At 43.9% G+C, this 144,179-nt stretch overlaps 2 protein-coding genes and 1 long non-coding RNA gene across 9 annotated transcripts in view; all 3 read right to left on the reverse strand.

Annotated features, from left to right (window-relative positions):
* The window catches only part of LOC141157372 (uncharacterized), a 19,126-nt gene extending 17,579 nt beyond the window's left edge, over positions 1-1,547 (reverse strand). The window contains exon 1 of the long non-coding RNA XR_012247788.1: positions 1,246-1,547. This is a non-coding gene — a long non-coding RNA (uncharacterized lncRNA). The remainder of the gene's footprint in view (positions 1-1,245) is intronic.
* A 13,422-nt stretch (positions 1,548-14,969) lies between these two features.
* Positions 14,970-93,439, reverse strand: PTPDC1 (protein tyrosine phosphatase domain containing 1). 4 transcript variants are annotated; one of them, XM_073644523.1, is made up of 10 exons: positions 93,324-93,439; positions 37,445-37,534; positions 33,870-34,041; positions 32,452-32,532; positions 29,623-29,741; positions 27,600-27,737; positions 23,196-24,427; positions 18,651-18,836; positions 16,907-17,017; positions 14,970-15,077 (listed from the first exon to the last, which is right to left on the reverse strand). In XM_073644523.1, exons 2-10 carry the CDS (start codon positions 37,524-37,526, stop codon positions 14,991-14,993), a joined length of 2,208 nt encoding a protein of 735 aa, XP_073500624.1. In that variant the 5' UTR covers positions 37,527-37,534; positions 93,324-93,439; the 3' UTR covers positions 14,970-14,990. The 4 variants fall into 4 exon arrangements, with proteins under 4 accessions (XP_073500624.1, XP_073500625.1, XP_073500623.1 ...); XM_073644524.1 differs by lacking the exon at positions 93,324-93,439 and adding an exon at positions 77,440-77,566; XM_073644522.1 differs by lacking the exon at positions 93,324-93,439 and adding an exon at positions 40,523-40,673.
* On the reverse strand, positions 51,535-93,445 carry BOD1 (biorientation of chromosomes in cell division 1). 4 transcript variants are annotated; one of them, XM_073644526.1, is made up of 3 exons: positions 93,324-93,439; positions 60,454-60,547; positions 51,535-52,648 (listed from the first exon to the last, which is right to left on the reverse strand). In XM_073644526.1, exon 3 carries the CDS (start codon positions 52,611-52,613, stop codon positions 52,101-52,103), a length of 513 nt encoding a protein of 170 aa, XP_073500627.1. In that variant the 5' UTR covers positions 52,614-52,648; positions 60,454-60,547; positions 93,324-93,439; the 3' UTR covers positions 51,535-52,100. The 4 variants fall into 4 exon arrangements, with proteins under 4 accessions (XP_073500627.1, XP_073500629.1, XP_073500628.1 ...); XM_073644528.1 differs by lacking the exon at positions 93,324-93,439 and adding an exon at positions 77,440-77,573; XM_073644527.1 differs by lacking the exon at positions 60,454-60,547 and having other exon boundaries at positions 93,324-93,445.
* Between the last annotated feature and the right edge of the window lie 50,734 nt (positions 93,446-144,179).

A 144,179-nucleotide genomic window follows, 5' to 3' on the forward strand; every position in this document is an offset into this window, starting at 1 on the left:
ACGCTCCTCTCACCCCGGCTCCCTCCATACACACACGCTCCTCTCACCCCGGCTCCCTCCATACACACACGCTCCTCTCACCCCGGCTCCCTCCATACACACACGCTCCTCTCACCCCGGCTCCCTCCATACACACACGCTCCTCTCACCCCGGCTCCCTCCATACACACACGCTCCTCTCACCCCGGCTCCCTCCATACACACACGCTCCTCTCACCCCGGCTCCCTCCATACACACACGCTCCTCTCACCCCGGCTCCCTCCATACACACACGCTCCTCTCACCCCGGCTCCCTCCATACACACACGCTCCTCTCACCCCGGCTCCCTCCATACACACACGCTCCTCTCACCCCGGCTCCCTCCATACACACACGCTCCTCTCACCCCGGCTCCCTCCATACACACACGCTCCTCTCACCCCGGCTCCCTCCATACACACACGCTCCTCTCACCCCAGCTCCCTCCATACATACATGCTCCTATACTCCTCTTATACGGACTCCCTACATTTGGGCTCCTACACATCTCTCCCCACTCCGGTCTCTGGTCCTGTTTTTATTAATTTCCAGCCCTGTTACCTCATCCCTATCTACAGAGTCCTACTGCTACAACCTCTCCTTCCTATCCTCCGCTCCCGGCCATATTACCTCCATGTAGTAGTTACGCCCCCACATTCCTGCTCGCTTCCCACTGGAGGAGGAGTTGGGACGGCTTCCCAGTCACATTTCTCTCTACTGAGACTTCTGATTCCAGGTCTAAAATCCACAGTCATCTCCCTGCAGGAGCACCACACTGCCAGCTTCCGGCTCTGCCACCTCTGCACTGCAGGCCTCATCCAGTGACAATTTTGCGCTGCCAACGTCATGCAGTGCCCGCTCCACAGTGGCATCCTCCTCCAGACACCGCTTAGTGCTGTCAATTTCATGCAGTGACTCATCTGCAATGCCAGAGTCATGCAGTGCCCCCTCCACACTACAATGATGCCCCTGTACTACAAGCCTAGCGCAGTGCCAGCCTCCTACAGTGACCCCTACTGCATCACCCCCTTCATGCACTGCCACCTTCAATGCACAACCTCTGCACTGCCAGCCAGCTGCAGTGACCACCCCTCTCGCACTGCCACCTTCATGAAGAGCCACATTAGCACTGAAGCCTCCTGCAGCGATGCCTCCGCACTGCCACCATCCTCCAGCGTAGCAGCCAGTTACAGTTTCCCTCACGCTGCTCCGCCGTCCATGTTACCTGTCACATGTCCTTGTAGATTTCCTTAGCAGCAATTTCCAGTCCCCAGTTCCCTCCATTCTCCGGCTCCCCGTCACACCTCCTCCTCCAGCCCAGCTCCCCACACTCTGCTTCCCAGTCACACCTCCTCCGTCACAGCCCACAAGGTCTCCCGGTCTGACAAGCTTGCTTAAGCCGGAAGTGACGTCGTAACACACGTCAGTTCAGTTTTTTTTCACCAATCAAATTGCGGGGCGCCTAATCGTTACCCAATCAAAGCGTCATAGTGCAGTTTGGGTGCCGTGCAGCAAGTCAGGTTTGGATGCGAGTCCCGCGCTGGGGTCACGTGGTTATTTCATTAACCCAATCAGTGCCTACAAGTGCGCCGTTCACTGTGCCTGAGCTCATCGCAGCTCCTATTCCTCCACCTACCCCACCCTCCAGCTTCCTCCCCATCTTCTTCACCCTCCACCTACCTCACCATCCTCCTCATTCCTCTCACCTTCCTCATCCCCTGACCTTCCTTATCCTCCTCACCTTCCTCATTCCTCTCACCTTCCTCATCCCCTGACCTTCCTTATCCTCCTCACCTTCCTCATTCCTCTCACCTTCCTCATCCCCTCACCTTCCTTATCCTCCTCACCTTCCTCATTCCTCTCACCTTCCTCATCCCCTGACCTTCCTTATCCTCCTCACCTTCCTCTGATCCTCATTCCTCTTCACCTTCTTCATCCCTTTTATCCCCCTCATCCACGTCACCTTCCTCATCCACCTTACCTTCCTCATCCACCTTACCTTCCTCATCCTCCTCACCCCCCTCATCCTCACCCCCCTCACCGTCCTCACCCCCCTCATCCCTACACCTTCCTCATCCCCACACCTTCCTCATCCACCTTACCTTCCTCATCCTCCTCACCCCCCTCATCCTCACCCCCCTCATCCCTACACCTTCCTCATCCCCACACCTTCCTCATCCCCACACCTTCCTCATCCTCTTCACCTTCCTCATCCTCTTCACCTTCCTCATCCTCTTCACCTTCCTCATCCTCCTCACCTTCCTCATCCCTATCACCTTCCTTATTCCCCCACCTTCCTCATCTCACCTTCCTTTTCCTCACCTTCCTCTTCCCTCTCTGTTGTCACAGGCACCTATTTCTGAATGCTGTAATATTTGGTGCTTACTATGAAGCCTGGGCTGGTTGGTCACTTTTGTCGTGCATCGCTGTGCTCATAAGTTTATAGAAATGTGTGATACAACCAGACATGTGTTGGCTCTTTGCCAATGGGCTCCTCTTGGCTTTTGTTTTTTCCTCTTGTTCTCCATGGTTTGTAACTTTATTTTACATGCTTATCAATGTTTTTTTGTGCTATTAACTTTCTGATTTCTTTTTTTCCATTCGTATTTGGATGTAAAGTGACCAAAAACAGCGATTCTACTATTTTTTACTATATGGGATAAATGTAATATTTTATCAGTTTGGAAAGTTTTGCATTTGTCAATATCAAATATATAATTTTGATTTCATTATGTTTTGGGAAAAAGGAGCAATGTGTGATATCAACTTGTGTTTTTTTTTATTTAGTTTTTATTGGCCCCCCCTAAAGGACTTGAATAGAGATGAGCGTCGCGTTTCTTTTTAAAGTCGAATTTGAGGGGTTTGCAACATTTTTTAAATTTGATTTGTAGCAAAACACTAATACTGCAAACCCTACAATTGCCCTGGAAGGACGTGTGCAACAGTCTGCGGCCTCCTAAGACTATATTGAACCTTTTTTAAGCTAAACACAAACCTAGTAATGTCCAAGTGACCTTAACATTTATGTGTAAATGGATGGCAACTGGTAATTACTCAAGAGTCTGTTTAATAGCACACTTTTCTAATAAGACTTTATATGGCTTGTAAAATATAAAAAAATTATCCACAATATATTCCTTTTGGGGAGCAGATGGCTGCTTTGCTGGAGTTCATACCCAGGCAGTTATACAAAAGAAGCTGTGACTTTTAGGCAAGTGATGGTCCAAAAAATATCCCTGTTTGGGGAGTAGCAAGAGATTTGTTGTTTGGAAAGTGAAGAAGTAATGGCTTTTTAACAATCCTTCCAAAAATTATCCTTTTGTTGGTGGGAATATCAACAGATTTGCTGTTTTGAGAGTGAAGAAGCCATGGCTTTTTAACAAGCCTTCCAAAAATCATCCCATTTTTACAAACAGCAACAAGTTTGCTACTTTGAGAGTGAAGAAGCAATGGCTCTTTAAAAAGCAGTGCAAAAATTATCCCTTTTTTGGAAAAAGTTTCAGGTGCAGGGTAGGGTGCCCAGCAGCAGTACAGAATAGCTATAGTACACAATGTGCAGGCAGGAGATGCATGTATGTCTATTGGCAGTGGCTATGGACAACTAAACAGGGTAGAATATGATGGGACAGGCAAGGGGCTGTCCTGTTGTGTAATGCCAACACTGGCAACCATCACAGCAGTACAGAATTGCAACAGAACACAATGTCAAGATGTGTGGCAGTCTAGTGGCAGTTACATTACAGTATACAACACGATGAAGAGTCAGAACATATGTGGCTCTGTATGGCCAACACTGACCATTTTCTGGCGGAAGCATAACATGGACAAGCAGAAGATGCCTGGCTATGTGGGGCAACGGGACTGGTAGCAGCAGAACACTGTATAAGGCAATGAACAAGCAGGCAGATGCTAAGTCCAACCTATTCATTGGTATCAGCCGTAGGTGAATGAAAATCAGCACAGATCAATAGCGGACTTATTTTGGCAAATGTAAGGCTTTCCACACTAATCGAGGGCAATCTGGTCCTTTTGACAGTGACTAAGCTCCTGGCCATGCTGAATACCCTCTGGACATGACAGTATGCCAATAGCAAACTGGGCCACTTCTTGCCACTGGTCAAAACTGCTGACCCAGAAGTCCATGAGGTCAGGGCTTAGGGTATCTGCCGGAGAAAAGACATAGTCCAGGTACGATTGTTCTTGGCTTTTCATCTGGTGAGACTCTTTCCTGAAGTGCGTCAGGTTGGCGCAGCGGCATAGAAAACATCTGGTCCATCATAACGTATATACTGTAATTGCTGCTGCCTCGGCTACTTGTAACGGAACAGGCAGGAAGTTTTGGTTCTACGGGGCGCGTAGAGGGTTCCCATGGTCAAATGTGGTAGACAGGTGTTTACTCTGAAAGCTTTCCTGAGCAGGGAACACAGCTTATTCTGGTAATCTGCCAATTTTTAATCCCTTTTAGAAATGCTTTTATAGTTAGGGTCTAAATACATGGCTATCCAGTAGTCATCCCTTTACTTTATGCACACAACATGCCTGTCGGCCCACAAGCAGTCAAGCATGGAGGTTGCCATTCTCGCCAGCACCACCAATTAGTTCACTTCCTGGTGCCCACTGGTTGTAATGCCCAACGTTGTCGTCATCATCATCAGTATCACAATAACTGTCAGCCTCGTCACCTGCCTGTGATAACTCAATATCCTCCTCCACACTCACATGCTGCCGCTCCTCCTCCTAGTTCCTTTGATGGAAGCACTGTGTCTCCCGACATTCTCATGACATACTATTACACCGCACGTCATAGCCCAGTATCAAGCTCGTGTCGTAGAAGATTTTACTCTCTCCTTCTCTGCTTTCACTGGCAGAGCATCTGCCAAAATCTTCTACAGCGCGCTCGGTACTGGGCTGTAACGTGCGGCGTAACACGACCCAGTCAATCAGGGGGAGCAGCCGCAGTCCGCGTGAGACTGGTTCACGCCTCGGTGCTGCAACCTCAATGTCCAGAGTTTGAAAGTTGACGTGACATCACCGGATATCAGCGGGGGCTGCAGCCGGGGGTCACGTGATCGGCACTGAGTGAATAGAGATAGCGCCATCCAGAGAAAAATAAAAAAAAAACATGTATTCAAAAAAATACTTATTTCAATGGTTTAAATCAATGTGCACAATAAAGATTGTAGTGGAAGAATCGCTGGTGTTAAAGAGCTCACTGATACCACCATGGCCCTGAAATTCAACGTCACTAGTGTAACAAATCAGTCAATACATTTTTTTTACCCTTCTAAATATTCCATCATCAGTTATGAGAAGTAATTTTGAAAATTAGAAGTTTTTAGAAACCACAGCACCTCAGCCGCAAAGTGGAGACCACATAAACTTAGAGAGCTGGGTCAGCGAGGGGCTGAGGAGCAGAGGGCAGGAAAGTCACCAAGACTCTGATAACTCTATAACTGCAGAGTCCAGACCTCCTCTGGTAATAACATCAGCACAGACATTGCACCCTGTCGGGAGCTTCTTACAAGCCGTACATCACCAAGCACAATGCCAAGCGTCAGATGGAGTGGTGTAAAGCCGTCACCTCTGGACTTTGGAACAGTGGAAACGTGTTCTGTGGAGTGGCAGATCACACTCTATCTGGCGTCTGATGGATGAGTCTGGGTTTGGTGAGTTCAGGAGAACGTTACCCGCCTGACAATATTGTGCCAGCTGTAAAATTTGGTGGAGGAGGGATGATATAACGGGGTATTTTTTCAGGGGTCGGCCTTGGCCTCTTACCTCCAGTGAAGGGAAATGTTAGTACTTCAACATACCAAGACATTTTGGACAATTGTAGCTTCCTGCTTTGTGGGATCAGTTTGGGGACGGACCTTTCCTGATCCAGGATCACTATACCCCTGTCCACAAAGCAAGGTCCATGAAAGCGTGAGAGAACCTGATTGGCCACAAGGAGCACTGACTATGGATTTAGGATGGGATGTTATAAAAGTTCCTGTAGGTATCCCAATAATTTGTCCACATAGTGTATGAACAGTGCCAAAGGAATACCTCATTAACCCGGATTCCTAAATTTGCTACATTTTAGAAATTTTTACTAGCTATTTTTCAGCATGAAAACAAACAAAAAATAAACAGAACTCGGAATTAGAAGGATTAAAAAGCTTTTATTTATGAAACAGTAAAATGACAAAGATCGATAGAAAGATTAGAAGAGATCGAGACCGCCAATGACATCCTCCCTCCTCCGTACCCCAATCGTCTTTCCACTACAAATAGGTTTCTAAGCCTTTACAAAAGCGACAAAAATAAATAGTCCTTGAGAGTTGACCTTTTATTCCTAGATGGCTGCTTTTTTTAAATATAATAATATAAATATACTATCATTTCTAGTACCTAGCATACCGAAGAGGCCAACCTAGTTCGACAAACAAATGATACAATATACACAGACACATATGTACATACGCTGGACAACATCCATGCATGATTTGGCCCCAGAAATAAATATAATGGTAAACATTCGACAGGTAACATATTTATGTGGACGTGTTACCTAAATGATGTCCAAGAAAATACCCTACATGGCAAATACGCCAGGTCTGGCATCTAATCTGCAGATACCTAGGAGTCCATTACAGGTGTGTCACAATCCTGGGTAGAATGGGCAAAGATGGTGTACATTTTGTCCTTTCTTTCCATAACTAGAACAGACTATGCTCAAGAAGTAGATCAATTCCAGATATGGTGATAATTCATTTTAAGGTATCAGCATAAAAATTAGCATTATGCTCCGTCAGATTATTATCTCCTGGATACACACAATGTCCAGGGTTTCTACCGATGCATACGGCGCAGGATATAGTTCACATTACTGTTACGAATTGTACTGACCAAAGAGACATGGACGCATGAGACTAGAAAACTATGTCTGCTTTCTTTCAGCACTGCTGTTGTCCAAAATCATGGTCTAGTGTTGCATTTTAGACCCAATCGCTCAATGGGAGCTAAGCTGCAATACGAGACATGGCCCACTAACAAGAGTGGAAGAATGAAGCCAATTTATTTGTTATCCAACAGAATCCTTATACTCTAGCTCCGAGTTGTAGAGTTAGCACCGCTTCTTTATTCCATGACTACCGGAGCATAGCCCTGAAAACCCCCTACCTGCCGGCCAACCTGGCGTCTCTTCTGATTAGTAGGCACTGAGGGATTTCCTTCATGCCGCAATGAAGATGTCACGCTGGGCACTAATCAGTAATGCCGGCAGGAGGAGGAGGTTCGAAAGGTTCTGGCTCAGTAACACAATGCTTATACTCTAGTTCCGAGTTGTAGAGTTAGCACCGCTTCTTTATTCCGTGACTGCCGGAGCATAGCCCTGAAAACCTCCTACCTGTCAACCAACCAGGTGTCTCTTCTGATTAGTAGGCACCGAGGGATATCCTTCATGCCGCAATGAAGATGTCACGCTGGGCCACTAATCAGTAATGCCGGCAGGAGGAGGAGGTTCGAAAGGTTCTGGCCCAGTAACACAATCCTTATACTCTAGCTCCGAGTTGTGGAGTTAGCACCACTTCTTTATTCCGTGACTGCCAGAGCATAGACCTGAAAACCTCCTACCTGTCGGCCAACCTGGCGTCTCTTCTGATTAGTAGGCACCGAGGGATTTCCTTCATGCCGCAATGAAGATGTCACACTGGGCCACTAATCAGTAATGCCGGCAGGAGGAGGAGGTTCGAAAGTTTCTGGCCCAGTAACACAATCCTTATACTCTAGCTCCGAGTTGTAGAGTTAGCACTGCTTCTTTATTCCGTGACTGTCGGAGCATAGCCCTGAAAACCTCCTACTTGTCGACCAACCTGGCGTCTCTTCTGATTAGTAGGCACCGAGGGATGTCGTCTGTGCTTCATGCCGCAATGAAGATGTCACACTGGGCCACTAATCAGTAAGGAGGAGGGTTCTTGCCCGGTGGTCACGGACTAGAGATGTGGACTCTGAACCAAAGCAAATCTTGTTGCTCAAGTCTACGGTCATGGCCAAAAGTTTTGAGAATGACACCAAAATTACATTTTCACATGATCTGCTGGCCTCTGGTTTTTATTAGTGTTTGTCTGATGTTTATGTCACATACAGAAATATAATTGCAATCATATTATGAGTACCAATAGGTTATATTGACAGTTAGAATGAGTTAATGCAGCAAGTCAATATTTGCAGTGTTGCCCCTTCTTCTTCAAGACCTCTGTAATTCTCCCTGGCATGCTCTCAATCAACTTTTGGACCAAATCCTGACTGATATCATTCCATTCTTGCATAATCAATGCTTGCATTTTGCCAGAATTTGTTGGTTTTTGTTTGTCCACCCGTCTCTTGATGATTGACCACAAGTTCTCAATGGGATTAAGATCTGGGGAGTTTCCAGGCCATGGACCCAAAATCTCTATGTTTTGTTCCATGAGCCATTTAGTTATCACCTTTGCTTTATGGCAAGGTGCTCCATCATGCTGGAAAAGGCATTGTTGGGCGCCAAACTGCTCTTGGACGGTTGGGAGAAGTTGCTCTTGGAGGACATTCTGGTACCATTCTTTATTCATGGCTGTGTTTTTAGGCAAGACTGTGAGTGAGCCGATTCCCTTGGCTGAGAAGCAACCCCACACATGAATGGTTTCAGGATGCTTTACAGTTGGCATGAGACAAGACTGGTGGTAGCGCTCACCTCTTCTTCTCCGAATAAGCTGTTTTCCAGATGTCCCAAACAATCGAAAAGGGGATTCATCAGAGAAAATGACTTTGCCCCAGTCCTCAGCAGTCCACTCCCTGTACCTTTTGCAGAATATCAGTCGGTCCCTGATGTTTTTTCTGGAGAGAAGTGGCTTCTTTGATGCCCTCCTTGAAACCAGCCCTTGCTCAAAGAGTCTCCGCCTCACAGTGCGTGCAGAAGCACTCACACCAGCCTGCTGCCATTCCTGAGCAAGCTCGGCACTGCTGGTAGTCCGATCCCTCAGCTGAAACAGTTTTAAGATACGGTCCTGGCGCTTGCTGGTCTTTCTTGGGCGCCCTGGAGCCTTTTTGACAACAATGGAAGCTCTCTCCTTGAAGTTCTTGATGATGCGATAGATTGTTGACTGAGGTGCAATCTTTGTAGCTGCGATACTCTTCCCTGTTAGGCCATTTTTGTGTAGTGCAATGATGGCTGCACGTGTTTCTTTAGAGATAACCATGGTTAACTGAAGAGAAACAATGATACCAAGAACCAGCCTCCTTTTAAAGTGTCCAGTGATGTCATTCTTACTTAATCATGACTGATTGATCGCCAGCCCTGTCCTCATCAACACCCACACCTGTGTTAATGGATCAATCACTAAAACGATGTTAGCTGCTCCTTTTAAGGCAGGACTGCAATGATGTTGAAATGTGTTTTGGGGGTTAAAGTTCATTTTCTGGGCAAATATTGACTTTGCAAGTACAGTAATTGCTGTTAAGCTGATCACTCTTTGACATTCAGGAGTATATGCAAATTGCCATTACAAAAAATGAAGCAGTAAACTTTGGAAAAATTACTATTTGTCTCATTCTCAATACTTTTGGCCATGACTGTACTTAACAACTTTAAGTCACAGTAGCTATTTTGAGTCCACTGTTAATTTTACTAACAAAGCTTAAAAAAAAATAAACCTTGGACCTTGTGGGAAACAAGACTACATTTAATTTGATGTATAAGAATCATTAAGTGGTGCCACGTTTAAAGAAGACCTGTCACTTGTCATATATATGTAATTTCTTTACTTGGTGTAAATGCCGCCGTTCCCCTGAATCCGGCATCATTTTTCTTTTTTTCCTGCATCTTTCTATTCCAGAGATATGACCCCCTCTTCCTAGTCTTTTTTAAAGCCAAGTGGGTGTAGTCATTAACTCCTCTCTGGGCATCTTCTTCAGGACTTATCTCAGGAACGGAAAGGCACAGGAACAAAAGATAAACTATGCCAGACTCAGGAGAACGGCGGCATTTACACCAGGTTAAAGAAAGATACAGATTTACGGAAAGTAAAATTTTCTACAAAAGCAGCATCACACCTTTCACAGGTTAGGTGTGGTAATCCCATTGACGTAAGTTGGGCTTACCGAATACCAGACACAACCCGTGGACAATTGTGAGCTGGAAGAAAATAGCCATCTTTTTTTGCACAACTGCTTTGATATACATTTATATCAATAAAGGATAAAAAGACTAATGAGATGTAAAAAGTAAACAATGAATCTACAAATACATCAGTCCAATATATCTAGTTCTCCATATAAGTTAGTTCTACACCTAGATCTCTAAAGTGGGGTTTCCATTTATCCTAGCTCCTTTTTTGATTTGGGGGTCTTCGTTGTCATCGTTGCGGTAGGGCGCACATGTAACGTTGCGCCAGGCTGGTCAATCAGAAGAAGAACTGCGGTAAGAGGCGTTTCATAGTGCTCCCGCCATCCAACGGCCACAGATTACTGATGCGGCCATTATACCGGGTCCTACGAATTGGTCTGCACCATCTCTAGATAAAACTACATCAGTAATCATCCGGATTTTTTACTGCAAAGATATGGAGCCGTAATGAAAACGGCAACATGCAACGTTTTTTTGGATCCGGCACAACAACTGTTCGGAATTGTGATGTGAACATGCCCATAGAAAACAATGAGATCAGTTTTCCACCAACATTTCTTGTGGAGGGGAGGAGGAAAAAAAAAAAGCCAGATGACTGGATAAAAAAAACAGCAAAAACACAATGTGTGAACATACCCTAAGACTTAGAAAACAATTCCAAAGATATTTATCCCTAGAAATGGACTATATGGAATTTTTGTAGGTGAATTTGTGGGCTCCTTTGATCCTCATCCTATAAAACGGAGGCCTATTATAAGGCAGGTAACAGACTTTAATGATCTGGTGCGACAGAGAGATGATTTTTCTCTTCTACTTTACGTGTTCCTTTTAAAAGTGATTTGTCATCGCAACTGGATGTGAAACATTTTTGCTTTCTTTTTTAAAGGCACATTACACCCAACTTGCAAGTACGATTTCTAATCACAGTGATCGTTAATTCAGTGTCAGCACAATTCATTATTCATATCTCTGTAAGTGAAAAAATAAATAGAATTTATTTATATCACAAAATAATATTAAAATCGATTTATTGGCCATGTACTGAATATATGGTGGCCTGGACTGATAAGATGCAGTTAAGTATTTGCTCTTTAGTCACATTAATACTAGTTGTATACTCTGTACTTAAAGGGGTATACCCATTATGGATATAATATCTATGCTTATGGGATATGCCATAAATGTCCCTCTGGGAGGAAGCCTCCACTGTCACAGGTGTGTCAGGTGTGACAGACAGTCGCTCTGGATCCGGATGTAGAAGGTCACTGCGCTTGGCATTGCAGACGCCTTCTTGATTCCCTCATGTAGTATAGTTATATCCTTCTTCATTTAGGACCCAGCAGCGACCTCCACCTTCTGCTGCTGATTGACACACCCTTGCTGGGTAGTCGCCGGTGGTAGTTCTATGTACCTCTGTGTGGCTCAGAGCACAGTTGGCTAACCATGGATACCTAAGGTCCTGCAATGCTTGCACATGAGGAAGGAGACATAGCGAATCAGAAAAACTATATTACTAGATTTCTAATTGGAGGTAATGCTAACGTGACAAATGTTTCATTTAGGAAAGAACCTGTAAAAATAGAAAAGCCAATCTTTTTGGGATCTTGGGTCAATTAGAACAAGTTTATGGTCCACCATAGCTTGTCCCTTGGTCTATTATGTAGAAGTCACGTTAATGACGAGATGAGAAAGTGAATACTAACTATAAAGTGCAATGTTAATCTAGTGCTCTGCTATCACTACGGAAATTAGTATGACAGTTAAAATTTACAAACTAAATGTTTTTCGGTATTCTTAAAGGGGTGAGAGGTCCCCTAATAAGGACTCACCTCTATGAGCCAGATCGAAGGTCGCTCGCAAGGGGCAGCTCCTACAAAGGTGGACACAACCTTTATATATCTTCCTTACTTATATAGCGCCAGCACATTCCAGCCTTTATCATTACTGTCCCCATTGGGGCTCACAATCTACAATCCCTATCATGATGTCTTTGGAGTGTGGGAGGAAACCGGAGAACCCGCGCAAACATGGGGAGAACATACAAACTCTTTCTAGATATTGTCCTTGGTGGGATTTGAACCCAGGACCCCAGCGCAGCAAAGCTGCAGTGCTAACCACTGAGCCATCGTGCTGCCTTTGACTATCTCTATTAGTGCCATAAAAAAGGAATGGAGTGGCAGCGCGGATAGGCGATAGTTGCCATTAAATTCATGAGTTCATGTACAGCTACAGGTCAGTTCTCTTTATTACGGCTTTCGTGGTGTTAGCAGCCGATTGTCGGTGATTGGATCAGATGGACCTAAAGCAATCTTCATGATAGAACCTCTTTGAGGTAGAGTTACCGCCGCTGCTCTCTGTCGCTCCGTTCATCTTTTATGGGACTGAGAGACAGTCGAGAACAGCCGTCAGCGCTATGTAAAATTAAAAGAGTATCAGCATGCACACACACATACTCTGCCACCCTAATGTCTTCTATGTCTGGATAAGGCCGACTCGTGCACCCTAATTCACACACCAGGTGGAGATTGCAGCGTAGAACCTTCTCTCATCAGACATTGATAAGTGGAGGTTGTGGATATGCCATAAATGGCTAAGAAGGGAAAACCCAAATGTAAGTGATTCACAGAACTGAGCTGACCGGACTCACAACCTATGAAAATAAAGAACAAATTGATTTGAATTGATTCCAATCCAGATACATATATAAGGCCTGAGTGAGCCCTTTTTTAAGGACTCTATTTTTTTTTATGAAAGCCTCTTTCCCTGATATAGTCTGTCACTCCTTCTTCATATAAAGACTGTCCCCCTTTAAAAGGGACCTGTCACCAGGTCAGAAGTGATCATTTTTTTTACTCTGATTTTATTCTCGCTGCTCGCCTGATTACTCTGCTTTTTGTTTAGATAAAATCCGCCATATAATTCCAGAGATATGAGCCTTTTTTATTCTAATTTTATTCTAATTTCTACGGTCTTTACCAAGGAGGCGGTGCTGAGAGGATCCTCTAGGGCGTGTCTTTAGGCTGCTCTACATAAGTACCCTGTGAGCAACGCCCCCTTGAAAAGACCATACAAGTTATGGTTCAACCCATGTTAGGCTATGAGTTGAACTCGATGGACTCCACTGTCTACCTTCAACCATAAAACTATGAAACTTGAGCTACGAAACTATGAAATTAGGACTAAATAAAAAGCCCCTTATCTCTGGAACCGGCTTTTATCAAAAACGGAATACTCAGGGGAGCAGTGGTAATAAAAAAAAGAGCAAAAACTGGTCTTTGATCTAGTGACGTGGTCCTCTTTAAATTAGACGCAAGTTGGTCGATGCTAACGAGGAGGCTTAAACCTAACGTTCAGCCTCTCTCTTACCCCTAAATGGCCAAAACAAAGCTCTAAGAGTACCCTTTAAATGAAACCCATTCTTTAAGATGACCACACACCTAAGATAAGAGTCGGCCGCAGACTTGTTTGGCCATCAACTATTATTCCAAACCCCACCATGCTCAATGTGGCAGAGAGTGCATGTGTTTTCAATAGGTAAACCTCTTCCAGGCACATCTTTCCTCCTAAAGAAATTATCAGACATATTAAAATACGACATGCCTGATCCTTTTTTACCCTTGTCATCTGCCGTCAAGAGAAAGATGGGACACATACAAATCAGACGGTTGGACAATCCCACCCAAATCAGCAGGTTCGGCTGTCGTTCATCTAATGTGTTTGGCCACCTTCAGAAGAAATCATATTGATGCTTGTGACTACTCAAGAGGTCTCAGGTCAAGGTGGAACACTTGTAACAAAAGTTATTGACTCCCTTAAGAGATGTCAGAGGCTTTTAAAGGGAGGCAATCATCAGAAAATTACCTATTATTTAAATCAGGATTTTATGTTACACAATCTGTATTAAAAATAAAAATGGTGCAATTTTCACACTTGCCACTGTGTTTTTTTTTAGACTCTCTTTTTTTCGTTTCAGGAAACAACACATGTACATTGCCCACAACCCTATCTTTTGTATTGAAGCATCTAATGAGCGTACGCAAAGGTCATTTGGGTCATTTTGAGTGGGAGCAGTAACATGGTCTATTATTATTAGTAGATCCTATGTTATCATCTGTGTGCAGAAGTGCTACCTAACATTCTAATCCTACCTCTGCTGATAATGAGCCTGCTGAAAACTCTTGCCGATAAAAAAACAGGACATATGAGTCGAAAAAAGCCCGGTGGCTAGTGTGAAAATTGCAAGATTACTAATCATTTTTTGTAAATAAATATACATATAGCTATTTTTATTTAATACATGTAACACAAAAAATGATTTAAATAATGGGTCATTTTCTGAGATGCATTCCCTTTGAATCTATTTCTATTTAAGCATCTTAATAAGGGAGATGCCCTATAGACTTTATACCCCCAACCTTCATAAATGTATGGCTCTACTTATGTTACAGAAGGTCTATTGCTATATTGTCTGACCCGCTGTATTCAATCCTTCATACTAAATTTTCACAGTGCATTCCCCGGACGCGTTCTGCAGGGAGCTTGCATTACGCCCAGTAACGTAATAAATACAACACGTACTATTCACAAATAAGATACCAACCCATAGACATATAAAGGTGCCGCAAAACACAGTGAACCGAGCTTATAAGAAACACGTATAAAGATAAAATAGCTACTAGAACATGAAGCCCCCTAGAGTTTTCTACATTCTCTGTAGTCTGAGCCCTTTATGTCACCAACATGTAAACACGAACCTCACAGGAAACACAAGTGACACCTAAAAAGTGCACACAAGGCCAAGCGTGTGCAAAGACGCCCTGGAGGCTTTATTTTCGGATGTCTGTCAAGGCGTGTTGTAAGATCGGTTTCAGAGTATTGTAGACCAGAGAACTGTCTTCTGAATCGTGTTTAACCTACAAAATGAATATCTCAGGGTGAGACACTTCTAAAATATCATATAACTGTTACTGAATAACAATCAAAAAGCAAACAAATGTATATAAACAATAAATGTTGTATTGAGGTACACAACTACATAATAAAAATAAACATTTAAAGTTAATAATTAAAATCAAGAAGCAATGAAAGCAAGGGGAGGCCGATGAGAGACACAAAATAATGAAGGTAGGAAGACAATACAAAGGGTAGTGATCAGATGGAAGAATGCTACCAAAGAATGATGATAACAGGTATGTATATGCACATATAAACTATATATCAACAAAGTTAATTACAATGCAATTCTGAAAGATCTATAGAAATTTGGTGCAATGTAATGCACACATATAGTGCAATGTAATACATAAAATGAAATCAATAGTAATGCGATAAAGATGCATTGTAGTCAGACATACAGAAAAATACAAATAGAATATATTACCACATCGGAGGCCCAAATGGAATATTTGTATGCAATAATTCCTAGAAATAAGTCAAAAAGGGGCACTATGGAAGACAATTATCATTGCATTTGCACCAAATTTTTCGCAGAAATTGCAAAATATTCATAAATACCTAAGTCATATTTATTAATGTTTTATTCTATTTATTACACCCATTTTTAGTATCGTACTAAAAGTTTAATAAAAGGATAAGGATAATACAGAGCACGATTGACCTTTTGGCGTAAAGTAAAATATATTTAGGACTGCATTATTACATAAAAGTTGCATATTCTAAACAGGTCATAGCTGTCTTAAAAAGTGGTGTGGCACTAAAACATTTATGGTGCAACCATTTTTAACGTGCAAAAAAAGTCACACGCAAAATTTGAATCTAATGTGCGACATTTGATATATTAGTCTCTAGCACTTTTTTAATTTTGGGAATGTACTGATTAACATGCATAAAAGTCACAATTTGCACAAAAAACATTTTTAAATGAATGGCCTTTTCTTAGGATTGGCTATCAATATTAGATCAGTGGGGGTCCGTCACTCTGTTTGAGGGGGCCGCGGCCCCTTTAAAGGGGTTGTCCGGTCCGAATTGATAAGTCTGCAGTCGCTCTGTGTGACTGCAGATTTATGAATCCCCCCCCAGCGCAGGCACTGTGCGCTGCGGGGATTCGCCGGTTTCTGAGCCAGGACCGGAGGGTATGAATGAGTTATACATACTCCCGGCCACAACCTGTCTAGTGGGCGCAGTCTCGCTCCATTCACTTGTATTGAGCGAAGCCGCTCCCCAACTAGTAATGCGGCCATTCAGTAAGCGTGGCCGATTAGAGGGCGTGGCCTCGCTCCATACAAGCGTATGGAGGGAGACCACCCCCACTGGACCCATTCTGCCCTGGAGTATGTATAACTCATACATATCCTCTGATCCTGGCTTAGAAACCGGCAAATCCTCGCAGCGCACAGTGCGTGAGCAGAGAAGATTCGTAAGTCTGCAGTCACACAGAGTGACTGCAGACTTATCGATTTTGGACCGGACAACCCCTTTAATATTTCAGTGAGGTATCAGCCTGCTTCGATGTTGCCTGTTCTTGCAGCTCCGCACAACTTACAGCATGCTCGCTTAAGTGAATAGGAGAAGGCTACAATACCCAGCACTGCTGCGAAGAACAGCAAGAAGGAATCAGCCTGCAGCCGATGTAAATGTGGCACCTGAAAGCAACCAACTGGCATGTGTGCTGGGAGTCAGACCACCACCGATGTAAGACTAATGGTCTATCCTAAGGACAGGGGTCTACAGCTGTAGGTAGCCAAACCTTTCTATACCCCAGATCTCACACTGCAATACCTACCATGGTGAAAGCTATGATCATTCGGGTCAGTATTGCATCCTCGATGTCAGAGGGGAGCGGTCGCAGGTTACTCACACACTGCAGGATGCACAACATGGTCTGGTGCTGCCCCTGTAGTTAGACACCAATTCATTTAGCATGTTAAATATACACTATCCTTACAGACAGTTATATACCAGCAGTTATTTTGACTATATAGCATTTTTCACCAATATATTCTCATTTTATTTGCGAGTCACAGGTCATCAGCTGGCAGCAGTGATCCCATTACAGGATGCTGTCTGTGAATGACTTTGGGGAAGCTTCACTTATCATCAAGGTAAAAAATATATATATTTTAACACATGGATCTTATATTATCTCTTAGTATGTAGCAGAGCTGTGTGTGTATGCAAGAGAGCTCTGTATTTGTATGCAACAGAGCTGTGTGTGTACGTTTGCACATGTAGAATAGTTGTGTGTATGTAGCAGGCTATCTGTGTATGCAGCATAGCTTTGGGTGTATAGCAGAGCAGTCTGGGTGTATGTAGCAGGCTGTGGGTATATAAAGTAGAGCTGTATGTGTACTAGAGCATTTAGTATAGTTGTGTGTATATAGCAGGCTGTGTGTATGTAGCAGGCTACGGGTGAATGCAGCATAGCTTTGGGTGTGTAGCAGAGATGTCTGGGTGTATATAACAGGCTGTATTTGTATGTAGCAGGCTATGTGTGTAGTAGCAAAAAGTTGTGTGTGCACTTGTGCATGTAGTATAGTTGTGTGTATGTAGCAGGCTGTGTGTGTATGAAGTAGACTGTGTGTGTATGTAGCAGGCTGTGTGTGTATGAAGTAGACAGTGTGTGTATGTAGCAGGGTACGTGTGTATGTAGTATAGCATTGGGTGTGTAGCAGGCTGTGTGTGTAAGAAGCAAAGCTTTCCAAAGAAGGATACAAATCACATTTAAAATCAGCTGCGCTGCTGGAAAAGAAGTCTCTTGCTGTGATATTCCTTGAAAGTTCTTTACTAACCACTACGCGCTTCAACGCCGTACCGGCATCTTTTTCAAGTGTGAAAAAAGCAACAGATACCCAAAGCTGTGCGCATGTAGCAGAGCTTTATGTGTGTAATAGAGTTGTGTATGCAAGACATGGTCCAAAATATACAATAACTATTGTTTAGTGTTCGTTATTTACAATTTAGTTCCTTCCTAACATGTGCAGCAGATCATTAATACTCCTGGTCATAAAACCCCTTCCCACTGCCTAAAAAAAAACCCCTATGCAGTGTGTTGCTCAGCAGGCAGCTGCGCTGAGCACATGCATGATCTGCGCGCACAGAATAGTGTACAGGCTCAATGTAAAGCCTATGAGCCTGTACACAGGTAGGAGAATGGAATCATAGACTTTCTATGAAGGCCGTACACAGCTCTGTCCACATGCTAATGCAAGAGCTCAGCAGCACACTGCAAAGTGTTTCTTTTTGAGTGGTCAGTGGGGGTCTCATAACCAGGACCCTCAGCAATTAGCTGCACATGTTAGAGAGGGATGAGATATTAAATGAAACTAAGACGATAGGTACCATATTTCCTATTTTGCAACACAATTTAGTGTAATTTGCGTCATGCATGTCAGTATCTAATAAATTGCATAAATTAATAAAAAAACATCTCTACTGATGAAAAAAAAAGTGCCGCAGTTACTGCCAGCCAGTGATACATGTTATGCACATTTATCAGCCAAAGTTTATATCACACTCATTACAGTTACCTTTTCTAGCAGGTAGAGGGCGCTGTCGGGATCGCTGTCATAACTTGCTAATAAATGAACACCCGCCTTTGTGATCAGAGGTTCCTTAAGCTGTTCAATCCATGACCACATTAAATTGCTAAGAACAAAAGGGTTCCTCTCTGCGCAGATTCGGTCCCAGGCCGCTTCTCGAGTATTCAACTCTTTCTAATGGACGGGAGACAAACGAAGAACATATTAAATCATTGCCATAACAAACCTGATTTATCTAAAAGTACGAAATCTGTAATATGAGAAACAGCTATGAGTATGTCATTCGTCCTCACTGTATTGGGGAGGAAAAAAACAGCAATTTTTGAGTTTTTCTACTTTGAGGTATAAATGTCATTTTTGGTCTTATTATTTTATTATTTAATGGCCTTCAGCTTGATCTCGAGCCATGGCGACTTGATGGATGAACGATCTGTTGGTTAGTTCGATCTTGTGCAAGCCCAGATGGGTCCATCAGGGTCTTCGCTGTTATCTTGATTGTATCAAGCCATCAGATTGCTTGTCTTCCTCTTCGCCTTTTTCCATCTATTCTTCCCACCATGATGTCCTTCTCCAGTGATCGCTCTCTTCGCATGATATGTCCAAAGTAGGCAAGTCATAGCTCGGTGATCTTTCCTTCGAGTGACATGTTTGACTTGATTTGTTCCAAAATTGATTTCTTTGTTCTTCTTGCCATCCATGATATTGATAACATCCTTCTCCAGAACCACATTTCGAAGGCGTTGATTTTTCTCCTGTCTTGTTTCTTTATCGTCCAGGTTTTTTTCATCCGTGTCCAGAAATATAAATCGGTTGTACAGACCGTTCCAAAAAAATTCAGGTCTGCTGGTCAAATATGAAGTTGGAAATGACCTGTTGTCTAGTCTGTTTGCGCAGCGTGACCTGAATTATTGCTGTCAGAAGTTCATGATCAGTTCCACAGTCAGATCCTGGCCTGGTTTTCACTGTAATGATCGACGACCTCCATCTTTGGCAAACACATATGTAGTCAGTCTGATTCTTATAGGTCCCATTTGGTGATGTCCATGTGTAGAGACTCTGTTTGTGATTTTGGTAGAAGGTGTTCATGATGGTCAGTTGACTTGTTGAACAAAAGTCAATGAATCTTCCTCCAGCCACGTTTCGTTCACCAAGTCCAAAGTTTCCAAAAATGATTCCATGTTTGCCGTGGCCCACTTTGGCATTCAAGTGTCCCATGATAATAAGTAAGTCTTGTTTTGGCATCTTGTCGATTTCTTCTTGAACTTGATTGTAGAAAAGTTCAAGGTCCTCCTCCTCGGCATCTATTGTTGGGGAGTAGACTTGTATAACTGTGACATGAACTGGCGCTCCTTGTAGTCGTATCGAGATGAAGCTAATCACTGACTGCATTGTACTTCAAGAAAGTGCCGGCCAATCATCGGTTGAGAATAAAATTGGTCTTACTACTTTTGAACAATAAAACGATTTTAAAATAATAACTATTGTTTGTGTGTTCTCATATACTTCGAGCCATAGCTATTTTTTATTTCTCTGTTGACGGACCTGAGTGAGGACTTGTTTGTTAGTGTGATGAGTTAACATTTTCATTGGTACCACTTGGAGGTGCAAAAGATTTTTTTCATGCTTTTAATTCTATTTTTTTTTTATCTGAGGCTGCTTGAACAAAAAAACAGTAATTCTGGCAATTTTTTATTTTATTTCTTATGGAATTCACCATCCAGAATAGACCATGGGTTAATTTTATAGCCTGAGTCAATACAGATTTAAGTGTAGTAAAAAAGCATTTTTATGTATTTTATATATACAGTGGGGAAAATAAGTATTTGATACATTGCCGATTTTGCAAGTTTTCCCACCTACAAAGAATGGAGAGTTCTGTAATTTTTATCGTAGGAACACTTCAACTGTGAGAGACAGAATCTACAAATAAAAAACAGAAAATCACATTGTATGATTTTTACATAATTAAATTGCATTTTATTGCATGAAATAAGCATTTGATCACCTTTCATCATCATTACTAGCCAGCAAGAATTCTGGCTCACACAGACCTGTTAGTTTTTCTTTAAGAAGCCCTCCTACTCTGCACTCATTACCGGTATTAATTGCACCTGTTAGAACTCATTACCTGCATAAAAGATATCTGTCCACACACTCAATCACACTCGAACCTCTCCACCATGGCCAAGGTCAAAGAGCTGTCTAAGGACCACCACGGACATAATTGTAGACCTGCACAAGGTTAGGATGGGCTACAGGACAATAGGCAAGCAGCTTGGTGAGAAGGCAACAACTGTTGGCACAATTACTAAAAAAAAATGAAAAAGCACAAGATGATTGTCAATCTTCTGCGCTCTGGAGCTCCGTATAGGATCTTGCCTCGTGGGGTAAGGAGGATTCTGAGAAAGGTCAAGAATCAGCCCAGAACTACATGGAAGGACTTGGTCAATGACCTGAAGAGAACTGGGACCACAGTCTCAAACATTACCATTAGTAACACACTACGCAGTCATGGATTAAAATCCTGCAGGGCACGCAAGGTCCCCCTGCTCACAGCAGCACATATCCAGATCGTTTTGAAGTTCGCCAATGACCATCTGATCCAGAAGAGGCACGGGAGAAGGTAGTGTGGTCAGATGAGACCAAAATAGAACTTTTTGGTATCAACTCCACTCATCGTGTTTGGAGGAAGAAGAAGGATAAGTACAACCCCAAGAACACTGTCTCAACAATGAAGCATGATGGGGGAAACATCATACTTTGGCGGTGATGTTCTCCAAAGGGGACAGGACAACTGCACCATTTTGAAGGTAGGATAGATGGGCTCATGTATCGTAAGATTTTGGCCAACAACCTCCTTCCCTCAGTAAGAGCATCGAAGATGGTTGGTGGCCGAGTCTTCCAGCATGACAATGACCCGAAACACACAGCCAGGGCAACTAAGGAGTGGCTCCATAAGAAGCATTTCCAGGTCCTGGAGCGGCCTAGCCAGTCTGTAGACCTGAACCCAATAGAAAATCTTTGGATGGAGCTGAAACTCAATGTTGTCCAGCGACAGCCCCGAAACCTGAAAGATCTGGAGGTGATCTGTATGGAGGAGTGGGCCAAAATCCCTGCTGCAGTGTGTGCAAACTTAGTCAAGAACTACAGGAAACGTCTGACCTCAGTAATTGCAAACAAAGGTTTCTGTACCAAATATTAAGTTCTGTTTTTCTATTGTATCAAATACTTATTTCATGCAACAAAATGCAAATTAATTATGTAAAAATCATGCAATATGATTTTCTGTTTTTTATTTTTAGATTCTGTCTCTCACGGGTGAAGTGTACCTACGATAAAAATTACAGACCCCTCCATTCTTTGTAGGTGGGAAAATTTGCAAAATCAACAGTGTATCAAATACTTATTCTCCACGCTGTATATATACGTGTGTGTATATCATTTTATCCCTTCTGGCCATGACCAATTTACAATTTTGCTCTTTTGTTTTTACCTCATAGCTTTTTTCATTTTTCCATTGACATAGCCTCATGAGAGCTTATTGTAGCTTTCATTGACACCATTCACTTTCCCATATAATGTTCTGGACAAATGAAAAAAAAAATTAGTGAAATGATGAAAAATTCCGCCACTGTTTTTGGGTTTGTTATCTCGCCGGTCAATGTGCAGTAAAAATGATCTGCTCGTATAATTTTTCACAATCGGAGTGAACAAATGTATAGGTTTCTTTTTGTATTTTAGTGGTTACAAAAATTCAAAAATTTATATAAAAAAAAATTTGGGTTTGTTGCTATCTTTTGAGATCTTTAGCTTTTTTTTTTTTTTTAACTTTCCCACCACTGACCCTGTGTTACGGCTTTTTTTTTGCATAGCGTTCTTTATTGGTGTCATTTTGGTGTACATAGTATGTTTTGATCAGCTCCTTAGCCTGCTCCACTCACACCCAAACTGTAAAATATTCCTCTCAAGTCATTAGCAGATTAAACAAATATATTATACTTTACTTTTTTTGGGGGGGTCCTGCAAGTGTCTGCTGTAACATTCACACATTTCCATCACAGCACTTTACATGGACAGTCAAGGTTAGGGATGGATTAAAGGGCTTGTACCAAATTTGGAACCAATTTCCAATGCACGGGATAGGGAATAACTTCCCTATCGCTGGTGGTCTGACCTCTGGGACCCCCACTGATCCGACAAATGGGAGTTTTGAAGGTCCCTGTATGAATGGAGCAGTGGTCGATCATTCTTAATGGGACTGCTAGAGATCACCGAGCAGTCAGCTAATCTTTGGCACGCCCATAAGAATGAATGAAGTGGCAGTATGAATGGATTGAACACCACTCCATTCACATGGGGATCTTCTGATCTGTGGGGGTCATGTCCCAGTGGTCAGATCTTCGGCGATTGAGAGGTTATGAACTATACTATGGATAGGTGATAACTTCCAAACTTGGTACAACACCTTTAAATTAGTTAGATAAAAAATACATAAAACAGCAGACACGGACTCCCCACCAAGGTGAAGTTTACCTGCCACATGATGACTTTTTCAGCTATCTCTTCCACATCGTCACAGTCCAGATTTGCAAGGGCCTTGGCAGCTAGTAGTCTCCTGGCCTCCAGGTTTAACTCGGACTGTAGGACAATCTGGGGGATGAATTCTGCCATCTCGCTAGATCCAAGATAAAATGACACTCTTGGAGATGGGGCCTCATCTTCCTGCTCGGAGGGGTTGTCATCCTCCAGAACATTGCTGTTTCCACAGACACAACTACAGTCTGGAGTGTCCTGAGGAGTCATGTTTGGCGCTGAAAATTCGGAGTCCGTTAATGATGTTTGGCCACATAACGGTGAGGGAAATCCTAAGGAAAAAGTGCGGCTTCTTTGTATTTCCCTGGGTAATCGCCTGCGGTGGAACAGTGGAGAGTTCTCTCGTGGAGCATCAATGCTACCAACTTTACTTTGACACCAGAAAGAGAATGCCGTGGATACAGAGGGTTCGTTCTGCAGATTTGGCGTGGGTATAGAATGAGAATCCTCGCTTTCAGACACAAAGCACTGCTTTATTCTCAACTGTTCACTCAACTTGCTCAAGAAAGTCATCTGTGAGGGTTCCGTCCATGGAGTCTCGCCTTGCTCTAGAAAGATTTCTGCCTTCGTCAGATCGGAGTCGCTGTAACTTAAACGTTTCTTCAGATGGGACAAGGGTTGGAGACATTCTACATTCCTCCTCTTCCACAATGGGTCAAACTCCTGTTCGCTGGTCAATACCGAGTCCTGAACCCCGTAACAAGCTGCCGTGGTGGCTGAATGGGTCAACGAATCCACCGTGCCAATATCACGGCCTAATACTTTATCGAGCTGCTCTGTGGAGAGCTGCGACACCGTCTTCTCTATTTCCGCAGACAGATCTGGGACGTCTAGCAATTGCTCCTCCACCACCAGCCGGTTCTCTACCAGGTCTATTAACAATTTACATATTAAGTGAATGATTTTTGGCACATATTTCAGGTGTCGCGCTTCGTATCCGTGGAGTAAGTGCTGTTGTCGTATTAGGTACTGCGATAAAGTGACTGCATGGGCTTTAGGATCGCAGCAGGAGAAGACATTATGCAGTGGGATGAGAAACTGGGTGAACTCTTGGACACACAGGAGCTGGACCCGAGTCTGAATTGCGTTGTGTCTCTTTGCACGTACGTAAAGAATGGCTTGATCTGCAGTCATCCTAGTGGCATATATTAGATAACAAGCAATTAACACGCCTGGAAAATGGAAAATAGACAATGACAGGTTAATGCCAAATTTAGATGTATGCAATGATATACATTATATGGAGAAAAGTATCAGGACTCATGTCTCAGTCATTGAAAATAACACTCGGCCCCGATGTACAAGATCTGGCTCCTCACCTGCCGTCTGCCCTAACTAACGAGACAGGACGGCCGGTGGTGCAGAGCTCCCTGATACCAGCACGGTCCTGTAATAGGAGCCACCGGGGTATCAAGTCCGTTCATGACATTTCTTCCCTCCTAAATCTTCTCCATCACATGTGAGTGATATTATTGAGACGTGGAAGGAACAGCAAAGTGGAGACCCCATAACTTTACAGAGCAAGGAGTCGAGTGCTGAGGAGCAGAGGGCAGAAAAGTCACCAACGTTCTGCTGACTCCATAACTGCAGAGTCCAGACCTCCTCTGGTAATAACATCAGCACAAACATTGCACCCTCGCCGGGAGCTTCATGCAGCCTTACATCACCAAGCACAATGCCGAGCGTCGGATGGAGTGGTGTAAAGCAGACAACACTGGACTCTGGAGGGAATGTGTTCTCTGCAGTGATGGATCACACTTCTCTATCTGGTGTCCGATGGACGAGTCTGGGTTTGGTGACTGCAGGAGAACGTTACCCCCTGACTGCATTGTGCCCACAGTAAAGTTTGGTGGAGGAGAGATAATGCTCTAGGCTTGTTTTTCTTTGGTTGGCTGAGGCTCCTTAGTTCTAGTGAAGGGAAATCTTTTTTAGCTTTGTGGGAGCAGTTTGGGGAAGGACCTCTTCTGTTCCCCATGACTGTGCCCAGTGCACAAGGTCCATAAAGGCATGGGTGATCAGAATTTTGGGTAAGAACATGACCGGCCTCAGAGAGCCCTGACCTCAACCACATCCAACACCTTTAGGATGAACTAGAACGGATATTGTGAGCTCGGCCTCTCCCCCAAAATCTGTGTCTGTCCTCACACATGCTCTTATGAATGAAGAGGCAAAAAAAAACCCACAAGACTCCTCCAACATCTTGTAAAAAACTTCCAAGAAGAGCAGACACTGTTAAAGCTGCAGACGGAGAGCGACTCGATATTAATCTCTATGGATGTAGAATGGGACATTACATTTCCTGTAGGAGTAATATGTGTCCCCCAATACTCTTGTCCATATACTATATGTCTAAAAAATCAGAGTCTTTAGTTAAAGATATTTTACATCTAAACTTAAAGGGGTTTTCCACTACTTATAATTACAAAAAAACACATGCTCACCTACTAAACCCCACCACTTTTCCCTACTGCAGCTTGTGTCCCCCCAATTGATTCCTGTCTTCCTTTTCCAGTGATGAAGAAGGAGAGGTGTCACATACCCGCTGCAGGCCATCATATATTACTAACTGACTGCAGCGGTCACCTGATATTTGCAGCAAGAAGACCACCAGAGGAGGCAGGAGTTGCAATGTAGAGGAGTCCCGAGGGTCCGATAGGTCAGGATGTGTTATTGTTTTTCAGATTATTTTAGGATTTCCCATGGGTTTATTATTACAATAATTACAAGTAATGTCAACCAATACAGTTTTAAAAAAATCTGATTACTAGGGCAGACTGAAACTAAGGTCTTGTTCTCGTGTCTGAACTGGCGGTGATCCGAGAGCATGGAAGACATTGCCTCCTTCTCCTTCATCCTTAGGCAATCAATGTGTCCCCCTATGTACACCCCCTTTAAAGTGGTTTCTCCAGAAATAACATCTATCGCATTTAAATATGATTTCCGTAACTTTCAATCTATCTCCCTAGAATTAACGCCTGGTCCATAATCCTCAGCTTACTGCTAAGTGCACAAATCCCGACTATCCCAGAGTGCACGTAAATGAGCAATATGTCTTGTGATGCCTCAGGACTGGCATATAACATACCAGAAAAGAATGGTTTTACCAGTCACAGCAGAGACTAATTGATATATTCCTTAGCAGGAGGCCAGAAGACTCTTCCATGTCTTACAGAGTGTAGAGAACTGATAAATGTGTCATGTGCTGCCCTCTGCTGGGGAGAAATACACAAGTCACCCAGGTCCTGGCATCTGTTTGGATCCCTAAACTACAGAATGACTCTAGATTTTTCCCTTAAAGGGTATATATAACCGTGGTCAAGCAGCCATGGACAGGAGCCCTGCAAACCTCCTCCTATCTGCCATAATCCCCAGCGTCTCTTCTGATTTGATGGCCCCGCATGACATCATAATTGCAGCGTGACACACACATGACGTCACACCAGACCTACTAATTGGAAGAGGCACCAAGAAAACTAGCACGGCTACTGTCTGGTGGTCATGGACTACCAATGTGGTTTCTGGACCAGGGTCCTTCTAATTAATCCACTCATCTCTATTAGTAAATTATCCCTTGGCCATAGAATAGGAGATAACTCATTGATTGCCGAGGGTCCGTTCTCTGGGACCCCCGGCCATTCTAAGGACAATGCTCTTGAACTTGAACTCTGTAGAGCACAGTTTTGAATGGAGAGGAGGTGGGAACGTTCAACGTCTGCTCCATTCATTTACATAGGAGTTCTGCAAAATGGCAATATTTAGAACTTCCATATTCTACAAAGATGCCATAAATGTCAAAGATGCAAATAGTCCTCATAATAATAAAAAATCTGCCAATTCAGGCACCAATGGAGCATTCTTTACCACCTTCAGAACATTCATAGCAGAACATACACATTTGGAGTACAGATGATGGCAGAGATGGTGTCAGCACTTGTGTCTTCTTCTGAGTGTTCTGCTTATCAGAAAAATCTTCTGCAGCAGGGAATAAGCCTGTGCAGGAGTTCACTGCTGCAGGAGATTGCGATGAAGAGCAGAACACTTAGAAGAAGTCTCAGCTGATCCATCACTGCCATCATCTGTACTCCTAATGATTCAGTTCTGATATCAATGCAGTTGAAGGAAGGCAATAAGCTTGGGAAAAAAACAGGGTTTGGAACCACTCGCAGGATTTTTTTTTATAGAAATTAAGAAAAATCTCCCTTTTTTGAAAAGTTTCATAACTTTCCACGCAGGACAAAATTATATATAAAAAAATGAAAGTTTAGTTAATCTTTAATGGTCCCCGTCTTTCCCCAAAAAACAGAATTTTTCACAGGTCATCACAACTCTAAACAACTACCTTACCTGTCCGCCCCAGCCCAGCATGGCAGTGAATAGCTACTTTTCCCTCTTGTAAGGCAAAAGACATAACTTTAACCATGTCGAGAATAGTAGTCAGGGATGCGACGCCATAGTCCTTCCATCCAAAATTATAAAAATATACTGAAAGAGAAAATGTTTTATTTATTTTTTTACTAGGACAGAAAGACGTCAAAGACTGAGAATCATTTATACACACAGGGTGCGCTGGTGCTGGTGTGCTGGCTGCGCTCCGCCATATTCTGTGCACTCTTACAAGGGGAAATCTTGTTAATTAGTAGTAAGAGTGTAACATCATCTATTATAAGACCCAGAGAACAGAGACGTCATGAGGGCGATTAGCACAGGATGTGTGAAATGTGAACTGCGACATTCAGCTCTAAAGGAAAAACATAATTCAGCGCTATGTTAAAGGGTCTTACATCCTAATTATTAGATCCAGAGTTAATTGTACACCTACAGGCTCCTTGTTTCAGATAGGGATGTGGATGTAGTAAATGGTCTACACTACTCGTTAAAAAATTTAAAGGGAATCTTTCACTAGATTTTTTTAATTTAAACTGATTGACTCCTCCAATCGTCGCTACTCCACTGGTTCTGGAACAGTTTTTCTTTTCTTTCTAGGCCTCTCCATTCCAAAGTTATGTCCCTTGGTAATAAAGATACAATGAACTGGGCGTGTACCACAGAACTTCTCTGTGGGCGTAGCCATGTTTTGATTGGCCAGCGTCAGAGGAGAAAAAGCAAACGCCCACAGAGAAGTTCTCTTGTACATGCTTAGTTGGTTGAAGGGAAAATGTGCATAACTTTGCAATGGATGGGTCTGAAAGAAAAAGAAAAACTGTTCCAGAATCAGTGGAGGAGCAGTAATTGAAAGATGGAACCAGTTTAAATGAAAAAAATCCAGAGAAATGTCCTCTTTAAAGGGATCCTCAATGATTAAAGGGGTGCACTATACATATCAGTCCTTAAAGGGACCCTGTTATTATCACCACCATGAAACTGAAGCATCACTGAGAAGTAGAAGACAATGGCGCATGCGTGGGATTTTAAATTACATGATAAAATACCGTATGGCTGCTTCTATGATGATGTTAATTAAGCCAAATAGGTGTATTTAGGAGCCAGCCGTTATGACTTTTCAGCTGATTAGCTCCTCCTCCATGACTTCAAGAAGCTAATTTGCATATAGCATGTGCAGCAATTAAAGTTCATGCATATCAGTACTAATTATACATAAAGGGAAATGTTTAAAAATCTATTAACCCACACTACAAGGTATCGGAGGTCCTTTGGGTGGGTAAGGTGGGATTTTTACTGGTTCTGTTGTACACAAGGGGCATCAGAAACCTGATACATGTTACTGGGCAATACTGAATAAGATGCCAAAGACACACCCCCTTTCTCTGACATCACTTAGTGCTCTCCTGCCATTAGCTGAAGTGGCTCCTCAGACTTTCTGCTCTGCCCACAAGGAGCCATCAGTTTGGTAACTGCTCTACTATCACGCAATGGTACTCTACTGCAGTAGTATATTTCCAAGAATCACACGGGATTGAAAATATACAGATCCCAGTTATAGATACATACAGCGCCAGACTGAAGAACATTGGGCCCACCAGAGGATTTGATTCTGAGGGCCCTCCTTTCTCCCCCCATTCAAGAGCCCCATATCAGCTGCAAGGTTTGCACTATGAACTCTCCTGAAGGAGAAGCTAGGGCCCACCGGAGGATTCTCCAGTTCTCCGGTGGGCCGGTCCAACCCTGGATACATATCAGATTAACAGGTTAGTAGAACATGGATGATATAACAAGAAGTAAAAGTATTATTTAAGAAGCCAACGTGTCCTTGAACATCTGTAACAACCCAGCGTGAAACTTATATATCAATTACTTATAGCAAGGAGCAGCGGAGAGTCTTACACACCGCTCCTCACCACATTGCCCAGCAGCACAAATTGATGCCGTTTCATAATTAATGAGAACAAACAGCAGGAAAAAGACTTACTTTCAGCTTCCATAAAGGCCTCTGGAAGATATGTGAACCCACTTTCTTGCTCTAAAGGATTCCCACAGCTCGCATGCTCCCCGGGACGCTGCAGGTTAATTACTGTTTTTATTCCGCAGCTTTGGAAATAGAAGTAAACAAGAAACGGGAAGACATTTAATATCTACGACATTGTTTGTAGGTCAAACAGGGAAAATTATAAGTTTTATTACCAAATCATTCCTAGAATAGAAAGGATTGAACTACTGCTACAATTAGGAGTGATTTTCTTTTGAAACTATAGCCCCGAATAATTATTAAAAAAAAAAAAATTCTATATTTTTTTTTTTGATTTGCGCCAAATTATTTTTTCATTTATTTATTTTTTCTAGTCGCCGTCACGGGTGAGGTTTTCGTTTTCTAAAATGTTTACGGTCGATTCATCAATTGCGACGTTTTCAAAATGTAAAATGTTTTTTTTTGGATTGTAAAAATTTTTGGGCATGTGGCAGAAATTCCGAAAAAAAAAATAAAGAGCTTATTTTTTATTTATTTATTTTGCTCAAAATTAAGGAACCCTATGTGTCATTTTGAAGAATTTGGCATAAAAAAACAACAAAAAATACCATAAGAAAAAAAAAGTTACATAAAAGAAAAACCCACAAATGAGGAATCGGGTACTATGTGTGGGTTCATTTTTCTACCTATTTGATATACACTGCTAATGTAACAAAAATGTGACCCCTATTTCTGTGCTTTGTCTACTATGGTGGAGGCACAGATAGTGCTGTTTTCTGATGTAGGTATTGATAATATTATATGATAATAGTCCCATATAAGCAAAAGATATGAGGCTAAATCCAGGTTAAAATCCATAGGAAACAACAGACAAGAATTGTTGATGCATTTCAGGCCTTTTCTGGCCTAACAGACAGTATTTTCTCTCTAGAAAATATGTAGACACAGACAGTACTGGCTCCTTGTTTCCTTCCTTTAAATTATATACAGACAAATAGTGCTGTCTTCCAGTAAATGATGTAAGCATAGATAGTACTGATATATTTCTCCTCATTATGCACACAGACAGTACTGCTTGCTTTTTCCTCTCTGTAAATAATATAGGCACAGGCAGTATTGCGTCCTTGTTTCTTACTGTAAATGATCTATGCATAGATTGTACAGCCTTCCTGCTTCTTTTTGTAACATGAACAGGCTCATGCAGGTACATGTATGTTCATCTCTAATATCTGTGTAAATGAAATGCACAGATAGTGCTGCCTTCCAGTTTCTTCCTGTAAATTATACAGGCTCATTATGCACACAAAGACAGAGTGTACTGCCTTCTTGTTTCTTTTTGAACAGGCTCGTTATGCTGGTACAGACAGTACTGCCTGTGTATTCATCGCTGTAAATAATGTAGGGCCAGATAGTTCCACTTACTTTTGTTAAAGTAAATGATAAATACACAGATAGTACTGCCTTCCTGTTTTTTCATGTAAATGATACAGGCTCAGACAATACTTTTTTTCCTTGTAGCTATTGTAGACACATGTAGTACTTCCTCCCTAACAAAGTGAAATTCTAAAATATTTAGGCACAGATAGTACTGCCTCTCTGCGTCTTCCTGTTAATTGCCAAAGCACAGGTTGTAGTACCTCCCTACATTTCGCTATAATACTATACGTATAATGAAGCAAGTACATATAACACTGTCTCCTTAAAGAGGACCTCTCACTTGCTAAAAAAAACTGAATTAAACACCTTGTAAAAATCCCTGACCTCCCCGGATTCTGTTGCTGTTTTCCATCTTGCGCTGAGTCACTCCATTACATCAGTATTCACATATGTTGCTTTTAGAGTGCAGTATGTGAAATCTCTGCTTGTACTCCATTTGGGCATTTCTTCAGAGTCTTCTCTGGGGGCAAGCGCTTTCACGCCACTCTCCCAGATGCTACAAATCATTGATTGATTGGTAGCATCTGGGAGGGAGTAGTGAAAGCGCTCGCCCCCAGAGAAGATTCTAAAGAAACACCCAGTTGCATTACAAGCAGAGATTTCACACACTGCGCTCCAAAAGTACAAATGCGAATATCTCTGCAATGGAGCGACGCAGCGCAAAAAGGAAAACAGCTGCAGAATCAGAGGAATCGGGTATTTTTACAAGGCATTTGAATTTTTTCAAGCAAGTAAAAGGTCCTCTTTTCAGGCACAGTCAGTACTGCTGCTATGTCTTTGTTGGTAAATAAGATGGTCACTAAGAAAAGAGCTTCTTCATAGAGGTGGGGAAAAGATGAGAAGTGAATTGCTGGTTATACCAAAACTCATTTATATTATTATACATAAGATAGGGATTTTTTTTCTCTGCAGAATCACCTCTCTGAACACTTCAGAATGGCAAATTTGCTGTAATACACATCCAAAATAAAACCTGAATCCTCATCACATGGCCAGCCTGTTAATAGAAGACCATCAGCTTTCTTAACATGTCTATTTTAATGAAAAAATGAATTACGGTAGCAGTGAAAACCTCTTTTTTATGACTTTACATTATGCTGTTCCTCTGTTATTACTCCTGGAAATGTATGAATAAATTGGCAACAGGGTGTTACCAGTGACATTATAAATAGAGTGTGTCCCTACAAAATCTGAAACTATCCAATCAGTGCTGGTATTGCTAACGGTGAGGGGACACTCCCTGTTGACTAGGGGAATGAAACAGTAAAATGTTATTTCTCACATTTATTCTGGTTCTGTATATGTTTCTATGACCATCGATATACAGAATAAAATGTTGTCACCGTCTGTACTAATGTACACACACTCCAGATCCATATTGTATTATACCGTTACCTCTGAAATTGCTTAATAATGTTATACTTTTCTAGAATTTCCGTGGATGGTCTCGCCATTGCCAGTATGTTTTCTGTGATCCTGAAAGAAGCAGAAAGTCAAGTTGGCTCTTTTTTTCTCTATTTATTACGAAGTAAAAAATTGCATTGATTTTCCAGATTTTAGAAAACACCTATTTCCTTGGCTGCAGTTTTCTGTAAAAAACAAACAAACAAACAGTGCTTTACTCACCTTCCCCGGGTCTAGCCGCTGCTCCCAGTGTCTGTTATTGTCGGTATTGCTGACATCATGTCGAACACACTGCAGACAATCAGAGTGCTAGTTCCATCAACTCGGGCAGAGCCGCTGAGCTGAACAAAAACAGACACTGGGTGCAGCATTAGACCTGGGGAGGGTGAGCAAAGCACATGTTTTTTTTGTTTTTCGTTTTTTTAACAAACTGCGCTGGGTGAAAAGGTCTTTTTGGTTTTCATTGTAAGTGATTCCATGCTGGAACTCAGAGAACGCAGCTCCAAAATGCCTCAGTGGCCGTGCAAGTTTGCCACCACTCTATTTAATGTCTACAGTGCATGTCAGAGCCGCATTCTCTGTTGCGAGTCGAGGTGTTACGTTTCAAGTTTGGACATAACCTGTAAAGCAGATCAGATTTCATAATGCACATTGCTATACTAAATAAATCAGTTAGACCCGATGAGGCTGGTGTACTTACTTTGAAATCCATTTCAGAATGGCGGTATAGTCTTCTTTCAAAGTTTAAACTTGATTTCCAACCACCTAGCCTGATTGACAGCCCCTCAGACTATGTGCGCACGATCAGGAATTGCTTGCAAAAATTTCTGCACCGCACAAAAAAACACACCAAAAACGCACCGTGTGCACATAGCCTCAGTGTCCCTGCTGCTGTTGAAGTATTGTGCTGACCAGTAGAATTTTCTGCTGACAAACTAAATACACTTGGATTGTCCCTCTTTAGCTGGACTTATAAAATGATCATTTCAATATTAGGATTATACTAGCCGTTCTGAAATGGATTTTTATAGTAAGTACACCAGTCACATCAGGTCTATAAAACAAAAATGTATTCAATAATATTTGCAGTTTGTATTGTAAGATCTGATGACGGGTGACAGATCCACTTTAAAGGGTTTGTCCACTTTTGAAAATCGGATCCCTCAAGCTTAAAGAGGTCGAAGATGATCGCTGTCTCCTATTTCAGGCTTAGTCACGCATACCATCTTATCAGTGGATCACTTCTCAGAAAACCCATTGAAGAAAGTTTGTCTGGAAACCCAGTAGAACGTTTTACATTTCCCTGCAGCGCCCCCACAGGCTGAATGAAGTATTACAAAGCTCCAATAGCAAGATCCATGTAAGGACACAGATATAGAATGCCAATAATGAGCAATCACTGAGCTTACCAGGAGGAGTACAGTCCTTTAATGACTTGTTCCTCATCGCTCCACCGTGCCGGGTTCTCATATTTACAAGCACGACCTCCGCAAGTCATTGAACACTGCATGTGGCCGGGGATGACATGGCGCAGGCGCTCCCCAACTTTGGTGTATTTTGATGTTGGACGTCTTGCGCTTCCTAAGTCAAGAAAACATAAAGAAATGTGGATCATTAATTAGGTAACCTAAGAGCGCTCCAGTTTTCATACATGTGTTTCCCCAATTCAATGTTCAAGAGAAGAATATTCGGAGCCATTTTGGAACTATTAAAGGAGACCATTCATTATTGCATTTGTCTGGTTTTTTATGTTTTTTCGCCTCTTTTAGCAGAACACATGACTTTTTGAGCTAAAAAGGTGCAAAACAGCTGAAAGACAAAAATAAAGAAAATTTTCTATTTTGCGCAAAAATTCATGAACCGCTAGCGTCCTTCTTTTTTTTTTTTTAATAAAGTAGCACCCTAATGTTAACCAATGTATCTGCTTTGGTAGCAGGAAGTGTATTAAAGAAAACTTCTTCACTTGCCATAAATTATGTAATTTTTTCTTTTACCTGGTGTAAATGCCGCTGTTCTCCTGAATCCGGCGATGTTTTCCTTTTGTTCCTGCGCCTCTCCATTCCTGAGATATGGGCCCTTTTTTACTGTATGTGAATCTATTAAGCCAACTGGGCGTGGTCTGAGAAAACTCCCACGGAAAAGAGGTGTGGCCACACTCACGGGATAAAATGACACAGGGAAGATGGGGTGATATCTCAGGAATGGAGAGGCCCAGGGACAAAAGAAAAATATAATCAGATTCAGGAGAACAGAGGCATTTACACTAGGTAAAAAAGTTACACATTTATGGCAAGTGAGAGGCAAAAGAAAGAGGAAAAGAGAGAAAAAGATAGAGAGAAATAGAAAAAGGTAGAGATAGTGAGAGGGAGAAAGAGAGAAAAAAAGAGAAATAAAGAGAGAGAGAAAAAGAGAGGAATAAATAGAGAGCGGGAGAGCAAGAAAGAGAGAGAAAAAGAGAGAAAGAGAGCGAGGGAGAAATAGAGAAAGAGAAATAGAGAGCGGGAGAAAGAGAAAAAAAGAGAGTGAAAAAGAGAGAGAAATAGAAAAAAGTAGAGATAGTGAGAGGGAGAAAGAGAGAAAAAAAGAGAGAAAGAAAAAAAGGGAGAAATAGAGAGAAAAAGAGAAAAAGAAAGAGAAAGCGGGAGAGCGAGAAAGAGAGAGAAAAAGAGAAAAAAGAGAGAGCCAAAGAGGTAGAAATAGAGAAAGAGAGGGGGAGAGCGAGAAAGAGAGAGAAAAAAGAGAGAGAAAAGGAAAGAGGAAAAAGAGAGAAATGGAGAAATAGCGAGAGGGAGAAAGAAAAAAAGAGAGAAAGAGAAAAAGTGAGAGAAAAAGAGAGAAAGGGAACGAAAGACTTTTGCAGTCCTCTAGCCCTTACTATTACCATACTACAGCACCAAAGTTCGGGTCCCCATTGACTTCTATGGGGTTCAGGTTCATGTTGGGGTTGAGTTTCGGTACCCAAACCGAACTTTGGACTAAAGTTCGCTCGAACCTGACGAACCCGAACATCCACAGGTCTGCTCATCCCTATGCTGCTGTTCCCAGTGTCTGTTATTGTCTGCAGTGCTGATGTCACATTGACAGCACTGCAGCCAATCAATGAGCTCAGCAGTTCAGCCTGAGTAGAAGGCACAAGTTTTTCAGAGCTGCTGAGTTCATTGATGGTCTGCAGTGCTGTCAACATGACTTTAGCACTGCATACAATAACAGATACCGAGAGCAGTAAGGGAGACTCATGGCTGGACCTGGGGAGGGTGAGTAAAGCAGGGTTTATTGTTCTTTTCTTAAACATGCAGGGGCTTTCTGAAAATGGAAAACCCTTTTAAACCTTCAAGAAGGTGAGAGATGTACCCTGGTTTGGTTGCAGGGGAATACGGGAGGTAGCGCTGCAGATTTAGTTGTGTAAGTGGTACAGTTAAGCCGCACATTTCACATTTTACACTGCGGATTGACCGGATCCCAAACAAATCTTGGGAAAGACTTGACATTTCCAACATCCCAACAGGACAAATGAATCCCACTTCCCAAACCCTGGATCATGATAGACATGTCCTCAAAAATAATATAAAAAATATATATATATTTAAAAAATAATAATATTTAAAAAATAATAATTTTTCTAACAGTCAAAATAAGTTAGAATATAATAAACAATCAGACGTAGGGAAAGTTAAAAAAAAGTTATATTGAAAAAAAAAAAAAAAAAAAACTTAACTTTTTATCTGGAAGACACCTGCCGCCCCTTCTTCTGTGCTGATGGATGACATGGCCACCATAACCCTATGAGTGGAGGAGGACAATACCTCGATGGCGGAGCCGCGCCGTCGCCGGATGTCAACAGCAGAGGTAGAATATCTGCGGCCATGGAGAAAGTTACTGACGATATTCATAGCTGAAAGTCTCCGTGGCGGTGGCTGCATGGTGTGCCCGGTATAGCCAGCTGTGCACTGACCTGTCACACAACTGCCGGGGACTGCACAACTTACTGGGAAACGTGCGGACGGATTTATAGCATCTTACTGCACCGCACCATAGGCTGAGAGGTTTCTATAGAAACCAACAATTTGCTCATTGATGGTATTAAATCATACGTCTGTGCAGCACCGGCTCCATGAGTGCACGCTTATAGCAGAAGCCACCGGAGCCTCGTAGTGAAGGTACAACCTGCCAGCAGGGCAGGTAATGAAGGAGATGACCGGCTGTGCTGTAAAATCCAGAAACCGTCATCCCTTCAAGCTGATTCTGTTTCCCATTGTTACGTAAAAACGACAGTGAGCTTTAACCCTCCCCTTCTTATAAGAACTATAACTTATTTATTTTTAATTTTTAGTATTTTTTTTATTTATTCATTTAATATTTTTGGTATTTCTCTTATTTTTATTATTTATTTTTACTTTTTATTTCTTTCTTTTTCCTTGGATATAAATCATACAAGGACTTGTTTTTTTTTCTATTTATTATTTTTATTATTTCTTTTATTTATTACTTTTTAATCTTTCATTTTACCTTCAACATAAATCATACAAGGACTTTTTTTTTCTATTATTTATTATTTTTATTATTTACCGGTATTTTATTTTACTTTTTTATTTTTCCTTCGACATCAGTCTATTCATTAAAATTATTGTTAAGCCTTAGGTATTCCCAAACTGTGAACACTCTCCGGTGCCAGGTGCATGACCACAATTATGTGATTTCCATACATATAGTCACATGCCGACTAGACGTGTGCGGATCTGCTCAATGCAAATGTATTGCCCGAGGCCAGATACAGTCTAGTTGGAATGTGGCCCGGAAGTATGCAAATCGCATACTTGCAAACACATGACTGCCTGCTCCTGGAGAATCCTGACAGTGCACAGTGCGTGTGATCTGAGGGTTCACAAGTCTGCAGTCAGAAACAGTGACTGCAGACTTGTACCCTAAGGCCCAAAAACTCTTATAATTTCTAGTAGTAATTCTCAATGGATATGAAGGCGAGTACCTGAACTCATCGTCGCCTGATGCATGTTGTTTGCAGCAGTACAGCACAGCAAATCATTCTGAATCAGGATCCCAGACGCCATTGCAGCCACTGAAAAACAGAAAAATAAAAATTCATAAGAATTTTAAATGAACAAAACTCTTCAGTAAACTAAAAGAGACAAATAGTTTTGTGCACGTCTGACATTATCAGTCCGAGCATGGACGACGATGTCCGAAACGGCCATAGGACTCCTTCCCTGAACTTTGACTCGTAGGAACATATGAGGCTGATAAGTTTGGGTCAAGCGTACCGCAGCCAGTACTGGCGTCTCGCAGCCAGTCCAGGCGTCCCGCACCCAATCGAGGCGTCCCGCACCCAGTCCAGGCGTCCTGCAGCCCGTCCAGGTGTCCCGCAGCCCTTCCAGGCGTCCCACAGCCAGTCCAGGCGTCCCGCAGCCAGTCCAGGCTTCCCACAGCCAGTCCAGGCTTCCCGCAGCCAGTCCAGGCTTCCCGCAGCCAGTCCAGGCTTCCCGCAGCCAGTCCAGGCTTCCCGCAGCCAGTCCAGGCGTCCCGCAGCCAGTCCAGGCGTCCCGCAGCCAGTCCAGGCGTCCCGCAGCCAGTCCAGGCGTCCCGCAGCCAGTCCAGGCGTCATGCAGCCAGTCCAGGCGTCACGCACCTAGTCCAGGCATCCCGCAGCCAGTCCAGGCATCGTGCTTTGTATTTGCATTTTTCTATGCAAACTGCCAGAATCAGACAGCAACAAAAGTTGCAGTCACTTCCAACTTTTTGTGGATGACTCTTTGCAAAAACATTAATTTGCAGATTTTCTCAGGCCTTTTTTTTGTTGGAAAAGTGACAGTCACGAGACAGCTCCTAGTTTTATGAATCACAGTTTCCATATAATTCTCCTATTCTTTAGCATAATGTTATATAATGAACATTAGTCAGGCTGCTTATGCAAAGGAAAGGATAACAGCAAACTGGTGGGCTGCAAGGAATTTCTGCACTCTGTCTATGAGCGAACGTGGGCAAGGGAGCACAGAATCATTGACTATTATGTGGGACTGAGCGTGGGGGACGAGCAGTGACACTTCCATTGAAATTGGAGGACCTCTACACATGATGCCTCACGTCCTTCAGGCTTTAGTTTCCTATAACCGCAGTCGCTCGTGTCTGCTGCCACATTGCTACAGCACAGATTGACAGGATGAATTGCACCGCTATACTAAACGAATGACGTGAACAGTTAAAGGAAGTGTGTGTGTTTCCAGTATGGCCACCTCTGAGGGAAAGTTTAGTCTTTTATATATGTCTAGAATTAATAAAAAAAAAAAGCTTTATATATGAGACATTTGCTATACTATGCTTTACTAATTAAAACCACATAAAGAAAAATGTTCATTTTTAACATTTTACTTTCTGATGGTAGAATGTTTAATTTTAGTTCCTGTAGCACATGATTATGGAAACGGCCATCATGTCTCAGCACTTACAGACACGATTTACTGCAGCCACATGGATCATAGGAAACAATAGTCTGGAGTTATGTATTGACTTCTATAGAAGTTTTTCTAGGCATGCTCTATGATCTGTGCAGAGGTCACTGTACAGAGAGGGGGAGGAGAGGAGCTGGGTGTATGGATTTTGGATGATCTGTCATTGAAAGTTTCTCTGAAATAATGAGATGATGGCTTAAAAGTGTCAACTTACAGAATTAAAAAGCCATAATGCTAGTTAATTATTTGATTAATGATGGGCAGGACAAAAGTCAAAGGGAAGCCTGCCATTGCGGTAAAAAAAAATGCAAAGTTTGAATGAAACCTAACAAGAATGTGCGTCTTGCCGGCTGATGTGTACATCATACTGTATGTTGTAATATTAGGATATGCTCACTATACATCATCACTTAGTCAGTTATGCTATCATGTACATTGGGATCCTGCAAAAAAACATATATATACTGCGGGGTACACTTTTTTGTCACACTAGTTCTCAACGGCAGAAGGTACATACAGGTTAGAGATATGTTTGGTGGAATACTTTAAAGGGGTTGTCCAGGATTTAAACACTGATGACCTCTCTGTAGGATAGATTATCAATATCAGATCAGTGGGGGTCAGACTCCCGGCATCCCCACCAATCAGCTGTTATCTGCTCTGTTATCTGCCGGATATAACAAATACATGGTGCAGGTACGAAGCTGTGCTGTTCCGGCTTCGTATATTTATTACATCCATCGTCACCTGAGCTGATCAGTGGGGGTGCCAGGTTTAGGACCCCCACCAATCTGATACTGATGGCCTATCCGTGGATAAGTCATCAATACATTAGCCTTTAATAAACCCCTTAAAGTGCGTACCCAAAAGCAATACACTTAAGGAAAGCAATAGTAAAAATGCTTTAACTTTTGACAAATACGGTGCCCATTAAGGCACAAAATTGGCTAGTAACTATATATCTTAAGATTTGATCATTGATATCAAATTGGTTGGGGGTTGACACCAATCAGCTGTTATCAGCAAGTACAATGACTAATGGTGCATTAAAACTGCCAATTATGGTGAACGTGCGTTCCTAGAAATGCTCGTTTCATAATAATAATGCAGTCTAAACAGGCTGCCAGTCATCTGACAAACGAGCAAAACACTTTTTCGTCGGGTGAAATGATTTTTTGGGCTCCGCAAAAAAAAATCATTGTTCTCGGCAGCACGTCGACCTGTGTTGCTGAGAACAATGGCAGCCTGTTTGCATAGAATGATGTATTACAGTGCCGTCTAGCTGTGAATTCAGGCTATTAAAAGACCACCAATCGGGAAAAGTGGACAGTTGGTGGTCGTTTATCGCTGCACATCATGCACCTTTAATGGTCAGCATACTGTCCTTGTGCACACAACCTAAAACAACGTTCATGTGAACACAGCCTAAAACAACGTTCATGTGAACACAGCCTAAAACAGCCTATTCAAGAACATTCAAGCAATTTAACTCCAAACCATGACAGCTGGAGATCTAACCTAAAGTCTCTCTACTTTGTCCCGTATCCTGACAAACTAATGACCCTTAATGTCCCAGTTCTCCATAATAAAATTAGGCTCACCCCAATGTCGTCTTTTTGTCGAGTGTTTGAAGGCTGAACGTTTAGAAGACATTGTTGAATATCTCTTGTACGGTCAGCATTCACAAATGCATCTTCACTTCTGAGAAGCTTTTAGCATCCACAGCAAACAATCGTCCCATTGTCCCCCGAGCTCTTTTAGCTCAGAAAGGCCGCATTATTCCCTGAGCCACGACTGAGCGCGCGTCATGGCGTGACGTGTCTCCCACACGCCATATTGACAGTCCTCCAAAATCATTATTGCCATCTTGAATTTTTTTATTAACAGATTTCGGACTTCTGAAACCAATCAATGTCGCTTTGTTCTCTTTCCTCTAGAGGATGAGGGTTATATCCATGTAATCTTGTTCCGTATAAGTCAAGGATCCTAAAGTCAACACGTCTGATCTATGAGAATTAACTGTAAACCCGCAAGTTGTGTAGCTACACAAAAGGCCACACAAAGCTGGGCTTAAGTCACCAAGGTAATATATTGCAACATCCTGAAAAGGATCTTTCCCTGGAGAGAGGTCAGAGGGGAGCGGCAGCGTCGCTGTTTATCAGTGTTGTACTCAACCATACTATATTTGACAATTGGCTGCATGTAAAACTGGTGCATACAAAAATCGAAGTGATCAATTAGACAAATGTTTTTTATTTTCCAAACTGATGAAATCTGACCCGTTGATCTATTTTCCTTCACTTTTCTCCCGTTCTAGTTGATACATTTCGCCTTTGTGTCTGATTGGCTATTATCTACTCAAATTTTTAACTGGTATTATTCGTTAACGCATTTCGAGGTAATCCAATCTCTTCATCAGGACAAACCACAATGATCATTGTGGTTTGTCCTGATGAAGAGGTTAGATTTAGTGGCGTAACTATAGTCTGATGGGCCTTGGTGCAAGATTTGGACCGGGCCCCCCTCACCATTCTGAATATATATATGCATCCTCCATCCTGGTATATATGTCCCTCATCGTGGCCCCATTCTGGTATATATATCCCCCATCCTTGTATATGTCACCCGTTCTGCCGCTGTTCTTTAACGTATAAAAAAAAATAAACCATTATACTCACAAGGGGCATACATAGAAGTCATGGCGCTCCATAGAAGAAGAATATTGCCCCCCATAGTCCTCCATATAATATACTGCACAGCTCGTAGTCCTCCATGTAGTATAATGCACAGTCCATAGTCATCCATAAAGTATAATGCACCCCTAAGACATTCATAGTAGTATAATGCACCCCAAAGACATCTATAGTAATATAATGCACCCTCATAGTCATCCATAGTAATATAATGCACCCCCATAGTCATCCATAGTAATATAATGCACCCCATAGTCATCCATAGTAGTATAATGCACCCCAGAAATCCATAGTAATATAATACATCACCATAGACATCCATAGTAATATAATGCACCCCATAGACATCCATAGTAGTATAATGCACCACCATAGACATCCATAGTAGTATAATGCACCACCATAGATATCCATAGTAGTATAATGCACCCCATAGACATTCATAGTAATATAATGCACCCCCATAGACATCCATAGTAATATAATGCACCCCCATAAACAATCATCGTAATATAATGCACCCCATAGACAACCATACGAGTATAATGCACCCCCATAGACATCCATAGTAATATAATGCATCCCCATAGACATCCATAGTAATATAATGCACCCCATAGACATCCATAGTAGTATAACGCACCCCCATAGACATACATAGTAGTATAATGTAACCCATAGACATCCATAGTAGTATAATGCACCCCCATAGACATCCATAGTAGTATAATGAACCCCCATAGACATCCATAGTAATATAATGCACCCCCAGTCATCCGTAGTAATATAATGCACCCCCATAGTCATCCATAGTAACATGTCATCCATAGTAATATAATGCACCACCATAGACATCCATAGTAATATAATGCACCCCATAGTCATCCATAGTAGTATAATGCACCCCAGAAATCCATAGTAATATAATACACCCCATAGACATCCATAGTAGTATAATGCACCCCATAGACATCCATAGTAATATAATGCACCCCCATAGTCATCCATAGTAATATAATGCACCACCATAGACATCCATAGTAATATAATGCACCCCATAGTCATCAATAGTAGTATAATGCACCCCAGAAATCCATAGTAATATAATACACCCCATAGACATCCATAGAAGTATAATGCACCACCATAGACATCCATAGTAATATAATGCACCCCATAGACATCCATAGTAATATAATGCACCCTCATAGTCATCCATAGCAACATAATGTCATCCATAGTAATATAATGCACCACCATAGACATCCATAGTAGTATAATGCACCACCATAGACATCCATAGTAGTATAATGCACCCCCATAGTCATCCATAGTAATATGATGCACCACCATAGTCATCCATAGTAATATGTCATCCATAGTAATATAATGAACCACCATAGACATCCATACTAGTATAATGCACCACCATAGACATCCATAGTAGTATAATGCACCCCATAGACATCCATAGTAATATAATGCACCCCCATAGACATCCATAGTAGTATAATGCACCACCATAGACATCCATAGTAGTATAATGCACCCCATAGAGATCCATAATAGTATAATGCACCACCATAGACATCCATAGTAGTATAATGCACCACCATAGACATCCACAGTAATATAATTCACCCCATAGATATCCATAGTAATATAATGCACCCCCATAGTCATCCATAGTAACATAATGTCATCCATAGTAATATAATGCACCACCATAGACATCCATAGTAGTATAATGCACCTCCATAGACATCCATAGTAGTATAATGCACCCCATAGACATCCATAATAGTATAATGCACCACCATAGACATCCATAGTAGTATAATGCACCACCATAGACATCCATAGTAATATAATGCACCCCATAGACATCCATAGTAGTATAATGCACCCCCATAGTCATCCATAGTAACAATGTCATCCATAGTAATATAATGCAACACCATAGACATCCATACTAGTATAATGCACCACCATAGACATCCATAGTGGTATAATGCACCCCAGACATCCATACTAGTATAATGCACCACCATAGACATCCATAGTGGTATAATGCACCCCATAGACATCCATAGTAATATAATGCACCCCCATAGACATCCATAGTAGTAAAATGCACCCCCATAGTCATCCATAGTAATATAATGCACCACCATAGTCATCCATAGTAATATAATGCACCCCGTAGACATCCATAGTAGTATAATGCACCACCATAGACATCCATAGTAGTATAATGCACCACCATAGACATCCATAGTAATATAATGCACCCCCATAGACATCCATAGTAATATAATGCACCACCATAGACATCCATAGTAATATAATGCACCCCATAGACATCCATAGTAATATAATGCACCCCCATAGTCATCCATAGTAACATAATGTCATCCATAGTAATATAATGCACCACCATAGACATCCATAGTAGTATAATGCACCACCATAGACATCCATAGTAGTATAATGCACCACCATAGACATCCATAGTAGTATAATGCACCCCATAGACATCCATAGTAGTATAATGCACCACCATAGACATCCATAGTAGTATAATGCACCACCATAGATATCCATAGTAATATAATGCACCCCATAGACATCCATAGTAGTATAATGCACCCCCATAGTCATCCATAGTAACAATGACATCCATAGTAATATAATGCACCACCATAGACATCCATAATAGTATAATGCACCCCATAGACATCCATAGTAATATAATGCACCCCATAGACGTCCATAGTAGTATAATGCACCCCCATAGTCATCCATAGTAATATGATGAACCACCATAGTCATCCATAGTAATATAATGCACCCCATAGACATCCATAGTAGTATAATGCACCAACATAGACATCCATAGTAGTATAATGCACCACAATAAACATCCATCTATCTATATAATTGTCTTATCCCGTCTGTCTGTCCAGGAAATCCCGCGTCGCTGATTGGTCCGGCCGCGGCCAATCAGCGACGCGGCATTTCACAAAAAGATGGCGGCCGTTAGCGGCTGATCTGCCACATGGAGGTGAGCGGCGATGCAGCCGGGAGATGAAGCCGGCTGCTCGCAGCATACGTCCCCCGACCGGAGGCGCCGCTGACACCCATGAGGCTACTGTCGGGAGATCAGCGGCTACGGCCGCTTATCTCCGGATGGTATAAGTGACGCACCTCCCCTCTCCTCCACTCCCCTCCTCTCTCCTCCCCTTTCCACCTGTCCCTCCCCCTGCTCGCTCAGGACCCCGGCACCCAGCGCCATACTTACCCCTCCCCTCTCCTCCTCTCCCCCCCCCCCCCCCCGCTCGCTCAGGACCCCGGCACCCGGCGCCATACTTACCCCTCCCCTCTCCTCCTCTCCCCCCCCCCCCCCGCTCGCTCAGGACCCCGGCACCCGGCGCCATACTTACCCCTCCCCTCTCCTCCTCTCCCCCCCCCCCCCCCGCTCGCTCAGGACCCCGGCACCCGGCGCCATACTTACCCCTCCCCGTGCCTGCACAGCAGCTCCTGTGTCTTCCGCTGCTGCTGTGTGACGTGTCAGGTCAGAGGGCGTGGTGACGTCTTTACACCGCGCTCTCTCCTGACCGGTCACAGCGCACAGCGGGAACATGCGGGCTACGCTGGAGTCCAGAGGAGCAGCTGACAAGTGAGGTGAGTATTGGATATTTTTTTTTTTTTTTTTTTTATTGTATGGGGCCATAGGGTATTAAATGGTGGGGTGGGGAAGTGTGACATCGTGGAGGGGCCATTATAAGAGAAGGGGGATGTGACATCCTCCATGGGGCACTATGGGGGGGATGTGACATCCTGCATGGGGTATTATATAGGGGGGATGTGACATCCTGCATGGGGCATTATATGGGAGGGGGGGATGTCACATCCTGCATGGGGCACTATGGGGGGGATGTGACATCCTGCATGGGGTATTATAAGGGAGGGGGGGATGTCACATCCAGCATGGGGCATTATAACGGACGGGGGATGTGACATCCTGCATGGCGCATTATATGGGGGGGGAGTCACGTCCTGCATGGGGCATATTCTAGAATACCCGATGCGTTAGAATCGGGCAACCATCTAGTAGTAGTATAATGCACCACCATAGACATCCATAGTAATATAATGCACCCCCATAGACATCCATAGTAATATAATGCACCACCATAGACATCCATAGTAGTATGGCCAATGATTTTTAAAAATATATAAATACTCACTGTTCCTTCGTTGTGTCCTCTTGTGAAGCCAGCAGGACTTGGCGTGTGACGTCACTGCCATGTGCCCCGTCACGTACAAGCAATGTCAGTTGCTGGCCTCTGATTGGCCGGCAGCGTGTATTGAGGTGCGCGAACCCGCGGACCACAATACACTTCAGCAGTATGTCCGAGGACGCATGTGAAGCTGAAACTTTTGTTGGCGTCAGTGGGCCCCGGCCCTCACTTGCCAGGCCCGGGCGGTGACCGCTGCAACCACAGTTGTTACGCCGCTGGTTGGATTACTTCAAAAAGCATTGATGAATAAAACCGCATCCACACACCTTTTGGTTTCCTATTGCATATCAGATCTCTGGCAGCGCGGCTTTACACCCACCAGATCTTCCAGCATTTCAATCCTTACTACCCGATGCCGCTGCAATGAGAGTGGCTCACAGGAAAAAATAGCAACATGATCAGTATAACAGTTTATAGTGAAATGCTTGTACACTTCCACAAAAGTTATTGCTACCAAATAACAGGACTATATAGGACAAATCGTCATAGCCAAGCATATAGACAGAACGAAAAAAAGACGATCAACAGTCCAAGTATATACAGGTGCATCTCACTAAATTAGAATATCATCAAAAAGTTAATTTATTTCAGTTCTTCAATAGAAAAAGTGAAACTCATATATTATATAGAGTCATTACACACAGTGATCTATTTCAAGTTTTTATTTCTGTTAATGTTGATGATTATGGCTTACAGCCAATGAAAACACAAAAGTCATTATCTCAGTAAATTAGAATACTTTATAACAACAGCTTGAAAAATGATTTTAAAATCCGAAATGTTGTCCTACTGAAATGTATGTTCAGTAAATGCATTCAATATTGCATCAATTACTGCATCAATGCGGCGTGGCATGGAGGCGATCAGCCTGTGGCACTGCTGAGGTGTTATGGAAGCCCAGGTGGCTTTGATAGCAGCCTTCAGCTCGTCTGCATTGTTGGGTCTGGTGTCTCTCATCTTCCTCTTGACAATACCCCATAGATTCTCTATAATAGATTCTCTATGGGGTTAAGGTCAGGAGAGTTTGCTGCCAATCAAGCACAGTGATACTGTTGTGTGTAAACCAGGTATTGGTACTTTTGGCAGTGTGGACAGGTGCCAAGTCCTGCTAGAGAATGACATTTCCATCTCCAAAAAGCTCCTACATGCAGAATAACGGGCCCCACATAGTCCTCCATGCAGAATAACGGGCCCCACATAGTCCTCCATGCAGTATAACGGGCCCCACATAGTCCTCCATGCAGAATAACAGGCCCCACATAGTCCTCCATGCAGCATAACGGGCCCCACATAGTCCCCCATACAGAATAATGGGCTCCATATAGTCCTCCATACAGAATAATGGGCCCCACATAGTCCACCATACAGAATAACGGGCCCCACATAGTCCTCCATACAGAATAATGGACCTCACATAGTCCTCCATACAATATAATGGGCCCCACAGTCTTCCATACAGAATAATAGCCCCACATAGTCCTCCATACAGAATAATGGGCCTCACATAGTCCTCCATACAGTATAATGGCCCCACATAGTCCTCCATACAGTATAATGGGCCTCACATAGTCCTCCATACAGTATAATGGGCCTCACATAGTCCTCCATACAGTATAATGGGCCCCACATAGTCCTCCATACAGTATAATGGGCCCCACATAGTCCTCCATACAGAATAAAGGCCCCACATAGGGGTGGTGGTTCTGGTGTTGCGGGCCAAATATAACCGCCCACGGGCCAGAGTTTGCCATGTATACTCTGGACTACCTCCCAACCACATATTGCAAAAATGTATACATTTCCTTCCTTTTCCTTCGGCAGCCTAAGTCTGATTACATGAGCAGTGTGCTTCTTTCGGGACTTCGGGCCAAATTCATCATTTACGATTTATTGAAGTCACTTTTCTTTTTGTGCAAAATGTATGGAGAATAAGGCGCAAATACGAGTGTCACTAAAAAGGAGCAAATTATTCCAGAAAAGTAGCGAAAGAACAATGATGAATTGGGGTCTTGCATTTCTTAGAGGTTGATCCTCTGGCACCGATGTGCCTCTATTGCGCAGGCCTTTTTCATTGGTATGATTGCGAAAATACATGAGATAGGATAGGTATGACTCCGTGTCAATCACTGGATATGGAGGGTGTGTTTAGAATCAGAGGGCTTATTCATCATGTGACTGCGATATCACCAAACAGGACTCAAAAGATGTTTTTTCGGTCTTTTCACTGTCTGTAGCCCCAAACCCCTGATAAAGCCTGGTGAAACATGTTGGTTGGGGAGGAAAGTATAGCGTAATATGATTAAGTATTAGGATTCATCGAAATTGGGCAGTGTTCTGCCAGAGCTTCCATCAAAAATATATCTGAATAACTATAGGAATCTACTTAGAGATCCATTTCGGTATAAACCATTTCTGGAGGGTTTTTTTGAATGTACGTTGATAATTTTTTGGGCTGCCATTTTTAATGACGAAAATGGTGATAGAGCAGCAAATTATAGGTAGTAGTTTGCCTTCAGGTAAAAACTATGCTCATGTTTTGTACATTTGTTGCACCTATAATCCTGTCCACGTAATAGTCCTATGTAAGTGTTTATACAACAGTACCAACAACAGAGCACTTATATGACCAGTGACAGTACATGTCAATGCCAGAACATTGCTGTAAACGGTCTTGTACAGTCATTGGGTGTAACAATCTCCAAATAAATCACCGCATAGTCTCTTTCCGTTAGGCCTCATTCAGACATCAGTTTTTCCATTATAGCTTATTGGACTTGTTCACCTGTCCACGGTTCTGGCGGACCGAGTGTCCAAACAAAAAAAAAAAAAAGAAAAAGACTAATGAATGATTTTTTTTCTTCACATGTGAACCATCAATCTGTATGTAAAAAGGAAGGAAGACTTAAATCGTTCCAGCAGCTGCAGGACCGCTGCAGACTGTGATTGCCGGCCTCAATCAGGGGACTTCAGCCGTGAGTCATCACTGACCGATATACACAGACCACGGAACGGCCCGCGCTGGATTCAGATAGGTGCCAGTAGGCGATTATCACTTAGTAAGTTATTATATATATATATATATATATATATATATATATATATATATATATATATATATATATATATATATATATATATATATATATTTTATACACCACTGGTAAAATTGTAATTTTGCTTAGAACGACCCCTTTAAGGTTATTATATCTTAAACACGCTGGATTATTAGATCCTTGAGTCAAAATGGATTATTGTATAAACAGGATGGATTTAATGACCTTAATTCATCCACCAGACAAAACGCACAATCTAAGTTGTACCAACGCAGGATTAAAGGGGTTTTCCCCATGAACAAAAGTTCATTTTATTCACTAGATCTTGGAATAATAATAAGTTCCACAATTGGATGTCATTAAATAAAATGTTCCTGTGCTGAGATAATCTTATAAATGTGTCCCTGCTGTGTGCTGTGTAATGGCTGTGTCTGACCGTGCAGGGACATAGTCTGATCATACCACAGCTCCTGGGCAGGGGAGGAAGCAAAAGAGTATACAGACAAGACAGCAGGAGATCGCAGCTGATTCTTTATGTCAGGTAAAACATTTCCCGGTCTGCTTTTTAAACATGGTTTTACCTCACAGAATCAGCTGTGAACCCCTGCTGTAATGTCTGTATACTCTTTTGCTTCCTCCCCTGCCCAGGAGCTGTGGTATGATCAGACCATGTTCCTGTACGGTCAGACACAGCCATTACACAGAACACAGCAGGGGCACATTTATAAGATTATCTCAGCACAGGAACATTTGTTTTAATCACATCCAATTGTGGAACCTATTTTTATTCCAAGATCTAATGAATAAAACTAAACTTTCGTTCGTGGGAAAAACCCCTTTAAGTCAAACAAAATTAATGTGAACTAATTATCCAGCAAAAGAGATAAGAAAGTATCATTATGCCCTCAGTACAAGTAGACAGGTAAATGGGTAGCTAGGGGGTTGCCCACTATCAAATGCCTTTTATATGGTCCTAAAAACTATCCACAAGTGATCACAAGTGCATGTCCATCACATGAGCCGAATGCCGGTCACACATGCTCAGATACTCTCCCGACCACCCGGTCTCTGCATACTGATCCTCTACTTACTGCACGGCAACCAATAGGAATAACCGTATGCCCTGCAAGCTATTTCTATTGGCTGCTCTGCTGTGCAGAGGATCAGTATGCAGAGACCGGGCGTTGGGAGAGTATTTGAGCATGTGTGACCAGCAGCAATCAGCTCATTAGATGGACATGAAAATTGTTTCACTATAAATACCAGGTGGCGCCATACATTACAAGATAATGTCATAACTATTGACTGGTTTGTTTTTTTTTAACATTATGTAAATCGCAAATATTATTAATTTTTTATGATCTATACAATAGGTGAATGTGATATGAAATAGTGGGCCAGCCCCTTTAAGATCTCAAGCGGACAGCCGTAATACAGATTCAAAGCCTCTGAACTGTGAAGACCCAAAATAAAACAATGCCAATTCAAGTATAGAAAGACTGGCACATGAGTGCCGCAGTCTGTGTGCCACAGCTGTCGACAGTGATTGGTTACAGAGGTCCCATGGACGGAAGAGGAAGCCGAGACCAGTGGGGAACCTGGGTTGGACAAGTCGAGGAGCAGCGGGGATCAGTAAGGCAAGTATGGTTTATTTTAATTTAGTTATTTTTTGAAGCCGACCGCATGGTTATTTAAAAATGTGCCAGTCTAAAGATGTTCAGAAATACGTCTGTAAGATGAGCAAGATACATACGTCCAACATTCATGATCCGAGTACAGACCGGCCGCGGATCTCCTGACTTAACCTCATGTATGCCCTGTGAAGCTGTCGAGTCCGTCTGGTGCGGATCAGGAGTCCAGCGGCCAGTCCAGACATTGTGCTCTGTATAAAGACGGGAAATGTCAGACGTGCGAAACCGACCTTAGAATGAACAAACTAATCCCATGGCCACTGATGAGATTTGAAACAGAAAAAGTGTCCAGAAAGTCAAAAACAAAATAAATCAATTCTTTCCGGCACATTTGTGATTTTTGGAACTTTTTTTTTTACTAAAACGTGGGGTACTAACATCGGTACATATAACCCATTTGTGTTTGTCCCAAAGTATTCCTGAAGTGGTTGTCTGGCTGGAACAAGGCATCACCTCTTTACAGGCGATCACGCATAGATCGGTGGGGGTCAAACCGCTGGGATCGCCACCGACTGTCAGAACGTGGCACTCTTACCACCTTTAGAATGTGCGCAGTGCACATGCCCGACCGCCGCTCCAATCACTCGCTATGGGATTGCCGGGGCGCCGTATTTGGATTCCTCCAGCAGCCCCATCAGGAATGAATGAAGCGGTGGTTGCGTACGTGCACATTCTAAGAGATAAAAGTGGTCACGTCATCGCCCGGCCGCGGTCACTTCATCGCCCGGCCATGTCATCTGCATATGTGGTGCCACTGTACAGCGATGGCAAGGAGACGCCATGTAATACCAGTTATTGCTTCGACGATGAACAAACAGCAGAGCTGATATCCCAGTAAATATATGCAAAATAAGAAAATGGCAAAAGAATGATTTTATTATCAAAAGCCTTTATTTCCAGGCATGAAAAGAAAATTCACTGTAAAAGCCTACATCAACAAAAATATTTTATTCCAAATTTCAAAAGCAGCAAAAACAAAAAAAGTAGTAAAAGTAAAATCAGAAATACAAGCGGAGCACACTTTGGCGATCTGAAATGGCGACACTTGTACATTCAATCGATAGGTTAGGTAGTTCTATTTTACAAAGGCAAACACAAATCAAGAGAAAACATGATATTTCAATTTTCAGTATCAAAGTAAACTATTGCCCCATGCAAAAAAGAAAAAAAAAATGACTAGGCGGCCACAAAGTTTATTTGACATCAGCGCTTCCCGACGCCCACCCTGTCCTACCTATATTAGAGATTACCCACCGATCCCAGACCATCTACAAAGTTCTCATGCTAGCAGGGATGAAGATCCCGGTCTCCAACTCTTTATATTCCAGTTCTGCGCTTAAATTGATGTAATCTACTGAGCTCCCCACTACAGGTAGCTATACATTGCTTATTGGCATTGCGAATTCTTATGTGAAATTTTTCATACATAGAGGAATTCCTAAGAGGCACTTTGGGAGGGCACAGGGGGGTCTTCTTCCTCCGGCTCAGGAGGTGGCGGAGGTAGTGGTGGAGCTGGCGCTACTTCCTCTTTTTTCTGAGACTCCAGGTAATCATGTATCGCCTTTTCTATCTGTGGTCGGAATATGTGATTCATTTTCGGATCCACCACCTGCGAAATAATCCTATCAACTCCGGCTTCCAGCATTCCCGATTGAATGACGCTTTGCCTCAGCCCATTGCGGAGCTGGTTTTTGTTCATTCCAGCGTTCCACTCCTGTTTGTCTAGATGGGTGGAGACGAAATTGTCCACTTTTTGGCGCAAGTTCTGGTACGCTGGCTTTGTGTCGACGTCGGCTAGGCAATCCCTTCGGAAACCGTCGAACAGCCCTCGACTTTTGAGTTGCTCAACGATTAAAGCAACGAGGTGTGCGTCACCGGGAGGAAGAGAAGAAACATTTGTAATGCCTCCCACTGCCGAAGATCCACTTGTCCCGCTGCCACTCTCCGCCATGGTCTACTCCAACCCAGTCTGCTCTTGTATCACACCTAGAAATAAGGAACACAGAGCATTACATTAGGGTAGGGGGGCACATTATACTTTAGCACAAAGCAATTCACAAAAACAAATAAAATTGGAACACTACATATTTACAACATAGGGCCCGATTTACATGTGGATAGTTAACTTTTTGTGGCTAGTGTCCTCCCTGTCTATGGCCGTACTTCATTGGGGGCCCAGCAACAGCATGACCTGTCACTTTTACAATAGGGAGAGAAACCCAGCAACAGCATGACCTGTCGCTTTTACAATAGGGAGAGCAACCCAGCAACAGCATGACCGGTCGCTTTTACAATAAGGAGAGCAACCCAGCAACAGCATGACCTGTCGCTTTTACAATAGGGAGAGCAACCCAGCAACAGCAGGACCTGTCGCTTTTACAATACGGAGAGCAAACGGATTTCAACCTGCTCTAAATTTCTTTTAACAGCAGATTATAAAATGCTTTAGGGCATTAGAGGTTCCTCTGTGGTTGAGAATTACTGGTCTAAGGTCTAAACTACAATTAAAATGACTGTTCAAACCAAGCATAGGCACTTGGTGCACCCTAGGAGTGGCTTTGCATCTACCTCTGACCTTTTTCGGAAGACAAGTAGGTGCACTTAAAGAAGTTGTCCACTACTTTCACATTGGTGCCCTATCGATAGGATAGGGCATCAATGTATGATCGGCCGGGGTCCCGCACGCGGAACCCCTGCTGATCAGCTGTTATCTGTGCCGGTGGCCGCAAGTCCTTACCTGCGGTGCTTGGCCGTCCTTCTGTAGTGGCCGCCGCAGGATACTGCACATCCGCCTCCCATTCAACTGAATGGGAGGCGGATGCGCAGTTACAAGCAGCAGCCACTACAACTTGAGGGCCAAGCACCGCAAGTAAGGACTTCCGGCTTGTGGGACCCCGGCCGATCATACATTGATGCCCTATCCTATGGATAGGGCATCAATGTGAAAGTAGTGGACAACACCTTTAACTCCTCTGCTACGTCAAGGTTGTATTGAGCTCATGTGCATGGTTTGGACAGTCATTTTGGTACAAAAGTTTGCCTTAGAATTCGTAAACCACCTAGTTTACACGTGACATGCCAATGGTATCTTTAGCGCAGGGGTGCACCAAGGGTCTCATTGCCAGACAGAACTCCCGGGAGCCGAAATTAAACAAAGTGATACTTGCATTTGAGAAGAAGTGGCCACGAATAAGTTATGGAAACAGCCAAGCTTTTCTGAAACTAGAATGGAGAGAGCCACATTCATGCACAACCATGTCTTCCTCTCTGGAGTACAGAAAGGAGACATGAGGGTGCCAAAAGATGGCAAAGGGCCACAAAGTCTAGCTACATAGTGGTGATGCAGGCATTGGGACATACAACAGAGTCAGATGATCAGTTTTAGGACTTTGGTCATAAAACCAAAAAGGCTAAAAAAAAAAAAAAAAAAAAAAAAAAGTATAGAAACTAGAAACAAATTATAAAACATCAACCATTCTACACCACTGTAAACACAAAGAAACATAAGATATATCACTCAGATCCCTGGCATTACTTCTACGTATTCTAGGCTTCGTGAAGCTATTTCTGCCCTTCCTTCAGGACACAATTTACTGTTGCAAAAATAGAATTAATAAACAATTAAGTAGAAAATACTCGTTCCTACTATTAAAAGAAGAAAAAAAAATACACAAATTTTTATAAAGGCTGTGTGGACAGAAAATTGTATTACAGGAAAATGTATTCATACAGTAGTCCCACATTTTGGAGCATGCTGCTCACCATCATCTTACAGAAGTAGCTCCTTGTAATGCAGGGACGATTGTGCTAGGACTGAAGAATAATCAGTCGCAGTCACGTATTTTTTTAAAAAAAAACGGCCATCCATCTGGGTGACTGACCTGTGACGCTACATTTAGTATGCGGTTTGGCGCAGCAATAACAGCTGGCTCCAAGGGGTTTCAGAAGCTGTAATCTGCCTCTGCTATAAATCCTTTAAGGCGTTTTCCAGTAAAAGGCAAATTGATGATCTATCCTTAGAATAGGGTATTAAAATCTGATCGGTGGGGATCCAACATCCGGCACCCCCAATAATCAGCTGTTATAACTCTGGCGGTGGCTGGATATAAAAAGTGTATGGCGCGGAGCACCACATTGTTTTGTGGCCGCTTCCAGGTACTGCACTATGGGTGCAGTCGGCGGCCGTATAAATCGGACCAAAATCGAAAGAGCATGCACTGGCCGGCGGTTCTATCGGCTTGAGTGCAACGGCTGCATAGAAATACATGAAGCCGTCACGCTCGGGTCGGGAGAGCTGCCAGCCAGTCCGTTCTGATTTATACGGCCATCTGCCTGCGCCTTAAGTATAGGTCATCAATAACATTGCAGTGGAAAACCCCTTTTAAAAGGGGTTGTCTCTAGTTGGCTTGTCAGAAGTGCAGTTACCCAGCCTCTTGGCAATTGTCACCAGCGGCATTGTCGTATCACTGGCCTGAATTGTATGTACTCAGATGCTGCTCACAGTGTTTGCAGCATGGGAAGAATGCATTGGGAACGTGAGCTGTCCGGATGCAGCGATTCGGCCATCTTCAGAGCAACGCTTACAAGTTCTATAGCAAAGAGCTTGTAAGCACTGCGCTCCTTGCCTAGGAGACCAGCCACTGCTGACAGAACACAGTAGTGGCCAGTAACATGGGCAACATGCAGTAAGCAAAATTAAAACTCCTAAAGAAGAAGAGGTAAATTACAAAATTGGCCTTTTTTAGAAACCCCTTACAATTTTGCCCCTTCTTGATTGGTTTTCTGAGCTGAGAAAAAGTCTGCAAACTGCCATTGTGTGATTGGACACGCTGTCACGATTCCCCTGCATTCCCCCCCCCTTAAAACATTTAGAGAAGCATAGGAAGAGGAAAGTCTAGTAGGCATGAGAACGCAAATATACAAAACACATGCGTGCCGTCAAGTGATCGTCCAAATCACAAGGGAAATGCAGGGGAATCGTGAGAATTCTTCTCAGCCTGGAAAACCCCTTTAAGGAGTTCCAATTCACTCTTTTCTTAAACCTTAAAAAAGCTGAGAAAACTAGACCACTGCTCATTCCTTTGGTTTCCCAGTGATCTTTCGTTTGTCCTGTAAGGATTCTGCACCGACTGTATGCACATGATTTTCACAGCCAATCACTGGGCTCAGCGGTCTTGTTCCATACAGAGATAACACGGGTGAGGCTAGCGACTGGCTGCAGCGGTCTCATGTGTAAGGTCAGCACAAGATAACTGCAGGACAAGTGTAAGGCATTTGGGGACCACTGGTGGGGAAGTTAACAGGGGAGTATATATATATTTTTATGGAGCAGATTCCCTTCTCTCAAGTATCGTTTTTAATGCCCTGGACAACTCCTTTAAACCATCTATAAAATCCTAAAACAAAGATAGAATGTTACAAAAGACATGAGAAAAGGATCAGCGGCTGCAAGAAAACAAAAAACCACATACAAAACAGAAAACTCCAGCCAAAACAAATTAATTATACTTTAATAAAAAATTCCCACTCTCTTCGTAACTAAGCTAAATGTTTTTAATTTTTTTATTTTTTTTTACTACACTGCTCAAAAAAATAAAGGCAACACTTAAACAACAGAATATAACTCCAAGTAAATCAAACTTCTGTGAAATCAAACTGTCCACTTAGGAAGCAACACTGATTGGCAATCAATTTCACATGCTGATGTGCAAATGGAATAGACAATAGATGGAAATTATTGGCAATTATCAAGACACCCTCAATAAAGGAGTGGTTCTGCAGGTGGGGACCACAGACCACATCTCAGCACCAATGCTTCCTGGCTGATGTTTTGGTCACTTTTGAATGTTGGTTGTGCTTTCACACTTGTGGTAGCATGAGACGGACTCTACAAACCACAGAAGTTGCTCAGGTAGTGCAGCTCATCCAGGATGGCACATCAATGCGATCTGTGGCAAGGTGGTTTGCTGTGTCTCTCAGCATAGTGTCCAGAGGCTGGAGGCGCTACCAGGAGACAGGCCAGTACACCAGGAGACGTGGAGGGGGCCGTAGGAGGGCAACAACCCAGCAGCAGGACCGCTACCTCCGCCTTTGTGCAAGGAGGCGCACTGCCAGAGCCCTGCAAAATGACCTCCAGCAGGCCACAAATGTGCATGTGTCTGCACAAACGGTTAGAAACAGACTCCATGAGGGTGGTATGAGGGCCCGACGTCCACAGATGGGTATTGTGCTCACAGGCCAACACAATGCAGGACGCTTGGCATTTGCCACAGAACACCAGGATTGGCAAAGTCACCACTGGCGCCCTGTGATCTTCACAGATGAAAGCAGATTCACACTGAGCACATGTGACAGACGTGAGTCTGGAGACGCCTTGGAGAGCGATCTGCTGCCTGCAACATCCTTCAGCATGACCGGTTTTAGCATTTGGGTCAGTAATGGTGTGGGGTGGCATTTCTTTGGAGGGCCACACAGCCCTCCATGTGCTCGCCAGAGGTAGCCCGACTGCCATTAGGTACCGAGATGAGATCCTCAGACCCCTTGTGAGACCATATGCTGGTGCGGTTGACCCTTAGTTCCTCCTAATGCAGGACAATGCCAGACCTCATGTGGCTGGAGTGTGTCAGCAGTTCCTGCAAGATGAAGGCATTGAAGCCATGGACTGGCCCGCCCGCTCCCCAGACCTGAATCTGATTGAGCACATCTGGGACATCATGTCTCGCTCCATCCACCAACGTCACGTTGCACCACAGACTGTCCAGGAGTTGGCGGATGCTTTAGTCCAGGTCTGGGAGGAGATCCCACAGGAGACCATCCGCAACCTCATCAGGAGCATGCCCAGGCGTTGTAGGGAGGTCATACAGGCACGTGGAGGCCACACACACAATACTGAGCCTCATTTTGACTTGTTTTAAGGACATTACATCAAAGTTGGATCAGCCTGTAGTGTGTTTTTCCACTTTAATTTTGATGGTGACTACAAATCCAGGCCTCCATTGGTTAATAAATTTGATTTCCATTGATTATTTGTGTGCGATTTTGTTGTCAGCACATTCAACTTTGTACAGAACAAAGTCTTCAATGAGAACATTTCATTCATTCAGATCTAGGATGTGTTATTTGAGTGTTCCCTTTATTTTTTTGAGCAGTGTACATTTTTTGATGACTGCCAAAGCATGCAAATGAAACGTCATCAGTGAGCAGATGCTGCTGCAGCCCTGCCCCCTTCCTGCAATGAAGCATCAAAAGTGACCTACATTTCAAGGGCCGGGCTAGCCTCTTCTCTATCATTGTGCGATCTGCACAATGACAGTGCGCTCTCTTGCCAGCTCTGTTCAGAAGTAACAAGCTGGCAACAGGGAGCACTGTCAGTGCGCGTTGTAAGAAGGATACACGGCTTGCAGAGACAAGCATCACTTGCGGGGGCAGAGTTGGTCTCTGCAAGCCGAGTATTCTTACAACAACCACTGACAATGTGCTCTGTTGCCAGCTGGTTACTTCCAATCAGAAATGGCGAGAGAGAGTACACTGTCACTGTGCATATTGCACAGTGACCGGTATCTGCTGAACATATATCGGAACTGACAATGAATGAATGAATGAATGAATATTAACTTGTTCTTTGGACCACCCCATTTGATTTTCTGGAACAGCAAGGGAGTGACACTAGATTTATTAATAGTGTGCCCGTTCATAAGTCAGGGACTTATGCCAGGGTGCAGAATAAATCCCTCTCACTATTAGAAACTAACATTTTCCATCTCTCTCCGGCAGCATTTTCCTTGATTGACTGGTCTCTCTCTTGTAGGCTTTACAAGAGTGAAAGGAGGGCGAAAAACAGGTTGGTGGGTAAGGTGAACTGAACAGTTTGGCCACACTGAGTGTGCGCCAAGCACCTGTGCTTTGTTTGAACAGTCAATTTGTACTGAAAGACTCCCTTTAATTAGGTTCCTAAATTTAATGTGAACATAACCTTAGCAGCAAAGTCTCTGTATGTCAAAGCCAACAATTATTTTTAGAGCCAGAGTCTAGATACAAAAGTAATTTAAGAGTGTTCCCTTAACAATAGCTTTGCACAAATAGTTTAATGGCTCTAACCCCCATCACTACAGTGCAAGCCATTAGCGCGGGCTTCGCCAGGACAGAATATGATGTCAATCCATACAATGGAACGTCCCATTGCAATTAAATCACTGCTCAATCACAGGCCTCATAGGTCAGAAGATTGAAAAATAGGATGTTATTGCTTCCTGCCCAGCGGACATCAACGGAGTTATGAAGGTTTTTTGCCGCAATTTCCCAGAAAAGTGGTGAATTTAGGATATTTAAAAGGCGGATGCAGAGTGCCACCAAAAATAGACATAATGCACAGCAATGTCAAAACCACATTGCTGTGCACATGTTCTGACTTATGTCACTTCTTTTACCCCGTCTCAGGGTTCGGAAACCATAGAATGCTTAAAAGTAGTAACATGTTCATTCTTCGAGTGGCTTCCACTGGGAAGCTGCAAGTCCGCCGGAGAAGCCACATTAGCAAAATGTTTTTCCTGAAGCCGCTTCACCTGGGAAAACACGGCGCCTGTGTCTGCCAGATGCCACGTGCACATGCCCCAACTCAATTATTAGAAAATTGCAGCAAAATAAAAACCTCCTGCATCTGGAATGCATTGGGGGAACATGGTCTAACATACCCTGCCTTTTGAAACTATTTTTGTAAATGGTTTGTAAATCGCGCAACCCCTTTAATTAGGTTGTCCGTCCTTAGGCTACAAGTCTGAAGTCACTATGTGACTGCAGACTGGTGAATCCTCACATGGTGCGCACTGTGCACTGTGAGGATTCTCGGATGCCGAAACCAAGAGCGAGCGATCATGTGCTTGCAAGTATATGATTAGCATACTTCCGACTAGACTCTCTCACTCTATACACTTGCATTGAGAGAGGACGCGCAAGTCTAGTCGGCACGATACCACGTATATGCAAATCACATACTCACAATCCCGTGCCCGGCGCCAGAGAGTCCCACTGCACTGTCCCGGCTTTAAGGTTTCTGTATGTGTTGACTACATTCATCTAATAAAAGCTTCTTGGTTAGTGATGTCAAGAATCTTTAGTGCATGGATGGCTCCTCTGCAACTTTTGGCAGCTGAGAAAGTGGCACTGCTTTTTCCTCATTGGAGAATATTAAAAGGTTACAGAAATTGTTGCAATTTTTGCTTTTTTCAAGGTCACCCTGGATATTTTCCCCCATAGTGAAGTGTTCTACTTTGTAAGATTTTACCAAGAAGACTTAGGTCATAGTGAATAAACTATATCTACACTCCAAAGAGCTCCTTGGCCGTTTCAGTATCTCCCATCCACGATAACAGAGCGACTTTGTGACGGCTCATTCAGACGTGAGTGATTCTTGTATGCAAAAAAATGGACCAATTTTCATCAGTGCTTGGTCGGATTGTCAATTTTTACTACCATTTTTTTTTTGTGTACAAGTTTTCTGAACCTTCTCCCAAACATGAAAAATCGGACACAGATGGCACCAGAGAGCTGTCCATTTTTTTTTTTTTTTCACGTACCCAAAGACTGGCATTGTCGAGTTTGAGCCGTGACTCAGATCAAAATCGTACATCTCTTCTTGTTATGGTGGTCCGCAGAAAATCCACAGACACAAGTACGAGTTCTAGCCATGAAACACTGACGTCTGAATGAGCACTAGATATTTGCCAGGATGGGGGGCAAAACACCATCATAAACTTGTACAGCAGTAAACACAGAAATGTTTCTTGACTACTCACCGGTACATAAAGCGTGACTCCAGCACCGAAATCCAAGTGCAAGATGGACTCAGCGTTCCTATAAACTGAGCACTCCGAGGAGATTTGCTGAAATCTGGAAGAAAGTGGGGACACATGACTGCAAGGAAGCAGCACCCACAGCCCTGGTGCAGAGGAGTCAATTGCTTGTTTGCTGAAATCTAGTCACGTTTCGATGATTCGAGAGAGGGTTGGAGAAAACGGTGCATGAGCAGGGTAAGAGAAAACAAAAAAAAAAAAAAGAAAAGACACCAAAATCTTAGCTTGATGGAAGATCCGGTGAAGGGAAAAATGCTTGAAATATTGATGATGGCAAATATAGAAGCTGGTGACCACTCGTTAAGGTCATTCTGTTCTGACAATTGGGCATGCGCTTACATTCCAGCTTGAGGTACCATTCTTGCTCCCAATTTTACCAACACCCCCTTTCATAGCTGCTGACTCCAACTTTTCCAGCCTTCTGGTGGAGTCAGCAGCCAAGACGACTACGTTCCGGAATTAGGTACCATTCATGCTCCCCAATTTTACCAACACCCTCTTTCGTATCTGCTGACCCCAACGTTTCCAGCCCTCTGGTGGAGTCAGCAGCCAAGACGACTACGTTCCGGAATTAGGTACCATTCATGCTCCCCAATTGTACCAACACCCTCTTTCGTATCTGCTGACCCCAACGTTTCCAGCCCTCTGGTGGAGTCAGCAGCCGACACATGTAAATATGAAACAAAGTTTGCTTTAGCAAATAGCGGCACAGCTATGATGTGTGAGGCACGGATTCAGATTTTTAAGGCGTTTTAGAGGGTAGTCTTTAATGCATATTGACATCATAAAGGATGAACGACACTTATGACCTTCGCTTGGGAGAACCACTCTAACAGACTACTCTTCTGGTGCAGTCTGCCATGCAACTGAACGGACACCACGTTTGGCGACATTTCCAGTGCATCAGCCATTGGCAAAAAATGAGAAAATCCAGCCCAGCAGCGATCAGCTAAACACCATCGATTTACAAAGGCGCCAACTTTAGCTGAAGTGGAAACTTTTCGGGTATGGAAAACTCTTAATAGAAACAGTAAAGTGGATTGTGTTTTAACAACTTGGGACTCGATCAGACGTCAGCGATTCTTCTAAATTCGGATTTTCATCAGTGCTTTTGATCCAGTTTTCACTAGCGTTTGTTCAGAGTGTCAGTTTTTACCATCAATGGTTTTCTCGGATGAAAAATAAATTGCTACACCTCTCTTATCAATTAGGACTTGTTCACACACTTCATTTTGCCCGCGGGAGGAAAAAAAACAGCACTTTACTGTACCAGAAAAGTGAATGAGACTTCTGAAATCTCATGCACACGCTGCTTATTTTTTTTCTTTGCATCTTTGCATCAAAGCTTCAAATTTTTTTTTTTAAGTGTTTTCTTCATCCATTCAAATGAATGGGAAAAAAAACTCAAGTAAAAATGTAAGAAAAAGGCACAGATTTTGTTTTTCCTGCAGAAAAATCTGCTGCAACTATTTAGTGTGTGCATATACCCTTACAATGTTAATGTGCACACAGAAGGCATCCGTCTGCTGTCCGTGATTTTCACAGACACAAAGACTTAGCTCAAATAGGACATGTTTCCATCATTTGCTCGCACACACAGTCTGAATAGACATGGACATCTATAATGGGTACATGTACTATCCTTCAAAATCACAAGTAGAAAAACAGATGTCTGAATGAGGCCTTAGGGCACTTATGTGTCAAGTTGGGTGGAGAAACAGAAAAGAAAGTAGGATTGGGCATGGCAAAATTCAACATGTCCAAGCCTTGGTTCTCCTGGGAAATAAATGGTGTCTAGCAGCAGCTTTCCCCAAACTCCCTGGTGAGAACAAACATACTAGACCAAGCCGAGCATGCATGTGTATGGGAGGGTTGGAAGAAAAGCTGTAAGTGTATTGGGCACCTTTGGTCTTGCCGGCAATGTCGACCATCCAGTCCAAAAGAGGCAAACTGTCACCTTGTGGTTTTATTAAGTCACAGGGTTTTTGGTAGTTTCCCCATTTCTGTAGTGAAGGGCGACATCACATTGGAACATAACATGTATACTATCTGCAGAGTAGTCTGGTGAGCAATGAATGAAGGCACCATGGTTTACTGAACTTATTGCCAAGAGATAGAAAAATTACACTAAAAGCCGCCATCGCTTCTCTCCAGCCTCAGCTTGTATCTACCATGCACTTATCGGATGAGAAAAATTATGATATTAAGAGACTGTCATGTACTTTCAAGGGACTGTGGGCACCAACCCGATTCCTTGAATTAGGGGCGCTATACACTATCCCTGTCCCCTGGATTACTCCTGAAGGTGGAGACGCCGGGGTCTCGCACCTTGCTATGCTCCTAACTTAGTCCTTATATGATCCCAGGGAGGTGAGGAGCTGAAGTGTATAGGAAAACACTAACCAGACAGACAGGGGCAAAAGAAAACTACAATCATACATATACACTCACAAAACAACAGAGTGCTAAACAGAGGAGGTATAGGAAGGGGAAATCAAATGTGAGAGGATAAGGAAAAACACACAAACCAACTCCCCGCAGCAATTTCCAGAAAAACTCTCCAACTGCCAACTCCAAACACTAAACTTTCTCCTTCACCACCAAAACAGGAAGTAGAACTATCACTTGCAACTCCCAAGTGCCAGAGGACAGCACATGCATATGTATGTATGTATGTATATATATCTATCTATCAGAGGGGAGTGGCCAACACAGAACAGCTGAGACAATTCAGGATGGAGAGCACCAGGAGATCAACTAAACTGATGAACCCTTGCCATGACAGAGCAAGGAAAACCTGTACTGTTTATTAGGATAGTGAAACAGTTCTAATAAGTGCAGGAGTTCATGTAACCAGACGCCACGATCTTCTGGCACCGTATCCCGGTTACAGAGACGTCATTTTCGGAACGGCACAAAGAGATTTAAACGGGTTGTGCATACACAGACAACCCCTTATAGAATGGGGCTTGGCAGTCAACTTTGCCAGTGGAATTTGCATCCTGGATATTTTTCTTGCCGTGGTCTCTGGGAATGTAGCGATACCAAATGGCCATTAAGGTTTCCATATAGTTCATAAGCAATACTGGACTGCCCAATAGGACTGAGGATAATTTGAGTTTATGGACCAAGGATAATTTAACCCCTGAAAAAAAAAAAAAATTTAATAAATAAAGTTTGTTGCTTTTTATTTTTCTGCTGATGGCCCAGTGTGATGGCTTGTTTTGCAGCGGTTTTTAATTTAGATCATTTTGGGGCATTACATTTTGATTCCTTTTTAGGCTAAGTGCCCACGATGCAGAAATGCTGCATATATTTTTTTCCAGTTCTCCCTGGCAGGAAAAATGCATGCGGTTTTTACATTCGTGTTTCCTGCCAGGTAGAAGCGTTTGTCAAGCGTCTTTGCATGCATTTCTGCATGCGGGTTATCAAGCGCTTTTCCAAGCAATTTTAGCATCACTTGGAAAAGTGCTTGACAACTTAGTCACACTATATAAATCCATGCAACTGGAATGGATTTATATAGGGTGACCAAGTAATAGTTTAAAAAAAAAAGAAAAGAAAAAAAAGAATACAAATGGTAAAAAAAAACATTATACTCACCTTCCGATGTCCCCCAGTCTTTTCTCTGCTGCGTCCGGTCTCTTGTACGGCTTGCGGTGGTGTGAAAGGACCTTTCATGACGTCATATAGTCATGTGACAGTTGCGTGACAAGTCACATGACTAAATGACGTCATGGAAGGTCCTTTTAGACCATCGCGAGCCGTCGGGGAGCCAGGAAGCATCATACAGGAGACCGGGGGACATCGGAAGGAGAGTATAATGTTTATTTATTTTAGATTCTTTTTTTTTAAAGTTTCTATGGTACCCAGGTCTGGAGGAGAGTCTCCAGACCATCCGCACATTGAATCGCTTAATATCCGCATGGGCATATGTAGTCATGCGGATATTATGCGATTCAATGCAAGTCAATGGCGGCAATTACGCTGCGTGTCCACAAAATTAATGGACATGCTGCATATTTTTCCACAATGATAATCCGCAGCGGAAATTTCCGCAGCATGTGCACAGCACATGCGGATTATCATTGGGGACCATGGGGCACGTATTACCAAGTGTTTTTTAAGGGTTTTAACTGCGGAAATTCTGCGCCAAAAACGCATGAAAATCGCATAGTGGGCACGCAGACTTACTGCGGGTTTTTTCTTGCAGATTTTATGACTAAACAAAAAATTACAATTGTGGTATTTTTCAGTATGGGATGATTAATTTTATGTCTTTATGGATGAGACTTATGGACATTGCAATAAACTAAGGTTATTTCTTTATTTTCCAATTGGGAAAAGGAGAAGGGGGAGGTGATTTTAAATACTGGAGCCACTCCAGTGTTTTGGGTTTTTTTTTTCCAATGCTGAAGTGGTACTTTAAATGTAAGCCCTCTTCTACAGGTCATATACTCACTTTCAGGCGTCTTCAACTTTCTTCGGTGCCACTCCGTTTTGCGACACCATCTATTCATGGTCCATGGGAGAGCAATGCAGTCACATAGAAAGGAGCGATTGTTGTGCAATTGTAAGAGGGCATTTTAGAGCCCCATGATCTGGATTGCTATTACTAAGGGCCCTGCATGGGCTTGAAACGCGTAGGCAAAAGTGTTATTTTTTTTTGTCTTTGAAATTTTTAGAGTAGCCAAATTAATGTTTCGGTTTTTTCTTCAGTTCCGGATGCTGGAATCATCCACTTATCAGCAAGTTTCCTATACTCTTTAAGCTACCTGATCGGTCATAAAAAAAAAAAAAAAAAAAGAAAAACACACACTTAACAGGTTAGGGACATTGCAAGCTTTGGTCAGTGGGAGTCGGAGTAGTAAGACCCCCCCCACTGACCGTTAAAAGAAAAGGAGGAGAGGTGCTCAGTTGAATGCTGCTCTTCCTTTTCATTTGCCTAATTCATTGTGCCTAAACAATCGGCAGCATGAATAATACGCTGGCTGCGTTATTGTGTGAACAACCCCTAAGTCTGAAAAGTACAGAAGTTTTAGAAGAAAAAAAAAAAGTTTGAAAAGCCAACCGGGAATTGTGTGTCTTAGATGACTAGTAAGAGTTAGGTTCTCGAATGACTTAGGTCTTTCTCTATAAACACACATAGGAAGAGACCTGGAAGTCCAGGGGAGAAGGGCAGGGAGAAGCTCCGCTCGGACTAGTCTCCGGCCAGCTTTTCTAATAATTTTAAGTTTTTAACACTGGCGTGTTTCAGAGTAAAGAAAAAAGAAGATACATGGCTGCAATAAAAGCATTTAGTGTGATTCATGCCTCCCGTGGTTCAGGCACCATGAGTGCACTGTCAGCTTCCCTTTAACACCATTGCCCGCTTTTGTTGTTATTTTTATGCCTTCATGGAAACGGTCAACGCCTAAATAGCCTGACTTGCATCGGGTACTCGTGTTCATTTTTTTTAAAAGGAGGACATGAGAAAGCTGTATATGATTTGTCCCAACTGGTTTGAATATTAAAGGGAATCTGCCACAAGGTTTTTTTTCTACGTAATCTAACAGCAACATGATGTAGTAGCAGAGACCGTGATTGCAGTGATATGTCACTTAATGGGCTGCTTGTTGTGGCTTCAATACAAATCAGTGTTTTATCAGCTGGAGATTACAACTACAGGACTAGCAGCCTGGTGCCTCCTAGTCAACTGCTCTGTGTAACCCCACCCTCATCACTGATTGGTAGCTTGCACAGTGTACACAGGAAGCGACCAATCAGTGATGTGGGCGGGGTTATACACAGCTCTGCAGCAGAGAAAACAAGGACTGCATCAAAATAATAGCAAGCAGCCCAGCAAGTGACACATCGCTAGAATCAGGATCTCAGACCCGACATCATTCTGCTCTCAGATTTCATAGCAAAGACCTGCTGACAGTATCCCTTTAATATGTTGTCCTTACATGGCACACTATATTCATATTGCTAGCTGTAGTGGATGAGCGTATAATTAGAGCCAAGCTCTACAAGGAAACCTCTACATCTAATGGCAGCATTATTATAACGCAGTGAGTTCACATGAGACGATGGTGGGTGTAATCAGAGCTGATAACAGGCGACAAGTAGGCAAAAACGGCTAAAAGTCAGGAAATGTAAGAAAAATATTCAGCAGCGTTACATATACTAATACATCCCCCGAGCTGCTCTGCTGATTACACAGTATACCCACCACATATACAGGATACACAGGTGCCCATTTACCATGATACAAGTGGGCACATCACTGATCTGGAAACGATTGGTCTTTATATACTGCTTATCACTCATCCATCGAAAAGGTCTAATGTCATGACTACCATCTGGCATTCACAAAAATGTTAGTCTATTAACCTTAAAGGGGTTGCCCACTTTTTTTTGTATGTATTTAAGGATTGAAAATTTTTGCAATTGGGCTTTATTATAAATTTTGCACGATTTTACTTTTACAGGTTCTTGGTTTTCCCGCACATTCAGCTTTGAAGTGGTCTGTGGTCATGAATCAGCAAAAAGACAGTTAAAAGTTAACTCCCAGTCAGACCATCATAGCAAGCTCACTGACGGAACCTCCGTTAACTAATTCTGCAGCCAGCAATAGACAGTGCAATACGCAAGCTATAGATGGCAAACCTGTGCAAAATTTTTAATGAAATCTAATTACAAAATGTTTTTCGCCCCAATTACACGAATTTAAAAGGGGTTGTCAGACACAGACAATCCCTTCTTAATTAAAATGTTCCCCTTCGTAAAATAAAAACAGTCTGTAGTGATCTCTGATGCCCGCGCCATTCCACGGACGTTGGCGCTGCGTCTCCCAATAATTTATTACATTACGTGAGCCCTGCAGCCAATCAGTAGTCACTAATAGGTCACTTGACTCACTTCCTTCAGACGAAACTGACATCTGGAAGTGAGGGAAAGTCAAGCGGCCCATTAGCTGTCGATGATTGTCTGCAGGGCTCACATTATATAATGTCACACAAGCCCAGGGAGACCTGGTGCAGACATAGCTGGAATGGTGCTGGCATTGGAGGAGAGTACAGACTTATTTTACACGGTGGAATATAGTGATTGAGAAGGAGTTGTCCGAGTAGCAAACAATCCCTTTAAAAAGGTAAAAAAAAAAATAAAAAAAAAAAGAAGTCTCCAAAATGGCAGATGACCCTTTTAAAGATACGTCAAAAGTGAACAATTTTTGCTTTTGTTTTATTCTCCCTGCTCTCCTGAGTAATTTTTTTTGGGATCCAACATACTGGTTCCAGAAATATGGGGCTTTTTATTAAGTGCTACTTTCTATGGTCTTTGTCAAGTGGGTGTGGCTCACAGAGTAATAATGCAGAGCAGCCTAAAGACACGTCCCAGAGGATCTGTGAGCCATAGCCCTTTATAAAGTCCATACAAATTAGAATATTGGGGGCACTACATAAAAAGGCCCATATTTATGAAAAAAAATAATAATAATACGTTTTTTTCTGACAGCTTCCTTAGAGTAAACACTGGTCATTTTTGACCTGGTGATCAACTTGTCCATAATATTTTCTTATGCAACCAAGGGGCATTACAGAATATAGAAAAAAAAAAAAAGATTGAAAAACCTCAGAAGACACTAAGCATGAGTCTAGTACAGCCAACAGTAAGGATTTTTTCCTAATTTTTCCCTCCATCCAGCCATGGTATATTGGGGATAAATAAATGTTGCCGTTGGGTTTCATTAACCCCCATAACGACTGCCAATACACATTAAAACAGCAATTTTAAGAGGTCTTATTCCGGATCGCAGTTTTAAAACAGCAGTCAGTAATAAGTGAAATTTTTATTTTTTTTAAGAAATAAAAAGCGATCAAAAAGACATGGTAAAAAAAAATAAAAAATGGACAAATTAAAACACCAAACCATCCCACAAACAAGCCCTAACCAGGCTCATTTGGCAAAAAACAAAGTTACAGTGCTCAGAATATGGCAATGCAAAAACAAAATTAAACTAAACTACTTTTTGTAAAACATTGTTTTTGTGTAAAAGTATTATATTAACAAAAAAAAAAAAAACACACACTATATAAATCTGGCATCACTAATCATACTGACCAGAACAATAAATCACTTACCGTACAGGGAACGGTACAAAAAAATAAAATTAATAACTGAATTGCTAGTTTTTGTTCATTCTGCGTCTAAAATTTCTGAATAAAAAGCGATCAAAAAACGTTATGTACTGCAAAAAGGTACCAAAAATATCTATCTCCAACTCATCGAGCAAAAAATAAACCCACATGCAACTCTGTTCGGCAAAAAAAAAAAAGTTATAGCTCTCAGAACATGGTGGGAAAAAAAAAACCTGTGTAAATCTGGTATCGCTGTAATTGCACCAACCTGAAGAATAAAGTCGTCTAATCACTTATAAAGCACATAAAAAAATAAAAAAAAAAAACAAAAAAACTGTTCTTGTTCTGCTTTCTGTGTGTCCATTCTAGCTCCCAAAAAAAAGAATTTTATAATAATATATATATATATATATATATATATATATATATATATATATATATATATATATATATATATATATATATATATATATATATATATATATATATATATATATATATATATATATATATATATATATATATATAAAAATCGGAAGAAGGCTCGGATCACATTTATCCTGCGCTTTCCGATGAGCACTTACATCGGGGGTTTCCGTGTAAATCCTCAAAAGTACGATTCCGACAGAACCCCTCACTTATGGAGGCAGGTGGAGTCACTTTGGACTAAGTCTGGTCTCTGTTCTGGCAGTGTCTCATCATCCCTACGTCTCTTTAGAGCACAAGTGTGGACGACCACAGGTCTGTGAACGCCTTAAAAGATGGACACCATGGAAGCAAACGCCAAATGGAATCCAAAGTTTCTTCATCTGCCTCATTATGGAGGGTGGCTCAGTTGAGTTTTCCCTCTGATTCACATTTTTTTTGACATTAACACTGAAACCCCGACGTACGTGCTCAGCATAGACCACAAGAAGGTGATCCAGCCTTCTACTGAAAGAGATCAAAAAATGTTATGTACCCCAAAATGTTACCAATAAAACCCTTAACTTATCCCGCACAAAACCAGCCCTCACTCAGGTCCGTCATCTGTCACTGGAAATATAGGAGGTTCCCATGTTACTGGTAGAACAAAGACTCTGGAAAAGCAACGGCTCCCACCCCCTCAAATAAAATCCAGTGAAATATGCGCTCCCAAATCCAAATGCCCCCCTTCTGAGCCCCACTGTGCCTAAACCACAGTAAGCGGCCACGTTTGACATTGTAGTGGGGAGAAAGCACTTAATTTATAGGGTGCGTATTGCCAGAAGCACAAGCTGGCTACAATGTATGGCGGCACAATGTATGGGCACTAAACTGGCATATTTGCAATTTTCCAGAATAAAGCCTTGCGTGGATGTTACAAAATAGTCACTGCAGCCGTAGATTAATTCATTGAGAGCTGCAAACGTCGCCTGCAAACTATTCTAGGGCTCCAAAAGCCAAAGAGCACTCCTTCCTTCTCAGCCAATAGAGTAATAAGTTGTGGGGCTTCACTTAACAGTTTCACCTATTAACCCTTCTGTAAGTGACAAATTTGCAACTAAAAAAAAAAAATTATTTTACCACTAAAATGTTATATTTCTACATCCCAATGTTATAAGATTCTGGGAGGCACCTGTGGGTTCAAAATACTCACTACACCTCTAAATGAATTCCTTAAGCAGTGGAGTTTTCAATATAGGGTCACTTGGGAGAGTTTCTGCTGTTTTGGCACCTCAGGGGCTTGGCTAATGGGGCCCAAGATCTATTCAAATGGACTCTGTGCTCTAAAAGCAAAGTAGCGCTCCTTCCCATCCGATCCCTCAGTGTGCTCAAACAGTAGTGCGTAACCACATATGGGGTACTGCCACGTTCAGTAAAAATGTCATAAATAATGGGGTCCACCTTCTCCTATTTCCCCTCCTGGAAATGAAAAATTTGACGCCAAAACAGAATTTTACTGGGGGGGGGGGGGGGGGTATATTTTTGTTTTACCCACCTAAACGTTATAAAGTTTTGTGAATTACATATAGGTTAAAAATGCTTAGTACACCCCCTTGATGAATTCCTACTTTCCAAAATGGGTTCACTTGGGAATTTTTGCTGTTTTGGTACCTCAGGGGCTCTGCAAATAAGACATGGAATCTGCAATCTATTCCAGCCAAATTTACATTCCAAATACCAAATGTTGCTTCTTCTCTTCAGAGCTGTTTGTCCAAACAGAACTTTTTGACTACATGCGGGTTATCGTCACCCTCAGAAGAAAATGGGCAACAAACTTTGCGGTCCACTTTTTCATGTTGCCTCTTGCAAAAGTGAAAATTTTTGAGGCTAAAGCAACATTTTTGTGGAGGGAAAAAAAGGAAAATGTTCACTATACCCCTGGAATATCCTTAAGGGGGTGTAGTTTACAAAATGGGGTCACATGTCGGGGGGCATCTGCTGTTTAGGTGCCTTAGGGGCCCCGCAAAGGCAACATGGCGCCTGCAATCTATTTCAGTCAAATTTGTACTCCAAAATTAAAAAGGGTGCTCCTTCCCCTTCCGAACCCTCGCCGTATGTCCAAACAGAAGTTTCTGACCACATGTTGGATATAAGAAACTAGGTAAACTGTGAGGTCCATTTCTTGCGCTATTCCTTGCAAAAGTGAAAAAAAAAAAATTGGGGCTAAAACAACATTTTAGAAAAAAATTGTGGGTTTTTTTGCATCAAGTTGCGTAGCACCTGAAGGGTTAAAAAAAATTCTGACAAGAGTTTAGGTATTTGAGGAGTGGGGTTTTTAAAATGGTATTACTTTTGGGGAGTTTCTAATATATAGGTCCTGCAAAGATCATTTAAATCTGAATAGGTCCCTAAAGAAACAGGTTTTGTAAATTTCTTGGAAAAAAAATTGCTGCTAAACTTTTAATCCTCTAACATCCTATCAAAATAAAATTAAGTTGGAAAATGATGCAGATGTAAAGTAGACATGTGGGAAATGTTATTTATTAATTATTTTGTACAGCATGACTAATTGGTTTAAGGACAAAGATTAAAAGTTTAAAAATTGCAAAATTTTTCAACATTTCCGCCAAAATTCTGATATTTTCACAAATAAACGCAAAACATATCGACCTAGATTTACCACTAATATAAAGTACAATGTGTCACGAAAATAACAATCTGAGAATCACTGGGATAAGTTGAAGCATTCCAGATTTATTACCACATGAATTGACTGGTCAGATTCCAAAAATTTGCTCTTGGTCTCCTCTTGCCAGTCTGGGTAGTCCAAGGCCCTTCCGTCCCTGCATCCCGTTCTTTGACCTGACTCCACTGGACAAAACCTCATTGTCGCAGTTAGTGTGTATCCCCGCCGGCAATGGTGGTGCCTGCATAAGATTTTGGCATGCACAGTCAATGCCACGGAGGACAACTCCTTTAAACATACATGCCTGAGGTTTTCATGAAAAACAATCTGCAATCACAATTCCCATCTAATTCGTGACCAAGGTGCCCATTTACATTAGATGAATGTTGACCAAACACGCAGATTTTGGCAGGATCAGCAGACCAGTTAATGTGAGGCACAAGTTGGGCGGGACGAAGATAGATTGGGCATCTTAATTTTCAACATGCCTGATAATTTGTTGTCAAGAGACTGCTGGAAGTATCTGGCAACAACTTACTAACCAATGAAAATAAAGTACACGCAGCCAAAGAGGGTATTAGGATGAATCAAGATCGGGGGGTATTGGAAACTTGTAGCGTAGCAGAATAGGCCAACCGTAAGGTCTCCTACAGACCAAAGCCACTCCAGAACCGACTCTTATGGTCTTCATGTAAGGGGAGAATTGGAGCGGCGGGGAAGGGGGTGGAGGGCTAGTCTTTCGGTATAGTATTGTTGCATAGTTTAAGACGAATAATAATGAAAAAAAAGCTGACACCAAACCCAAATGATTATGATTAACCCCTTTACCCCCAAAAGTGGTTTGCACATTAATGACCAAGCCAATTTTTACAATTCTGACCACTGACGCTTTATGAAGTAATAACTCTAGAACGCTTCAACGGATCCCACTGATTCGGAGATTGTTTTTTTCATGACATTCTACTTCATGATAGTGGTAAAATTTCTTCGATATGACTTGCATTTATTAGTGAAAAAATTCGTAAATTTGGTGAAAATTTTAATTTTCATGCCCTTAAATCAGAGTTATGTCGCACAAAATAGTTAATAAATAACATTTACCACATGTCTACTTTGCATCAGCACAATTTTGGAACCAAAATTTTTTTGTTAGGAAGTTATAAGGGTTTAAAGTTGACCAGTGATCTCATTTTTCCAACAAATTTTTATTTATTTTTTTTTTTTGGGACCACATCACATTTGAAGTGACTTTGAAGGGCCTTTATGACAGAAAATACCCCAAAGTGACACCATTCTAAAAACTGCACCCCTCAAGGTGCTCAAAACCAATTTTCAAGAACTTTATTAACCCTCCAGATGCTTCACAGGAATTTTTGGAATATGAAAGAAAAAAAAATGAACATTTAACTTTTCACAAAAATGTTAAGACGCAATTTTTTTTTATTTTCGCAACGGTAACAGGAAAAAATGGACCCCAAAATTTGTTGTGCCATTTCTCCTGAGCACGCCGATACACTATATGTGAGGAAAACCACTGTTTGGGTGCACGGCAGGGCTCGGAAGGGAAGGAGCACCATTTGACTTTTTGAATGTAAAATTTGCTTGAATAATTAGCGGACGCCATGTTGCATTTGGGGAGCCCCTGATGTTCCTCAACAGTGGAAACCCCCAACAAGTGACACCATTTTGGAAACTAGACCCCTCAGGGAACTTATCTAGATGTGTGGTGAGCACCTTGAACCCCCAGGTGCGTCACAGAAGTTTAGAACATTGAGCAGTAAAAATAAAATTTTCACATTTTTCCCACAAAAATGTTTTTCAGCCCCCAATTTTGCATTTTCATAAAGGTAACAGGAAAAATTGCCCCATGCAATTTGTTGTGCAATTTCTCCTGAAAAAGCAGATACCCCATACGTGGGGAAAATACAGTGTTTGGGTGCACGGCAGAGTTCAGAAGAGAAGGAGCACTGTGTGACTTTTTGAACGCAAAATTGGCTGGAATAAAGAGTGGACGCCATGTCACGTTTGGAGAGCCCCTGATGCGCATAAACATTGGAAACTAGAGTCCTCAAGGATTTTATCAAGGGGTATAATGAACGACACAGAATTTGATAACATTAGGTCATCATATTGAATAAGTTCTCATTAGTCTTGAGCGCAAGTGCTCGCTACTTGAGTTTGCATTGGGTACTCAGGTATGCACCATGTATCGCGGGTGCTCGAGCGACATGCTTGAGGCCCCGCGTGTTACACGGTTGTTAGACACCCCCAAAAAAAAACATGCAGGGATCGCTCGTGCAAGGCAGGCAATCCCCACTAAGTTTTTTTTGCTGTATAACAGCCGCAAAACATATGGGGCAGAGACTCGAGCATGTCACTCCAGCACCCAGGATACTAGGATACTCGGTGCAAACCTGAGCACCCGATGCAAACTCAAGTAGCGAGCACTTGCGCTCAACACTGGTGGCCGCATCTTCATCATTTTTTTTTTCTCTTTACTTTTGAAAAACCCCAACACTAGCGTTTATTTTTTTCGCCGTTCCTCGTGCGGTATAAGTGTTTAGTCGACTTTATTCTTCGGGTCGGTGCAATTACAGCGATACCAGATTCATATCAGGTTTTTAGGTTTGGCAGCTGTCACACACTAAACGACGCTTTTTTTTGTTGCAAAGACTAGTTTTTGCAATCATTTTTCCATATTTCGGGCGACAGTCATGTGACGGCTTGTTTTTTTGCGGGACAAGTTGGCGTTTTTATTGATATTTTCGGGAAAATGACATTTTTTGATCGCTTTATTCTGAGAGCTATAACTTATTTTTCGGCTGATGGAGCTGTATGGCGACTTGTTTTTTGGGGGACCATTTTAATTTACATTTGTCTTTTTGATTGCGTTTTATTCCATGTTTTGTCTGGTGGTATGATAATAAAAAAACACGAAGCAAAAAACGATGGTTTATTTCTTTTTTTTACCGTGTTCTCTAAAGGGGTTAATTAGTGAGACAGTTTTATAGGTCAGATCCTTATGAACAAGGCGATACAAAAATGTGTACTTTTATTGTTTTCATAATATTTATTTATGGGTACAATATTTATTTTTTTAGTATTTTTTTTAATATTTTTACAATTTTCTCTCTTTTTTTTATATTTTTTTCACTGACTTTTTATTTACTTTTACGCTTTGTCCCACTATAGGACTTTCATTTTTTGCAGGCTGATCGCTTGTACAGCATAGGGGATGCAGCAGCAGCATCTCTATGCTATGCAGCCTGTCAGCGCTGCACAGGCACAAGTTACTTTGATCATGCGCAGTTCACGATTAAAGTAACTTCCTGTTGCCTGGTGACCCGGATGCTGTCATGACAACATCGGGTCACCATGGCAATGACCGGGTCCCAACAGACACAGCGTGGGACCCCGGAAACAAGGTAAGAGGCGCGCGCTTACCTCCCGTTCCTCTCGGAATGACTTAGATCACAGCATTTCGGGGGTTAATGTGTTGGGAGCGGTGCGGCATTGCTCCTGGCACATAGATGATTCTCACAGCTGACACCCGGTACTGACACCCGGTGGCGATCGCGCCAGCACAGCCTCTGTGCTGGTGCAATCGCCGGGACGTAATAATATGTATCTGGTCCAAAATGGCCCAGGGCGCAGATACGTATTATTACGACCGACGTCAGAAAGGGGTTAAAGCTGTCAATATTTCTCACATCAAGAGGTGTATAGTTAAAAGGTAACCTGCCATCTGATAAATGCTGCCCGAACCATGAATCGGACACTTTTATCCAGAAATGCTGCCGCGTTTCAAAGAAAACACACTTTGAGAAGCTGCCGGGGTCCGGTGTCTCAGATGACTAGTCCAAGAGGTAGGTCTTTTTCCCGCTCACCGATTACCTTGACTGGTAGGTCTCTCCTTGTACACACACACACACACACACACACACACACACACACACACACACACACACACACACACACACAAAAAGCAAAGGGGAACAGAGGGGAGAAGCCGCCTCAGACTAGTCATCTGAGACTCTCAGTTCCCAGTGATTTCTCTGAAACCCGTGAGCATTTCAGAATAGAACATACACAGATGCAATAACTCAGCCGGTGTTCGATTCGGGCAACATCTCAGATGACAGGTGCTTCCATACATAATGCAGTAACTCCCAATGGAGGTGGCCGAACAAGACCATGGTCAGCACCTACCTCTGCCACAAGCACAGGACCTTAGTCAGGGAGTATGAAATGTCACCTCAAAAGATCACACGAAGAAGCCGAGACAGTCTAACACTTAGAGCAGCTTGTTACAATATCCAGCTTCTGTCATGATCCTCTTATCTCCAACTTAGGGATCTAGCCTAATGAGCAGACCTTGATCCAAGCTTTTACTACACGAATTTCTGCAAGGCGAAGAACAAAGAATATATAATAGTGTATACAAGGCCTAAGAAGAACATCGTACAACATGTATACAAGCATTCTGTCTAGTCAACAGGAGACCCCGGTCTACTGCCACCATCAATCACATCACTTCCAAACTTCACCAAGGAGAAGAAAGTTAGAACTGAAGGATCAGGGATAGGTCGTCGGCATGATTTTGGTCATCCCCATATATCCCCTGGAACTGATTTTATGGAAAACATAAAAAACATAAAACCAAAAGCAGAATGGAAAGAACTTTAAAAATCCTTTAAAAAAATATATAAATAATATAATTATTAATAATGCAATCTCTAACATGAAAATGTGAATGAAGAACACTCAAAACCGTATTTGTAATGAAGATCTGAATGGTACATTTTTTTTCCACTGCATTAAAGAAAAATTGCAACGGGAAAAGTGCAATCTGATCTCCGCCATAGGGCTCATTTAGATTGGTGCAATATTTATCCATATTGATACCATTTTTCATTGAAAAGAAATGGTTTTATTTGCTGTCACACCCGTTTTTTACTTTTTTTTTTCCCGGTATTAATACCATTTTTGGCAAATATTAGTCAAAAAGTTAAAAAATGGGCTGTCTACCTCTGCAGGCACTTTTTTTTTTTTTTTTTAAAGGGAATCTAATGTCCCCCCCACCCCGAGACGCTTTTAAGCTATTACCATGGGCCTACAGGTAATCGTGGTTAAACTAGTCTTACCTGCATGCCTCATAGCTGCGGTCTAGTTGTTGAGAAATCTTTTATGTTCATGATTTCTTCACTGCGCAGTGACTCGCCGGCGCCTGCGCAGAAGAAGGATGAAGACACTGTCCATAGAAGGGCAGATAAGGTACCCATAACCACGTGAGTGCGGGGCGCCGCAACTGCAGATTACAGGGCAGTGTGACGTGCATGGGAGGAGGATGGTATGATAATGAAGACTGGAGGCAGAGATTTCATACAGGCACCGCATGACCCGGAGCCTGGAAGTTATCATTACCATAAAAGATTAAAAGTGTATTTCTCACCAACTAGACCACAGCTATGAGGCATACAGGTAAGGCTAGTTTAACCATTCCATTAACTGTATGCCCATAGTAATAGCTTAAAAGCATCCCAGGGGGTGACTGTTTCACTTTAAATGCATGTATTTAAAGGGAACCTGTCACCAGGTTTGGCTGACATGAGATACAGCCACCACCTTTCAGCCGTGATATACAGCATTCTATAATGCTGTATATAAGCCCCCAATCTGACCTGCAAGACAAGAAAAAGATTTTATTATACTCACCTGGGGAAGGGGGGATCCGGACCGATGGGCGTGGCTGGTCCTAGTCCGGTGACTCTCTCCTTCGTGTGGATGACACATCCCTACGTCATCCACAGTCTCCCCAGCATTGAGCTCCTGTGCAGGCGTACTTCTCCGCCCTGACGAAGGTAGAGTAAAGTACTGTAAGTGCACCGGCTCTCTGTGACCTTACCTGGCGCCTGCGCACTGCACTACTTTGCAAAAAAACGCATAAAAATTAGTATCAGCGTTTAGAACGGATTTTTTTTTTTTTTTCACAGAACTAATGTACATGCATAAAAAAAACACAGAAGGACAGTGAAAAAAAAACCTGAAAAAACGCACCAAAACTGCAAAAAAAATCCTGAACAAAATGCCCTTGAAGATCAGGTTTTGCAGCAGTTTTGTGCCGCAAAAAAAAAAAAACCATGGTGTGAACATAGCTTAAAAGTGCAGAAGACTTTAAGGAATATCAGCTGGTCACAAAAACGTTCTATAAAGGGTTAGTCCGAAACCCAAAAGTAAATTTCAATTAATAAGTCTTGAATTACAAAAGTTATTAGTTTTTAAAGTCATGGTAAAATTCCCTACCATTCACTCTGTACAGCAACTTAGGGTTCTGTTTATATTACCCCCTTCCTATGACGATTCGTTTGCGAATCCCCAAACAAATAGTCATCTGCTGGCATAAACTGCTGTCACTCCCCTTTCCGCCCTGAAACTAAGAGTCATCGAAGGGGAGGGGGCTGGGACATCCCAACACTCCCCTTGCTTTCTTTGCCGCCCTGAAATCAAGGGTCATCAGTGATGCTTGTTTCAGGGACAGGTCCGCGGGCAAGGTCTCCCTCGGGCAAGGTCTCCCTCGGGCAGTCTGTTGTCTGCTTAGCTGAATACTAAATCAGGCGGCTCTGCTTACATTCAGTCATACATAAAATACAAAAGTGTAGTTATGATATCCGAGTGCTTTGTTCCAAAAAAAATTGATTCCAGTGATAAAAACTGACATCGTACCAAGTTTGAGCAAGGTCTACTACTTCTCGGATGGCTCTTCTGCACAGTATAAGAATAGGAAAAACTTTAAAATGTCTGCCATCACAAGAAAGATGTTGGAGAGTAAGCTGAATGGAGCTAAAGGTTTAGGAGGCACCGTGAAACACCTTGCAGCTCGAGCAAGTCTCCATAGGCCGAATTCACACCAAATCTTAACACCCAAACTTTTCGACTGGAGTGAGAAAAATATTGCTAACGTCCAGTTCATGTACTGTACAAACCAGGACTAGGAAGGAGAGGAGAGTTTGTTAAAACATCAGTTTTTGGAACCAGAAACCCATCAAAGAGACTCGGCAACACCACACATTCCATGTAGTGAAACAGAAATAAAAACAAGGATTTTTTCATTCAGCAACGACAGTGAAGTCCATGAACTGATTGAATGTGGCACAAGATTGGCAATGGATGACATAACTGGTTATGTGACCTGTGAGTATGATGGGCACTGGTGGCTAATGGACTCTCCAAATATTATGATCATGAAGAAGTGATTTTTTTTTTTTCACCTTTTTTCTGGTCCATCACCATCTGTTGTGTGTCCAGGAAAACCAGACATTATAAAAGTATCCAAAAAGTCTGATATTAACCCCATAACAGCAGGACATACTCTGACACAAGGAAAAAGCCATTGTTACTAAGATATTGTGGGCAAGATTACAATTCACCCAGTAGAAGGGGCAAATTGATGACAAAAGCTCAGGGTAAAGACTTAAGGTACTATTAATTGTTTAAGACTAGTCCATATTGTTTTATTTTATAGTTGGATGAGATAACTACTGTACTATTCTTTTTAAAAAAAGGACATGTCTAGTGACGTAATAAAAAAAATTACTACATGTATATTTAAAAAGGTGTTAAAATATTGATTCTTTTTAATTTGGCATTAAAGATGTATGATTAGGATGAGACTGCATTTAGAAAATCACGCTTTGAAATATGATCCTACGGAGATCCCAACTTGAACCCCTGTACAAATGTAACCAAGAACACAACATATGTGCATTTTTTTTTTTTCAATTTATAAACGTATATTTTTACCAAAATTGTGCATCAAAATTTAGAATTTGATTCCTCAAAAACAAACAATCTTGTGACATATCAAATTAAAGCCTGTACCATTCCGAACAAAATGATGCCTCTCCCATCCCTTGATCTTAAATTCTAGCCCGAGATATGATCACAAATGTTATGTCATACAAGCTCAAAATTCCGTTGTTTTTTTTTTTTAAAACGTTAGAAATCTGTAAAACATTAACTAATTAAGAACAAAACTTTTTTTCTTTTTTTTTAATTCACTAAAGCAGCATTTCAAAAAACACCAAAGAAAATAAATATCCTAAGAGATCATATATGTAAATATATATACATTTCAGATTTGGATCACTTAAAATGTACTGACCCTATTGGACCATCAGGACGAGCTCACTGAGGCAAACCGCAAATGTTTTTAAAAGGAAACCTGTCTGCAAGTTTTTGTACCATAAACCAAAACACATCTGTTAGGTCACTATTTTTTATTTTTTTTTTTTTTTTATTTTTTTACTATGGGCTTAAAAACCAGGGCTGTGGAGTCAGAGTCGGAGCCCATTTTGGTAGAGTCGGTATAAAATGGACCGACTCCTAAAATATATAATAAATTGGGTACAGTAGTACAATGCAGTTTGTGGGGATTATTTTTCATAAGAATTTTAAGAATTTAGGAAAGTTATGAAATGTCCTATAAATGTCTGTCCTATTCCTGATCTAAGGGTCTAGACTTTTAGCTGAGATGAATCTGTGCTACAGTAAATTTATCACTTAACCATCAGCCATGTATGAGAGAGTCAGAGTCGTGGAAATTGAGGAGTCGGAGGTTTGGCTTACCGACTCCACAGCCCTGTTAAACTATCAGGCATAATTCTACCCACCATTGTCATTTACCGCTCCATCAGCGGTTCCACGTCAGAGCAGCAGTTCTGGGCCGCTCTGTTAACATCATGCTGAATGACCGCCGGCTCCCTGCAGCTAGGCAGTGGGGAGCAGGCTATCAATCAGTATGTTGGCAGCAGTATGTTGTGGAAGCAGACCCCACAAACAGAGCAAAAAAGAAGCTGCTAATAGATGGGACGTTAGTGGAAGCTGCTGAATCGCCGTCAGGAGCTGTCTGTGACCACTATGTGTTGGCAGGGATCGGAGCCGGGGCACAACAGGGAGGCAGATAGCACCTACCTGCTTGTTAGCTCTTAAGGCCCTGTCACACTAAGCGAGATCGCTAGCGAGATCGCTGCTGAGTCACAAGTTTTGTGAAGCAACAGCGACCTCAGTAGCGATCTCGCTACATTTGACACTTAGGACCCTGCTGTGAGATCGCTGGTCGTGTCGGAATGGTCTGGACATTTCTTTGATCGTTGAGGCCCCGCTGGGTAGCATGCATCGGTGTGTTTGACACCTTACCAACGACCTCGTTGGCGACTCAGACACAGAAACACATAGGCGTGCATCGTTATACAGATCGTTACGGGTCGTCGCATCGTTGGGAAGATCTGACTGTTTGACATCTCATCAGCGACCACATAGCGATGCAGCAACGATCCCTGACAGGTCGTATCGTTGTCGGGATCGCTGTAGCGTCGCTTAGTGTGACGGGGCCTTTAGGCTCAAGGTTAAAAAAAATGTTTTGGGATAAACATTTTAATTCCTGATGAATCAGGAAGACCAGAACTATGCATATGCGCCACCCCCTCTTAGAAGACGACGAGAGTGGGGAGTGACAGTACGCCTGACCGAGGGGGTTCAAATGCGGGAGAGCGCTCTGTGTAGGGCCAAGCCTCCTGAATTTGCGCCTTATTGCACACATTGGTTAACGGATTACTTTTGAATGACGGGAAGGATAGTTAAAGAAGTGAAAAGATTTAATCTGAATTACAGTGATCTAATAGAGGTGTTTGGTACGGTACAAAAGTCTTGCTGACTGGTTCCCTTTAATGAAACTCAAATACAAAAATAATTTTTAGGCAAAAATTATCCCTAAAAAGGGTGGAATACACATTGTGTGTGTGCACAGATCACATATGGGCATTTTTTCAAATTTTTATCTCTTGCGTATCAGCAGCAGCATCAAAAAAAGGTAAAACAGTTAATAGATAAAAACAAAAACGACAACTGCAATATTCAGATTATTCATCCATATTCTCACATGCGAGGAGCCTCGATTAGGTATCTGCAGGTCAATGTCTACATATATTTTCTCATACACTCTTACTTGCCCAAAAAGTCACTTTCCTCTACAAAGTCCACACACTCACAATCCGATCAGATGACTGGTTACAGATCATTAATATTCATTAAAGAAGATGAGAGAAAAGTAGACTCTTGTACTATGGAAGCACAGGGTAGAAGAAAAAAAAACAAAAAAAAACACGCCTCTGTGCCGGACGTTAAAACTAACAATTCAAATTGTAAATTAACCACCGCTCCGGAACTAATATCAATAAAGATTTTCACACATTTCTTAGGGAGTGTTCACATGGGGCATTTTTGCAATTTTTTTTTTTTCCAAAATCGCCCAAAGTACTATGCAACTACTCAACATGTGAACAAGCCATTAGGGTATGTGCAAACATTAAGTATTAACAGATTTTTCTGTACCAAAAATGCTGTTTAAAATAAGCGCATTTTTCCCATTCATTCGAGTGAAAAACGCTGCATAAAATGCTGAAACAACTGGCACGCTGCAGATTTAAATGAATTTAAAAAAAAAAAAGCTTTAAAAGTTCAAATCTGCAAGGAAAAAATAAGCTGCAGATTTCAGAAATCTCATTCATTTTGCTGGCACTATAACTTTTTTTTTTTTTTACAACCACGTGGCAAAAAACGCAGAGTGTAAACAAGCTTAGTTTTTTTCCTGCAGCGTTTTTTTTCCCAAAATAGAAAACAATGAAAAGGTGAAAAAAATGCTGCAAAAAAAAAACGTTTTTGCTGCTTTTTTGGTGAATAAAACTAATTATACATGCACTGTAGACAAACGACATGATCTGCAGCAAAAAAAAACGCTTTATATAAGCAGCTTCTTTAATGCCAACTCTTCTTACTCACTTTCATTTTTCTCTTCGCCTGTAGAAAAAAAAAAAAAAACGAAGCAAAAATGCAACTTGTGAACAAAGTCCAACTCTCTAAGTCAAAACTCTGGTTTTCGCTACTAACATTCTAACAATCTCCAAGATAGTAAAGGAAACGATTGCATTATCTTATTAACACCTAAATGTTATCCAAGATAAATCAGCACACGACGACAATGACTCAAAGCTGGATAACAAAAATTTTTTAAAGAAACACCCCACCCCAAATTCAACTATTTTAAGTAGTTTTTTTTGTTTTTTTTAACAAGTTCTACATAACTTATACACAATATACATTCTACGACACAACAAATTTACACAGGCTTTATGAAATCTTACTGGCATTGGCACTACAACTCTTATGTTGCTGAAGATCGATTACAGTGAGTTTTTACCTCCTAAATTTCCAAGGCTTAAGTTGAACATTTCGCTATCTTTCTGCTGTGCAAAACATCTAGGATCCACCGGGCTGTAGAAGGATCATCACGCTGCGGACAGACTGTCGTACGGTGTCCCAGAAGATCGCTTACATATCAGAGAAACCGGCCAGAAGAGCCGGTGACCACACGTCACACGGTCTCCTCCCGTATGGCCAGAAGTAACACGGGCTTTCATGACAGGCACTTAATCCCATCAGCTATCCTTCACATAGTAATCAACAATGCCGCCACGTGACTAAAGCTTTCTTGGGAAGAAGCCCTTTATGTTGTCCATCGCCGAAGACTGGCTCGGATTATGTGCAGCTATAGTATTATGCTGTAGCCCATGAAGAGACAGCCGAGGCACATGACTTAGGAGAAAGTCATCTCCCGAATCTGACACTCCTGCATTAAAGACCTTATTTTTATGTGGTGTCTGCTCTCAGGTTTATTTTTTCTTTTTTTTTACTTGTGTTTGTTTTTTTATAGAACACTTTTAGATTACTTCATAAAATAAAATACGTTTACGAAGAAACCGCAAAAAAATTGCGTACAGATCTGTGCAACGTTCCCTCCCGCTTTTCCCAATGTATACGGCAGCCTGAAGGTATAATGTTCATGCAGAACCCAATAATAAAAAAAAAATATAAAAATTTAACCCATTATGTGTGTTTTGCTTTCTTTAAACACTATGTACTTCTGAAGGGAATAGCATAACCTACTGTACTATTCCTTCTATGCAGTGATAAAAACTATTGCATACTAGCCTGGTATATACGGAAGCGACACTTGGCATAAATAATAGCTCTTTTCTTAAACCTGGTTGGTGGGTAAAGGAGACTGCCTACCCTTAATGACTTAAAAAAAGTAAAAATGCATATATTTGGGTTTGTAATTGGGTTTCATTAAAAATGTTAAACCGTTGACTTTTATTTGCTCCGTTTCCTGACACAACCAACTTTGACGTGGCCTGTGGTCACCCCCCCAAAAAACAAAAAAAAAAAGTCTACAAACTCTCCCATAAGACTGTCAGAACACGCTCACTGCTGGATACTCAGTTAACTCATTTTGCAGCCAGCAATAGACAGTACAAAATGTCAGCTATAGAATTAAAATTTTGCAAAATTTTTAATGAAACCCAAATGCAAAAATTATTTTTAGCCCCTGATGCATGCATTTAAGGCAAAATAAAAATAAAATAAGCTCCCACGCGATCTTTTTAAGGCTATGTGCCCACGATGCAGAAATTCTCCGGATTTTTCCTGAGCGTTTCTGCATCTCCCTGGCAGAAAAAATGCATGCGGATCGTACATGCATTTTTCCTGCCAGGGACAAGCGGATGTGAAGCGTTCTTCACATGCATTTCCGCATGCGGGTTGACAAGCGCTTTCCAAGCGATTTTAGCATCACTTGGAAACTGCTTGACATCTTGGTCACACTATATAAATCCAAGCAACCAGATCCGTCCTGGCTGCCGGCAGCTCACTGTAGATTATAGGACCTGCCGACGTCAGCGCAGGTCCTTGAGTCCACCGCGAGCTGCCGGCAAGCCGAGATAACAACACCGGGGGCCATCAGAAGGTAAGTATAATATTTATTTTTTATTTTATTCTTTTTTTTTTTTACAGGTTCTATGGTACCCAGGTCTGGAGGAGAGTCTCCTCTTCTCCACACCCGGGTACCATCCGCACATTGAAACGCATGTAATCCGCATGTACAGATCCAGTGATGCGGATTACATGAGGTCCAATGCAAGTCAATGGCGGCGAAAACGCAGCGCTTCCGCAAAATAATTGGTAATGCTGCGGATTTTTCCGCAATGATAATCCGCAGCGGAAATTTCCGCAGAATGTGCACAGCACATGCGGATTATCATTGGGGAACATGGCAGGCCTTCTACCAAGTGTTTTTTAAGTGTTTCTGCAGCGGAATTGCCGCTGTGGAAACGCTTAAAAAACGCATCGTGGGCACACAGCCTAAACGATTTTTGCAGAATCTGGTTAAATTTAATGTATTTTTTTGGCTGCAGCATTACAAAACTCAAGGCCCCTCGTGATCAAATCCTGATTAGATGTCCTAATAACACTAAGGGTATGTTCACACCAGTGTCCTGCCTTCTGATTATAACAAAGTCGTAACTGCCTTGCCTTTACTGAATAGTGAAAGAGGCTAACAGATGCAAAATTATTAATACAGATTTATTTATTTTTTTAGTTTTTTTTGCTGGAGGTTCCCAAGATACATGGTACAAAACATCAGCTTCAATTTGTAAAAAATAAATAAAATATATATATGGAGATACTCTGTTGGGGGATGTTTATATTATGTAGGTCTATATGTGGCTACCCAGTCGGGCATTGGTTTTGCTAGCTTGTTTAATAAAAATAACAATCATAATAATATTAAAATATATATAATTTTTTTATTTTGTCCAGCTCCTTATTATACCCTCCAACAGATCAAAGGTTGCGAGGTAGATAACCACAGAGAGAGAACTGAGAAAACAGTGAGAAACCAGAGGGACATCCTGCTGGCTGATTAATGTGGCAGATAACCAGGACAACAAATTACCCCAGCACCTGCCCGTTCCCTTTGGTGCCTCATTAGCAGAATTTCACCATGCAAATATATGCAAATGTGCTAGATAGCCAAATGATCATACGAGGAGACGGCGCTGAGTAGAAGGCCAGTGAAAGCCACTGCATCTCATGTCAGCCAAACGCTACAACAGGTCACAAAAAAAAATAAAGTCACTTTTGGCCTTGTTGAGCAAGTGAGGGTCTATGACTATGTTCACACATGCAATGGGGGACTTCTTATTGCAGACGCTGAACGTGTTCACAAAGCGACAGAGCCTAGGAAAGGAATCACAGGAGGAAGTTAATTTCTGTACCGCAGCGATCGGCCAATTGTGGTCATTGGCGTCACTTCCCGGTGAAATATAGTGATATGTATATTAAGCTCTTCGCGCACCGATGTACACACAGAGTATATATAGTCCCAATGAATGTAAATGCACCCCACAGTTACACAACTCACCCCCTGACCTCTAATATTGAAAAAACGTATACTACCTTCCATAAGTCCACAGCAACACGCTCACTGTCCTGAGGTCATATCGGACACAAAACTCTCTTTAAGGCCACGTTCACACGTTCAGTATTTGGTCAGTATTTTCCATCAGTATTTGTAAGCACAAACTAGGAGTGGGTGAAAAATACAGAAGTGGTGACGTGTTTCTATTATACTTTCCCTCTGATTGTTCCTCTCCTGGTTTTGGCTTACAAATACTGATGGAAAATACTGACCAAATACTGAACGTGGCCTTACTCCCTAAATCCAATTGCTCACTCACGTTTTTAAGATGCAGGTAACATCTTCATCTCCTTTTCTCACCTTTAAAACTGAAAAAAAGTTACTATCGCTCTTATTCATTCTCGTCTGGAATACGCTCTGATTGGTCTCCCTCTTAAATGTTCTCCTCTGCAATCCATCCTGAATGCGGCAGCCAGGGTCATATTTCTGTCCAGCTGCTACACCGATGCCTCCACCTTCTGCCAGTCATTGCACTGGTTACCCATTCGTTACGGAATACAAAATAAGCTTCTCGCTCCAGTCTTCTGCACTGCCCTACATCTCCTCCCTCATCTGTCAGTCTCTCCCCCTACCCGTGTCCTCCATTCTGCAACTGATCCAAGACTAACATCCTCCATAATCCAAACCTCGCACCTCTGTCTCCAAGACTTCACTCGTGCTGCGCCAGTTTTCTGGAATGCCCCGGATGATACAACTGATATGTAGCCCCCACAATTTTAAAAGGGCTTTAAAAAAAAAAAAAAAAAAAAAAAGAGTAACATCTCTTTAAAGCAAGCCCATCATCTCAATTCACTAATCTAATCTCCCCTGTTCCCGCTTTCTAAATTGTCCTCAGAATCTGCTTCCTCCTATTCATCTGTCTCTACATCCTCCATGCACCCAATAGCACTTGGTGATAGCACTTAGACACACACTTGTAGTGTGAACGCAGCCTTGTATCTGAATCATTTCTTTACTACTGAAGAAATTAAATAAAGTCAATATGCAGAAAATACCGGTTAATGTGAAAGCATACCTTCAAATTTTCACCCCTATCTCCCACACTCGCCAGTAATGCTTCAAGCCCCTTTAAAGGTCCAGCTTGCAAAACTTTCAGCAAAAACAGATACAAGACCCCTGTTCATATTCTGCAATATAGTAGACTTTTTAAAGGCGTTGTTCTCTTTAGATAGAGCTTATAGAAAGAAACTTGGTAGAATTAGAAAAAAAACAAAACAAAAAAAAAAACAAAACTGTGCTTTACTCATCCTCCCTGGGTCCAGCACGGAGCTTCTATTGCTGCCCCGGTCACTGTTTGTCCGCAGCATTGACTTCACATTGACCACGCTGCAGCCAGTGTAGACAGCACAAGATGTTAAGCTAAGTGATTGACTGCAGTGCTGCCAATCCGATGTCAGTGCTGCAGACAAACAGACTGAGGCAGAGACTCCGCATTAGACCAGGGGATGGTGCTTAAAGCACTTTTTTTGTACCAGCAGAGCTTACAAGAAAAACTTTTTTGAAAGGGAACACCCCCTTTAAACATGCAAAAAAAAAAAAAAAAAAGAGAAAGGTTGCTATGCACCATTGTATCCTTAGTCCCTGACATAGCAGATACCACGCAGGATGCAGACACATACGTAACAAGGAGGTATGGCTCCGGGTCATGTGCCCAGAAAGCTCCCATTGTCTGTACTGATGTCTTACACATGAAGAATGACATTACCAGACATCCTGACAAAGGGCCACAAGACACAAAATAAGTTGTCTGCTGCATAGCTGAAAGTTATCACTATAGCTCCATATCAGCGTCTATACAAGGATTCACCCTCTAAAACCATCTTACGCTCCGGCTCATTTCTTTAGTTTTACTGTAATTTCTAGTACTTTGCACAACACCATGTGGCCCCTTTTTTGAGATAGGCATTTCATTTATATAGAGGCAGGTGTCTGAACAGTTGGACCCCGATCTACATTGAAGTCGGTTGACACATGGTGAGGTTTAATACTAGAGAGTAGGACCGTCCCGATTGGGTACACCTTGTCATGGTGGGATGAATTTGACATTTTTTTAATTTTTTTTTTTATTATTTTTACAAAAACAGTGTTTAATAAGTACCCTTCGTTATTTATATGCACTATTACTATTTACTTACAGCAGAGTACATGCTTATTTTGTTTTTCGCTTTGGTTTTCCTATATAATTTGCTACTCAAAGTAAAAAACAAAAAATAAAGTACTTTCCTCCAGCAATGGCACTGCTCCACTCTCAGCCCTCTGTCCCCAGTGATCATTTAACTGCAGCCAATCATTGGCTGCAGTAGTTACCTGACATTGTTTATGTCAGGAGACTGGGGAGAACACAAGGTTGAGAGTATAGGAGCCGCACCAGTCTGGCAGGAAATTGTAAATTTTTTATTTATTTATTTATTTTTTTATAACTCTGGGTCAATTAATAAGAGGATGTCCAGGAGTGGACAGCCCCTTCAAGATACTAAAAGTGGTGGTACAATAACCAATCCGGTTACAGCTTTCATTTAATTAAGGGCACTTAAAAAATGGGCTTGATAAATCAGAACAAAGAAAAAGGCCCACATATTCTCAAATATTAAGCATCAATCTGAAATAGTTTCCCCATTTCCAATTACAGCATAAATGCCAATGGGTGATGGGCACCCGTCTGTATGGCATGTGATATCCGGATACTTCAGGGAGTTCCTGTACGGAAGTGGTCTTATATAAATCGGTGGCCATAGAGAGGAGGACCTTCCATGAGGTTTCTTTAGAGGCTCTTGTGCACTCCTCTGCCATCCTGGTAAAAAAAAGCGTGGCTTCAGCCAACTCTAGTTCTGCTCTTGAACAATGCGCCTTCCCGCTGAGCGAAAGTGGGTGAGGTGGGGGTTGGGTTACCCTTCCCATTATGCTTCTGGTGCCCACACATGAATGGTTCCCAACTGGAGTTTTATATAAAGCGCATACCACCTATGCCTATGTAGTGGGATACGTTGCAGCCTTCCTCTGGGGGTATATGCCAGGAGTTCCCCCAAGTAGGGAAGACTTCTCCAACACTCACCCTAAGGTTATGTTCCCACATAGCATAGCAAAAATGAGGCAGATTTTCTAATGCTCATTTGCATAAAATCTGCTGCGTATTACAGGACCAGCAGAGTGCATGGCATTTTAAGAAACGCCTGAGGGAGCTGCGAAACATAAAATGACCAGAGCTGAGGGTTTGAGATCTGCTGTAGATGTCAATGTGAATTTTACCTTTCACCAAAGCAAAGAACAAAATCTGTGACTCCACTAATCCTTCTTCATAATGGTATCTACCCCTGCAGGTGTCAACGCAGGACTTCTTCATGTAACCTAATAGTCCATCTAGACACCAGCGCAATTACCAAGAATAGTTACATTCTGAATTCACTCAACACAAAATTAAAGGGGTTGTCCAGAAGAAAGAAAGAAAAAAAAAAAAAACAAACAAACATAGTTCCTTCTTCAAAAACAGCGCCACCCCTGCCTACAGATTACGTGTGGAATTGCAGCTCAGCCCCGTTCACTTCAATTGAACAGAGCTTCAATAGCATGCACAGGCCGTAGAAAGCAGCCATGTTTTCCTAATTCCGGAATGAACCCATAGTAAGCCGGTGGAGAAGTACAGTGGGGTTTAGTCTTACAACACTGCTCCAATAAAGAAAAGCACCTTTCACACAGTTTTTCTAATTGTACGGGTGCAATAAAAACCTTTAGGAATTTTTATGAGAGTCCAACAAATACGGGTAACGACCCAATAAATATCTATTGCACATTCTAGAGCAAAGAGCGGGGCTGTCCGGTCCAAGAAGTAGAGGAGAGCGAAACTGGTGGCTAAAGAAGCTCCCAACAATCGGTTCACTTCCAGACAGCTCTGCTTCTCAGTAACTGCAAGGATATGTTCACACACAGTTTTTTTGTTGGATGTTTTTTTTTTTTTTTTTTTTTAAAACTTTAAAGTGAAGTTTTAAATTATCCACATATTAAACAAATAATAAAAAGAGTTTTAAAGGAAGCATTAAACACTTCCTATTCATTTTAATAGAAGATCTACTTTGCTGCTTACAGGATGAGGTTTTGGAACAATTTCTTTCCCGAAAAAAAAAAAAAAAAAAAAAAAAAAAAAAACACCATCTTCAAAAGTATATTACACCTGAAAAAAAAATGTTAGATTTGATCTCCTACAAAAAAAAAAAAAAAAAAAAACTCTCCAATTGAACATATCTCAATCCAAAACCGGGACTGGAATCTATAGAGAAACAATGGTTTGAACCCATCGTTTACTTGACCCATCTTTTTTTTTTGCCCTCCACATACTAATTCTTTCTCCTCCTGGACTGGTAATTCTAAAAATTTTCAATTCATGGGTAAAATCTGTCTTCAGTGAAGACAGATTTTTAAAGTGGCAGTCGTTACTCTTTCAGTCAACATCCAAAATGTTTCTACGATTTTATGAATCTAGCATCAAACTATCTACACACTAGTCCAAGTCTACCAATCATCATTTTTTTAAACATATTAAAAGAAACTAAATATTGTGAAAAAAAAATTACCTGGTGTAAATGCCGCTGTTCTCTTGAATCCGGCGATGTTTTTCTTTTGTTCCTGGGCCTCTCTGTTCCGGAGATATGGCCTAAAGATTCCCTGTATATAAAGCTAGTCTCTTGTTAGCAAATGGGTGTGGTCCTGAAGAAAACTCCCAGTAGAGGATAACGCCCACTTGGCTAACAAGACTAGATTTATGTAAAGGTAAGAGAAGTCCATATCTCAGGAACAGAGAAGCACAGAAACAAAAGAAAAACATCGCCGGATTCAGGAGAACAGCGGCATTTATTTTAGGCAGAAAAGTTACATATTTATGGCAAGTGACAGGGACTCTTTAGGGGGCAACCACATAAACAGAAGAGACATATGTCAGAAGAGATAAATGATCAGAAAGGATATATTTTCCATAAACACAACAAAGAAATAAACAAAGTTTAGAAAAAACTATTCCCAAGTCTGAGAGATAAGAAAATCAGGGCTTCTTATTTTAAGACATACTTTTGCCCACAGGGCCCTTTTGCTGGTTTAAGCAGTCATGTTATTCTGATCTAATACAACCCCTTTCAGCTCCGTTCCCCATGACATCATGGAGTAATCTGGAGTTGTTGCTTTTCTCTATTGAAGTGAATAGGACATAGATGTAGTACCACCCACAACCTGTGGACGGAGGGTGGCGCTGTGTTAGGAAGTAAGCAGCCGTGTTTTTCTAAACCTGGACAACCCCACTGAAGAAGAAATGGTGATTCCAATGTTACATTACGGAATTGCCGTCCATGACGTTCTAACGTCTAACAGCGCTCGGTGAATAGGTTTCTCTTTTAACCCTTCACTAGCATTATCGGGCACATCAATATCATTTCCGATCACTGTTGCCTCCCATTATCACTGGCCGCTATTTTTGCTTTCTCAGTGTATCTCTATGAGGCTCCATCGCACAGGATATTACATGAGCCGTGTGCACAGTAGAGATTGCAGAGGGCTAAATGGCAGAACTCTTTATGGAAGCGCCTCTTCAACATGGCAAAAGTTATATATAATATGGATCCGAAAAGCAAATGGTTTTAAAGGGACCTGTACTATTGAAAACGGTTTCTGATCTACAGGCAGGATGTTATAGAGCCGGAGAAGCTGATCAGATTTATATATGCGTTTGTGGGAAAAGTCTCAGAATAATTTGCATTTTATGCAGTAAAATCTGTGTTTATATACATAAGAGTCCAGTGGGCGGGTCTAGTAGTGATTGATAGTCTTCCCTGAATGACTGTGCCTGCAGAGATAGCTGTCAATCACTAATAGGACCGGCCACTGGACTCACAGATCGGACTGAAAGTACAACGTGACAGGTTCCCTTTAAGGGCAATATTGACCCCCCTCATCCATTGACTTCAATTAAACTAGTAGTGGCCTTTAAAGGGGTTTTCCCATGATTGCACGTTAACCCCTAACCATACAATAGGAGATAACTCCCTGATCTCTGGGGGTCCAAACTTTGGGACCCCAAGCAATCCTGGAAACAGAACTCTGCAGAGCTGCATCTTGAATGGAGAGGATGTGCGGAGACTCGGCCTCCTCTACATTCATTGACTACAGCGCTCCGCTATTTCCAACAGTGCCATAGACAACGACCTGGCCCCGGAGAACCAGGCCCCAGGTTTCAGTTGCCCTTCTACAGTTTGACCACGAGTGGCCACTATTGTTTACTTTAATATTGTGCTGCAGTTTCACTCCTCATCACTGGAGGCTGCTGTTGTGTTCTGCAATTGCCCTTTACCAAGATGGCAGATTCTGAATCTATGGAATCCATCTGGTTTCCTGTTTGTGCCTACTTAAAGCCGCATGGATCTCTCACTCATTGCTTGAGTATTGTGCCAGCTATTAGCCTAGTTTCAGTCTCCAGCTCCTGAACATTCTTACCCAGACTGTTCCAATTCATCTACGGATTGTTTCCTACATCTCCTTGCTAACTTCTAGAACTTCTACTACAGTTTGCTGTTCCTGCTTGTGCTCCTTCGGCCACAGGTTTCCAGCAGTACTACGGCAGTATTGTAACACCACGCTCCGGAGACCAGGCCGTTACTCCCCTGTATGGATAGGGGATACCTTGCAATTTTTGGACGACCCCTTTAAGGGTGTTTATCTTCACGTAGGGAAGACCGGTTCCAGAAGTTTCTTTCCATACATGTGAATGTGGTTATTTCTGCAGTTCCATGCCGATTTTGGTAACAATGAGCACATTCAGCCATTTTTTGGCGCGTTTTTCTACACAATTACAAATAAAATTCTTATAGGATTAACTTCTACCCAAATTGCTGCCCAATAATAGCTTATAAGTACAATCTCTAATGCAGCTGGGTCCCTGCGACACTGCCCTAGGCAGTAGGACCATATGAGGGACCGCACCGACCTTTGCCCACAGTACCATGCTGTGCCAGACTTATTGATGAATCTGAAGAAGGAAAATGCTCAGCCCAGGCATTGCTTTTTGACAACCTTCTTATTTTTTGGCGCATGTTCACACAACACTTCAAAGATTATTAAAAAAAAAAGCCATGGTGATGCCAATGCCACGCAATAAAAAAAAAAAAAAGCTAGCCAGGCACTGTAATATTACTGCAGGATGTTGCATGTGCAGTGCATGGAGTATAAAGAAGAGAAGACAGCAGCTTACCTATCACCAGGGGCAGCAGGGGGCGGCACTGAGCGGAGGCAGGTCAGGAGACATTCCACGTTCAAGTAGATATTGGTAGTCACAGCAATGGTTCAGGACGGGGCAACCACCGCTGCCTGCTGTCAAGAGAAGCAAGAGATGAGTAAAACCCCAGGGAGCCGCACTCATCACATCCCACAGACACCCAAGACCATTACTAAGCAAATATTTACCCAGCAGAGGCAGCTGCAGACAATCAAGATCGCTATGGCTGCCATTTACTAAAACTATATAGATCTCACTATGATGTTTAAAGCGGTTGTACATATTTGTAGACAATTTTTTTTTATTAAATGCATGTATTTGGGGGCTAAAAATCATTTTTGCAATTGGGTCTCATTCAAAATGTTGCACCGATTTTGGCTTTTACAGACTCTTTTTCATCAATCAGCTGAGATGAAGACAGAATAACGTTACTAAGTCCTGGTGAGACCATCATAGGGAGCTCGCTGATGGATTCTCAGTTAACTCATTCTGCAGCCGGAAACAGACAGTGCAACACAGAGGCTATGGAAGGCAAACTGCAAAAAAAAACATTTTTTTAATGAAACTCAAATTGCAAAAATTTTTTTTAGCCCCGATTACATGCACTTTTTTTTTTTTTTTTTTTTTTAAACAAAAGAGCCCCCGAAGGTGGAAAACCTTTTTAAGCCGGTCGTACACATAAGATAACTGTCGGCAGACCACAGTCTCTCCTGACCTTCCCGTAAACATTTATGGGAATCCAACAGGAAAAAAAGTCTCTGCCAGAAGAGTTTGCAGCAGATACCTCCCCTGAAAATAAAAGGCTTGGCTACTAAAATCCCAAATGCCCGATCCTTCTCTCCCCCCAATATCATCTTTCGGGAAGCCCCCAGACAACTGATGGTTGGCCACTCCAGACAACTTTCACCTAATATGTAAGCCCTTACACCTGGGGCGCCTTAAAAGCTATGTTCACACATCATGGTTTTTTCAGCGTTCATTTTCTGCAGCAAAACCTGATCTCTTGCCAAGAGGTTGGTCAGGAATTTTGTTGCTGTTTTTGGTGCGTTTTTTTTTTTTTTTTTCACTACTTTTATCTCTGTTATGCATGTACATAAAGTTCAGTGAAAAAAAAAAAATCTCATTCTGGTTTAGGCACAAAAAAAAAAACGCTGAAAACTTGACCCCTGCGTTTTTGGTACGTTTATTTTTTCACCACCCATTATTTCCAATGGGTGAAAAAACGCTGAAAAGAAGTGACATGCTCTATTTTGCAAAAAAAAACATGCAAAGCATAAAATCCTGAACAAAAAAAAAACATGGACTTTGCTGGTACTGCAAAATGCAGCTGAAAATTTGCATAAAAAACGCTGAGGAAAACATGATGTGTGAACATAGCCTAAGACTCCCCCACTCCCAAGTATATGAATGAACTATGTTAATGTTTTTAAAGAAGTTTTACACAAAGTATTAAAAGAGGTTTTCTAAGAAAAAAAAACAAACATTTTTTTTTACATTTTGGTTATAACATGTTTAATGAACGTCAATGGGGTCTAATAGTGACCCAACATTCACAAAAAATCCAAGTCTAGTCGCATTATATACCGCATGGAGGACTATGGGGGGAGGGGTGCGCACATTATATACCGCATGGAGGACTATGGGGGGGGCGCGCGCATTATATACCGCATGGAGAGGTGGCGCATTATATGCCGCATGGAGGACTATGGTGGGGGCGCGCATTATATACCGCATGGAGGACTATGGGGGGGGCGCGTGCATTACACTGTGTTCCAAATTATTACGCAAATAATATTTTCTCAGATTTCCCAAATTACCTATATGAATTGCAGTCATTGTAATTTTCCAGTCAAATAACTATTAGAGTACAATTGAAAGGTTTTTGTATAAACTGCCTATGATAACAGTATATTTTTAAAAAAATAAAAAACTCAAAATGCATGTTCCAAATTATTATGCACAGCAGAGTTTTCAACCTTTTCATTTTAATAAAGAACAAAAAAATGGTCATTTTTGAAATTATAAGTATTAGCAGGTTATTACAAACTGAAATCAAACAGTTTTCACCTCAAAACTTTATTCTAGGTGATGTTACATTTGCACATAGGACCCCTTGTTCGAAAGGAGCTTCTGAACTCTCTCGTCCATTGAATTTGTCAGGTTTTGGATGGTTTCTGCTTCAATTGTTTTGCATGAGGACAGAATACCCTCCCAGAGCTGTTGATCAGATGTGAACTGCCTCCTGCCATCATAGACACTCCTTTTGATGATGCTCCAGAGGTTCTCAATGGGGTTCACACCATAAGTTTGTCCCGTTTTATGCCCATAGCAGCCAGAGATGCAGATGTGTTATGTGCAGCATGATACGGGGCATTATCATGCATGAAATGATCTTGCTGCGGAATACACGGTTCTTCTTCTTGAACCACGGCAGGAAGTGCTGTTTGAGAAACTCAACATACATTATGGAGTTCATCTTTACCCCTTCAGGGATCCTAAAAGGGCCGACAATCTCTCTCCCCATGATTCCAGCCCAAAATATTACTCCACCTCCTCCTTGTTAGCGCCGTAGCCATGTTTTCATGGGGTGTCCATCAACCAGCCATCCTCCACTCCATCCATCTGGACCATCGAGATCATTTCACGCATGATAATGCCCCGTCTCATGCTGCACATAACACATCTGCATCTCTGGCTGCTGTGGGCATAAAAGGGGACAAACTTATGGTGTGGCACCCATGCTCCCCTGACCTCAATCCCATTGAGAACCTCTGGAGCATCATCAAAAGGAGTGTCTATGATGGCGGGAGGCAGTTCACATCTAAGCAACAGCTCTGGGAGGGTATTCTGTCCTCATGCAAAACAATTGAAGCAGAAACCATCCAAAACCTGACAAATTCAATGGACGAGAGAGTTCAGAAGCTCCTTTCGAACAAGGGGTCCTATGTGCAAATGTAACATCACCTAGAATAAAGTTTTGAGTTGAAAACTGTTTGATTTCAGTTTGTAATAACCTGCTAATGCTTATAATTTCAAAAATGACCATTTTTTTGTTCTTTATTAAAATGAAAAGGTTGAAAACTCTGCTGTGCATAATAATTTGGAACATGCATTTTGAGCGCAGTTTGAGTTTTTTATTTTTTTAAAAATATACTGTTATCATAGGCAGTTTGTACAAAAACCTTTCAATTGTACTCTAATAGTTATTTGACTGGAAAATTACAATGACTGCAATTCATATAGGTAATTTGGGAAAATCTGAAAGAATATTATTTGCATAATAATTTGGAACACAGTGTATATACCGCATGGAGGACTATGGGGGGGGGGGCGCGCATTATATACCGCATGGAGGACTATGGGGGGGGGCGCATTATATACCGCATGGAGGACTATGTGGGGGGGCGCGCGCATTATATACCGCATGGAGGACTATGGGGGGGCGCGCATTATATACCGCATGGAGGACTATGGGGGGGGCGCGCATTATATACCGCATGGAGGACTATGTGGGGGGGGCGCGCATTATATACCGCATGGAGGACTATGGGGGGGGGGGCACGCACATTATATACCGCATGGAGGACTATGGGAGGGGCGTGCATTATATACCACATGGAGGCGTGCATTATACTGTATGGAGGACTATGCTATGTGCATTATACTTCTGCTATGGGACCCCATCTGCAGTGAAACCTGCATGCGTCATATGACGATTTTGCTGCAGATTCATGGTGGGGTCGAATGTAAGCCCGAAAGGGCAGGGTCCTCTTCCCTTTGTACCAGTCTGTATTTTTTATGTAACCCCTTCTCATGTACAGCACCATATAATAATATTTATGATTATTTAGTGGATTTCGCCCCACCACACTGAAAAGGGTGAAAGCAGCAACATAAATTGACGTAAAAATGTGCAAACCACAAAAATTGCACACGACTGGTACAGTAATCCGCAGGTTTTCTTTGCATCCCTTGTCAATGTACCCTAATGCAGGGGTCGACAAAGTTGTTCAGAATCTAGGAGCCAGCCAAAAAATTTAGGAGCCAGAATTTTTTTTGTTGACAAACTGTACATATAGACCCCCTCACACACGGCGTCTCCCCGGGGAGCACGGCCTTTGTATGTACTTACACAGGTAGCGGGAGAGGAGAACGGGCCCCCGGCCACAGCAATCCTTCCCCCCAGGGCCGGCTCCAGGTTTTTCTGGGCCCCGGGCGAAAGAGTCTCAGTGGGCCCTTTTAACACATACATGATTCATGATGCACAGATACGGCGGAGAAATAAATATATATATATATATATATATATATATATATATATATATATATATATATATATATATATATATATATATATATATATATTTATTTATTACACATGGCCCAGCCTGCCCCCTCATCCTTCACATACGCAGACATATGCACGCGCACACACGGTACGCAGACATATGCGCGCGCACACACACGGTACGCAGACATATGCGCGCGCACACACACACGGTACGCAGACATATGCGCGCGCACACACACGGTACGCAGACATATGCGCGCGCACACACACGGTACGCAGACATATGCGCGCGCACACACACATAGATAAAACAGACAAATATATATACACAGTCATATACACTGACATTCACATACATGCACTCACACAGACCCATTACTAATATTTTTAATATGGGAACTGGGGAAGCCTCACTCACCTGTCCCCGGTCCAGTGTCCTGTCCAGCAGCTCCTCGGGTATGGGGCAGTTCAGGGCCCCCGGCGTGTCACAGACTTCATGGCCCTGGACCATCAGAGGGGCCCACTTGCGGTCGGGTCCGGGCCCCTCCCGCCCATCTGTGCAGGACCTCCGCTCCGACGGTGTTTGATTGCCGGCACTCCCCCAGACATGGCCGCGCGCTGTGCGGCTGTGTCTGCTAGTAATGACGCGGCAGGAGCGACACACAAGCACAATTAAAGGTGCAGTGCCGTCGACCCTGCCATGTCATTACTAGCAGACACAGCCGGACAGCGCGCGGCCATGTCTGGGGGAAGTGCCGGCAATCAAGCAGCGCCTGCGTCCCTGAACAGGTGCCGAGGAAGCGGCCAGGGCCCCGACAGTGAGTGGGCGGGTGGGTGTGTGGGCCCGGCCCCGACAGTGAGTGGGCGGGTGGGTGTGTGGGCCCGGGCCCCGACAGTGAGTGGGCGGGTGGGCCCCTCTGATTTTCCAGGGCCCCGGAACTTGCCCGGGTACGCCGGGTGCTGACGCCGGCCCTGCTTCCCCCGTAACCCAACTCTCCCTGTCCAGTCCCGGAGCATAAGGGGGGCGGAGCAAAGTTGAGAAGGCGGCCTGAGCGATACTGTCCCTGCTTCCTCCGATTGGATGACTCCGTGCAGGAGGTGGGATTGGATTGAGAGTATTTTTTTTTCTTCTCAACTCCTCAAGCACCAGGCAACATTTTCTAGGCGCCACTGGCGACCAGGCGCCTGGGTTTGTCGAGCCCTGCCCTAATGTGTCACTTGTCCAGGAATAGAAAAACAAAGCTGCCGTCTATCAGAAAGAGCATCACCCGTCCATGAGTTGTGCGCAGTATTGCAGCTCAGCTCCATTCACTTAAATGGGGCCATGTTGCATAACCAGACAACTGATAATCAGCGGTGGTGTTCCTGAACGAAAGCAGCCATGTTTTTCTAAACCTAGACAACCCTTTTAAGCTGCTCATTTTACTCTTAGGCTATGTTCACACACCTTGTGTTTTTCAGTATATTTTGCTGCAGATTTTTATGCAGATTTTCAGCTGCATTTTGCAGTACCAGCAAAGTCTGTGAGAAACCAGAATTCACTGTTCCCACATCTAGTGTATTTTTTTCTGCGTATTTTGTGCCTTGTGTTCTTGGAAAGTAGACCATGTCACTTCTTTCAGCTTTTTTTTCACCCATAGGAAGTAATGGGTGGTGAAGAAAAAAAAAAAAAAAAGCAGGTAAATTTTCTCTGCGTTTTTGATGGCACAATAGGATGCTTTTTTTTTTTTTTTTTTTTTTTCCACAGAACTTTATGTACATGCATAAATAGAGACAGAAGGACAGTGAAAAAAAACGCAGATTTGACGCAGCGGATTTCCTGGCAGAGAACAGTTTTGATGCAGATTTAACTGAAATAAAACAAAACAAAAAACAACATGTGGGAACATAGCCTTACTATTGCATGATAATATCTGCAGCAAATATTAACAACCCGCAGAGCCACTTAATTGGCGCTATGGAACGTGTGCGTGAGGTACGCCCCATGTACACACATCCTTACAGATAGATTTGGACCCAGAAAACTAATTTATGTGCAGCTCAAGGATATTCCGCACCGATCTGTAGACTGTAAGGACCGCGACAATTTTATATGAAATTATCTTACCACTGAATGAAAGAGATATATAGATATATATATATATATATATATATACACACATACATACATACACACACACACACACACACACACACACACACACAGTACAGACCAAAAGTTTGGACACACCTTCTCATTTAAAGAAATTTCTGTATTTTCATGACTATGAAAATTGTACATTCACACTGAAGGCATCAAAACTATGAATTAACACATGTGGAATTATATACTTAACAAAAAAGTGTGAAACAACTGAAAATATGTCTTATATTCTAGGTTCTTCAAAGTAGCCACCTTTTGCTTTGATGACTGCTTTGCACACTCTTGGCATTCTCTTGATGAGCTTCAAGAGGTAGTCACCGGAAATGGTCTTCCAACAATCTTGAAGGAGTTCCCAGAGATGCTTAGCACTTGTTGGCCCTTTTGCCTTCGCTCTGCGGTCCAGCTCACCCCAAACCATCTCGATTGGGTTCAGGTCTGGTGACTGTGGAGGCCAGGTCATCTGGCGTAGCACCCCATCACTCTCCTCCTTGGTCAAATAGCCCTTACACAGCCTGGAGGTGTGTTTGGGGTCATTGTCCTGTTGAAAAATAAATGGTCCAACTAAACGCAAACCGAATGGAATAGCATGCCGCTGCAAGATGCTGTGGTAGCCATGCTGGTTCAGTATGCCTTCAATTTTGAATAAATCCCCAACAGTGTCACCAGCAAAGCACCATCACACCTCCTCCTCCATGCTTCACGGTGGGAACCAGGCATGTAGAGTCCATCCGTTCACCTTTTCTGCGTCGCACAAAGACACGGTGGTTGGAACCAAAGATCTCAAATTTGGACTCATCAGACTAAAGCACAGATTTCCACTGGTCTAATGTACATTCCTTGTGTTCTTTAGCCCAAACAAGTCTCTTCTGCTTGTTGCCTGTCCTTAGCAGTGGTTTCCTAGCAGCTATTTTACCATGAAGGCCTGCTGCACAAAGTCTCCTCTTAACAGTTGTTGTAGAGATGTGTCTGCTGCTAGAACTCTGTGTGGCATTGACCTGGTCTCTAATCTGAGCTGCTGTTAACCTGCGATTTCAGAGGCTGGTGACTCGGATAAACTTATCCTCAGAAGCAGAGGTGATACTTGGTCTTCATTTCCTGGGGCAGTCCTCATGCGAGACAGTTTCTTTGTAGCACTTGATGGATTTTGTAACTGCACTTGGGGACACTTTCAAAGTTTTTCCAATTTTTCGCACTGACTGACCTTCATTTCTTAAAGTAATGATGGCCACTCTGTTTTTCTTTACTTAGCCGCTTTTTTCTTGCCATAATACAAATTCTAACAGTCTATTCAGTAGGACTATCAGCTGTGTATCCACCAGACTTCTGCACAACACAACTGATGGTCCCAACCCCATTTATAAGGCAAGTAATCCCACTTATTAAACCTGACAGGGCACACCTGTGAAGTGAAAACCATTTCCGGTGACTACCTCTTGAAGCTCATCAAGAGAATGCCAAGAGTGTGCAAAGCAGTCATCAAAGCAAAAGGTGGCTACTTTGAAGAACCTAGAATATAAGACATATTTTCAGTTGTATCACACTTTTTTGTTAAGCATATAATTCCACATGTGTTAATTCATAGTTTTGATGCCTTCAGTGTGAATGTACAATTTTCAAAGTCATGAAAATACAGAAAAATCTTTAAATGAGAAAGTGTGTCCAAACTTTTGGTCTGTACTGTACATTGTACATGTAGTAGTGTGTATGTACAACATTATGTGTATTTATATAGTGAGTCATGTGTATGTATATTACATTATGTACAGGTGTGTACATATTACAATATATGTAGTTGGAGAGTAGTGTGTGCATATATATGTAATGATTAGCATATATAGTGAGTCATATGCATATATATTACAGTATGTACAGGTCACCATGGGCAGCATGGTGGCTCGGTGGTTAATACTGCAGCCTTGCAGCAATGGGATCCTGGGTTCAAATCCCACCAAGGACAAGATCTGCTAGGAGTTTGTATATTCTCCCCGTGTTTGCGTGTGTTTCCTCCGGTTTCCTGCCACACTCCAAAGACATACTGATTGGGGCTCACAATCTATATACCCAATGGGGACAGTGATGATACTGTCTGTAATTTGTCTGAATTGTAAAGTGCTGCGGAATATGTTGGTGCAATATAAATAAAAACATTATTAAACATTATATGTAATATGTATATAGAGTAGTGTGTGCATATACATGTAATAAGCATAAAGTATATACAGTGCCTACAAGTAGTATTCAACCCCCTGCAGATTTAGCTGGTTGACACATGCGGAATTAACTTGGCATTATGACATTTGTACTGTAGATCAGCCTGGAAGTGGGAAATGCACTGCAGCAAATTTTTTTATTTTTTTTTATTTTTTTTTTAAAAACGTAAAGAGTTAATTCAGAGTGTCATTTATTATTCAACCCCTCAAACCACAAGAATTCTGTTTGGTCTCCCTAAAGTATTAAGAAGTAGTTCAGGCACCAAGAATAATGAGCTTCACATGTGTGGATTAAAGATCTCTTTTGCCAGCCTTTTCTGACTATTTAAGACCCTCCCCAAACTTGTGAACAGCACTCAGACATGGTCAACATGGGAAAGACAAACGAGCATTCCAAGGCCATCAGAGAAAAGATCGTGGAGGGTCACAAGGCTGGCAAGGGGTACAAAACCCTTTCCAAGGAGTTGGGCCTACCTGTCTCCACTGTTGGGAGCATCATCCGTAAGTGGAAGGCTTATGGAACTACTGTTAGCCTTCCACGGCCTGGACAGCCTTTGAAAGTGTCCTCCCGTGCCGAGGCCAGGCTTGTTCGAAGAGTCAAGGCTAACCCAAGGACGGGAAGATCTCATGGCAGTGGGGACATTGGTTTCAGTCAATACCATAAGTAACGTACTCCACCGCAATGGTCTCCGTTCCAGACGAGCCTGTATGGTACCTTTACTTTCAAAGCGTCATGTCAAGGCTCGTCTACAGTTTGCTCATGATCACTTGGAGGACTCTGAGACAGACTGGTTCAAGGTTCTATGGTCTGATGAGACCAAGATCGAGATCTTTGGTGCCAACCACACACGTGACGTTTGGAGACTGGATGGCACTGCATACGACCCCAAGAATACCATCCCTACAGTCAAGCATGGTGGTGGCAGCATCATGCTGTGGGGCTGTTTCTCAGCCAAGGGGCCTGGCCATCTGGTCCGCATCCATGGGAAGATGGATAGCACGGCCTACCTGGAGATTTTGGCCAAGAACCTCCGCTCCTCCCTCAAGGATCTTAAGATGGGTCGTAATTTCATCTTCCAACAAGACAACGACCCAAAGCACACAGCCAAGAAAACCAAGGCCTGGTTCAAGAGGGAAAAAGTCAAGGTGTTGGAGTGGCCTAGTCAGTCTCCTGACCTTAACCCAATTGAAAACTTGTGGAAGGAGCTCAAGAATAAAGTCCACATGAGACACCCAAAGAACCTAGATAACTTGGAGAAGATCTGCATGGAGGAGTGGGCCAAGATAACTCCACAGACCTGTGCCGGCCTGATCAGGTCTTATAAAAGACGATTATTAGCTGTAATTGCAAACAAGGGTTATTCCACAAAATATTAAACATAGGGGTTGTATAATAATTGACCCACACTTTTATGTTTAAAATTTAATAAAATTCAACTGAGCAACATAACTTTTTGGTTTGTAAGATTTATGCTTCTGTTCATAAAACCTACTCTCGTTTGCAGTTTGAAGGCTCTAACTTATTTGCATCTCATCAAACCAGCTAAATCTGCAGGGGGTTGAATACTACTTGTAGGCACTGTATACACTAAGATATGTAGTGAAATATATTTATTACAGTATATACAGAGTAGCATGCAGGCTTGGACTGGCCCACAGGAGAATCCTCTGGTAGGCCGCCCCTGTGAAGCAGTGCTAATGAGTAATGCTATTACACTTGATTCACACTTTGCAGAAAATGGTATAATCTAATCATTCAGTACACAAGCGTGCCAAATTAATATTACATAGAAGCAAATGTAAACTTGTGTACTAGGGTCAGGTCTTTTTTTATATGCAGCTGAACAGTGGCCCTCAGAGCCCATGTTCCGGGCGGCCCTCAGAGCCCATGTTCTCGGTAGGCCTTCGCCCGCACTAGTAGAGTGTATATGTTACAGCATATGTGTATATAGTATATGGCGAGTCATATGTAGTGTGTTATAGTATGTAGTGAGTGCAGATATACATGACGATATATGATGAGCATATAGTGAGTATATAGTACACTGTGAGGCATATATGTATAGTACAGTATGTCTACAGTACACTGAGTCATATGTGCATATATATTATATACAGTCACAGCACAGCACAGTCATGTGCCCGCTTCCTGCATTATTTGCCCCGTGTCCCCTTTGTGCACAGAGGGGCCTGCAGCTTATCGCACAGCAGATGTGAGCCCCTGCAGCAGGTGGCCCGCAGTGCCCGGCTTCCGTCCATGGCCCCGCTCACCAGGCTGCCCGGCCTCCGCACTCGGCGCTTTACCTGATGCCAAGCAGCGTCCACTTTCTTCCTCCTTTCTTCCTGCAGGCAGCAGAAGGTGCCATGTGCGGAGGGGAGGGGCTCTACCTGGCCCCGCCCCCCACTTCTGAGACTGTGAGCGGCTCAGCGCTGGATACTAGCTCCGCTATTGGTGCGCACAGCGTCACGTGGTGTGAGCTCCCTGGGAAACGTCACGGTTGTGGCTGCTGCATGTAGCAAAGGTGCCGGGGATTGTAACCCCTTGTGTGCTGGGCGGCTTTTATCAGGTAATGCTATTCATCTGCGCATGCGCTCTCACATCGCAGCTGTTATTTTGGTGACTACCGAAGCTCTTACGTGAGCTGTCACTCAGCTTTATTTATACTGTGTCCTAATGACAATGCCTTCTGTGGTACCTCATAGCTAGGCACCAGGTGCCTGGGAAAGCTGGGTGACATAAGGTGCTGCTTCCTAGTCAGTATAAATGTTGCATACTCAAAATTGCACCATTTTGCTTTTCCAGGCTCTTTGTTTCCTGCACATTCATCTTTCATGTGGTCTGTGGTTATAAATCAGCAGAGAGGAGCTCAGGAAAAGACAGATAAGGGTTATAACCTACTCCAGCATTCAATATGAATGAGCTCACTGACAGATTCTCAGTTAGCCCATTCTGCAGCCAACAATAGCCAGTGCAACACAAAGCTTAGAAGAGACTATGCACAATCTGTAATGAAACCCAACTGCAATTTTCTTTATAGCCATAAACTAAAATGTCCCCAAAGTTGGAAAACCTAAAGACTCCAGACCAATCTATTCCCCAGATCCAGAGCTCTAGCTGGACTTCTTAATACAAGCCCCGGACTAGTGTCCCAGTAAGTCCAGACTTCTAAGACAAGCTGCTGTTCTTTTTAGGTTCCGTTCCCACCATCTTGTTTTTAAGAACAGACGAATGGAAATGTACACGTCTTTGACATTATTTACGTTTTTCTTGTTCCTAAAAACGGAATAAATGGAATATCAAAACGGAAGTGTGAACATAGACTAACTTGTGGACGCCACACACCAGAATAAAGCTGCCATACTGGCTCACTCTATGTCTGATTTCATGCAGGAGGTTACGGATTTTGTGCTTTATTCTGTGCAGCTGCACCCAAACAGCATTGCTGCTTGCTTTATTCTATATACATGAGCTCTTAGGCCTCATGAGCACGGTCTTTCTGCAGACCCAAATAATCCAAGACACATCCTTCCCAATTGTTTCAGATACAGCGGGATAGTCCTCAATTTGGTGAGCAGTTCCGGTAGGGCGGTGGCATGCCCCTGGAGGTCAGTGGCATGTCCCGGTAGGTCGTTGGCATGTGCCAGCAGGTCGATGGCATGTGGAGGGATGTCGGTGGCATGTTCCGGAAGCCGGTAGCATGTGCCGAAACATCGATGACATGTCCTGGGAGGTCGTTGGCATGTGCCAGCAGGTCGATGGCATGTGGAGGGATGTCGGTGGCATGTCCCGGAAGCCGATGGCATGTGCCGGAACATCGATGGCATGTCCCGGGAGGTCGTTGGCATGTGCCAGCAGGTCGATGGCATGTGGAGGGATGTCAGTGGCATGTCCCGGAAGCCGATGGCATGTGTCGAAACATCGATGGCATGTGCCAGGAGGTCGATGGCATGTCCCGGGAGGTCGATGGCATGTGGAGGGATGTCGGTGGCATGTCTCAGAAGCCGGTGGCATGTGCCGAAACATCGATGGCATGGTCCGGGAGGTCGTTGGCATGTGCCAGCAGGTCAATGGCATGTGGAGGGATGTCGGTGGCATGTCCCGTTAGCCGATGGCATGTGTCGGAACATCGATGGCATGTCCTGGGAGGTCGATGGCATGTCCCGCGAGGTCGATGGCAAGTTCCAGGACATCGATGGCATGTCCCGGGAGGTCGATGGCATGAGGAGGGATGTCGGTGGCATGTGCCGGAACATCGATGGCATGTCCCGGGAGGTCGATGGCTTGTTCCAGGAAGTCGATGGAATGTCCCAGGAGGTCGTTGGCATGTCCTGGGAGGTCGATGGCATGTTCCAGGACATCGTTGGCATGTCCCGGTAGGTCGTTGGCATGTCCCAGGAAGTCAGTGGCATGTGCCGGGAGGTGGGTGGCATGTCCCATGAAGTCGATGGCATGTGCCAGGAGGTGGCTGGCATGTCCTTGGAGGTCGTTGGCATGTCCCTGGAGGTCGTTGACATGTGGCGGGAGGTCGGTAGCATGTCCCAGGAGGTCAATGGCATGCGCCGGGAGGTCGGTGGCATATCCCAGAGGTCGATGGCATGTGCTGGGACGTCGATGGCATGTCCCGGGAGGTCGTGGCATGTCCCGGGAGGTCATTGGCATGTGCCAGTAGGTCGATGGCATGTGGAGGGATGTCGGTGGCATGTCCCGGAAGCCGATGGCATGTGCCGGAACATCGATGGCATGTCCCGGGAGGTCGTAGGCATGTGCCAGGAGGTCGATGGCATGTGGAGGGATGTCGGTGGCATGTCCCGTTAAGCAATGGCATGTGCCGGAACATCGATGGCATGTCCCGGGAGGTCGATGGCATGTGGAGGGATGTCGGTGGCATGTCCCGGAAGCCGATGGCATGTGCCGGAACATCGATGGCATGTCCCGGGAGGTCGATGGCATGTTCCAGGAAGTCAATGGAATGTCCCGGGAGGTCTTTGACATGTGGCGGGAGGTCGGTAGCATGTCCCAGGAGGTCAATGGCATGTGCCGGGAGGTCGGTGGCATATCCCAGAGGTCGATGGCATGTGCTGGGACGTCGATGGCATGTGTCGGGAGGTCGTGACATGTCCTGGGAGGTGGGTGGCATGTCACAGGAGGTCAGGTGGCATGTCCCGTTTTAAAACTGAATCTCCATCTTTAGAACTCAGATATGGTTCAATGAAATGCTGGAGTGGAGAGCCGTCCCTGCTCCTCCCATTCACTTGTGCAATTGATGCGCAATCACATCACTACATGGTGTGTCGGGCCACAGACAGCACAGAGCGGAGATCTGCTGAACTCATCATGGAAAGGGGCTAGGTGACAGGTTTTTATTTGGATTGAGAATGGACCATACTGGGGCAGGTGGGACATCAATGTGTGGGCATCATAGTGTGTATTGGGGAATCATTGTGTGAAGGCGCACTGTGGGGGTATCATACTGTGTGGGATGAGCTGTAGGAGTATTATACTGTGTGTGGGGGACACTGTCAGGGTATTATATTGTGGTGTCACAGTGTGTGGGGGATACACTGAGGGAGCCTAGTGAAAGGGGCTGCAACAATTATTGGTAAAGATTTTATTTTGAATCATTATAGAGCAAACATTACAATCCATTATCTCTTTTTTCTTCCCATAAATCCAGGGTTCGCTCGCTGCAGAAAAAATCAAGTCCTTTACGCAAACTTGTATGAATAAGGGGTAAAATCCACACAAATTGTGAGGAGCTGCAAAAGGTGAGACTATGGCAACGTTTGCTACGAGACTGTCCACTACACACCGGGAGCAATCACATGTCGGCGTTCTCATTCCTGGATAGAAGCCTTTTCTATCCTAGCAACCAGAAAATCTTCTGGGACTTCTGATATAATGAACACAACAGATAATGTCGTAGAGAAATCCTCCCTGTACTTATCTGTGCTATTACTTTTCTTACCAGAAGTATTATATAACACGACCTTTAGATTTGATTCTCAAAGGTGAAAGAATCGTTCCAATATTTTAAAAATCTGTGGTACATATAGGGACGTACTAAAAAGAATAAAGAAAATGAATAAATAAAGAGAATGAACATAACTTATAGGTCCAAAATATGGAGAGGTATTATAGATTTCTTGTGAATCCTGGACATGGAATGAACATGGAATATATGTACACCGCGTGCAGAATTATTAGGCAAATGTGTATTTTGATCACTTTGATACTTTTTATACATGTTGTCCTACTCCAAGCTGGATAGGCTTGAGAGCCAACTACCAATTAAGTAAATCTGGTGATCTGCATCTCTGTAATGAGGAGGGGTGTTGACTAATGACATCAACACCCTATATAAGGTGTGCTTAATTATTAGGCAACTTCCTTTCGTTTGACAAAATGGGTCAGAAGAGAGATTTGACGGGCTCTGAAAAGTCCAAAATTGTGAGATGTCTTGAAGAGGGATGCAGCAGTCTTGAAATTTCCAAACTTTTGAAGCGTGATCAGCGAACAATCAAGCGTTTGATGGCAAATAGACAACAGGGTCGCAAGAAGCGTGTTGGCCAAAAAAGGCGCAAAATAACTGCCCATGAATTGAGGAAAATCAAGCGTGAAGCTGCCAAGATGTCATTCGCCACCAGTTTTGCCATATTTCAGAGCTGCAACGTTACTGGAGTATCAAAAAGCACAAGGTGTGCGATACTCAGGGACATGGCCAAGGTAAGGAAGGCTGAAAAACGACCACCTTTGAACAAGAAACATAAGATCAAATGTCAAGAATGGGCCAAGAAATATCTTAAGACTGATTTTTCAAAGGTTTTATGGACTGATGAAATGAGAGTGACTCTTGATGGGCCAGATGGATGGGCCAGAGGCTGGATCAGTAAAGGGCAGAGAGCTCCACTCCGACTCAGACGCCAGCAAGGTGGAGGTGGGGTACTGGTATGGGCTGGTATCATCAAAGATGAACTTGTGGGACCTTTTCGGGTTGAGGATGGAGTGAAGCTCAACTCACAGACCTACTGCCAGTTTCTGGAAGACAACTTCTTCAAGCAGTGGTACAAGAAGACGTCGGCATTGTTCAAGAAAAGCATGATTTTCATGCAGAACAATGCTCCATCACATGCATCCAACTACTCCACAGCGTGGCTGACCAGTAAAGGTCTAAAAGAAGAAAAAATAATGACATGGCCCCCTTGTTCACCTGATCTGAACCCCATAGAGAACCTGTGGTCCATCATAAAATGTGAGATCTACAGGGAGGGAAAACAGTACACCTCTCAGAACAGTGTCTGGGAGGCTGTGGTGGCTGCTGCACGCAATGTTGATCGAAAACAGATCAAGCAACTGACAGAATCTATGGATGGAAGGCTGTTGAGTGTCATCATAAAGAAAGGTGGTTATATTGATCACTAATTTTTTTGGTTTTTGTTTTTGCATGTCAGAAATGTTTATTTCTAAATTTTGTGCACTGATATTGGCTTACCTGGGAAAATAAACAAGTGAGATGGGATTATATTTGTTTTTTATTAAGTTGCCTAATAATTCTGCACATTAATAGTTACCTGCACAAACAGATATCCTCCTAAGATAGCCAAATCTAAAAAAAAAACACTCCAACTTCCAAAAATATTAAGCTTGGATATTTATGAGTCTTTTCGGTTGATTGAGAACATAGTTGTTGATCAATAATAAAAATAATCCTCTAAAATATAACTTGCCTAATAATTCTGCACACAGTGTAGATAATAGGTTAATTTTAACATTGAGAGATAGAATATCCAAAAATATCATGAAAATCACATTGTATAAACTAGATAAATTGATTTGCATTTTGCAGTGAGAAATAAGTATTTGATCCCTCTGGCAAACAACACTTAATACTTGGTGGCAAAACCCTTGTTGGCAAGCACAGCAGTCAGACGTTTTTTGTAGTTGATGATGAGGTTTGCGCACATGTCAGGAGGAATTTTGGTCCACTCCTCTTTGCAGATCATCTCTAAATCATTCAGATTTTGAGGCTGTCGCTTGGCAACTCCGAGCTTCAACTCCCTCCATAAGTTTTCTATGGGATTAAGGTCTGGAGACTGGCTAGGCCACTCCATGACCTTAATGTGCTTCTTTTTGAGCCTCTCCTTTGTTGCCTTGGCTGTATGTTTTTGGTCATTGTCTTGCTGGAAGACCCAGCCACAACCCATTTTTAATGTCCTGGCGGAGGGAAGGAGGTTGTCACTCAGGATTTTACGGTTCATGGCTCCATCCATTCTCTCATTGATGTATTGATGTAGTCCTGTGCCCTTAGCAGAGAAAAACCTCCAAAACATAATGTTTTCCCCTCCATGCTTGACAGTGGGGATGGTTTTCTTTGGGTCATAGGCAGCATTTCCCTTCCTCCAAACATGGCGAGTTGAGTTAATGCCAAAGAGCTTAATTTTTGTCTCATCTGACCACAGCACCTTCTCCCAATAACTCACAGAATCATCCAGGTGTTCATTGGTAAACTTCAGACAGGCCTGCACATGTGCCTTCTTGAGCAGGGGGACCTTGCGGGCATTGCTGGATTCTAAACCTTTAAGGCGTAATGTGTTACCAATAGTTTTCTTGGTGATTGTGGTCCCAGCTGCCTTGAGATCATTAACAAGTTCCCCTCCGTGTAGTTTTAGGCTGATCTCTCACCTTCCTCATGATCAAGGATACCCCACGAGGTGAGATTTTGCATGGTGCCCCAGATCAATGTAGATTGACAGTCATTTTGTATTTCTTCCATTTTCTTACTATTGCACCAACAGTTGTCTCTGTTACGGGTCCGGGTGGTGGAACCTCTGTGCCGAGGTGCAAGGAGGGACCCAGAGGGGCGTGACTAAGTATCCACCCGAACCGACCCTGGTCGTACGGCAGCTAACGACACCGTGACCAGGGAGGATCCGGGCTGAGGGACCAGGTGCTACTCTGGGGACGACCTTGTAAGAGAGCAGGTGGCTCCCACGGGTCAGATGGCTGGGACTGACCGGTATGGCGGATGGACACGGCAAGCAGGCGGAAGTCTCTGGTAGCAGACAGGTGGTCACAGTTCGAGAAAGCAGGGCAAGTAGCAGTCTTTAGGTTTACCAGGAAGGTGGTCACAGCAAGTGACGGCAGGGTCTCCAGGCAGGCTGGCAGGAAACAGGCAGGTGCTCCCAGGTGAGCGGGCAGACAGACGAGGCGGGTAACTGACAGGTAACTGGTGGGCGCTCCCAGGTGAGCCGGCAGACAGACGAGGCAGGTAACAGGTGGGCGCTCCCAGGTGAGCGGGCAGACAGACGAGGCAGGTAACAGGCGGGTGCTCCCAGGTGAGCGGCCCGACAGACGAGGCAGGTAAATGGCAGGTAACTGGTGGGCGCTCCCAGGTGAGCGGTCTGACAGACAAGGCAGGCGGATGCTCCCAGGTGAGCGGACAGATAGCCAAGGCAGGTAACAGGTGAGCGCTCCAGGTGAGCAGGCTGGCAGGTAACGGGCAGATAACAGGCTGGCAGGCAGGACGAGAAGTGAGGCTAGCAGCGGGACCTGAGGGCTGAAGCACAGATCAGACACAGTGCAAACAACTTTGCTCGGGCACCTCCATTTTGGAGGAGGTGCCTTATATATGGGAGGTCCTCCAGCAATTGGCCGGGGACTCCTTAGGACGGCGTGCGCGGTCCCTTTAAGAGAGGGGGAGCGCGCGCGCGCCCTAAGCACACAACCGGGGAAGGAGCGCGTGCCGGAAGCAGCGGGGAGAGAAGCGCTAGAGGACGCCGCGCCAGGAGCGGGGAGGTGAGAGGGACGGCGTCTCTGCTTAGCAAGGGGCAGAGACGCCGATGCTACAGTCTCCTTCTCACCCAGCATCTTACTTATTGTTTTGTAGCCCATTCCAGCTTTGTGCAGGTCTATGATCTTGTCCCTTAGATCCTTACAAAGCTCTTTGGTCTTGCCCATGTTGTAGAGGTTAGAGTCTGACTGATTAATTGAGTCTGTGGACAGGAGTCTTTTATAAAGTTGACTATGTAAGACAGCTGTCTTTAACGCCTTTAAAGGCTGGGGCGTATTAGTACACCCCAGGCCATCACCCAGGGTTCAGCGTGGGCTCCGGCTCTGAGCCCGCACTGAACCTGGCACATGTCAGCTGATCTATACAGCTGACATGTGCCCGCAACAGCCGCGGGTGGAATCACGATCCACCCACGGCTATTAACCAGTTAAATGCCGCTGTCAATCACGGGAAGCGCGGCATTAGCTCCACCCATCGGTGGCCCTGTCAAATGATCGCGGGTCACCGATGGGTTGGCATGACAACCCGGGGTCTGCCGCAGACCCCTGTGGTTGTCATCTCTTAATTGCTATGAGCGCCACCCAGTGGTCGGCACTCATAGCAAGTTAGCATTTCTACTGCATACAGGCTATCTGCTCACCGCCTGTATGCAGTAGAAGCAATCAGACAACTGCTGCTTCTAGTCTCCTATGGAGACTATTGAAGCATGCAGAAAGTGTAAAAAAAATGTTTAAAAAATATAAAAATATATATAGATATATACAGTACAGACCAAAAGTTTAGACACACCTTCTCATTTAAAGATTTTTCTGTATTTTCATGACTATGAAAATTGTACATTCACACTGAAGGCATCAAAACTATGAATTAACACATGTGGAATTATATACTTAGCAAAAAAGTGTGAAACAACTGAAAATATGTCTTATATTCTAGGTTCTTCAAAGTAGCCACCTTTTGCCTTGATGACTGCTTTGCAGACTCTTGGCATTCTCTTGATGAGCTTCAAAGAGGTAGTCACCGGAAATGGTCTTCCAACAATCTTGAAGGAGTTCCCAGAGATGCTTAGCACTTGTTGGCCCTTTTGCCTTCACTCTGCGGTCCAGCTCACCCCAAACCATCTCGATTGGGTTCAGGTCTGGTGACTGTGGAGGCCAGGTCATCTGGCGTAGCACCCCATCACTCTCCTTCTTGGTCAAATAGCCCTTACACAGCCTGGAGGTGTGTTTGGGGTCATTGTCCTGTTGAAAAATAAATGATGGTCCAACTAAACGCAAACCGGATGGAATATCTTGTCGCTGCAAGATGCTGTGGTAGCCATGCTGGTTCAGTATGCCTTCAGTTTTGAATAAATGCAATAAATACAAGGGAACTGCGGATCAGAGTACGCGAGCATGTGAGGGACATTGGTGCGGCCAAGACAGTGGCTGACATGACGATTTAAAAACAATAACGCGTCATTTTAGGATGCACCATGACTGTAACCATAAAAACCTTTAACATACGGGAAATTGACATCAAACATTCTTGTATGAGGGGAGGAGATGCAAAGAGGCTTCTGGTGCAAAGTGAGGCCAGAAGCCTCTTTGCATCTCCTCCCCTTAATAAAACTTTGAGTTTTTAATCTTTTTTGTAATAAGCACTTGCCACCACTTTACCACTTTCCATTGTCATTATTATTCTTATTATTTTTTGTCAGTTTGCTGAATTCTCTTGTATGTCTTTGTAATATTTTTATTTTTATCTTACTCTAGCCTTGCATCAAACCTGATACAATATGTCCATGCCCTATGGCTAGCAACTGTTTATATTCACTTTACAGAATGTGGGATAGAAGGTCTGGAATAATGGTGTTCATTTGGACCATGTGCCGATAATTCGTTCTCATTGGCTAATTAACAGACATGACCAGGGTTCGTGGGTTTATAAGGTCCTGCAAGGCATTTTTCTCTAAGCTACTTCCCCTTGAGGAAACCATGAAAAAAAGAAGTGAAACGTGCGTTGGGGATGTTGTTTATCTGTTGGGGGACTGTCCAGTAGAATGGGTAAGGTTTGGCACTACTAATTGGGCCTTTTTTAAGTACTTGGAGGTTTTGGTGTGTGGAAGAATTAGAAATATTATGGTGACCCAGGTGTAAATCAGACAAAGAAAAAAATATTTCTTCCGTTTTCCTCATTCACTTATAAACATTTTGGGTCCTTCTATTGGTACCTCCCCTTCCTTTATTCTGTTTTGTTATTTGTCTGTCTAAATTTTTATGAATTATGTGGCTGTTCTTAGATGTTTGCTTGTATTAATAAAGGAATCTTTTTGCCCTAAAACTCCATTTTGTTTTCCTTTTTCCACCAATAAGGAAAAATCATGGAATTATGGAAATTACAGGATATATAGAAGCAAAATTTCAAAACATCTGTCAGGGTACTCTTGCAGGATTTGTCAGGAAAAGGGTCTCCTTCCCTGTCCCTCACGCTAAGGGGCGCCCTAGTCTATCCTTGTCCCCTGGATTACCTTGGAAGGTGGAGACGCCAGGGTCATGTGCCTTGCTCTTGACTTACCCCTATCTGTTCCCTCCCCCACCCAGGAAGGTGTGAGACTGAAGTGTATAGGATAACACTAACCAGACAGACAAGGGAAGACAGACAGGGATAAATGAAAACTGCAATCATACAAAATACACTCACAAAACCACAGAGTGGAACACGGGGTAGGGTAAGGTAGGTGAAACCAAATAGGAGAGGATGATGATGAACACGCATACAAACGCCACGCAGAAATCTCCAGAACAACTCTCTAAATGCCAACTCCAAACACAGAACAACTCCTCCAACTCCAAACCAGGCAGAATGAACTATCACTGGCAATTCCCAAATGCCAGAGGCAAGCGTATATACCAGAAAAGAGTGTCCAACACAGAACGGCTAAGGGAATCCATGATGGAGAGCTCCAGGAGATCAACTGACCAGATGAACCCTAGCAATGCCAGAGCAAAGAAAACCTGCACTCTTTAGTATGATAGTGAAGCAGTTTCTAACCAGTGCAGGAGTTTGGGTGACCAGACGCCACGATCTTCTGGCCCCTCTCTGTCGCGGTATCCCTGTGATAACATCTTGATTTATTCAATATCATATATGAGCATCAAGCGCAGAAATCCCCACATTTACACACATTGGCTGCTGTCAATGAGGTTATTAATGGTTGTCTAAGGAAGTTTCTGCCACACTGAATGCATTTGGGCAAATCATCAATATTCACTGCTGGCAGATCCCTGTGCAATTGCCGACCAATGACGTTCCAGATGTGCTTGATGGGAGACAAGTCCAGAGACTCTGCAGGCCATGTTAGGACATTTAGGCCATGCAGGCTGCTCACAGTAGCAAGGTAAATATGCGGATTGCTGTTGTCTTGTTGAAAAATGTGTCCTGAGACACTTTGGAGAAATGATCTTACCACTGATTCCACGACCAAATCAATGTAATGCCGAGCAGTTAGTGTACTTAGAATTAAGACTAGAGGGGTCCGGCTACCATACATTATGCCGCCCCACACCATAACCTGAGGAGTATAACCAGTGTGATTTTTGTTTGTGAAGGCCTCTTCATTGATCTCACGCCACCGCTCTCATAGGCTATGATGTGATGAGTAGAGATGAGCGGTGTTCGACTAGAACTGTTCGCCAATCTCAAATTCGAGCTGTTTTGGGCGGTGCTCGAGTTGTTCGACGAACCCGAACGATTTGCAAAAAATTCGGCTGTTCGAGGTTATGTTCGATAACTGTTCGTGCACCAAAAGCGTGTCCTGCATGTCTGGTGCTATTTAGAGCACCAATCATGCAGGGATTGTCTGCCACTCACTGTAATGCCACAGCCATGGTGGTTGTGGCATTACAGTGATTGCCCAAATCGATGGGAACAGTGCCAACAGTGAAACATGAAAAGCCGGCAATTCAGCAGCGGCATACACCGGTACCCGACAATTTAGAACCGAAAGAATAGAGCTTCACACATAGATTAGATAGATATAAACATGTCAGCCACATATATACGAAGTACAGTGAAAGTGCTGCTTACTGTACTTGTCATTTAGCGTAAAGGATTTATCAAAAAAAATAATAGTGTTTTCATGCACCGTCTCTTTAAAAAAGCCGGCCGGCAATTCAGCAGCGGTACCCGACAATTTAGAATAGAAGGAATAGAGAATCACACATAGATTAGATAGATAGAAACATGTCAGTCACATATATATGAAGTACAGTGACAGTGTTGCTTACTGTACTTGTCATTTAGTGTAAAGGATTTATTAAAAAAAATAATAGTGTTTTCATGCACCGTCTCTTTAAAAAAGCCGGCCGGCAATTCAGCATCTGTACCCAACAATTTAGAATAGAAGGAATAGAGAATCACACATAGATTAGATAGATAGAAACATGTCAGTCACATATATATGAAGTACAGTGATAGTGTTGGTTACTGTACTTGTCATTTAGTATTAAAATAAAGGATTTATTATTAAAAAAATTGGCGTGGGGTTCCCCTTAATTTTAGGCTCTAGCGGAGGTTAAGCAGACGGCTGGGGCAGATGTTTGAAGCCTGGGAAGGGGGTAATACCCACGGAGCTTCCCAGGCTACTAATATCAGCCCCCAGCTGAATACATAGCCTTTACTAGCTATTAAAATGGGGGACCCCCCCCAAAAAATGACGTGGGGTCCCCCCTAATTTAATAGCTAGCAAAGGCTAGGCAGACAGCTGGGGGCTGATATTAATAGCCCAGGAAGGGAGCCATGAATATTGGCCCCCTCCCAGGCTAGAAACACCAGCCGTCAGCCGCCCCAGAAATGGCGCATTCATAGGATGCGCCAATTCTGGCACTTAGCCTCGCTCTTCCACGCTGCCCTGTAGCGGTGGCAGGGGGTAATAGGGCTGGGGTTGATGTCAGCTTATAATGCCAGCTGACATCAAGCCCAGGTTAGTAATGGAGAGGCGTCTATAAGACACCCCCATTACTAACCCCATAGTCAAAGTTAAAAAAAACACAAACACCCAGAATAAAGTCCTTTAATTGAAATAAAGACACAATTCTTTATTGTTCTAAATTAAACCATACTTACCGTCACGCCCAATCCAGCTGAAGCCAACGATCTCCTGTAATAAAAATAAAATAATAAAGCAACCTCATCCTTACCTTTCCATGGTTCCCACGACAGCTTCAGCTCTGCTACATCGAGATGACAGGCTGGACCGCAGCAGAACGCCGCCATCCAGCCTGTCATCCCGCAGACACTGAGAAGAGCAGGCTTGCTTGCGCTCCACATTGTCTCTCTGTGACGGCATAAAGATGAGCCGAGGTCATGTCCAATGAACTCGGCTCACCTCATGCACGTCACTGACAGCGTGGGAAAATTCTCCTGCACTCAGCGCTTCAGCGTGGGAGAATTCTCACGCTGAAGCGCTGAATGCAGGAGAATTCTCCCACGCTGTCAGTGACGTGCAGGAGGTGAGCTGAGTTCATTGGACATGAGCTCACCTTATGCACGTCACTGACAGCGTGGGAGAATTCTCCTGCACTCAGCGCTTCAGCGTGAGAATTTTCCCACGCTGTCAGTGACGTGAATGAGGTGCGCCGAGTTCATTGGACATGAACTCGTCTCATCTTTATGCCGTCACAGCCAGACACTGCAGAGCGCAAGCAAGCCTGCGCTTCTCAGTGTCTGCGGGATGACAGGCTGGATGGCGGCGTTCTGCTGCGGTCCAGCCTGTCATCTCGATGTAGCAGAGCTGAAGCTGTCGTGGGAACCATGGAAAGGTAAGGATGAGGTTGGTTTATTATTTTTCTTTTATTGCAGGAGATCGTTGGCTTCAGCTGGAATGGGCGTGATGGTAAGTATGGTTTAATTTAGAACAATAAAGAATTGTGTGTTTATTTCAATTAAAGGACTTTATTCTGGGTGTTGTGTTTTTTTTAAATACTTTACTAGAAATTCATGGCGGTCATGTCTAATACTGGCGTGACCCCATGAATTTTGGGCTTGGGGCCAGCTGATAATACCAAGCTGGCCCTAACCCCTTTATTACCCAGTGAGCCACCGCACCAGGGCCCTGGATGAGTTGGGCACAGCGCCAGAAGATGGCGCTTCTATGAACGCGCCATTTTCCGGGGTGGCTGCGGACTGCAATTTGCAGCGGGGGGGGCCCAGAAAGCTTGGGCCTCCCTGCGCTGCAGATTCCAGCCCCCAGCTGCCTAGTTGTACCTGGCTGGACACAAAAATAGGGCGAAGCCCCACGTATTTTTTTTTTAATTATTTCATGAAATTCATGAAATAATTAAGAAAAAAAGGCCTTCCCTATATTGTTGTGTCCGGCCAGGTACAAATAGGCAGCTGGTGGTTGGGGGCAGCCCATTCCTGCCTGCTGTACCTGGCTGGACACAAATATAGTGCGAAGCCCCACTTCAATTTTTTTAAATTATTTCAGGAAATAATTTAAAGAAAATTGACGTGGGGCTTCACCCTGTTTTTGTGTCCAGCCAGGTACAACTAGGCAGCTGGGGGCTGGAATCCGCAGCGCAGGGAGGCCCAAGCTTTCTGGGCCACCCCCGCTGCAAATTGCAGTCCGCAGCCACCCCGGAAAATGGCGCGTTCATAGAAGCGCCATCTTCTGGCGCTGTACCCAACTCATCCAGGGCCCTGATGCGGTGGCTCACTGGGTAATAAAGGGGTTAGGGCCAGCTTGGCATTATCAGCTGGCCCTAAGCCCAAAATTCATGGGGTCACGCCAATATTAGACATGACCACCATGAATTTCTAGTAAAGTATTTAAAAAAAACACAACACCCAGAAAAAAGTCCTTTAATTGAAATAAACACACAATTCTTTATTGTTCTAAATTAAACCATACTTACCGTCACGCCCATTCCAGCTGAAGCCAACGATCTCCTGAAATAAAAGAAAAATAATAAAGCAACATCATCCTTACCTTTCCATGGTTCCCATGACAGCTTCAGCTCTGCTACATCGAGATGACAGGCTGGACCGCAGCAGAACGCTGCCATCCAGCCTGTCATCCCGCAGACACTGAGAAGCGCAGGCTTGCTTGCGCTCCACAGTGTCTCTCTGTGAGGGCATCCAGATGAGCCGAGTTAATGTCCAATGAACTCGGCTCACCTCATGCACGTCACTGACAGCGTGGGAAAATTCTCCTGCACTCAGCGCTTCAGCGTGGGAGAATTCTCACACTGAAGCGCTGAGTGCAGGAGAATTCTCCCACGCTGTCAGTGACGTGCAGGAGGTGAGCTGAGTTCATTGGACATGAGCTCACCTTATGCACGTCACTGACAGCGTGGGAAAATTCTCCTGCACTCAGCGCTTCAGCGTGGGAGAATTCTCACGCTGAAGCGCTGAGTGCAGGAGAATTCTCCCACGCTGTCAGTGACGTGCAGGAGGTGAGCTGAGTTCATTGGACATGAACTCGTCTCATCTTTATGCCGTCACAGCCAGACACTGCAGAGCGCAAGCATGCCTGCGCTTCTCAGTGTCTGCGGGATGACAGGCTGGATGGCAGCATTCTGCTGCGGTCCAGCCTGTCTTCTCGATGTAGCAGAGCTGAAGCTGTCGTGGGAACCATGGAAAGGTAAGGATGATGTTGCTTTATTATTTTTCTTTTATTGCAGGAGATCGTTGGCTTCAGCTGGAATGGGCGTGATGGTAAGTATGGTTTAATTTAGAACAATAAAGGATTGTGTCTTTATTTCAATTAAAGGACTTTATTCTGGGTGTTTGTGTTTTCTTTTAACTTTGACTATGGGGTTAGTAATGGGGGTGTCTTATAGACGCCTCTCCATTACTAACCTGGGCTTGATGTCAGCTGGCATTATAAGCTGACATCAACCCCAGCCCTATTACCCCCTGCCACCGCTACAGGGCAGCGTGGAAGAGCGAGGCTAAGTGCCAGAATTGGCGCATCCTATGAATGCGCCATTTCTGGGGCGGCTGACGGCTGGTGTTTCTAGCCTGGGAGGGGGCCAATATTCATGGCACCCTTCCTGGGCTATTAATATCAGCCCCCAGCTGTCTGCCTAGCCTTTGCTAGCTATTAAATTAGGGGGGACCCCACGTCATTTTTTTGGGGGGGTCCCCCATTTTAATAGCTAGTAAAGGCTATGTATTCAGCTGGGGGCTCATATTAGTAGCCTGGGAAGCTCCGTGGGTATTACCCCCTTACCAGGCTTCAAACATCTGCCCCAGCTGTCTGCTTAACCTCCGCTAGAGCCTAAAATTAAGGGGAACCCCACGCCAATTTTTTTTAATAATAAATCCTTTATTTTAATACTAAATGACAAGTACAGTAACCAACACTATCACTGTACTTCATATATATGTGACTGACATGTTTCTATCTATCTAATCTATGTGTGAAGCTCTATTCTGTCTGTTATAAATTGTCGGGCACAGATGCTGAATTGCCAGCCGGCTTTTTTAAAGAGACAGTGCATGAAAACACTATTATATTTTTTAATAAATCCTTTACACTAAATGACAAGTACAGTAAGCAACACTGTCACTGTACTTCATATATATGTGACTGACATGTTTCTATCTATCTAATCTATGTGTGAGGCTCTATTCCTTCTTGTCTAAATTGTCGGGTACCGGTGTATGCCGCTGCTGAATTGCCGGCCGGCTTTTTTAAAGAAAGCGTTTTCTGAGCAGTTTGTCAGCTTTTGGACACCTTTGAATGTGTTTTCTATGTGTTTCTATGTGTTTTTGTTTGCCTGCCATTGGTTTTAACGGTGTTCGACGGTGTTCTAAGGTGTTCGACGAACAGTTCGACGAACAGTTCCTCGAACATCCCGGTGTTCGACGAACCGAACCGAACCCGAACACTACGGGGGTGGCTCAACACTAGTGATGAGTCCTGCCTTTTTCTTGGGTGCAGTGGTAGCCAGAGATTGGCCTAGCGACCATTTGAGCCACGTCATGAAGCAGCGTTGCCTCTGTACAGTGGATTTTTAAAAAAAATCTAGAATACTAAGGGGAACAGCAGGAATAAAATAAAAGTAAACCCTGGCCACTTTTGACCTACTGACATGTCCTAATTAAACAATAGGTAATTTTCTGATGACATATTCCCTTTAACTGACTTAATAAAATCTAGCAGCTTATCTTTGCGCAGGAAAAAATATTCATCTGGATCATTTGAATCAGAATCGCCTGAAACAATTTTCTTGGCAAAAGATAAATCTGAAGATAGATATGCCAGAGGAGAAGGGGATTTCAAGAGAGATTTTTTTTTAACTTTCTCTTCCTTCCTCTTCTTTCTCTTCCAGCTGGTACACACAGGCGCCATACTGATAGTGGTATTTCCACAAGTTCCCCAAGCTGAATGCTATTTTCCAGCATCTTTCTGTGGCTTTTATTCCTTGGGCAATCCGTATATCTGAAGAAGATCTATATGAGACCGAAAGGTCATATGTTTGCTGTGGATTGCAATTAAATCACTTTTTTTTACTTATCACTTGAATCACAAGTTCTTTATATACCATATTACGAGTTGTGCCCTTACTTGAACACCAACATCTAAGCACATGCCTATGATAATTTTATATTTACTCGTAATTGAATTTCCTTATTCCTATGGCAGATCTATCAAGGGTGATGAGTAGTGTTGAGCGATAACTTCCGATATCGTGAAATATCGGATCGGACCGATACCCAAAAAATATCGGATATCGCCGATTCTGATACCGGAAACCAATGCAAGTCAATGGGACGCAAATATCGGAATGAAAATAAACCCTTTCTTTCCTTGTAGGTTAACTCTACATGAAGGAAAACAACTAAGAATAATGCAGAATGTATTGGGGGAGGTGGGGGAGACATTAAAGGCATAGAGGTTTAGCCCAATCAAATGGAATAGCAGGAATTCATTTTTTTTAAGACGTTTGAAGTTACAAATATATTGACTATGTTAAGCTTTTTTATATTTTGTCAGATATTTATGTTTCACTACTTCCATGCTCTTCACCTTCTTTTTTACTTCTCCCACACTTTCTCCTTCATCATCCTCAGCAGCAGCATCTTTTTCATCAACTTCTTCTTCACCTTATTCATCTTCTTCTTCTTCACCTTCTTCCTATTATTCTCTTTTTTTTACATTCTTCATATTCTTCTTATTCAACTATTATTCTTCTTCATATTCTACTGCTTCATCTTCTTCATATTCTTCTTCTTCATCATATTCTTATTTGTGACAGGCATTCCTGTAGTTGTTATCCCTAAAAGTTTGAAGATTACACCTTCCGTTCTGCCTGTCACAACAGATTTACAACAGGATTTGTCCGCGTTCAGTTTGGCCTGCAGCAAGTCTTTTCCAGGGGCACCACGAGGAGGAACGGATTCACCCCCATACACTCCTTAGTCTTCTTCTGCTTATAATTTAGATAATAACTTTTGCTCTGATTTTTAGTCTTATGCTTAATGTTCTTCTGCTTTTTGTTCTGCAGCTTCTTGTTCTTCTGCTTCTTGGTTTTCTGTCTCTTGTTCTTCTGTATCTTGGTGGTTGTCTTCTTGTTCTTTGTCCTCTTGGTCATCTTCTTCAGGGTCATCTTCTTGGTCTTCTTCGGGGTGGTCTTCAGGGTCGTCGTCTTCAGGGTCGTCGTCTTCGGGGTCCTCGTCTTCTTCGGGGTGGTCTTCAGGGTCGTCGTCTTCAGGGTCGTCATCTTCGGGGTCCTCGTCTTCTTTGGGGTGGTCTTCAGGGTCATCGTCTTCAGGGTCATCGTGTTAGGGGTCCTCGTCTTCTTCGGGGTGGTCTTCAGGGTCGTCGTCTTCGGGGTCCTCGTCTTCGGGGTGGTCTTCAGGGTCGTCGTCTTCAGGGTCGTCGTCTTCGGGGTCCTCGTCTTCTTCGGGGTGGTCTTCAGGGTCGTCGTCTTCAGGGTCGTCGTCAGGGAGATCCAGAGTGATTACCAAAAACCATTTCAAAAAGCTTGAACTTGGAAATGTAGCAGAAGGTACAAGAAGGCTGAGGAACTGCCGAGAACCAGCTGACGGTACTGGAACCCGGATGGGTAGCAGTAGGTACAAGAGCCAATGGAACTACCAAGAACCAGCTGACAGTACTGGAACCCGGTTACTAAGCAGGAGGTACCTGTGCCAGAAAGCACTACCAAAGACCAGCAGACGTTGGTGGAACTCGGAAACCGAGAAGGAGGCACCTAAGCCAAAGGCACTGCCGAGAACCAGCTGACGGTACTGGAACCTGGATGGGTAGCAGAAAGTACAAGAGCCAATGGAACTACCAAGGACCAGCTGATGGTACTGGAACCCGGTTACTAAGCAGGAGGTACCTGTGCCAGAAAGCACTACCAAGGACCAGCAGACGTTGGTGGAACTCGGATACCGAGAAGGAGGCACCTAAGCCAAAGGCACTTCCAAGAACCAGCTGACTGTACTGGAACCCGGATGGGTAGCAGAAGGTACACATGAAAAAAAAAGTAGCAAGGCCGCGAGCCGGCCGGAGTTACCGAAACCCACACTCCTACACAGGGGGTGCTTGTCCTATTGGCACTATGGAACCAGCCTTCATTACCAGATCCCGCAGCCCACATAGGAGTCACCTAAACTGCAGGCACCATAGAGTCGGCTAACCCGACCACAACACGACAGGACAACGTATTGGAGGCAAAGTGACGTTGACACTACCCGGAAACAGCTGGCGTGCTGGAACCAGGCTGGGCAGGAGGGAGTGCCCGTGCCAAAGACACTGCCGAGAACCAGCTGACGGTACTGGAACCCGGATGGGTAGCAGAAAGTACAAGAGCCAATGGAACTTCCGAGGACCAGCTGACGGTACTGGAACCCGGTTACTAAGCAGGAGGTACCTGTGCCAGAAAGCACTACCAAGGACCAGCAGACGTTGGTGGAACTCGGATACCAAGAAGGAGGCACCTAAGCCAAAGGCACTGCCGAAAACCAGCTGATGGTACTGGAACCCGGATGGGTAGCAGAAGGTACACATGAAAAAAAAAGTAGCAAGGCCACGAGCCGGCCGGAGATACCGAAACCCACAGTCCTACAGGGGGTGCTTGTCCTATTGGCACTATGGAACCAGCCTTCATTACCAGATCCCGCAGCCCACATAGGAGTCACCTAAACTGCAGGCACCATAGAGTCGGCTAACCCGACCGCAACACGACAGGACAACGTATTGGAGGCAAAGTGACGTTGACACTACCCGGAAACAGCTGGCGTGCTGCAACCAGGCTGGGCAGGAGGGAGTACCCGTGCCAAAGACACTGCTGGGAAACAGCTGGCGGTGCTGGAACCCAGGGTAAATACTAAAAATAGAGAGGAGCCAGAGGCCTAATTGGAGCAAGTTTTAAATTAGTAGTAGAGTGGATGTGGACAGAGCAGGAGACTTTGCCGGACACACAGCAGGGGATCAGCTGACTTTACTGAACCCCAATAACACTGGAGCAAGTGTTGACTGTGCAGACGGCACTTCTGAGCAGTAACTGGCGGTGTTGGAGCTCAGGGATAATATTGAAAACAGAGAGGAGCCAGAGGTGTAATTGGAGCAAGTTTTAAATTAGTAGTAGAGTGGATGTGGACAGAGCAGGAGAATTTGCCGGACACACAGCAGGGGATCAGCTGACGTTACTGAATCCCAATAACACTGGAGCAAGTGTTGACTGTGCAGATGGCACTTCTGAGCAGCAACTGGCGGTGTTGGAGCTCAGGGATAATACTGAAAACAGAGGAGCCAGAGGTGTAATTGGAGCAAGTTTAAAATCTGTAGTAGTGTGAATGTGGACAGAGCAGGAGATATTGCCGGGCACACAGCAGGGGATCAGCTGACGTTACTGAACCCCAATAACACTGGACCAACAGGGTAAATACTGAAAACAGAGAGGAGCCAGAGGTGTAATTGGAGCAAGTTTTAAATTAGTAGTAGAGTGGATGTGGACAGAGCAGGAGAATTTGCCGGACACACAGCAGGGGATCAGCTGACGTTACTGAACCCCAATAACACTGGACCAAGCGTTGACTGTGCAGACGGCACTTCTGAGCAGCAACTGGCGGTGTTGGAGCTCAGGGTAAATACTAAAAACAGAGTGGAGCCAGAGGCCTAATTGGAGCAAGTTTAAAATCTGTAGTAGTGTGGATGTGGACAGAGCAGGAGATATTGCCGGGCACCCAGCAGGGTATCAGCTGACGTTACTGAACCCCAATAACACTGGACCAAACGTTGACTGTGCAGACGGCACTTCTGAGCAGCAACTGGCGGTGTTGGAGCTCAGGGTAAATACTGAAAACAGAGGAGCCAGAGGCCTAATTGGAGCAAGTTTAAAATCTGTAGTAGTGTGGATGTGGACAGAGCAGGAGATATTGCCGGGCACACAGCAGGGGATCAGCTGACGTTACTGAACCCCAATAACACTGGACCAAGCATTGACTGTGCAGACGGCACTTCTGAGCAGCAACTGGCAGTGTTGGAGCTCAGGGTAAATACTGAAAACAGAGTGGAGCCAGAGGCCTAATTGAAGCAAGTTTAAAATCTGTAGTAGTGTGGATGTGGACAGAGCAGGAGATATTGCCGGACACACAGCAGGGGATCAGCTGACGTTACTGAACCCCAATAACACTGGACCAAGCATTGACTGTGCAGACGGCACTTCTGAGCAGCAACTGGCGGTGTTGGAGCTCAGGGTAAATACTAAAAACAGAGTGGAGCCAGAGGCCTAATTGGAGCAAGTTTAAAATCTGTAGTATTATGGATGTGGATAGAGCAGGAGATATTGCTGGGCACACAGCAGGGGATCAGCTGACGTTACTGAACCCCAATAACACTGGACCAAGCGTTGACTGTGCAGACGGCACTTCTGAGCTGCAACTGGCGGTGTTGGAGCTCAGGGTAAATACTAAAAACAGAGTGGAGCCAGAGGCCTAATTGGAGCAAGTTTAAAATCTGTAGTATTATGGATGTGGATAGAGCAGGAGATATTGCCGGGCACACAGCAGGGGATCAGCTGACGTTACTGAACCCCAATAACACTGGACCAAGCGTTGACTGTGCAGACGGCACTTCTGAGCAGCAACTGGCAGTGTTGGAGCTCAGGGATTACAGTTCAGGTGGTAGAAACATGAACACAACAGGAGACCTGGATACTATTGCCAACCAATTATTTATTCTGGAAGAGGACTGGCAAATTCATGAGAGATCCAGGCCTTGTTCATTTTCAGAAAAGTAAGCCGGTCAACGTTATCGGAGGATAGGCACATGCGACGGTCTGTTAGTACACCACCTGCGGCGCTAAAGACGCGTTTCGATAATACACTAGCAGCAGGGCAAGCCAGCACCTCCAATGCATACTAGCTAAGCTCTGGCCATGTATCCAGCTTAGAGACCCAAAACTTGAAGGGGGAAGAGCCGTCTGGGAGTACACTGAGAGGGAAAGACATGTAGTCTGTCACCATCTGACGGAAACGTTGCCTCCTGCTGACTGGAGCCGTCTGTGATGGTGTAGACATTTGTGGCAGGGACACAAAACTTTGCCATATTTGGGCCATACTGGTCTTGCCTTGTGCTGAGGCCCTGCTTCTGCTCCCTCTTTGTGCAGAGCTTCCTCCACTGCCTCGATGCACTGAGCTGCTTTGTAAAGCACTAGCAGCACTGCTCTCGGGTGGAATGGAGAACATGATGGAATGCACCAGTGCATCTTGGTACTCCCGCATTTTACGCTCCCAGTTCAACGGTGTTATGAGGCTTTGTAAGTTGTCCCGGTAGCGAGGATCTAGGAGGGTGGACACCCAATAATCAGCCGTGTTGAGAATGTGGGCGATGTGGCGGTCATTTCTCAGGCACTGCAGCATGAAATCAACCATGTGCTGCAGACTGCCAACTGGCCAAGAAACGCTGTCCCCTGCTTGAGGCGTGATCTCTGCTTGCTCTGCATCTCCCTACTAGTGTTGAGCCACCCCCGTAGTGTTCGAGTTCGGTTCGGTTCGTCGAACACCCGTGTGTTCGCCGAACTGTTCGTCGAACACCTTCGAACACCGTTAAAACCAATGGCAGGCAAACAAAAACACATAGAAACACATAGAAAACACCTTCAAAGGTGTCCAAAAGCTGACAAACTGCTCAGAAGACACAACTAACACATGGAAAAGTGACAAGTACATATAGTCATGCGAAAAGAAAAGAGGTGGAGGAGTAAAAGGAGGGGGAGACACAGATATAGGCATGTCATGCCCTTCTAAAATCCAAAAAGTGAGAAGCCGAGACGGCCAGTCCGCTCCTGCCCGTGCCACCTCCGTGTCGCCGGGTTTGTGCCAGAGCCGCGGTGAACCCTGACGGCCAGCCCCCCTCTCCCAATACTGGTGCCTGTCCGCTGGTGGGTCGAGAGAGCCCCCCTGTGGTGGAGGCAGCTCTTAGCTTTTTAATTTAAATTGTCCCTCTAATTTGAATGAATACACTTTAAATCCATTTACAAGGATCTATTGGAGGGCAAGTCTCATGCCAGCAGGCAAGTAATTCCAGCTCCAGTAGCGTCCACTAAAGCTGCTGCAGTTAAAAAGCTTTTATAAGGATCGAGCTCGGCTGTCCACCGCAAGGCATCCTAGTGCCAGTCCCAGCCCCTATGCCTTGGGGTGCCTCCTGATGCTCTTCACTGAGTATCCCGTGGTCCCGAAGCATTTCCTTTGAAAAAATTAAGTGTCCAAACTACAGGTGGTGTAGCTTGCTTAACAGCCGGGATAATCCGCTGACTAGCAGACACTGCTACTAGGCACAAAGTATTTCCTGGGCTAGATGCAGTTAAAAATTTGTAAGTAGATACTCTCGTTGGATGCTGAGAAAGCATTCCATAGAGTCTCCTGGCACGCCATATATGATTCTCTTAAAAAGCTTGGGGTAGGGGTCTAGGGGACCTTTTTATAGCCAAAATCACGGCACTGTATCACAATACTTCACCCAGGCTGAAGATAAATGGAACTGTAGCACCGAGGGCTCGGTTGCTACAGACGTATTGCACCTCACCCAGAGGTGTGATATCTCACTCTCAGATAAGGATGGAGTGTGGATCAGGACCCGACACCTGCATGCATTACACCACATTGCGTGGGGCAGGGCGACCAATATGCCCCTGAGATGGGCACGACAGTCCCTGTCCCTGGCTGGAGTGGGGGGAGGGAACACTGAGGAAGGGGAACCCTGCAGTGCAGGAGCAGGGAGGAAGCAGTTCCTGGGTGCATTGAGAAGGGAGTATAAAAGGTGGGCACCATCTTAGTTCAGTGCAGAGAAGTCTGAGCAGAAGTGGCAGGGAGCAGGGGCTCTGCATGAGCTCTGCTCTGGAGGCGGGCCTAGTAACAGAGGCCCAGGCCTGCAAGAGGGAGAAGGAAGGAAGAGGAGCGGAGAAGGCTCCAGGAACGAGGAATGAAGGGATCCCAGGGGTGCGGACGGGCGAGTCGCCACCGCACGCCCGAATCCACCTGCGTGGAGGGGTCAGGCCAAAGGGGGAGACCGGTCCCCGAACTAGTGGAGGCAGGAAACGACCCTCAGCTAGAAACCGGAGGCTCTGACATTTTATGTGGCGCAGCCCCTTGCTCCACCCGCTAGGAAGGCACCACATAGGGTCAGGGAAACTGGCGCCAAGTTTACCAAGAGGAGGCCCGAGGCAGCCGGACAGAAGTGTTGGTAAGAAAGGCCAGACAAAGGACAAACAAAGGGGGTCCTGTGAAGCGCTCCAAAGTTATCTGGGAGTTGTCTGAGCCCCTCACCTGGTGAGCACAGTACGACGTGGGCAGCCGTTACCTGCAGACGTGGTCTGGATAATAAGAACTGTGAGTAAAGGCCCTGAACTGCATCACTGACTCCGTGTCGTTACTGCTGCTGCCCTGCACCATCACCCCCATCCTCCGCATACACTACCCTGAGGCTATACTCCTCCCGTGGGGAGTTATGCTACGCTCTGCTGCACCCACAACACCAGCCTTAGCGGTCTGCCCTGTAGCGGCGGTTCACTCTGACCGCAATCCACGGGTGGCGTAGTCGGACATTTAAACATCAAAACCACATAAATAGTTCCGCCACTGGTTTGACCGCCCTGAGCCACGGAACCGGATCGCCGCCACGAAGACTACAACCACCAGCATCCACCAAAAAGGGTCCGGCTCCGGGTGTCCCAAGGCCCAGGGGGTGCATCAGAACATTTTCATCACCTTTCACAATCACCAATGGGACAAGGCAGGGATGTCCTCTGTCCCCTCTCTTATACATCCTAGTGACGGAGCACCTGCTCTCATCAATTCGCCATAACCCCAATATTAGGTGGATTGAGGTGGGAGGCACCGAGTACAAGTGCTCTCTATTTGCTGATGATGTCCTAGTATATATCACTCAATCACATATATCCATCCCTGCTGTTATGGCTGAAATAGATCACTTTGTTACATGGTAAAATTTTAAAATCAATGCAGCGAAGTCTGAGGCCCTCGATGTCTCCCTCCCTAAATCCATATAGGATTCCATCCAGTCCAACTTTCCCTTTGCCTGGCCCTCACAGGGTATCAAATACTTAGGAATTCCTATTCATAGAGACCTCTCCCATCTATGTTATCTTAATTTTGGGCCCTTTATTGAACAATTCCATACAGACCACGGTTGGCAAGTTAGAACTGTAAGATTCACTACGTGAACCACTGGTGTTTTGTGGAAAAGCACATGTACACCGCGTTCCAAATTATTATGCAAAAAGTGTTTAGAAGTGATAAGGGAAGAATTTGTTTGTTTGTCAGTTAAACTCATTGATGGTGATGTGTGTCAGGGCTCTTTATATCACTGTAAGCAATTGCAGACACCTGTGCTAATTAGTTTGGCAGGTGTGTCCAATGAAAGGCAAGACTACTTAAGAAGGCTCTCTCACATTATTAAGCAGCCTACATTTTCTGCCAAAATGGGAAAGAAAAAGGATGTGTCGGCTGCTGAGAAGCAACAAATTGTGGAGTGTTTAGGTCAAGGCATGACTACAATCAACATTGTGCGATGATCAGGATGAAGTGTCTTGGCAATCAAGAAGTATGTAGCTGATTCACAGTACACACGTGTGCGTGCTGATAAGGGCAAATTGAGGACTCTTTCCTACAGGCAATTACGTCAGGTTGAAAGAGCAGCGGCAAAAAAGCCTTGTCATAGCAGCAGACAAGTTTTTGAAGCTGCTTGTGCCTCCAACGTCCCCCGAACAACAAGATGCAGGGTCCTTCAGAGGTTTGCAGCTGTGCATACGCCATCCTGTCGACCTCCTCTATCCACTTCACACAAGCAGAAACGGCTCCAGTGGGCCAAACATTACATGAAGACTGATTTCAAAACTGTTTTGTTCACGGATGAGTGCCGTGCAGCGCTCGATGGTCCAGATGAATGGAGTGGAGGATGGCTGGTTGATGGACACCCCACGCAAACACGGCTACAGCGCCAACAAGGAGGAGGTGGAGTAATGTTTTGGGCTGGAATCATGGGGAGAGAGATTGTCGGCCCCTTTAGGATCCCTGAAGGCGCTAAAGATGTACTCCATAATGTATGTGGATTTTCTCAAACAGCACTTCCTGCCATGGTTCAAGAAGAAGAACCGTGTATTTCACAGCAAGATCATTTTTCTCCATGATAATGCACCATCTCATGCTGCACATAAAACATCTGCATCTCTGGCTGATATGGGCATAAAAGGGGACAAACTTATGGTGTGACCCCCATGCTCCCCTGACCTCTACCCCATTCAGAACCTTTGGAGCATCATTAAAAGGAGTGTCTATGATGGCGGGAGGCAGTTCACATCTAAGCAACAGCTCTGGGAGGGTATTCTGTCCTCATGCAAAACAATTGAAGCAGAAACCATCCAAAACCTGACAAATTCAAAGGACGAGAGAGTTCAGAAGCTCCTTTCGAACAAGGGGTCCTATGTGAAAATGTAACATCACCTAGAATAAAGTTTTGAGTTGAAAACTGTTTGATTTCAGTTTCTAACAACCTGCTAATGCTTATAATTTCAAAAATGACCATTTTTTTGGTCTTTATTAAAATGAAAAGGTTGATCGAAAAGTTTGGGGGATCTAAGAGTGTGGCAACCCAGTAGTCATGATTACTTCGAACTCTGACAATATGAGGGTCATGCTGCAGGTAGTGCAGCAAGAAGGCACTTATGTGTCTTGCGCATCTCGGAGCCCCAAAATTATTTTCCAGGCTAGATGCAGCTAAAAATTATTTTTAATTTTAAATCTGGTGAAGCTTATTATAGATGGCCTAATAGGATCAGTGCAGCACACTGCTACAAAGCCCAAATTATTTTCCAGTCAAGATACAGATAAACATGATTAGTAATTTGAAAGCTTAAAACGGTTGGTAGGGTGATTTTAACCAATCATCAAGCTTTTACTCTCCCCAGGATGACACAGGGGTAGAAAAGTCGTTTCGGATCCATGATTTGTTCATCTTTATGAACGTGAGTCTGTCTACATTATCAGTGGAGAGCCGCGTGCGCTTATCTGTCAGCACACCACCAGCAGCGCTGAACACACGTTCAGACAGAACGCTGGCTGCGGGGCATGACAAGATCTCCAAGGCGTAAGTGGCTAGCTCCGGCCATTTATCCAGATTGGAAGCCCAAAAAGAGCAAGGGTCCAGTGACACAGTCGTGGCTTCAATGTTTACTTGGAGATACTCCTGTACCATCGTCTCTAGGCGTTGACTATGTGTCAGACTTCTTGTCTCCTGTGGCCTTGCAAAGGATGGGCTAAAAAAGTGGTGAAATGATTCCGCAAAATTGATGTTACCAGCAGATACTGTGGTTCTGTTACGGTTTGAGTGCTGAACACTTGACGGTCCCACGGTTGGCAAGTTGGAACTGTGAGATTCACTACGTGCACCACTGGTATTTTGTGGAAAAGCACATGTAAGATTCTGCAACAGTCTCTGCTGATACTCCTGCATGCGTGCATCCCTTTCTATGGCAGGAATAATTTCTGCAAATTTACTTTTGTACCGGGGATCTAACAGTGTGGCAACCCAGTAGTCAGGATTATTTCTAATTCTCACAATTCGAGGGTCATGTTGCAGGTAGTGCAGCAAGAAGGCACTCATGTGTGTTGCGCATCCAGGAGCACCAAGTCCCTGTTGTGTTGGTGGCGAGGTAACAATCATGCTTCCTTCCTCTGTCCTCTCCCCCCAACCTCGCACAACAGAAATGTGATCAAGGTCTCCCTCATCTGATGAGTCTTCCATCAGTTCGTCCTCCACTTCTTCCTGGGCTCCTGCACCTTCCTCACTAGTTTGGCTGCTACCATGCGCCCTGGTAAAACCATCTCCCCCACCCTCACATGCCTGCCGCCTTGGTGCTGCCGACCGTCTGGACCTTGCAGATGTTAGCCCTTCCGCATACAACTCCTCCTCCTCTACTTCCTCCACCTCCTCTTGTGCCACCACCTGACTCCGAATTCTGTTTAACATGTGCTCCAGCATGTAAATCACCGGAATAGTCATGCTGATAATGGCATCGTCAGCACTAAACATCTTCGTCGCCATTTCAAAACTGTGCAGAAGGGTGCATAGGTCCCTGATCTGAGACCACTCCTCCAGCGTGATTTGCCCCACCTCTGAATCTCGTTGGCCCAGGCTATACGTCAGAACGTATTGCACCAGGGCTTGTCGGTGCTGCCACAGTCGCTGCAACATGTGCAGAGTTGAATTCCACCGGGTAGGCACATCGCATTTTAGCCGAAGTGGCAGGCCCAACGACTTCTGTAGAGATGTAAGTCGCTGAGCTGCGGGATGCGAACGGCGGAAGTGAGCACACAGCGACCGTGCCCTCTGCAGAAGGCCATCTAGTCTGGGATAGTGGGCTAAAAATTGCTGGACAACCAGGTTCAACACGTGAGCCATACAAGGCACGTGTGTGACATTGCCCCGGCGAAGGGCCGCACCCAGGTTTGCAGCATTGTCGCACACGGCCTTCCCTGGTTTCAGGTCCAGTGGAGACAACCATTCATGAAATTGGTTCTCCAGAGCTGACCACAACTCCTCAGCTGTGTGACTCACATTTCCCAGACATTTCAATGTAAAAACCGCCTGATGACGTTGAGCCCTACTGCCAGCATAGTAAGGAGGTGTGCAGGATCCCTTCTGCGCAGTTAGAAAGCTTGTGGCATGACCAGACAGGCTTTGGGTGCAGGTGGAAAACCGAGAGGAGGTTGAGGAGGCAGAAGCAGTGGAGGAACTTTGACATAAAGAGGATTGACGCACAACTCGTGGGGACGGCAAGACTTGGACAGCAGCCCCTTGTCCTGCTGTCACCATAGTTACCCAGTGCCCAGTCAGCGACATGTAACGCCCCTGTCCATGCCTACTCGTCCAAGTGTCTGTGGTGAAATGCACCCTGTCACACACAGAGTTTCTCAAAGAAGCGGTGATGTTGTGTGCGACATGCTGGTGGAGCGCAGGCACACCTTTCTTTGAGAAGTAGTGCCGACTGGGCATCTGGTACTGGGGCACTGCGACGGACATAAGGTCTCGAAAATCCTCTGTGTCCACCAGGCGGAAAGGCAGCATTTCTGTAGCCAAGAGCTTGCAGATGGTGAAATTCAACCTCTTAGCTTTCTCATGGCTAGGAGGAAATGGTCTTTTACTTGTCCACATCTGAGGGACCGAGGGCTGGCTATTGTGCTTAGACGGGGTTGATAAGGGTGTCCCCGGCAAACTGCCGGTCTGTGAGGAAGATGCAGGCGGACATGTTAGGTTGCCTTGATCCAAAGGTGGTGCTATCGATGTCGGACAGCGCTCAAGACCAGCTGGTGTTACCACCTCCAAAGAAAATGATGACCTGCCAATCACGCTGGCTGTTGCGGGTAAAGAGGTGGCAGGTCTGCGCCCCAAAACAGGTGTGACTGCTGTCCCCCCAGTCACAGAGGATGAAGAGGCCGCGGATGCACAAGATATGGCAGACGGTGGTTGGCCCGGCCGGCTAGGCCGCATTGTAGCACACTGAGCTTCCCACTGCAACTTATGCTTCATGTCCATGTGCCGGTTCATGCATGAAGTACTCAAACTATGTATTTTTTGGCCTCTACTTAGCTTTTGCTGACAAATGTTACAGATAACACGAGTTGGGTCATCTTTATCGATCTGAAAAAATGCCCAGGCTATGCAAGGCTTAGCACCCATGCGACCTGAAGAGCCACCACGACTTGTGGTGAGAGGCAGAGTTGTGTTTGAGGATGCAGTTGTTGACGTGCTTCCAGTACTACGTCTCTGTCCAGGAAGGCGCAACCTGACCTCGTCGTCACTAGCATCTTCCTCCACCTCCTCTGCTGACCTCATCTCTTGGCTGACTGTGGGTTGACAGTAAGTGGGATCTCCGACCTCATCATCATCACCCTGTGCGTTATCACACCCGTCGTCCTCAGAGCCAACCTGTTCCTGCCCTGACAAAAAACTAAAGTTGTCGCTCCAATCAGGTATTTGAGTCTTATCATCGTCTTCCTCATTGTCTCCACCAACAGGAGTTACAGTTTGGGAATGAGGGTCTACATTATGGTCAGAACCTTCTGCGTCTGGTCCTGGATCCGACTCATAAAGATTCTGGGCATCAGTGCAGATCATTTCCTCGTCTGGATTCACAGAAGCGCTGGAGTCGACCTCTGATTCCCAGGCTATAGTATGAGTAAACAGCTCTGCAGACTCAACCATCTGTTCTACCTCATACTCAGACGGGCAGCTGGAGATTTGGGAGCTGTGAGGAAGCAAGTGCGATTTGGGTGACACCTTTGAGGACTGGAGTATTTGTGATGTTGAAGTTGATGTGGAGGAGAGCCCACTTAAAGGAGCACTTGATATCCGTTGAAGCACCTGCTGTTTTTGTGCCTCATCTGGAATTTGTAGCGATTGGCGTGGCCGTAAGAAAGGGATCTTATCACATTGTCCGCTAAAAGAAGTAGACATTTTAGTTTGGCTGGAAGATGGTCTTTCTTCTGCACCTACCCCACGGACACAACCTTTTTTCCCCTTCCCAACACGCCTATTCCCCTTTCCACCAGCAGCAGGCCTTTTTCCACTCATTTTGGTGGTTAACTAATTCACAACTCTGGAGTTGTTTGCACAAAAAAACAATGGATGGTAACCGAGCAGAGCTGAGTGGCCAAACTGTGGTATTAGGCCAAAACTATTGGCTGGGTTAGATGCAGAAAAAAATTATTTTTAATTTGCAACCTGATGGAGGTCAGTATAGATGGACTAATAGACCAAGTCCCACACACCGCTAGAAGCCCAAATATTTTTTCAGAGCTAGATGCAGAAAATTTTTTTATTCAATTTGCAACCTGATGGAGGTCAGTATAGATGGACTAATAGACCAAGTCCCACACACTGCTAGAAGCCCAAATATTTTTTCAGAGCTAGATGCAGAAAAAAATTATTTTTAATTTGCAACCTGATGGAGGTCAGTATAGATGGACTAATAGACCAAGTCCCACACACCGCTAGAAGCCCAAATATTTTTTCAGAGCTAGATGCAGAAAAAAATTATATTCAATTTGCAACCTGCTGGAGGTCAGTATAGAAGGACTAATAGAACAAGTCCCACACACTGCTAGAAGCCCAAATATTTTTTCAGAGCTAAATGAAGAAAAAAATTATTTTTAATTTGCAACCTGATGGAGGTCAGTATAGATGGACTAATAGACCAAGTCCCACACACTGCTAGAAGCCCAAATATTTTTTCAGAGCTAGATGCAGAAAAAAATTATTTTTAATTTGCAACCTGATGGAGGTCAGTATAGATGGACTAATAGAACAAGTCCCACACGCTGCTAGAAGCCCAAATATTTTTTCAGAGATAAATGAAGAAAAAAATTATTTTTAATTTGCAACCTGATGGAGGTCAGTATAGATGGACTAATAGACCAAGTCCCACACACTGCTAGAAGCCCAAATATTTTTTCAGAGCTAGATGCAGAAAAAAATTATTTTTAATTTGCAACCTGATGGAGGTCAGTATAGATGGACTAATAGAACAAGTCCCACACGCTGCTAGAAGCCCAAAGATTTTTTCAGAGATAAATGAAGAAAAAAATTATTTTTAATTTGCAACCTGATGGAGGTCAGTATAGATGGACTAATAGACCAAGTCCCACACACTGCTAGAAGCCCAAATATTTTTTCAGAGCTAGATGCAGAAAAAAATTATTTTTAATTTGCAACCTGATGGAGGTCAGTATAGATGGACTAATAGACCAAGTCCCACACACCGCTAGAAGCCCAAATATTTTTTCAGAGCTAGATGCAGAAAAAAATTATATTCAATTTGCAACCTGCTGGAGGTCAGTATAGAAGGACTAATAGAACAAGTCCCACACACTGCTAGAAGCCCAAATATTTTTTCAGAGCTAAATGAAGAAAAAAATTATTTTTAATTTGCAACCTGATGGAGGTCAGTATAGATGGACTAATAGACCAAGTCCCACACACTGCTAGAAGCCCAAATATTTTTTCAGAGCTAGATGCAGAAAAAAATTATTTTTAATTTGCAACCTGATGGAGGTCAGTATAGATGGACTAATAGACCAAGTCCCGCACACCGCTAGAAGCCCAAATATTTTTTCAGAGCTAGATGCAGAAAAATTTTTTATTCAATTTGCAACCTGATGGAGGTCAGTATAGATGGACTAATAGACCAAGTCCCACACACTGCTAGAAGCCCAAATATTTTTTCAGAGCTAGATGCAGAAAAAAATTATTTTTAATTTGCAACCTGATGGAGGTCAGTATAGATGGACTAATAGACCAAGTCCCACACACTGCTAGAAGCCCAAATATTTTTTCAGAGCTAGATGCAGAAAAAAATTATTTTTAATTTGCAACCTGATGGAGGTCAGTATAGAAGGACTAATAGAACAAGTCCCACACGCTGCTAGAAGCCCAAATATTTTTTCAGAGATAAATGAAGAAAAAAATTATTTTTAATTTGCAACCTGATGGAGGTCAGTATAGATGGACTAATAGACCAAGTCCCACACACTGCTAGAAGCCCAAATATTTTTTCAGAGCTAGATGCAGAAAAAAATTATTTTTAATTTGCAACCTGATGGAGGTCAGTATAGATGGACTAATAGAATGATGCTATGCCCAAAAGATTTTACTTCACTAGGTGCAGTAAAAAAATTGGTATTCTATACACAGGTGGTATATCTTGCAACACAGATAGGCTACTCCACTGACTAACACACTCTGCAATAGGCCAAAAAGGATTAGCTTTGCTAGATTCAGCCAAATGCTGTGAAAAAAACTTGCACAGCACTGGCACAGACCTGCCTGGCAAAAACTGATAGGAACTGATGTAACCTAGTCCTGAAAAGGACTCCAATTACAATTAGTCTTTACTCCCACAATCTATCTATTTAAGAGCACAGACCTGCTTGATAAAAGTCGTAGGAAATGCTGTAACCTAGTCCTTAAAAGGACTGCAATCACAACTATTCCCTACTCCCAAGCTATCTGTATATTTGTGTGAAAATTGGCTTGAAATTAACAAGGTATAGCGCACACAGCAACAGCGGTGCCGTCTAACACGCAGCTGCAGCAGTGAGAAAATGGTGGCGACGGGGAAAATGGCTTGGTCTTATAGGGCAAGGACATGTGACATACACTGCCAATCACACATGCCCTTGCTTGTGTGAAAAAAAGCACTTCGCTCCGTGTGTGCGCTGCTGATAGGCTGACAGATTGCACCTCCCCACTGCAAATACGGGAAAGAGAAAAAAAATGGAGATCTTCATTGTTCCTGCAGAGATCCATCCCCTGCCCCTCCCCCCGCCCCGCTGTACACTCAAACTGCGTATTAACATTAATTTTCATCATTACTGAGAAAAAATCCAGTTATGATTTTGGTGCACGAACAGTTATCGAACATAACCTCGAACAGCCGAATTTTTCTCAAATTGTTCGTGTTCGCCGACCGGCTCGAACACCGCCCAAAACAGCTCGAATTTGAGATTGGCGAACAGTTCGAGTAGAACAACGCTCATCTCTACTCCCTACCCTCGCTCTAGATACTGACTACTAAAGCATTGTGTACTTCCCTCCTCTGGACAGATGTCTTCCTCCTCCATTGACTCCTCCTCATCCTCCTCACAAAGTGTCCCCTGCCTAGGCCTTTGTGAGGAACCACGTTGCGCAGACTGTACAGAAGCAGATGGCATTTGTGACTCCTCATCCTCCACCTCTTCCAAAACCTCCTCCCTTAGTGCTTGCAGTGTTTTTTCAAGCAGGCAGATAAGGGGGATAGTCATGCTGACTAGTGCATCATCTGCACTCGCCATCCGCGTGGAATAATCAAAGGCACGCAAAACGTGGCAAATGTCCTTCATAGAGGCCCACTCAGTGGTGGTGAAGTGTGAACGGCGCGCACTGCGACTTGTTTGTGCCTGCTGCAACTGGTACTCCATTACTGCTGCCTGCTGCTCACACAACCTCTCCAACATATGTAACGTTGAATTCCACCTGGTGGGTAGGTCACATATGATGCGATGTTCCGGAAGGCGTAATCGGCGCTGCAGAGCTGCAATGTGCGATCTTGCGTTGCTGGAACGCCGCAAGTGAGCGCACTCTATGCGGACCTTGTGCAGCAGTGCATCAAGATCCGGATAGCCCCTCAAAAAACTCTGCACGACCAAGTTGAGCACATGTGCCAGACATGGGATGTGAGTGAGGTTGCCTAGGCCCAGAGCTGCCACCAGATTTCGGCCATTGTCACACACTACCATGCCTGGCTGGAGATTCACTGGCACAAACCACACGTCGCTCTGCTGCTTGATTGCATTCCAGAGCTACTGCGCTGTGTGGCTTCGATTCCCCAAAGAAATAAATTTCAATACGGCCTGTTGACGTTTGGCCACGGCTGTGCTCATATCAGTCGTAACAGGTAACCCGTTCACGGGTCGATGTGGAGGTAGACCGTGACGGCTCCTGCAGCGCTGATTCAGAGGAACTGGAGTATGAGGAGGAGTCAATGTCTACAGACTGGATTCCTGCAATCTTTGGAGTTGGCAGAACACGTACAGCGCCACTCTCAAGATCTGTACCCGACTCCACAAAATTTACCCTATGGGCAGTGAGGGAAAGGTATCGTCCCTGTCCATGCTTACTGGTCCACGCATCGGTGGTCAGGTGGACCTTGCTACTGACGGCATTTTGTAGCGCATGTTTAATTTTTCCCTCCACATGCTGTTGCAGGGCAGGGACGGCTTGCCTGCTGAAATAAAAGCGGCTGGGCACGTTGTATTGTGGGACTTCCAATGCCATCAAGTTACGGAAGGTGTCAGTCTCCACCAGCCTGAATGATAGCATTTCAAGGGCCAGTAGTTTTGCAATGCCAGCATTCAGAGCCTGTGCTCGGGGGTGGTTTGCCGAGTATGGGCGCCTTCTCTCCCATGCCTGTGCTAACGATGGCTGTAGACTGGCCTGGGAGTGTGAGGATGACAGGGAACGTGGTGCTGTGGGTGGAATTACACTGTGTCTCTGTACAACAGTGCCAGAGGTTCTTCCATGGCGATCCTGTGAGGAAGCCGAACCAGCTGTGTGTGAGCTGGAGGAAGAGGCTACAACACGAGCTGAAGAGGTGGTAGGTGGCGCTGTAGGTTGGCCTAGGTCTTCAGTGTGTCTTTGTAACTCCACCACGTGCTTGGTCCGCACATGTTTCCACATATTTGTGGTATTGAGGTTGCTGACACTTTTCCCTCTTTTCACCTTCTGATTACACAGCTTGCATTTGACAAAGCAAATGTCATCTGCAACTGTGTCTAAAAAGGACCAGGCACTGCAAGTCTTGGGAGCGCCCGTTTTGGGTTTTAGAAGAGGCATGCTCCTAATGGGTGCCGAAGTGGAGGCTACAGGCAACCAAGTCTGCCCCCTCCCTCTCCCTCCTTTTTGGGCCATTCGGGAAATCTCTTCCTCAGAGCTGCTCCCACCACCTTCCTGTCCCTCACGCCATGATGGGTCAAAGACCTCATCATCTACACCACCCGCTTCAAACAACTGCTTCTCCTGGGTAGTCTCGACAGCACAGTACGCACCAGAAAGTGGCACCTGAGTCTCATCATCAGATGCGTACTGAGGTGTGCTGCTGACCATAGGCACTGGCCCACCCGCCTCTTCAGATTCAGAGAGACAAAACGGTTGCGCATCACTGCATACTACCTCTTCTTCAAATTCTAGAATTCTGCTTGGCTGGCCCCCTCTTTCCAAGCCAAGAGATTCAGAGAACAGAAGTAGAGATGGCTTCTGTCCAGGGCTCTCTGACTGCCTGGGCAATTTGGCAGGTGGTGAAGAGACAGATGGGTGCTCTTCAGTGCTCAGGACCTGAGGGGATCTGGAACTAATTGAAGTCGATGCGTTAGCTGCCATCCATCCGACAACGGCTTAAATTTGGTCCTCCCGCAACAGTGGGGTATGGCGAGCTCCTACAAATCTGCGCATAAAGGACTATTCCCTGGTAAAACTGGGGATGCTGAGTCACTGGTGCCCGCAGCAGGCACAGAATCCCCACGTCCTCTCCCTGCAGGCACAGAATCCTCACGTCCTCTCCCTGCAGAAACTCCACGACCACGACCACATGCCTTACTCCCTGCCTTCTTCATCTTGGAAGACTGATAAAGATAGGCAGAAAAGTAGTAAAGGCCCCGTCACACATAGCGACGCTACAGCGATCCCGACAACGATACGACCTGTCAGGGATCGTTGCTGCGTCGCTATGTGATCGCTGGTGAGCTGTCAAACAGGCAGGCTCACCAGCGATCAGGGGAGCAGCGACATCGTGGAAAGAATCTTTCCACGATGCTCCTGTCCCATAGCAGAGTGGTAACCATGATAAACAACGGGTTACTAGGTGCGCGTGTGCCCCTAGTAACGCTCTGTTTATCATGGTTACCAGCCTGATCGCTGGTCCCGCTGGTCACACACAGCGATGTGTGCTGACCAGCGGGAGGGCAAAGACCAAAAAATGGTCCAGGACATTTTGCAGCGATCAGCGACCTCACAGCAGGGGCCTGATCGCTGCAAAGTGTCACACATAGCGACATCGCTGGTGAGGTCGCTGCTGGGTCACCAAAACCGTGACTCAGCAGCGATCTCGCTATGTGAGACGGGGGCTTAAGGGCTTAGTGTGCTTATTCCTGAACAGCTGCTAACAGGTATAAGAAACACTAATTTTATAAAGTGTGGACAAGACTTTAATATGAGCTAATGTGGCCTACACAACAGTAAAGTGGAGTGTTTGGTGAACTTTATTTAGTTTCTTTTTTGTCACAAAAAGACACTGGATGTGCCCAAAGATGTAATACCGATAGTATCACAAACTTTTTGTAGCTATTACAATGCAGGAAGTTAACCTACAATGCAATAGATGAGGCTACAAAAAGTAGGCTAATACTAATCTGGCTGGGGCTGCAGGGCCCAATGCTGCAGAAAGGCTCCTCTATCTACTCCTATATAGCGTGTTTGGAACCAATCTAGCTGAATATGGATGGAACCACCACACTAATAGGAGAAATCAGGAATAATGAACAATTAGCAAAAAAGGACAATGTATGAGGCAGTGACGCACGCTGAGCGGACTACAACCAGACGTGGCTGCAGCACACACTACAGCGTGAGCTGCACTCACACACAGAGACCTCGCAGACAGCCGTGAACAGTGCAGAGCACTGTGTACTAGCGCTGCAAGGCACAGCGGTTTATAAAGTAGCTTGGGTAAAGCACAATAGAGCAAATAGGTAGCTAAAACTGTCCATCAGAACAGCAGCGTCCTATCCCTAACTGAATTCACAGCAGAGTGAGCCCAAAATGGCGGCGGCGGCTTTTATAGCGCATCATGACATCATTTCAACTGCCAATCACAGCCATGCCATTAGTTAAGATTAGTGTTGAGCCACCCCCGTAGTGTTCGAGTTCGGTTCGGTTCGTCGAACACCCGTGTGTTCGCCGAACTGTTCGTCGAACTGTTCGTCGAACACCTTCGAACACCGTTAAAACCAATGGCAGGCAGACAAAAACACATAGAAACACATAGAAAACACCTTCAAAGGTGTCCAAAAGCTGACAAACTGCTCAGAAGACACAACTAACACATGGAAAAGTGACAAGTACATATAGTCATGCGAAAAGAAAAGAGGTGGAGGAGTAAAAGGAGGGGGAGACACAGATATAGGCATGTCATGCCCTTCTAAAATCCAAAAAGTGAGAAGCCGACACGTTCAGTCCGCTCCTGCCCGTGCCACCTCCGTGTCGCCAGGTTTGTGCCAGAGCCGCGGTGAACCCTGACGGCCAGCCCCCCTCTCCCAATACTGGTGCCTGTCCGCTGGTGGGTCGAGCGAGCCCCCCTGTGGTGGAGGCAGCTCTAAGCTTTTTAATTTAAATTGTCTCTCTAATTTGAATGAATACACTTTAAATCCATTTACAAGGATCTATTGGAGGGCAAGTCTCATGCCAGCAGCCGCGTAATTCCAGCTCCAGTAGCGTCCACTAAAGCTGCTGCAGTTAAAAAGCTTTTATAAGGATCGAGCTCGGCTGTCCACCGCAAGGCATCCTAGTGCCAGTCCCAGCCCCTATGCCTTGGGGTGCCTCCTGATGCTCTTCACTGAGTATCCCGTGGTCCCGGAGCATTTCCTTTGAAAAAATTAAGTGTCCAAACTACAGGTGGTGTAGCTTGCTTAACCGCCGGGATAATCCGCTGACTAGCAGACACTGCTACTAGGCACAAAGTATTTCCTGGGCTAGATGCAGTTAAAAATTTGTAATTAGATACTCTCGTTGGATGCTGAGAAAGCATTCCATAGAGTCTCCTGGCACACCATATATGATTCTCTTAAAAAGCTTGGGGTAGGGGTTTAGGGGACCCTTTTATAGCCAAAATCACGGCCCTGTATCACAATACGTCACCTAGGCTGAAGATAAATGGAACTGTAGCACCCTGAGGGCTCGGTTGCTACAGAGGTATTGCACCTCACCCAGAGGTGTGATATCTCACTCTCAGGTAAGGATGGAGTGTGGATCAGGACCCGACACCTGCATGCATTACACCACATTGCCGTGGGGCAGGGCGACCAATATGCCTCTGAGATGGGCACGACAGTCCCTGTCCCTGGCTGGAGTGGGGGGAGGGAACACTGAGGAAGGGGAACCCTGTAGTGCAGGAGCAGGGAGGAAGCAGTTCCTGGGTGCATTGAGAAGGGAGTATAAAAGGTGGGCACCATCTTAGTTCAGTGCAGAGAAGTCTGAGCAGAAGTGGCAGGGAGCAGGGGCTCTGCATGAGCTCTGCTCCGAAGGCGGGCCTAGTAACAGAGGCCCAGGCCTGGAAGAGGGAGAAGGAAGGAAGAGGAGCGGAGAAGGCTCCAGGAACGAGGAATGAAGGGGTCCCAGGGGTGCGGACGGGCGAGTCGCCACCGCACGCCCGAATCCACCTGCGTGGAGGGGTCAGGCCAAAGGGGGAGACCGGTCCCCGAAACTAGTGGAGGCAGGAAACGACCCTCAGCTAGAAACCGGAGGCTGTGACATTTTATGTGGCGCAGCCCCTTGCTACACCCGCTAGGAAGGCACCACATAGGGTCAGGGAAACTGGCGCCAAGTTTACCAAGAGGAGGCCCGAGGCAGCCGGACAGAAGGGTTGGTAAGAAAGGCCAGACAAAGGACACACAAAGGGGATCCTGTGAAGCGCTCCAAAGTTATCTGGGAGTTGTCTGAGCCCCTCACCTGGTGAGCACAGTACGACGTGGGCAGTCGTTACCTGCAGACGTGGTCTGGATAATAAGAACTGTGAGTAAAGGCCCTGGACTGCATCACTGACTCCGTGTCGTTACTGCTGCTGCCCTGCACCATCACCCCCATCCTCCGCATACACTGCCCTGAGGCTATACTCCTCCCGTGGGGAGTTATGCTACGCTCTGCTGCACCCACAACACCAGCCTCAGCGGTCTGCCATGCAGCGGCGGTTCACTCTGACCGCAATCCACGGGTGGCGTAGTCGGACATTTAAACAGCAAAACCACATAAATAGTTCCGCCACTGGTTTGACCACCCTGAGCCACGGAACCGGGTCGCCGCCACGAAGACTACAACCACCAGCATCCACCAAAAAGGGTCCGGCTCCGGGTGTTTCAAGGCCCAGGGGGTGCATCAGAACATTTTCATCACCTTTCACAATCACCAATGGGACAAGGCAGGGATGTCCTCTGTCCCCTCTCTTATACATCCTAGTGATGGAGCACCTGCTCTCATCAATTCGCCATAACCCCAATATTAGGTGGATTGAGGTGGGAGGCACCGAGTACAAGTGCTCTCTATTTGCTGATGATGTCCTAGTATATATCACTCAATCA

This window comes from Phyllobates terribilis, unplaced genomic scaffold (assembly GCF_046119375.1).
Source record: "Phyllobates terribilis strain yellow unplaced genomic scaffold, ASM4611937v1 Scaffold_8__6_contigs__length_399053987, whole genome shotgun sequence".
In the NCBI taxonomy this organism is placed as follows: domain Eukaryota; kingdom Metazoa; phylum Chordata; class Amphibia; order Anura; family Dendrobatidae; genus Phyllobates; species Phyllobates terribilis.

Excerpts from the sequence above, each read along its gene's own strand:
- PTPDC1 (XM_073644525.1), bottom strand. The coding sequence starts at position 36,380 with ATGCAGCCACCGCCACGGAGACTTTCAGCTATGAATATCGTCAGTAAC. Across the intron at positions 32,533-33,869 it reads AAAGGACTGTACTCCTCCTG|GATCACAGAAAACATACTGG; the intron begins GTAAGCTCAGTG and ends TGCTTCTTTCAG. Across the intron at positions 27,738-29,622 it reads GGCCTTTATGGAAGCTGAAA|TATATTTTTATAATTTTGGA; the intron begins GTAAGTCTTTTT and ends TTTCTCTTTCAG.
- BOD1 (XM_073644527.1), bottom strand. The coding sequence starts at position 52,613 with ATGGCGGAGAGTGGCAGCGGGACAAGTGGATCTTCGGCAGTGGGAGGC.